The sequence below is a fragment of the Oncorhynchus clarkii genome, chromosome 32 (assembly GCF_045791955.1).
Source record: "Oncorhynchus clarkii lewisi isolate Uvic-CL-2024 chromosome 32, UVic_Ocla_1.0, whole genome shotgun sequence".
Taxonomy (NCBI): Eukaryota; Metazoa; Chordata; class Actinopteri; order Salmoniformes; family Salmonidae; genus Oncorhynchus; species Oncorhynchus clarkii.
In genome coordinates this window covers 25,146,344-25,290,522 of record NC_092178.1, presented here as the reverse complement: position 1 = coordinate 25,290,522, position 144,179 = coordinate 25,146,344, and the positions used below count along the sequence as shown (strand labels likewise).

General features: G+C 43.9%; 2 protein-coding genes across 7 annotated transcripts; one reads left to right on the top strand and one right to left on the bottom strand.

Moving 5' to 3' along the window:
• Positions 1 to 22,807: 22,807 nt before the first annotated feature.
• Positions 22,808 to 46,441, top strand: LOC139391749 (delta-type opioid receptor-like). Its single transcript, XM_071139258.1, has 5 exons — positions 22,808 to 23,132; positions 40,692 to 40,924; positions 41,091 to 41,213; positions 41,517 to 41,811; positions 41,939 to 46,441. The coding sequence occupies exons 1-5, from the start codon at positions 22,888 to 22,890 to the stop codon at positions 42,177 to 42,179; spliced, it is 1,137 nt and encodes a 378-aa protein (XP_070995359.1). The 5' UTR covers positions 22,808 to 22,887; the 3' UTR covers positions 42,180 to 46,441.
• A 37,118-nt stretch (positions 46,442 to 83,559) lies between these two features.
• Positions 83,560 to 143,869, bottom strand: LOC139392133 (phosphatase and actin regulator 4A-like). Of its 6 annotated transcripts, none has more exons than XM_071139861.1 (15): positions 143,620 to 143,869; positions 139,218 to 139,333; positions 131,670 to 131,714; positions 109,911 to 110,081; positions 109,676 to 109,756; positions 107,615 to 108,685; positions 106,705 to 107,121; positions 102,756 to 103,347; positions 102,289 to 102,548; positions 101,822 to 101,987; positions 101,645 to 101,700; positions 88,114 to 88,175; positions 87,778 to 87,915; positions 85,321 to 85,397; positions 83,560 to 85,089 (listed from the first exon to the last, which is right to left on the bottom strand). In XM_071139861.1, exons 3-15 carry the CDS (start codon positions 131,680 to 131,682, stop codon positions 85,074 to 85,076), a joined length of 3,120 nt encoding a protein of 1,039 aa, XP_070995962.1. In that variant the 5' UTR covers positions 131,683 to 131,714; positions 139,218 to 139,333; positions 143,620 to 143,869; the 3' UTR covers positions 83,560 to 85,073. The 6 variants fall into 6 exon arrangements, with proteins under 6 accessions (XP_070995962.1, XP_070995961.1, XP_070995964.1 ...); XM_071139860.1 differs by having other exon boundaries at positions 139,214 to 139,333; positions 143,620 to 143,849; XM_071139863.1 differs by lacking the exon at positions 131,670 to 131,714 and having other exon boundaries at positions 139,214 to 139,333; positions 143,620 to 143,849.
• Positions 143,870 to 144,179: the final 310 nt, after the last annotated feature.

Here is a 144,179-nt window from a genome sequence, read left to right as displayed (position 1 = left end):
GACCCGGTCCCCCGGTGCGAACACGGGGGCCTCACTGCGGTGCTGGTCAGCGTTTCTTTTCTGCCGTCCACTAGCCTGTTTGAAAGATTACTGGACTGCTCTCCAGGTGTCCTTCGAGTGCTGCACCCATTCCTCCACCTCAGGAGCCTCAGGCTGGCTCAGATGCTATGGAGCCAGGACCGGATGGTAGCCCAACACGCACTGGAACGGAGAAATGTTAGTAGAGGAGTGGCGACGGGAGTTCTGAGCTAGCTCCGCCCATGGGACGTACCTCGCCCACTCACCAGGCCGGTCCCTGCAATACAACCGCAGAAACCTACCCACATCCTGGTTTACTCTCTCCACCTGCCCATTACTCTCGGGGTGGAAACCCAAGGTCAGGCTGACTGAGACCCCCAGCCGTTCCATGAACACCCTCCAAACTCTGGACGTGAACTGGGGACCCCGATCAGAAACGATGTCCTCAGGCACCACGTAGTGCCGGAAGACAGGGGTAAACAGAGCCTCCGCAGTCTGCAGGGCCGTAGGGAGACCGGGCAATGGTATGAGACGGCAGGACTTAGAAAACCGATCCACAACGACCAGGATCATGGTATTTCCCTGAGACGGGGGAAGGTCGGTGAGAAAGTCCACCGACAAGTGCGACCACAGCCGTTGTGGAATGGGGAGGGGCTGTAACTTCGATCTAGGCAGGTGTCGAGGAGCCGTGCTAGAGCGCACACCGAGCAGGAGGAGACACAAAACCTCACATCTTTAGCCAACGTGGGCCACCAGACTCCGCACTGTCCTCTCGATCCCCGGATGACCCGAAGAGGGTAGTGTATTGGCCCATCGAATCAACTTATCACGGACACCAAGCGGCACGTACAGAAACCCTGCTGGACACTGAGGGCGTGCAGGTTCCAACCGTACCGCCCGCTCGATCTCCGCGTCCACCTCAAATACCACCGGTGCCATCAGACATGAAGCTGGGAGGATGGGAGTCGGCTCGATGGACCGCTCCTCGGTATCAGAGGCGGGATAGCACGTCGGCCTTTGTATTTTGGGAGCCTGGCTGATATGAAATCGTGAAACGGAAATGGGTAAAGAACATGGTCCACCTGGCCTGACACGGATTCAACCTCCTCGCTGCCCGGATATACTCGAGATTACGATGGTCAGTCCAGATGAGGAAAGGGTGCTTGGCCCCCTCAAGCCAATGTCTCCACACCTTCAGGGCCTTGACTACAGCTAACAACTCTCGGTCCCCCACGTCATAGTTCCACCAAAGTGCAGGGGCGGAGCTTTGGTGGAGTGCCCGAGCGCCGTGATCGCATGGCTCCCACCCCAGCCTCGGACGCGTCCACCTCCACTATGAACGCCAAAGAGGGGTCCGGATGCGCCAGCACCGGAGCGTTGGTGAACAGCTCCTTCAGACGACTGAAAGCTCTGCCTGCCTCTGCTAACCAGCACAAGCGCGCCGGCCCTCCCTTCAGCAGTGAGGTAATGGGAGCAGCCACCTGACCAAAACCCCGGATAAACCTCCGGTAGTAATTGGCAAACCCTAAAAACCACTGCATCTCCTTTACCGTGGTCGGACTCAGCCAATTACGCACGGCTGTAACGCGCTCCCCAGAGGTGGAAGTGCGATAAACCAGGAAGGAAACGGCTTGTTTGGAGAACACACATTTCTCAGCCTTGACGTACAGGTCATGCTCCAGCAGTCGCCCAAGTACCTTACGCACCAGAGACACGTGCGTGTGGCAGAATAGATCAGTATGTCATCGATATACACTACCACCCCCTGCCCGTGCAGGTCTCTGAGAATCCCGTCTACGAAAGATTGGAAAACGTCTGGAGCATTCTTCAACCCATACGGCATGATGAGGTACCCACTGTATGAGTTCTTGCCCCACTGTATGAGTTCTGTGATACTCACAGACATTATTCAAACAGTTAGAAACTTCAGAGTGTTTTCTATCCAAATCATATGCATATATTAGCAACTATGACTGAGTAGCAGGTAGTTTACTCTGGGCAATGTATTCATCCAAGCTACTCAATATATTAACTTAATAGCCATAAGAAGTTGTTAACTCCTCTAGGGCCAGAAATGAAGCAGACAGCCAGATGGCAGTAGTACCAAATGGTGTCCTGACCAGAAGGCAGCTTGGCATACCAGGAGATTTGCCAAGGTTATCCCTTTGGTTATATCCATGCCACCAGGGTATGAAGCCTATTCTTGGAGGTTCTACACACAGACATGTATGTCTGTGTGTGTGTGTGTGTGTGTGTGTGTGTGTGTGTGTGTGTGTGTGTGTGTGTGTGTGTGTGTGTGTGTATCTATATACACACACACACAGACATACACACATATATATATATATATATATATATATATATACAGTGCCTTGCGAAAGTATTCGGCCCCCTTGAACTTTGCGACCTTTTGCCACATTTCAGGCTTCAAACATAAAGATATAAAACTGTATTTTTTTGTGAAGAATCAACAACAAGTGGGACACAATCATGAAGTGGAACGACATTTATTGGATATTTCAAACTTTTTTAACAAATCAAAAACTGAAAAATTGGGCGTGCAAAATTATTCAGCCCCTTTACTTTCAGTGCAGCAAACTCTCTCCAGAAGTTCAGTGAGGATCTCTGAATGATCCAATGTTGACCTAAATGACTAATGATGATAAATACAATCCACCTGTGTGTAATCAAGTCTCCGTATAAATGCACCTGCACTGTGATAGTCTCAGAGGTCCGTTAAAAGCGCAGAGAGCATCATGAAGAACAAGGAACACACCAGGCAGGTCCGAGATACTGTTGTGAAGAAGTTTAAAGCCGGATTTGGATACAAAAAAGATTTCCCAAGCTTTAAACATCCCAAGCAGCACTGTGCAAGCGATAATATTGAAATGGAAGGAGTATCAGACCACTGCAAATCTACCAAGACCTGGCCGTCCCTCTAAACTTTCAGCTCATACAAGGAGAAGACTGATCAGAGATGCAGCCAAGAGGCCCATGATCACTCTGGATGAACTGCAGAGATCTACAGCTGAGGTGGGAGACTCTGTCCATAGGACAACAATCAGTCGTATATTGCACAAATCTGGCCTTTATGGAAGAGTGGCAAGAAGAAAGCCATTTCTTAAAGATATCCATAAAAAGTGTTGTTTAAAGTTTGCCACAAGCCACCTGGGAGACACACCAAACATGTGGAAGAAGGTGCTCTGGTCAGATGAAACCAAAATTGAACTTTTGGCAACAATGCAAAACGTTATGTTTGGCGTAAAAGCAACACAGCTGAACACACCATCCCCACTGTCAAACATGGTGGTGGCAGCATCATGGTTTGGGCCTGCTTTTCTTCAGCAGGGACAGGGAAGATGGTTAAAATTGATGGGAAGATGGATGGAGCCAAATACAGGACCATTCTGGAAGAAAACCTGATGGAGTCTGCAAAAGACCTGAAACTGGGACGGAGATTTGTCTTCCAACAAGACAATGATCCAAAACATAAAGCAAAATCTACAATGGAATGGTTCAAAAATAAACATATCCAGGTGTTAGAATGGCCAAGTCAAAGTCCAGACCTGAATCCAATCGAGAATCTGTGGAAAGAACTGAAAACTGCTGTTCACAAATGCTCTCCATCCAACCTCACTGAGCTCGAGCTGTTTTGCAAGGAGGAATGGGAAAAAATGTCAATCTCTCGATGTGCAAAACTGATAGAGACATACCCCAAGCGACTTACAGCTGTAATCACAGCAAAAGTTGGCGCTACAAAGTATTAACTTAAGGGGGCTGAATAATTTTGCACGCCCAATTTTTCAGTTTTTGATTTGTTAAAAAAGTTTGAAATATCCAATAATTGTTGTTCCACTTCATGATTGTGTCCCACTTGTTGTTGATTCTTCACAAAAAAATACAATTTTATATCTTTATGTTTGAAGCCTGAAATGTGGCAAAAGGTCGCAAAGTTCAAGGGGGCCGAATACTTTCGCAAGGCACTGTATATATATATATACACAGTGGGGAGAACAAGTATTTGATACACTGCCGATTGTGCAGGTTTTCCTACTTACAAATCATGTAGAGGTCTGTAATTTTTATCATAGGTACACTTCAACTGTGAGAGACTGAATCTAAAACAAAAATCCAGAAAATAACATTGTATGATTTTTAAGTAATTCATTTGCATTTTATTGCATGACATAAGTATTTGATCACCTACCAACCAGTAAGAATTCCGGCTCTCACAGACCTGTTAGTTTTTCTTTAATAAGCCCTCCTGTTCTCCACTCATTACCTGTATTAACTGCACCTGTTTGAACTCATTACCTGTATAAAAGACACCTGTCCACACACTCAATCAAACAGACTCCAACCTCTCCACAATGGCCAAGACCAGAGAGCTGTGTAAGGACATCCGGGTGAAATTGTAGACCTGCACAAGGCTGGGATGGGCTATAGGACAATAGGCAAGAAGCTTGGTGAGAAGGCAACAACTGTTGACACAATTATTAGAAAATGGAAGAAGTTCAAGATGACGGTCAATCATCCTCGGTCTGGGGCTCCATGCAAGATCTCACCTGGTGGGGCATCAATGATCATGAGGAAGGTGAGGGATCAGCCCAGAACTACACGGCATGTCATATGTCTGTAAGGTATGTTTGTACTGTATGTCTGTACTGCATGCAATACCTATTCATATTGAGGTGGACATCTGCTGGTGCAAGACTTCCCTCAAGAAGAAAACAAACAAAGGAGGAAACAAAGGAGCAAACGCCAGCTATCTCCAACCATGTTGCCTTGAGGTGCGTCCATCAGAGAGACAGACGGGCAGACAGACGAATGTGCTGCAGAGATATACACATACAGTCTAACTCTGCCAGAGGCCACCTCCATCACCCACAATGGCTAGCTTAAAAAGCCCAGTGGAGCTGCTGACAGATTGGGCCTGTTGAGAAATGCAAGCCAAAGTGTTGTCTTCATCCCAAATGGCACACTATACCCTATTTAGTTTACTAATTTTGACCAGGGCCTATAGGGTTCTGGTCAAAGGTAGTGCACTGAATATAGAACAGGGTGCTATTTGTGATCGTAATGAAAGCAAATTTCTCATTTTTGTTACATGAGGGGGCTCATCTCCTCTCGTCTATCTATGTTGGTTATGAGTAGTTAATGGGGTCAGCTTCCAAGACTTCAGAGTAACACATGCACACACTGTTACGTTTGTCTCTTGGAGGAGGGAACGCAACTGCTCCCTGTGGAGTGAAAAAGTATGTGATCATAGGTGCGGGGAAGGACAGAGGCAGAGAAAAATACCATTTACAGGGAATTTATTATTCCTTAACATGGGGAAAAGGGGCTGGACGGAACCAAAGAAAATAAAGTAAAAATTAAAGACTCCCCTCTCCTACCTTACCTGCCTTCCCACTACTTACCTAACTTTTAGCACCACCTGGCACAACAAAACAACAAAAATAACAAAACAAAAAAAAATAACATAACAAAAATACAGGAGGTCGTCCGCCCAGGTCTTAGCTAGTGTGCATAGACAGATTAAATACTATGGGTTATGTATGCCTGTAGGCCTCAACACTCCCAAGGTGCGTTCCCCTTCCCCCCTGGGAACAAATTAAACAGAATAATTGACCAATAATTTACATGAACAATTTCAATTAACCAAAAACACTAAGTCCTATTGGCATACACATACCTCTGAAGGAGCGGCCTCAAAATCATATCAACAAAACTTTCACTAACCAACACAGGACATAAAAATAAGCTCTCTTCTGACAAAGGAACACTGGGTTTTATCAAGCTGGAGAAGAAGTTGGTAATTGAAGAGACAACTGTTGAGAGGGAGGAGTCAGAGCGCCAATCAGCGATGGGGCCGGCCAATCAGCTGCTTTAGGATTCCAGGAAGCCATTTCCTGAAATACACACACATACAAACCCACAACAACACACAAACTGGGGAACGTAACACACACCCACACACAGACACAGGCACACATGCAGAAACATAGACACCCACACAAACAGACACACATACACACACGCACACCTATCCTTTTCAAAATATGAATCAATCCTGAATCAATCTTTGAAATGAAAAGAATCTCAGGGAGTCATTACTTCAATTTTCATATCACACTTTGTGCTTTTTCAAATTCTTCGGCTGACAGGCAGCATTCGATCTCCCTCTATCTAGTTCTGACTTGATATGCCTCTTGACATTATAAAGTATATCAAGTTTCAATAGGAGTGCAACAGCCTTCGAAGTCAAAGTGTTGGCAGTGCTGCTAATTGGACTTCCAGACAGAGGGATAAAGGATAGGCGAAGCATATAAATTACTCCCATATCATTCAGTGACGGTCGATGTCGTTTAAGATGAAGGAGGACGTTTTTTTATGAACATGGCCTCATTTCTATTATAGCATATTAGATGCTTGTCATTCATATTCCGTTCACCCAGTTCAATGTAACATCGATAGGTTACATGATACTCTAATTTTCCCTATACCCATCATGAGGTTGCTGCAACCTAGCCTATGAATGAAAGTTTACAATGTAGGCGTACACAGGTAGAGAGAAAAATTTGAGGTGACAGACAGTGACACATGGACAGACAGTTACACATTCAATACCGCCTTTCACATTCTTCAATGCATCTAGCTAATGTAGGGTGTAATCATGAGTCCAACAGTTGCAAACAAAAGTTTCTATTGGACAAATGTATGTTTATCTCCCGTTTTGTTCCATTTGCCTCCATTTAAGAAATCGGCAGAATGAATGCACCCCTGATCGCGTGTATACACAGTTCCTTCTTGCGTCTATGCGTTCTCCCCCTCTCAACTTTTCCCTTAATTTGTGGACTTCAATGCACAACACATCAGCTGTATGTTCCCCTGCTCGCCCAGTGTAGTAGTGAATACCGTACAGCACCCTGTCTCACCTATTACTCTTTTCACCCTATGATCACTCGGCTACACAGCTGATGCCCCCTGGACTGTTTCAATAACACAGTACCTAATTTTGTTTACCTGTTGGCCCCAGCCTCAAACTCAGGCCTTATCTCATCTACCTGGTCACCATTGCAGCACCCACCTGTAGCATGCGCTAGAGTAGGTATATCTCACTGGTCACCACCAAAGCCAACTCCTACCTTGGCCGCCTTTCCTTCCAGTTCTCTGCTGCCAATGACTGGAAAAATCACTGAAGCAGGAGACTCATATCTCCCTCACTAACTTTAAGCATTAGCTATCAGAGCATCTTACAGATCATTGCACCTGTACATCACCCATCTGTAAATAGTCCATCCAACTACCTCATCCCCATATTGTTATTTATTTTATATATATATTTGTTTTGCTCCTTTGCACCCCAGTATCTCTACTTGCACATTCATATTCTGCACATCTGTCACTCCAGTGTTTATTTGCTAAATTGTAATTATTTCGCCACTATGGCTTATTTATTGCCTTACCTCCCTAATCTTACTTCATTTGCACACAGTGTATATAGATTTTGCTATTGTTTTATTGGCTGTACGTTTGTTTATTCCATGTGTAACTCTGTGTGGTTGTTTGTGTCGCACTTCTTTGCTTCATCTTGGCCAGGTCGCAGTTGTAAATGAGAACTTGTTCTCAACTGGCTTACCTGGTTAAATGAAATAAAGGTGAAATAAAAAATTAAATAAAAATGTGATCAGGCGAAAAAACCTTTCCAAGCCAAACCATATCATATCATACACACAGTCTACATATTTGTTCCCATATTAGCTAAAGTAACGTCGTACTCAACATAGCTAACATAACTAATGCGTTAGTAAACCTGCTACAATCATGCAGTAACGTTACAGTGTATAGTCAGTAAGCAGTCCATACCTACACGTACGCTATCGTCAAAAGACGCAGGCCTCCTTACTGTCCCTAGAATTTCTAGGCAAACAGTTGGAGGCAGGGCTTTCTCCTATAAAGCTAAATTTTTATGGAATGGTCTGCCTATCCATGTGAGAGACTCAGACTCGGTCTCAACCTTTAAGTCTTAATTGAAGACTCATCTCTTCAGTAGGTCCTATGATTGAATGTAGTCTGGCCCAGGAGTGTGAAGGTGAACAAAAAGGCACTGGAGCAACGAACTGCCCTTGCTGTCTCTGCCTGGCCGGTTCCCCTCTCCACTGGGATTGTCACTGGCTTACTGGTGATCTTCCATGCTGTCCCTAGGAGGGGTGCATCACTTGAGTGGGTTGAGTCACTAACGTGGTCTTCCTGTCCGGGTTGGCACCCCCCCTCGGGTTCGTGCCGTGGGGGAGATCTTTTTGGGCTATACTCTGCCTTGTCTCAGGATAGTAAGTTGGTGGTTGAAGATATCCCTCTAGTGGTGTGGGGACTGTGCTTTGGCAAAGTGGGTGATGTTAAATCCTGCCTGTTTGGCCCTCTCTGGGGGTATCGTTGGGCGGGGCCACAATGTTTCCCGACTCCTCCTGTCTCAGCCTCCAGTATTTATGCTGCAATAGTTTGTGTCGGGGGGCTATGGTCAGTCTGTTATATTTTCCCCTGTCTTATCCGGTATCCGGTGTCCTGTGTGAATTTAAGTATGCTCTCTCTCTCTCTCTCTCTCTCTCTCTCTCTCTCTTTCTTGGAGGACCTGAGCCTTAGGATCATGCCTCAGGACTACCTGGCCTGATGACCACTTGCTGTCCCCAGTCTACCTGCTGCTCCAGTGTCAACTGTGCGGCCTGCGGCTATGGAACCCTGACCTGTTCACCAGACGTGCTACCATGTCCCAGACCTGCTGTTTTCAACTCTCTAGAGACAGCACGTGCGGTAGTTTTTCCAAGCCACCATGCTTCTACACCTGCATTGCTTGCTGTTTGGAGTTTTAGGCTGGGTTTCTGTACAGCACTTTGAGTTATCAGCTGATGTAATAAGGGCTTTACAAATACATTTGATTGATTGATTTAGCAGTTACACTGGTGGGCCCCGGTGGCAATTAATTACCTTGACTTGGAAGAGTTCTGGTGTTGTTTTAGATCATCATAGCCAGCTAGCTAATATAGCATCCCTCTCTACCTTTTTCCCCCAATAAAGTGATATGTTGTATGATGTGACGATCTCTACAGTATATAATTATGTCAAACAATCCATGATTTTGTTAGCCTGGTCCCAGATCTGTTTGTGCCGTCTTGCCAACTCCTATGGTCACTGTCACATTAATGTCATGTCAATGACCACAGATGTTGGCAAGAAAGCACAAACTGATCTTGGACCTTTCCATAGGCTAGCCTTGTATCTTTGTGCTTTTTCTTTCTTTCTTCTTTCTTTCTTCTTTCCAGCTTGCATCCTCCCGCCATCTCTCTCTCCCTCTTTCACTCCCTTGCTCTCGCTTCCTCACCCCCCCCCTTCCTCCCTCTCTCACTCTCTCCCTCCCTCACTCCTTTCGCTTTTGCTTCCTCACTCTCTCAATCTCTCACACTCGCTTTCTTGCTCTCTCCCTCTCTCCCTCTCTCAATCCCTCGCTGTGGCTCTCCCTCTTTCTATCTTTCCCTCTCTCCCACACTCCTTTCTTCTATCCTTCCCTCCTTCCCCTTCCCCTCCACCTGTCTTCTGCCAGGCATCAGGAGAGCAGCATGGAGGGAGAGGGAGAGTAGAGTGAACGCTTGGCTAGTAACAAGCTGAGGTGGAACAATATGCTGTTTTTTTCCTTCAGTTCTTGCCTCCCTTCTGTTCACAACCTGTTGGGTCCTCATGCCTTAAACACACGAGCGAGCACACACATGCACAAACAGACGCACAGACTCACATCGACACACGCACACACGCACACAGACACAATCACGAAAACAGCACGTGCATGCTCCCAATATCAGTCGTGATCACACACACACACCACTACACACACACACACACACACACACACACACACACACACACACACACAAACTGCAGCCCGTCCTGCCTCACAACACTGTCTCCATCCCTAACCACAAATACTGTACGTCACATCAATTCGTGCTTCTTTCACCTCCTTCCCCCCCAAAAAATTGGTCCCTCAACTGATTTTTCTTCCTGGTTTGGCAGAACTACTCCGCCATTCCTTGTTTCCGGCAATCATCTCTCTCCTTTACACCGTTCTCATATAAATATAGACAATCATTATTTGTGAGCAGCTGTAGGGTGATATATAGTACGAAGCAGTTATGGTGCAACAACAACATGTATTAGTCTTTCACACTGCAGTGTGTGTGTGTTTGAAAGAACTTTGCCATTTTCCTGAGTTTATTACTGCACAGTCTGCCTGCCGTTGCCACAGTTACTACCATTTGATGGATGTTCCTTAATGAGCATGCAAAGCAATCGCTACGGTGCAAAGCAATCGCTACACACACACACACACACACACACACACACACACACACACACACACACACACACACACACACATACACACACACACACACACACACACACACACACACACACACACACACAATCGTTAGTCTTTGCTGCAGTTCATATCATATACCACCTTAACTCTAACAGTCATTAAATCCTGTTTAGTCCCTTACATCAAGGAATGAATGCCATTATTGTCAGCCACAGTCATAGTAGTGTGACGGACAAGTATAGAAGAGAAAGAGAGGTGAGGCAGGGAGAACGTTTTCTAAATATAGGAAGAAAAACCAAGGTAGAAAAAAGGACACAGTATATCACTGATTCAACAGAAAAGGTGCAATGTTAGATAACGGGTAGGAGAGAAGAATGGGGAGGACGGACAAAAGGTGGAAAAAGCGCCAAGTAGAGAAGTAGTAGAGAAGTGGTAAACAAAAGGAGGTATGACTGATTCTATTGAGCATCTGTGGAGTAGAACGGCTGTGATCACGCAAGAGGGGGAAAGGTGAGTTAACGTCTTTCTGTAAATGCTGCTGTGTTCTGCCAGTCAGCCTGAGCCTGGTGCTATTTAACATATTCTGATATAACACTGAACATGTTCTGCAGATTCACTAACCAAAAAATACAAATAAGACCTCAAGAATAACATGTTTATTTCTAGCATCTAACCAAGAGGAAATGGAGGAGACAGAAAGAAAGAGAATAACTTCATTATGTTGCCAGCAGCAACATTTCTCCTGGTTTTTGAAGCAGGGAAAATACCAAACCAAGGTCAGGGAAACCATATGGTTGGAGCTGATAGGGAACAATAGGAAAAGGAGGGCCGAACAGGCCCCCATTAACATCGACGGAGGCTGAAGTGGAGCAGGTCGAGAGTTTCAAGTTCCTTGGTGTCCAAATCATCAACAAACTATCATGGTCCAAATGGTCCTTTTTTTCTTCTTTTTTTAAATCAATTCTCAATAAGCCTTTCAGGGGCTCTGACAGTCCTTTTTGGTCGTTCTGCTGAAGTGCTTCCTGAAACAGTTGGACAGCGTTCATTGTCAGTCAGGGTGTTCTGACTGAACTGTCCATTGCTAAAGGCATTTGACGCTTCAGCAGTATCCTCCTGATGATCCTCAGTCCCTTGAGTTGAATGGCTGAAGCCTTAGATCCACTCTGTTTCGTCTCAGTTGTGATCCATGCTCCGTTTGGATCTAATAGGATCGTGGTGCAACTTCTCTCTGCACACACCCTTGCTGTATCCAGGTTCTTGTAGTGATGTCTCAGAGTCGTACATGATCTCCAGGTTTCAGTTCAGGTAAGTGTCTTGCACTTTTTTCGTGTCGCTGTTTTTGTTTGTCTTTCTGTTTTTCCTTTGCGAGTTTGACTTTGTGAGCACCTCTGGGTGTTAACGAGTCGTCATGGATGGGTAGGTTGGTTCTAATGCGACGTCCCATCAATATTTGTGCAGGTGAAAGTCCGTTCTGCAGCGGTGCGCTGCAGTAGATCATCAGACATTTTAGGAAATCCTCCTTTCCATCGTGTGCCTTTTTCATCAGACCTTTGACAATTTTGACTGAACTCTCTGCTAAGCCGTTGGACCTTGGGTAGTTGGGGCTGGAGGTGTTGTGTCAGAATCCCCAGTCGTTAGCGAACGATCGGAATTCAGAACTTGAGAACTGCGGGCCATTGTCCGAGTACAGTTCAGACGCAACCCCATGTCTTGTAAAGACTGATTTCAGGTAGGTGATTACAGCTTTGCTGGAGGTAGTTGGCAGTGTTGCTACTTCAGGGTAGTTTGAGTAGTAGTCGGTAACAACAATGTGACTTTTGCCATTGCAGTCAAAAATGTCAACTCCAACTTTGTAGTAGGGTCTGTTGGGTACTGGACGAGGCAAATCAGCTTGCTGCTTTGACCCGTAGGTCAAACACAGTTCACATGAAGCAGTGGTCTGGTTGATTTCCTGGTTCATTCTTGGCCAGTACATTACTTCTCGTGCTCGTCGTTTGCATTTTTCCACACCCAAGTGGCCCTCGTGTATTTTCTGTAGCATTTCTTTGCGTAGTGTCATGGGAATGACAATCTTGTTGCCTTTGAACACTACGTCATCCACAACAGTGAGCTCTGCTCTGCACATCCAGTAATCCTGTCACGTTCTGACCTCTATTTCCTTTGTTTTGCATTTATTTAGTATGGTCAGGGCGTGAGTTGGGTGGGCAGTCTATGTTTGTTTTTCTATGTTTTGGGGCAGTTCTATGTTTTCGGCCTAGTATGGTTCTCAATCAGAGGCAGGTGTCATTAGTTGTCTCTGATTGAGAATCATACTTAGGTAGCCTAGGTTTCACTGTTTGTTTGTGGGTGATTGTTCCTGTCTTTGTGTAGTGTTCACCAGATAGGCTGTATTAGGTTTTGAGTTCTCACGTTTCTTGTTTTTTCGTTAGTTTGTTCATGTATAGTGTCGTAATAAAATACAATGAACAACCACCACGCTGCGCTTTGGTCCGCCTCTACTTCACAAGAAGAGAATCGTTACAAATCCTGTATTCTCTTTGGACAGTTGATTTTCTGTGCGGGCCATCCTATCATTGATGTTGCTTTCAACTCTGTCATTGTGTGACGATGGTGTCATCCATCATAGTCTCCACTCCAGGAATATGCTCGAAGATCATGTGGATTGTCTTGTGGTAGACCTCTGGCGCTGAGAGAATTCCATATGGTAGATGAAGAAATCTGTACCTTCCCTCAGGTGTGTTGAATGTGCATAGCCTTGAGCTTGCATCGTCTAGCTTCATTTGCCAGAAACCTGAGGAGGCATCAAGCTTATTGAACCACTTTGCTCCAGCAAACTGCGACATTATCTATTCTCCGGTCGGCAACTTGAAATGCTCTCTCTTGATTGCTTTGTTGAGATCTCTCAGGTCTAGACATATCCTGAGATCGACGGTTTTTTTCACCACAATAACCAGTGAGCTTACCCAGTCTGTAGGTTCATCCATTTTTGTGATGACGTGCATCTTTTCCATGCGTCCGAGATCCTCCTTGAGCTTTTTCCTCAGTGCAAATGGAACTTTTCTGCATGCATGCACAACTGGAGTAATTTTGTCATCAGTACATATTTTGTGTTCTCCTGGTAAACATCCAAGACCCTCAAACACCTCCTCATACTCAGCCAGTAGCTAATCTTGGTCCTTTTCAGTCTGTGATGTCACTACTTTTCAACAAATTGAGCTTTTCACATGCATTGATTCCTAGAATAGGCTGTACACTCTTTTCCACAATCAGCAGCTGTGCTCTGAACTGCTTTCCTTTGTGCTGTAAAGTTACTATGCAGCTTCCTTTGACCAGTACGTTCTCCCCAGTATAACCAGTAACCTGGTTTACCTGTGCTCCAGGATCAAGCTTGAATGGTATTACAGTTTCATTCACAGTCAATGGCACAATCCATTCAGCATTTACTGCATTGCATATTTCCACAGAATCAACAAAGACTTCTTCAATCTCCTCCTTGACTGTGTGAACCTGTTTCTTTGTAGCCTCAGCTTTGCAGTATTTTGAGAAATTATTATTTTTCCCACAGTTGTTACATGATTTGCCATATGCAGGGCAATTTTTGGGCTTGTGGATGAATCCACATTTTCCACATGTAGTGTTTTGATTTCTCTCTTTTGCTTGTTTTTGTTTTGTAAGGCGTTGTGTGTGGTGCTCCTCTCTTTTTATTTCATACACTGACGTCTCATCCCTGCGCAGCTCTTTAGCTTGTGCTCTGGTGGTTTCAGCTGCCCGACACATATTCACTGCTTTATCCAAAGTTAAATCTTACTCACGCAGCAATCTCTCCTTGAGTCCATTATCAAGTATGCCACAGACTAGCCTGTCTTTCACTAGGGAGTCTTTCAGATTTTCAAATTTACACATGTTCCTCAGTGTGTTCAGCTCAGCCAAATACTGGTCAAAACTGACTTCCTGTTTCTGATCATGAGAGAAAAACTTGAATCTCTCAAACGTGACGTTCTGGCTTGGTACAAAGTGCTCCTCAAATTTAGCCATTAGCACAGTCAAGTTTGCCTCGTCTTGCTGAAAGTTATCGTAAATGTCCAATGCATCCTCTCCAATAACATGCAGAAAAATGGAAGCTTTCAATTTGTCATCATCTCCCCCTGCACCACTAGCTGCTAGGTAGATATTGAATCTCTGCTTGAAACGTTTCCAATTGTCAGCTAAATTGCCTGTTAACTGCATAGGAGTAGGATGACTAAGCCTATCCATGACAGAGAACAGGAACAGTGTCAATTTCTCTTACTTCAGTATGTTGCTCATCAACTTGCTCGACAACAGATTCCAATGTAGCCTCGCTCTCGCTGCTGTCACTCTCGCTGCTGCGGCTCATTGTCCACGCTCTTGCAAGCTAGCATCTTCGACTACTCACGTCACTTGACTTGTAGTAGAATGTTCAATTGGGGAAATTTGGGGGAAATTTGGGGGGAAATTTGCAGAGTTACTCCTTTCTTTTCTCTGTCTCGTCATAGCGACTACCAATCTGACACCATTGTATGTTTGTTCCTTAAATAATGACAAACCGGGGCGGTTTAACTACTTTTATTGAACTTATACTTCAGCTAGAATACTCCTTGTTTAGCCATGCAAGGCATTCTTCAACCACCTGCCCCGCCCGCATAGCCTGCTGGGTAACCAAGTCTAAATGTTATTAACAGATAACAACACACTAGGCGGTGTCAGAGGAAAGCCCAAATAATTGTCAAAGACTCTAGTCACCCAAGTCATAGACTGTTCTCAGGAGCGCCAAGTCTAGGACCAAAAGGTTCCTTAACAGCTTCTACCCCCAAGCCATGAGACTAATGAACAATTAATCAACTGCCCACCCGGACTATTTACATTGATCGCTGTTTATTATCTATGCATAGTCACTTTACAAATGACCTTGACTAACCTGTACCCCAACACATTGACTCGTACCAGTACCCCCTGTATATAGCCTCGTTATTGTTATGTAATTTTCTTGTTACTTCTTTGAATTTTTTACTTTAGTTTATTTAGTAAAGATTTTCATAACTCTATTTCTTGAACTGCATTGTTGGGCTTTTAAGTAAGCATTTCACTGTGAGGTCTACACCTGTTGTATTCGGCGCATGTGACAAATAACATTTGTATCCAGGAGGGTGTGAGGATTCACGGGTCTAGATAATGTGTCTGGACAAGACATCTCGCCCGTCTCTACCACCATCTGCTCTGGCCATGATGAAGAGGCTGTGTGGTACAAACCGTCCCATTTGGCTGTTTGCGAGGGAGATTTAATAGATTTCAAATAAGCCACTTGCCAGTCGCATGTTACCAACTGGGCGAAGGGGGGAAGCCATTGGCATTGTCACATTTTACCAACTGGGCAACTGCGCATAGGGGGAACACGATTGGCACATCACCTGTTACCAACTGAGCAAAGAAGAAAGCAACTGTTATGAATTGGGTGAAGGGGGTAAGTCATTGGCACAGGAACAATAAGAACTATAGGAACACTTATACAGTATGTGCCAACCATCAATAATTGCCATGTGTCTCCTAAAAGTGCCACTATCAACATGATCTCTTGTGACAGACTGGGAAATAAGATTATCAAAATAAAGACAAACATCTATTCAATCTGTATTGCTGAAGTGTCACAGATTGTGCCACATACATTTTAAGGTAATTTCCCAATGAGCAGACATATGCAGTGTTTACCGTGAATGCACTCTCTGTTTACGAGGGAACATTGCCTTTCAATTCTAATCATGCTGTAATGCTGAATGACACGGATTGAATAGAGCCCGCGGGTAGCCAAATTAAACCATACGCAGGCCAAATTCAGTTGAGGAACCCTGCCCTACACAAACAAAGACTGAGCAACACCTATGCCTACAGTTACATCAATCGAGAAACAAAGAGCCTTGGTGATCAATTCTAAATGGAATTCTCGCTCTACATGTCTGCAACAGTAAAGTGATGAAAGGCAGTCAGAATAATACCAAAGTGAAAGAGATAGTTTGTTCCATTACAAAGTGGGTCTGGCTCAATGATTTTGTCGCTGCCATGAAATTGCTTCTTTGCAGCTTGGTCTTTTGAGCTGCAGAACATGTTCGTCCTCAGTCAAACGAACAAAGATGATAAAAAATGTCAAGATTACTTATTCAAATTAAGACGATAAAAAACTTCAAGATTTTATTTCAAATGATCTTTTGAGCTTGGGTGTACGACACCAATATTTTCTCATCCAAACTAAGATGCTAAAAAAATGTTAAGATGACTTTTAGGACTAACTGTGTAAGTTAATGTTTCACTTACTGTTTTGCTCTAATCAGACACTGGTATTTTAATCATGAGATCCTATATTTCTCTGACACTAATGTTACAATCCATAGATTAAGTCTCACACCAACTCCTCCATTCATGTATGAAGTCATGTTCAAGCATACATTACTGTGTCACTTGATGCTCTCTGACAGTCAGTGACAGCACAGCTCATGCCTCAATAATGCTGTCCACCAACCAACGCTTCAGCACCCTTTGTGAGGTGTCAGCAGCCTGTAGTCATCCCCAAGTCATTACATAGTGAAACCAGGGGGTTGTATAAAGGGGAGATGAGAAAGAAAGGAGGGAGGAGGAAAAAGAAAGGGTGTCACCAGCGATCTAGGCTGTCCTGATATATTATGGTGAGGAGGAGGCTTACTTCTTTGACTGTGGCATGAATCACCCGTTCACTCTCTCTCTCTAATTGGTAGAATGATGTCCTTAGAACCAATTTACATCAAGAAATGCTGCTGGGCTTGCTGTGGCCAGGCTGTCTCTACCTAACTCAAGGATTGGTCTGCCTAGTCGTGGTCTCTGTACTTGTTGTGGGACTGTGTACCTTTCTCTTTAATGGGGAAGCCTTTCCCCTCCTCTCAGCCAGGCCCAGATGGAAGGCTGCTCTGGAGGAGGTCTCCGAAGTTCAGCGTGATGTGTCTATCTGTTTGTCTCTCTGTCACCATGAAAGGTAGTGGAACAAACCCTTCTAACATGCTCTGTTCTCTGTGTTTTAATGAGAATCCATTTCTATTTGGATCGATGGAGGTGGAGGTGGTTGTCAGACAGACACCGGGAGATTGTAACGTATATGCAGGGAATCAGGAAGCAGGTGATTAATAATAATAATAATAATAATAAACATTATTAAAATACAAAACAGGAGCCGCGTACTGAATGTAACCAAATCCAATACTTCCTGATGACTGAGGCTACAGAGGGCTATATGGAGGGACAGTAATCAGGGTAGTGATGAAGTCCAGGTGTGCGTAATGATGGGGAGCAGGTGTGTGCAATGATGGTTGCCAGCTGTGCGCAATGTGGCATCCAGGACCGGTGGTTAATAGACTAGTGACGTCGAGTGCCCGAGGGAGGGAGCAGGAGTAGGCATGACAGAGATAGAGAAGAGATAGGAGATGGAAATAGTTTCTAGGCTGTTTTGATGTAATGTTCTACGTTAAGGATTTCTCTCTGCCTCATTAATAAATAGGGTTGTGACACATTAGATCAGAGATGATTAAGGGGATATCTGTCACACCCTGATCTGTCACAGGTGTCAATCATCTTCCCCATTATCCCAATACCTGGGTTCTCTGTGTGTCTGTTGCCAGTTTGTTTTGTTGGTCATGCCTAACAGTGGTTTTCCCCTTGCTCCTGTCTTTTTCTAGTTATTGTTTTCTAGCTTTCCCAGTTTTGGCCACTCTGCCTGCCCTAACTGGAATGAGCTCCAACGAACACTCAAACTGGTTGATCTCAATCTCTTCATTCAAAGACTCATCATGGACACTCTTACTGACAGTTGTGGCTGCTTTGCGTGATGGATTATTGTCTCTACCGCCTTGCCCTTTGTGCTGTTGTCTGTGCCCAAAAATATTTGTACCATGTTTTGTGCTGCTACCATGTTGTGTTGCTACCATGCTGTGTTGTTATGTGTTACTGCCTTATAGATACTTACCCTGCTGTTCGTCTTCTGTTGCCCTGTACCCTCTGTATATATCCCACTTTTCATGTGTATAGGATCAAACCCATGTCTCACAACCCTTTGTCTCCTGTTTCCAGAATACTTTAGTGCACTACCCATAGGGCTCTGATCAAAAGTAGGGCCCTATATAGGGAATAGGTTGCCATGTGGGATGCAACCTGTGTGAACTCCAGAGGTACATGAGGCTTATATTATTAATAACGAACTGATCCTCTAAGCCCTGTGGGTGGAAGAGTGTTGTATATTTCCTGAAGGGTTTAGTGGTGTGTGAACAAGAGCTAGTATAGCCACTTTACATGGCAGGAAATGAATGGCCATTATGGAGCCTGGTAAAGTGGAGAGTAATGAGGAGCTGGATTCAGAATATAGTCATTGACACAGTAAGAGAGGAATCAATGAAATGATGAAATGAAGAAAGCGAGAGAGAGAGAGTGGGAGGAGGGACGAAGTGAGTGAGAGAGTGAGAGGGAGAAAGAGAGAAACTATAGACAGAGTGAAATGAAAATCTGCCTCTTTCTGACAATCTGATACAGTCTGATACTGTAAAAGCTCTAAAGCTTTGAATCATTTCAATCGATCTACATTAAACATAAAGGTTTTTTGGCTGTCATGTGTTATTAATCCATCCTGATGGTTGATGTAAGCCACCACTGTGGTGTTGTCCATTCTCACCAGGACATGTCTTCCCTTCAGATGTGGAAGGAAAGACCACAGGGCCAGCAGTACAGCTCGGAGCTCTAGTGTAATGAAGTGCCTGCCGCTCCAAGGAGAGCTGGCCGACCCCCCTCCAGCCGATCTGGGAGAAGTCTGTGCTGACCAGCTCCCGGCGGGACATTCTTAGCATCTCCACCCCACCTGAGAGAAAGGAGCAACTGCGCCGCCTCAACAATGACCTGAGGCACTGTGTGGTCATCCGCAGCTGGCGGTGATGGTGGAGCTTCGTTGTAGCCGGTGGGAGTTGAACCATCGTTGAAGATGCTGGACATGGAGCAGGCGCAGGAGCAGGGGAATCAGCAACGAGGCCGTCATCAGCTAGCCCAACAGGCACTGGCAGGTCAGGGTGAATACCACCCTCCCCTGCTGAAAGCGGTCGAGGCAAGATAAGATCGCCTGAACCCTTCTGGTGGGCAAGCGTGCTCTCATGAGGACTGAGTCCGGTTCCATGCCAATGAAGGCCACCTTCTGGGTGGGCGTTGGACGACTCTTATTGTCATTTACAGTAATGCCCAGCCCTCCGATTTGGGTCAGAAGCATGTCTCTGTCTGACAGGACCTGGGTCCTGGTCGTGGCACAAATCAGCCAATCGTCCAGTTAATTGAGGATCAACAATCCTCGGTACGTGAGAGGTGCCAGGACAGTGTCCATGCACTTTGTGAAAGTGCGGGGTGCCAAGGAAAGGCCGAAGGGAAGAATCATCAATTCGTAAGCCGCCCTTCGAAAGCGAATCGGAGGTACTGCCAATGAGCTGGGTGAACAGGAACATGGAAGTATGCATTCCTCAGGTCCAGCATAACAAACCACTGGTCCCTGGACAAGGCCTGCAACATGCGGGCTAGGGACAGCATGTGGAACCTCAGTTCCTTTCAAGAACTCATTGAGGTTGCGGAGGTCCAGAATCGGTCGAAACCCTCAGTATCTTTTTGGGACAAGAAAATAAGTGTAGTACAACCCACCTAGCCGTTCTGATTTCTCAATCCTGCGGATGACACCCTTGTCCAGGAGTGAGGAGATCTCTAGCCGCAGGGTTTCCTTCTTCAGGGGGTCGGCCACCATTGTGACATAAAGGCCCATTGTGGACAACACCCAGGGGGACTCCACACCCTCCTCCCACTTTGCCCTTTGAGGCCCGGGAGAAGCGGCTGAGGCCGGGGAAGGGTGTTGTCAGGGGTCCTGCTGGGGCCCGCCTCTCCTCTGGCACCCCGAACACCTGGGTCCCCCAGGCACGTCCCTATGGTGGTGACAGTTGACAGGTTGTTGCTCCACTGCATGCTGTGCCCCTCCCTGCCATTGTCCCTCAGCACGAGGCGATGGGGCAGGAGAGGGACCGCACTGTTGTTCGGGTGCAGGTGGGTCCGTCTGCCTTGGACCCGGACCCCGGGCCTGAGGAGGCGGCATGAACCGTCTCAGGGTCTCCCGGTCCATACGAACCTTATCGGTCTGCTCCAGAGTGTCATCAACCCCTGGGCCAAACGTCAGCCCTGGGGTGATGGGGAGAGTGGCAAATGTGCTCTGGAGAGCAGCTGGCAGATGGGATTGGACCAGCCAGAGATGGCGCCGGGAGGTAACCACCTGCGCCATGGCCCGTCCATTGGCACGGGCCACATCCCTCTGGACCAGGGAAAGCAGGCGAGACACCTCCATCGCTTCCCGGAGTGAGTAAGTCTGCGCCCGCAACATAACTCCATGGTCCAGTCTCTGCTGTGAGTCGGAAGCACCGCCTGGCAGAGGCCCAGCTCTCCTGCAAGGTCTCGCTGAACTCAGTAGAGATGGGGACAGATGGATAGTCATTACTGTCCACCAGTTTGATGTCCAGTGCAGTGGCTACCCGAGTGTCACGGCCATGGGGTCTATAAATAAGGGCGGACCCCAGCCGTGACATAGGTGTACACGGGAGTAAATCTGTAAATCCTCACCGTGGATGTATCCCTCCACCGCGGAGTGATACCAATATATTGGAGTGATCCCCTATCTGCTCCTCTGGTGACAGAAGTGGGATGGCGGCTGTGGGGCCAACGGAATGCAAGGGAGGATGTGTCATGGGGCTTGAATGAAAATCAAAGGGCGGGGATGTGACTTCTCATTCTGAGAGGGCGGTGAAGCGACACTCGTTATATGAGCCACGTTACAATTCCCACCAAAAGGGTTAACCCTATTGGCACGATATGTAGAGTGTTGCTGTACTATTCCACATTTTCCACATTTTCAATTAAATTATTAATATTGCCACATCAAAACCATCTGAGGCACCATTCAATTCCTTGTTAGAATATTTTATTTTTGCCTTGCCAAGCACTATGCCTAGAACTACCTACGTCGACATACAGTAATTGTATCACTAATAAGCCTAGGCCCAGTAAATATGAATGATTTCCTTTCATTCGAAGTCCTGCATTTGGGAATTTATGAAAATAAAATGACATTATCATGTTCTTGTACGCCAACAATGTTTTTATCATACACTACATGAACAAAAGTATGTGGACAACTGCTCATCAAACATCGCAATGCAAAATCATGGGCATTAATATGGAGTTGGTCCCCCTTTTCATCACTCCAGGGAACTCATTTCCACTGCTCCAGAGTCCAATGCTGGCAAGCTTTACACCACTCCAGCCGACGCTTGGCATTGCGCATGCTGATCTTAGGCTTGTGTGCGGCTGCTCGGCCATGGAAACCCATTTCATGAAGCTCCAGACGAACAGTTCTTGTGCTGATGTTGCTTGCAGAGGCAGTTTGGAACTCGGTAGTGAGTGTTTCAACCGAGGACAGATTATTTTTTACCTGCTATGCAATTTAGCACTTGGTGGTCCTGTTCTGTGAGCTTGTGTGGCCTATCACTTCGCGGCTGAGCCGTTGTTGCTCCTAGACGTTTCCACTTCACAATAACAGCACTTACAGTTGACTGGAGAAAATCTAGCAGGGCAGAAATTTGACAAACTGACTTGTTGGAAAGGTGGCATCCTATGATACTGTCATGTTGAAAGTCACTGAGTTCTTCACTAAGGCCATTCTACTGCCAATGTTTGTCTATGGAGATTGCATGGCAGTGTGCTCGATTCTATACACCTTGTCAGCAACTGGTGTGGCTGAAATTGCCAAATCCACTAATTTGAAGGCTGTCCACATACTTTTGTATACATAGTGTATGTATGTTCTGTCACATAGCCTACAATACGTGTAGAGATGAATCTATAGCTCAGCGGAATAGGCTAAAACAATTATCAGCCTACTATGCACAGCTTTGATGTGTTAGCCTATGAAAAAAAAACACTTGCAGTGCGCGAGTGTTTACATTATTAGACGTTTGGAGAGCGAGACCAAATCACTGCATGCACCTTTCCCACTAAAGGCTACCGTCAACATTACACAGACCGATCCTCCTGAGAACAGGACTCCTCTCTTTCAACCAGACACAAGACCGAACAATTATTGAATCATCCTAATGTTCTGTGAACTCTAAACAGAAGTGAAATCATTTTTGCTTTTCTATTCTTATTTTTGGGGTTGGGAAGTCTGTCATCGTTCTGTTTTTCATGTTCGACCCCTTGGTGAGACAGACCAACTGTAAACTGTGCACCTTGCCCTTTGGCGCGTGAGGATCAGTACACACCTTCCAGCCAATAAAACGCCGAGCAGGCGAAACAAAAGCGCGAGCCGTGTCCGACCAGCCGACCAGTAGTGCTTGGATAAGTTTTCAGCACCACAGACCAGAGAACAGTAACAGTCACAGGCGCGCGACAGTCCTAGAGCCATGGAGCCGTCCACTGCCCCTGGTGCTGAACCGGCTGATTTCGACATGTACTCGGTGATTCCGTTCAATGTCACCTACCCGGACGACGAGATGGGGTTCGTGCCCAACGGGGAAAACTACACCCAGCAGCTCCCGGTTCAGAGCGCCTCCAATATTATAGTAGCCATCTCCATCACGGCGCTCTACTCGGTTATCTGCGTGGTGGGATTGCTCGGGAATGTCCTTGTGATGTACGGGGTGGTGAGGTAAGGCTTTTCTACTGGAACCACCCGTGGCATATTATATTTAGCCTACTATCATTGGTGGGAACTTGCTTTTGAGATTATATGCCGTATTAATGTCTGTAAGAAAGCATGTGAATGCATATATTTGTGGGGATATGCGTGACTGAAAATGTACTTTTCTCAAGAAGGTTTTAGGCTATAGGGGAATCGTGTATTTCGTATAGAAATCGCGTTTTTTTTATAGACCAATATCTCATGTGTGCCTCTCTTCGTGTTAGTTAAGCAAACCGTGTATTTGTCAAAAGCAAGCACAGGGCGCAAATCAATGATAAAATGAATGATTTTCTGTGATTTGAAGATGCTACACTCCATAATACTTTTTTGTTGTTGTTGCTTTTGTTCAACAAGGAAACATTTTTGCTGGCGAAACAGTCAATCAGTGTTTACTCGCGCGTGAGGACCAAAGGAAAGAGAGAGTCTGGTGGAGAGTGTGTGGTGTGTGTGTGCCTACTACACAGCACTCAAAAGAGTACTCAAATTGGGCTATCTTAAAAAAAAGTTTTATTATCAAATGCTCCCATTTTACAGACAATAATTAGGATCAACAGGATTTAATTATTGGCTATTCCCAATCTGCCCCCTCCCTTAATTTAAATAGTACTGATGTCAGTGATGGGTTTATTGTTTATGATGACATTACCATGCTGAGTGTATTTTTAATGATAATAATTTTGCCCACATCACAAAAATGCTCTAACAACCCCCCTCTGACATGTTCATAGACATGGCAGGCCATGGCCAAACTTGGAGGACTGAACCCACACAATGTGTACTAAACTGAACCCTAGCAGTGTACTAAACTGAACCCTTGACAGTACTACACTGTCTGGCATTATAAGACAGTGAGTATCCAGTGTAGTAAACTGGATGTCCAGTCTAGTGCACTTACTTCTGTCTGTGCCCACTGCTGTCAGACATTATAAAACCGTATCCAGTCTAATAGCTCTGAATCCACTAATAGCTTTATTGCCCACTGCAGTCAGACATTATAAAACAATGTCCAGTCTAGTTGCTCTGAATCTAATAATAGCTTTAGGGTTGGAATTTCTGAATTGAATTAGAATTGAATTTGAATTGGCCTCACCCCACAGGAAGCAGAATGTGAATTTAATTGAAGGAAGGAGAATTGAATTAAAACCAATTGAAACCAATTCAATTTAGAAGTGAAACATGAGTCTCATTCCTTTCACAAATATTTTTATCAATGCCACTTATTAATGCAAATAATATACACACCATTTCAAATCTTAATTTGATTATAACTCAGATGTGAAGCAGTATTTCGCTTTGGCATGTCTCCATAAGGAAGTGTTTGATCTAATGCATTCTGGGATTTTGTTATTTCTGATATTTTGAACATTAAGGGAATTATGGATTATTATAGACAACATGGTTTTAGAATATTTCCAGACCACTATAATAATGTACAATTGTTTCAAGAGAATGAGTTTAGAAAATTAAATGTTTCAACCTTATGCTATTGTAACCAAAATTATGGGGATGTGTAGAATAAATAAGTCATTTGAATTTAATTACATTTATTTTAAATAAATTCCACTTCCTTTCATTCAAATTCTGCTTCCTGTGGGGTATGTCCAATTGAAATACAATTCAAATTCATTAATTGAACATAATTAAAGAGCAATTCATGTCTCTATTCATACTTGTCCCCAATCCTGTTATATACAGTGCCTTCGGAAAGAATTCAGACCCCTTGACTTTTTCCACATTTTGTTACATTACAGCCTTATTCTAAAATGTATTAAGTTGTTTTTTTCCCTGTCACCAATCTACACACACTACCCCATAATGACAAAGCAAAAACAGGTTTAGACATTTTTGCTGATTTATTCAAAATAAACTGAAATATTACATTTACATAAGTATTCAGACGATTTACTCAATAATTTCTTGAAGCATACTTTCTTGAAATAGTTGCTGCACAGCTATTTTCTGGTACTTCAGAGATGTTTGATCGTGTTCAAGTCCGGGTTCTGGCTGAGCCACTCAAGGACATTCCGTTCATCTTTGCCTCGATCTTGACTAGTCTCCCAGTCCCTTCCGCTGAAAAACCTTCTCACAGAATGATGCTGCCACCACCATACTTCACCGTAGGGATGGTGCCAGGTTTTCTCCAGACGTAACGCTTGGCATTCAGGCCAAAGAGTTCAATCTTGGTTTCATCAGACCAGCGAATCTTGTTTCTCATGGTCTGAGAGTCTTTAGGTGCCTTTTGACAAAGTCCAAGTGGGCTGTCATGTGCCTTTTACTGAGGAGTGGCTTCCACCTGGCCACTCTACCATAAAGGCCTGCTTGTTGAAGTGCTGCAGAGATGGTTGTCCTTCTAGAAGGTTCTCCCATCTCCACAGAGGAACTCTGGAGTGCTGTCAGAGTGACCATCGGGTTCTTGGTCACCTACCTGAGCAAGGCCTTTATCCCCCGATTGCTCAGTTTAGCCAAGCGGCCAGCTCTAGGAAGAGTCTTGGTGGTTCCAAACTTCTCCCATTTAAGAATGATGGAGGCCACTGTGTTCTTGGAGACATTCAATGCGAAAAAAATATGGTACCCTTCCCCAGATCTGTGCCTCGACACAATCCTGTCTCAGAGCTCTATGTACAATTCCTTCAACCTCATGGCTTGGTTTTTGCTCTGACATATATAGACAGGTGTGTGCCTTTCCAAATCATGTCCAATCAATTTAATTTACCATAGGTGGACTCCAATCAAGTTGTAGAAACATCTCAAGGATGATCAAATGGAAACAGGATGCACCTGAGCTCAATTTCGAATCTCATAGCAAAGGGTCTGAATATTTATGTAAAAAAAAAATATATATATATTTTTCTCTTTGTCATTATGGGGTATTGTGTGTAGATTGCCAAGGAATTTAATTTACTTAATCACATTTAGAATAAGGCTGTAACTATTGACAGTAAGAGCCAGGAGGCTACTATCAGTATGAACTCTCCTCTCTGGTTTTCAGGGAAAAGATACGTATAGTGGCCTCTACTGCTGTTTCCTGTCAGATAATGAAAGGGGTTGTCATGACAATGGACATTAGTTGGTTTTCCGAGAGCCATATATTTAAGAGAGTTCGTCCAGGTATTAGAACGGATGCCATGTTAGCTCCTTTATTCTCAAAATGTTGGTGATGTACAATATGAGAGCGTCTCCGACAATTCCCTATGAAATTACTCGCTGTCAACAAGCAAAACAGAGCAGTGAATTTAACAGACATTTTTTTTATTAGCATTCGGGATAATGTGTATCCAAGTCGGCACTGTGTTATGGTCTCAACAAACTACATATCTGCTTTCACTTGACATCTTCATAGGTTTTGAAAACTATCAGAAATAAGCAGCACAATACGGAAGTGTCAATTATCACTTAGCAACAGCTGTGGAGGAGAAAGTGGCGCTCTCAGAACATTCAGACAGAAACCGCTTTGGCCCAACTCTCAAAATATAGGACTCTGGTTTCTCCTTGTGGAGGTGCTTTAAAGGGGTTTTACTAGATGGTAGGCCTATACAGCTACGGACGGAAGTTACTTTTCATAGCAGGTTGGGAGAATTTACGCAGCAGGTTAGGAGAATGAACGTAACAGGTTAGGAGAGTTAGATTATGGTTACGAAAAGGGTTAAGGTTAGGTTAGCTAAAATGCTCTCCTAACCTGCTGATACAGTATGATATGTGTTCCCTTCAGTGTAAACAGCAAAAAGAAACATGGAATCTGATCTTTTGACTCCAGATTTATACCACCTCCAGATGTGGATCTGAATTCTGATGCAAACCGAATCCTCCATATGCGACCTCTGTCTGGACGCACAGATCAGATTCTTTGCTCTAAAGTGGGGTTTTCTTTGCACATGACCTGCCATTACCATGACTACCACTCCAAAATTTAAGGAGAGAGAGTGAAAAAAAAAGACAGAGATAGAGAGAGAGAAAGAGAGAGAGAGAGGGAGAAAGAGAGAGAGAAAGAGAGAGGGAGAAAGAGAGAGAGAGAGAGGAAGAAAGAGAGAGAGAGAGAGAGAGAGAGGCAGTGACAGAAACAGAGACAGACAGAGAGAGTGGGTGTGTGAGAGGGAGAGAAACAGAGAGAGACAGGGAGAGTGGGTGTGTGAGAGGGAGAGAAACAGAGAGAGACAGGGAGAGAGAGCGGAGAGAATCAGCCGGATTTAGTATTTTATTATTTTATTAGGATTCCCATTAGCTGTTGCTGAAGCAGCAGATCCTCTTCCTGGGGTCCACACAAAACATAAAACATGACATAATACAGAACATCAATAGACAAGAACAGCTCAAGGACTGAATTACACACATTTATTGGAAGAGACAGGGAGATATGAAGTGCGGAGAAAGTGGTGAGGTTGAGTTGGGTTCGATGCTCTCTGATTCTCTGAAACTGTGTGCTAGGCATGGAGTAATCAGCCTTACACAGGAAAGAAGCAGGAAAGAAAACATTGACTAGTGGAGTAAAATTAGTGTTTTAGCATCCACAGTCAGTCGCTATTGTTCATTCACTGTGAATCGTGATCGGCATTGGATATTCATTTTGAAAACACAGCACAGTGAGTAATTAAGCTATTTAGGAGCCATCTACAGTATCTCCCCTCCCTCTGTTCTAGAGAGCTGTTGACTGGATCCATCTGGCATTTCAGGCAGGCTAAATCAAACACTCAATGTATTTGAAAGAAAATGAATACTATTTGAACCCAGGTGTCGGCTGCTTCAGAGGGAGAGCTGCCTGGGTAGATATGAAGGCTAGGTTTTAGTATCCATAATAGCATTACTTATAATACGAGCCAAAGAAGACTCTTCTGTGATTACTGACTGAGGGGACTGAGGGGAGAGCTGGGGCTGACACCACCAATATTGTAGTTCATCCCTCTGTAACATAGCCCAGGTCAGAAGCATTCGCTCTGCTAGACAGCCAGCCAGCCAGCCAGCCAGCCACACACACACACACACACACACACACACACACACACACACACACACACACACACACACACACACAGAATCAGTAATAGTGTAGAGATGATTGTACCAAATGTACTGTGCTATGACCTACATTTAAATGGCTAATGTTATGAATGAGGGTGTGCAGTTGATAAAATGACTTCTTTGAGTGGTGTAGCTGATGTACTAGGTGGTGTACTTGGTGTATTCATACGCAGGGCATAATCAGAGCTGTCTTAGGAGGAAAACTCCCAAACGGGGGAGAATCATCTAATGAGCTTGAATAAGATGAACTCTAGTATACACCATAAGCTGACATCTTATAACTATGATTAGGTCGAAATCCTTTCTTTGGGGAAATACATCAGGGTTTACCCAAACAAACAAAGAGCAGCAATTCCTGCCTGAAATATTGTACCCAGTGGAGTTGGGTGTTTTTTAGGATGGGTGTGAGTCAACACCGGCTCCCGTGTCTCGCTGCATGTCTACTCTCTTACTCAGCAGTGTGTGTGTGTGTGTGTGAAGTGTGTGTGTGCGTGCATGTGCGTGTGTGTGAGAGAGAGCTCTGGAAGGAGTAGTGTGTGTTTGGTCAGGGAAGTGGTGGGAAAAGAAGAGGGGTCGAGGGCACTTCCGCGGAGTATGGAGGAAACAGTGGGGTAGAAGTGATGACAGATCAGAGCTGCAAATACACATTTTTACATATTTCACATATTCAAGTCATTTTAAACATATTCAAGTTATTAGCCTTATGAACATAGAAACTTGGTTGCTGTTTCTGTGCCACAACTGTTAAAAAATGTATACATCATTACTGGCAATTAGAATGTGTTCTTAATAAGTGTGAGTTTGGTGTGAAGTGTGACCCTAAAAAGCTATTGTTTACCTGTCCTATTTCTAAATACATCATGTCTAGTTGGGCACCACTCAGATGTTATTCTGGCCCACCAAGCCCAAAAGTTTGAGCACTGCCTGTCCAAATGCTAATGTCTCCAATTCACAGTAAACTTACTGAATGAAGGACCCTCATAAAAGAGTGAGTACTCTTTTGACTGTCTCCAAGCAGTGTGACAAACTGATGTTTGAGTCTGTGTCTCCCATGCGCCACATTACTGTGTCAGCCCTCTGAGCTAAAGCCTAGGTAATAACTCATAGAGCAAACACAACTTTTCAGGTCTGAGGCAAGGTTAGCTATCAAGCAAGCATGGTTTACCAAACCACCTCCGTTACAGCAGCAAGACACACTACATGGCCAAAAGTATGTGGACACCTGCTTGTCGAACAACTCATTCCAAAATCATGGGCATTAATATGGAGTTGGTTCCCCTTTTGCTGCTATAACAGCCTCCACTCTTCTGGGAAGGCTTCCCACTAGATGTTGGAACATTGCTGCAGGGACTTGCTTCCATTCAGCAACAAGAGCATTAGTGAGGCCAGGTACTGATGTTGGCCGATTAGGCCTGGCTCGCAGTCGGCGTTCTAATTAATCCCAAATGTGTTCGATGGGGTTGAGGTCAGGGCTCTGTGCCGGCCAGTCTAGTTCTTCCACACCGATCTCTACAATCCATATCTGTATGGACTTCACTTTATACACGGTGGCATTGTCATGCTGAAACAGGAAAGGGCCTTCCCTAAACAGTTGCCACAAGGTTTGAAGCACATAATCATCTATAATGTCATTGTATGTTGTAGCGTTAAGATTTTCCTTTACTGTAACTAAGAGGCCTAGCCCGAACCATGAAAAACAGCCCCAGACCATTATTCCTCCTCCAAGCATGATTCATCAATCCGGAGAACGTGTTTTCACTGCTCCAGAGTCCAATGGTGGCAAGCTTTACACCACTCCAGCCGACGCTTGGCATTGCACATGGTGATCTTAGGCTCCCGATTAACAGTTTTTGTGCTGATGTTGGTTCCAGAGGCAGTTTGGAATTCAGTAGTGAGCGTTGGAACCGAGGACAGGCAATTTTTTTACGCTACGCGCTTCAGCACCCGGCGGTCCCGTTATGTGAACTGGTGTGGCCTACCACTTCGCGGCTGAGCCGTTGTTGCTCCTAGACATACAGTGCCTTGCGAAAGTATTCGGCCCCCTTGAACTTTGCGACCTTTTGCCACCTTTCAGGCTTCAAACATAAAGATATAAAACTGTAGTTTTTTGTGAAGAATCAACAACAAGTGGGACACAATCATGAAGTGGAACGACATTTATTGGATATTTCAAACTTTTTTAACAAATCAAAAACTGAAAAATTGGGCGTGCAAAATTATTCAGCCCCCTTAAGTTAATACTTTGTAGCGCCACCTTTTGCTGCGATTACAGCTGTAAGTCGCTTGGGGTATGTCTCTATCAGTTTTGCACATCGAGAGACTGACATTTTTTCCCATTCCTCCTTGCAAAACAGCTCGAGCTCAGTGAGGTTGGATGGAGAGCATTTGTGAACAGCAGTTTTCAGTTCTTTCCACAGATTCTCGATTGGATTCAGGTCTGGACTTTGACTTGGCCATTCTAACACCTGGATATGTTTATTTTTGAACCATTCCATTGTAGATTTTGCTTTATGTTTTGGATCATTGTCTTGTTGGAAGACACATCTCCGTCCCAGTCTCAGGTCTTTTGCAGACTCCATCAGGTTTTCTTCCAGAATGGTCCTGTATTTGGCTCCATCCATCTTCCCATCAATTTTAACCATCTTCCCTGTCCCTGCTGAAGAAAAGCAGGCCCAAACCATGATGCTGCCACCACCATGTTTGACAGTGGGCATGGTGTGTTCAGGGTGATGAGCTGTGTTGCTTTTACGCCAAACATAACGTTTTGCATTGTTGCCAAAAAGTTCAATTTTGGTTTCATCTGACCAGAGCACCTTCTTCCACATGTTTGGTGTGTCTCCCAGGTGGCTTGTGGCAAACTTTAAACAACACTTTTTATGGATATCTTTAAGAAATGGCTTTCTTCTTGCCACTCTTCCATAAAGGCCAGATTTGTGCAATATACGACTGATTGTTGTCCTATGGACAGAGTCTCCCACCTCAGCTGTAGATCTCTGCAGTTCATCCAGAGTGATCATGGGCCTCTTGGCTGCATCTCTGATCACTCTTCTCCTTGTATGAGCTGAAAGTTTAGAGGGACGGCCAGGTCTTGGTAGATTTGCATTGGTCTGATACTCCTTCCATTTCAATATTATCGCTTGCACAGTGCTCCTTGGGATGTTTAAAGCTTGGGAAATCTTTTTGTATCCAAATCCGGCTTTAAACTTCTTCACAACAGTATCTCGGACCTGCCTGGTGTGTTCCTTGTTCTTCATGATGCTCTCTGCGCTTTTAACGGACCTCTGAGACTATCACAGTGCAGGTGCATTTATACGGAGACTTGATTACACACAGGTGGATTGTATTTATCATCATTAGTCATTTAGGTCAACATTGGATCGTTCAGAGATCCTCACTGAACTTCTGGAGAGAGTTTGCTGCACTGAAAGTAAAGGGGCTGAATAATTTTGCACGCCCAATTTTTCAGTTTTTGATTTGTTAAAAAAGTTTGAAATATCCAATAAATGTCGTTCCACTTCATGATTGTGTCCCACTTGTTGTTGATTCTTCACAAAAAAATACAGTTTTATATCTTTATGTTTGAAGCCTGAAATGTGGCAAAAGGTCGCAAAGTTCAAGGGGGCCGAATATTTTCGCAAGGCACTGTATCTAGTTCACAATAACAGCAGACCAGGGAAGCTCTAGTAGGGCATAAATGTAATGAACTGACTTGTTGAATGTCACTGAGTTCTTCATTAAGGCCATTCTACTGCCAATGTTTGTCTATGGTGATTGCATGGCCATGTGCTCAATTGTTATACACCTGTCAGCAACGGGTGTGGATGAAATAGCCGAATCCACTAATTAGAAAGCGTGTTGACATACTTTTGTATTAATTAAATAGTTCATATTTTCATGGTGTGCTGCCTTTGGCTGAAATGGACACATATCGGACTGGAGCCCAGTGAACATGGTTAATACTGGACCGAGTGATTAACTTGTGGTGACAGACTATGATCAATGGCTCTGGGTGTACGTACCCAATATACAAATGTTGCCTGTGGTCTGATGAAGCTGTGATCAATAAGACAATAATCAATATTCACCAGCGTCAGGCAGGAGAAGGAAGTATTCAATTTCCATCCGGTTTGTCCTGGAACCAAGGCCACTGACTGACGTTTTTAAAATGACCCTCTGTTCCCTGCTGCTGTGAATTTAACAAACGCACACACAAATACACATACAGACACGACCCTCTGTAGCCTGCAGCAGTGATTCTAACAAGGTTCTGCCTCCTCCATATGTTGATTAACCTCTAAGGCAGTAGTTTTCAACCTGTGGTCCGTGGTACTTTTTTTGGTGCAATTTATTTTCCTTCAAAAATAAAAACAGTTGGGGGTATTAATTATATTATAAGAAATGTTAATTTCTTTTAAAAATACAAATTGTTCATAATAATAATAATAGGCCTTTTAACTGTTACATTCATGGATAAAATGGACTCAAAATTTGTCCGGCAAGATATTTAATGTCAAAACATTTAGGGACTCCACAAATAAGAGGTTTTGACGGTGATTTGGTGGTCCACCGAATGGAAATGGTGGTGAACCACTGCTCTAGGGACAAGAGATGACAGGGCAGGACAGCAATGACAGCTCCACAGCTACAATCTCCAACTAGACTGACATCTATGATACTATCACAGTTACAGATCATGGTTCTCATTTTAAACAGCATGATTTAACATGACATTGGAAGAAAATATCCCACTGTTTTCAAGCTTTTCAGGCTTCCAAACAAGGAGAATGGACCACCCCTATGAACCTGTGGCATTAGCTAACTACTACAGGTCCAGAACCAGTTAAACGGATGGCATGAACAGAGTGGGCACCGTGGGAAAATATCAAAAGCTCATCTTCTCCCTCCTCTTCTATTATTAATGCATGCACAGGTGTCATCCTCAAAGGGAAATGGAACATAGCATGTTGTGGTGAAACCTGCCTTGGTGCTGTAACCTGTTGAGAAGATGCTTCAGGTTGTCAGCTACACCCCCTTTAAAGATAGCAGGGAGGGACCGCCTATCTTAGCCAGTTCCTTGAAACGACTGTACCGTACAGTGCTGTACAGAACACCGTATCCTTAACATCTTGCCAGTATCTGGCCACTTGTGTGTTCTCAGCTCCTGTATGTGTAACATCGTGCACATGTGACATCATGTCTCTTCCCCCACCGCCCACCCGCCTCCTCTCCCCTTCTCTAGCCACTTCATCAACATCCATCCACACAAACAGAGCCCAGAGGCCACCCACTCGATGCGTCTTTCGTTGCATCTCCATCTCCGTGTGTGTGTGTGTGTCTCTGTGTGTGTGTCTATCATGTGTAAGCCCTGGCTCCTGTAACATTGGTTCAAGGCAGAGGGGAGTGGGCCATGGTTAGGACAGGAAAGACCAGAAGGGACATGGTCCCAGCATGGGTCTTGGTGGTGGAGGAGAGGTGAGGGTGGGTGTGCCCTGACCACGCCAGCTCAGATCAGGGCTAGCAATAATGATTCTACATACGCAGAGAGCAAACCCATCCAATGGATATAATGACTGCCTGTGATTCACCGTCATCTTATAAATACGAAAAATATAACATGTAATATCTATCTATTCTCTCCTGCTGACAGTGGCGCTAGGGAGCACAGACGGATTCATAGATGAAGTTATGCTGAATCAAAGGGTTCTAACAGACAGAGAAAGAAATCTCCCATCAAGAACAATCTTCCCTAGCGGTAAAAGAGTCTGTAACCTGCTGTAGTCTGACTCATCTGAGCACCGGAAACTTCAGACAATATATTGACTCTGTCTCTGGCACCCCAGTACATGACTCAAGTGATATTTCCTAAAACATATCTTCCTTGCCCCATTGAGATATAGTTGTGATACACTATGAGCAGGTTCACAGCAATGGACAAGTGATGTGTTTGTACAACAGAGGCCCATTTAGAAACCACAGTGCTACTGACCACAGATGGGATGCATTATAGATGTAGGATCTTAATTTGAGCCAGTTTGAGCCAGGAAAATAATCCTGCAGCAACAGGAAATGTGAATGATTGTGTGAATAATAATTAACGGACATTTATGTAGGGGTTTATACGTTTTGCACAAGGGAAAATCAAGTATGACATTTCTAAGTGGACATTACAAACTTCAGAAGCCTTTTTACACCTCAAATAAACAACACGTTTTAATTGTCCTGCATTGTATGAAAGTTATCCTGTAACAGGGTGATCAAATTAAGATCCTACATCTGTATACAGTACTGATATTATTAAATGTGACAATAAAATCCAATGTATAACTTTACAGCATAGGAATGGAGCTAAAAAGCTGGAAACGCATATTGTATAAGTCAGGTACAGGATGCTGTTTGTTGGAATGATTCTTGACAGATTTGTTTTGCGTTCATCAATCCCTCCACCTAGCCTGTCTCTACTTTTAACAGTGGGATTGTTTAATTGCTAGGGCTGCGTTTATGGTGTAGAGAGTGACTGATACCCTGGAGAGGCAGAGCCAGTAGATCAATGACCATCTTACTGACTGACACCAAGACCCAATACAGACAGAGATGGCGAGAGAGGGAGATAACCAACAATTATAACTTTTGTTTGAATAGAGACAGGTGCAAGTAAAACAGAAATACATTGAATAGACAATATTTAGATCCACTGACCTGACCTTGTTTTAATTTAAAGCCTTTGTCCCTGAGTTGGCCCATATCACAATGCCTGTCACGACTCTTCACACACACACACACGCACGTACACGCACACACATGCACACACACGCACTTGTTGTAAAGTCTGTTCAATGTCGGCCAGTTGACTTGACCTGACAGGGATCACAACACATCTGTCAGATGAACAATTAAGAAGGTGGCTTTCATGGACTATTTCAGTCGGGAGGGTCTAACCCTCCTGTGGGAGCCGTTGAAGCAGAAGAGAAATCAGCAAATCACCAGCAGCTCTCAGTCCACATACTCGACAGTCCTGTCCCCTCTCACCCCTAACCCACCATCAGTCTCATAAGCAGATGGGATGCCTAAACATGGAATGGTCATCACAGTCCTGGCTCAAGGCCTCTTTGCTGACTTACAGCAAAGAGACATTTTGCATATGGGTGATCCTTTGTAGCTCATTTTGTAGAGCATTCCCAGACTACCCATAAGTAAAATGTATGCACGCATGACTTTAAGTCGCTTCAGATAAAAGTGTCTGCTAAATGGCATATATATATTATATTACATTATAGCACACACATGCACGCACACAAGCACAGACACAGACATACATACACATACACTCCACAGACCTAGATTATAGCCCCAGTCTCCAGAATGATTTGGCTGGTAGTGTTTATGCACTAAGAGATGTAAATTAGTACATGTTATCGACCATATCTTAAAGAGGGAGAAAGGGAATGGGAAATCAATAGGCTATAATGTATTTATTACTGAGCGACAGGGATCAGGGTTATTCCACCTCAAAAAGTACAAGAAGGAGGATTTTGACATCCACCATGTCAGATTGTTCTGAAATCATTTCTGTTGTTAGAAACAGACAAGATAAGCATTCCTGCAACAGTCCTAATTTCTTACTCAGTCACCAGCTTCATCAAAAAGTGCATCGACAACGTCGTCCTCATAGTGACTGTACGTACATATCCAAACCAGAAGCCATGGATAACAGGCAATGTCCGCACCAAGCTAAAGGAAAGGGCTTCCACTTTCAAGTGGCGGGACACTAATCCGGACGCTTATAAGAAATCCCGCTATGCCCTCAGACGAACAAGCAAAGCGTCAATACAGGACTAAGATTGAATCCTACTACACCGGCTCTGACACTCGTCTGATGAGGCAAGGCTTGTAAACTATTACGGACAACAAAGGGAAACGCAGCGAGCTGCCCAGTGACACAAGTCTACCAGACGAGCTACATGCCTTTTATGCTCACTTCGAGGCAAGCAACACTGAAGCATGCATGAGAGCACCAGCTGTTCCGGAAGACTGTGTGATCACGCTCTCCGTAGTCGATATGAGCAAGACCTTTAAACATTCAACAGTCACAAGGCCACGTGGCCAGATAGACTACCAGGACATATTGAATATTATATGAATTTGGGTGCTATCAAGCAGCTTAATTTCTCAGAGATCAAATTATATTTCAGCAAAAGGATTTAGCAGGAATGCTAATTTTATATTTTTCTAACTACAAAAATGATTTCTTAATCAATCTGAGATATTGGGTGTAACGGCTTGCTGAAATGACATGGAACGACCCAACAGGGAGTTAGGATTAGGAGCTTACAGTCCCTGTCAAAGACTGACCAACGCCCAAAGCTGATTTCCATTTTCCAGTAAATGTTGTTTACTTCATTCTGAGTGTTGTTTGGTTTGATTTTGTTATCCTTTTGACTTTTGAACATCAATAGCTTTTATGGTGAACACACACATCTGGACCATTAACTAAATGGACTGTACAAAATATTCACTTAATGTATCCACAGAGCCACAGTGCAAAAATCTATTGACAAGTACCGTTCTCACTTAGGCACACCAATTTCAACACAGCATATTCTGTAACTCTTAGAGCATTTTACATACAGACCAATGGGCTATGACTAATATAATACTGTTTTGAAGGCAAAGTAGGTTAATATATAATATATCTCTATGAACACATTTATATTGTGCCTTCAGAGAGATTCTGACCCCATTAGGCCAATATCTCTAACTACTCTAGTGACTCAGCCAAAATGCTCCCCACTAGGCAAAAACTGGTTGAATCAACATTGTTGCCACATCATTTAAATCCCCCAAATCTACGTGATGATGTTGAATGATGTCAATGTTTTGGGTCAGCAGGTCACCTAGGGGTGAAAGGTAGCCTAGTGGTTAGAGTGTTGGACTAGTAACCAAAAGGTTGCTGGATTGAATCCCTGAGCTGCCAAGGTAAAAATCTGTTCTTCTGCTCTGTACAAAGCAGTTAACCCATTGCTCCTAGGCTGTCATTGTATATAAGAATTTGTTCTTAACTAACTTGCCTAGTTAAACAAATGTGGAAAACTAATTGGATTTGCAAAAAGACATCAATGTAATGTATTTTTTTTCATGTTATTTGACAACTCAACCAAATTTAAATTTAAAAAACTGGACGTTGAACTGATGTCTCTGCCCAGTGGGTCTTGGGTCTAATTACAAAAAAGTAAAGAAAATCTATTTGCAGGAGCTTTTTATAGGAATATAACATATCTTAATGCAGCAAATAATCCTAAACGGTCCTCAAAGTGCTTGATCAGACACTAACAAGCCTGAAGTATATCAATTATCTTTAATCACTCATTCAGAAAGAAATAGAACCGCATATGAAGAGAATTAGAATAACGTGTTTTGCTGTTCCACGCATGTTCAAGAGATCGATTAAGTGATCATGCCCGAGAAGCTGGTGTTTGGGGGATATCGGTATGGGTGTTGTTAGGCCCCAAACACCGGCTTTGAAGGCATTATCACTTTTACACAACGGGTTACCAACATATTCAAATAATGATGACATATTTTCATGAAATGTTATTTGGATTAATTTATTCATACCATTTCAACCTTCCACAAGATATAGTCCTGAAACAAATGTAGGGTTGCTACCCAAGCCGGCTGGTCGTTCGTTCTATTGGTTTGGTCGCCAGAGACGCGACCCAGGCGTTCAGTCTTTTTGTTCTGTTTCTATGGACGCGACCAAGTCGTTCATTCTAAATGTTCCATCGCCATACTGGCTGGCAATGTTCTTATCCCTTGCTTGCTAGCTAGCCAACTACGGCTAACTTACAGTCACTTCAAACACATGCATACAGAAAAACAACAGTAGCTGCATTTGCTTAAGCTGTTTTCTTGTGACATTTATTTGGATACATCCATAACAATGAGCTTATGAGGCACGATTTTGCCTGGCATAGAAAATGTCCTCTGTCGTTAGGACACTGTTGGTCAGAGAAGCTAGCCAATAACACAACTAACACAATAACTTCAAACTGAAGCTGGAAAGACAGCCAACTACCTGCACTTCGTTACGCTTTACTTTTTTTCAATTGACATTTCTTTGTATATATCCATAAAAATGATGCGAACTGAAACACTGCCTTTCTCTTTCTCTCTCTCTTGTCCCATCTCCTGACCCTAACAAGTTCATTACTATGGGACAGTTGGAGATCGAATTTGAAAATTGAAACAATGTTGCAAATGTCGGAGAGAAAGAGAGCAAATTTTATACAAATCTCCATTGTTGAAAACTAAATGTTATTCTAAAAGAAATGTGAGATGTCTAAATGCTTTTTATAGGGGAGATCAAGTTTATAACTTCCCTGCCTGGGCTGATGAGACAGTGGATTGCACAGTCAGATGGAACAGACTAAATAGGCATTTTAACATCATATATTTAGCCGGTTGGAACTTGTGGAATAGACACCGGTTGGAATGCGCTTTTAACCAATTAGCATACAGGATTAGACCCACCCGTTGTATAATTATCTTTAATCACTTGTTCACAGAGAAATAGAACAATGTGCAAAGAGAATTGGAATGACATGTTCCAAATGTTTCTCTGCTCAACATATACAGCAAGAGGCAAGTAGTTCGAGCATCTTGGACGTGAGTGAAAACACAGGGACAAAACTCTACAGAATATACAGTTGAAGTCGGAAATGTACATACAGTACACCTTAGCCAAATACATTTAAACTCAGTTTCACAATTCCTGACATTTAATCCTAATAAAAATCTTAGGTCTTAGGTCAGGTAGGATTACCACTTTATTTTAAGAATGTGAAATGTCAGAATAATAGTAGAAAATTATTTATTTCAGCTTTTATTTATTTCATCACATTCCCAGTGGGTCAGAAGTTTACATACACTTATTTAGTATCTGGTAGCATTGCCTTTAAATTGTTTAACTTTGTCAAACATTGGGTAGCCTTCCACAAGCTTCCCACAATAAGTTGGGTGAATTTTGGCCCATTCCTCCTCACAGAGCTTGTGTAACTGAGTCAGGTTTGTAGGCCTCCTTTCTCGCACAAGCTTTTTTTTTGTTTTACCCACAACATTTCTACAAGATTGAGGTCAGGGCTTTGTGATGGCCACTCCAATACCTTGACTTTGTTGTCCTTAAGCCATTTTGCCACAACTTTGGAAGTATGCTTGGGGTCATTGTCCATTTGGATGACCCATTTGCGACCAAGCTTTAACTTCCTGATTGATGTCTTGTTGCTTCAATATATCCACATAATTTTTGCTCCTCATGATGCCATCTATTTTGTGAAGTGCACCAGTCCCTCCTGCAGCAAAGCACCCTCACAACATGATGCTGCCACCCCTGTGCTTCACAGTGCTTCCCTTTTTCCTCCAAACATAACAATGGTCATTATGGCCAAACAGTTCTATTTTTGTTTAATCAGACCAGAGGACATTTCTCCAAAAAGTACGATCTTTGTCCCCATGTGCAGTTACAAGCCGTAGTCTGGCTTTTTTATGGCAGTTTTGGAGCAGTGGCTCTTTTCTTGCTGAGCGGCCTTTCAGGTTATGTCGATATAGGACTTGTTTTAATGTGGATATAGATACTTTTGTACCGTTTTTCTCCAGCATCTTCACAAGGTCCTTTGCTGTAGATATGGGATTGATTTGCACTTTTTGCACCAAAGTACGTTCATCTCTAGGAAACAGAACACCTCCTGAGTGGTTTGACGGCTGCGTGGTCCCACGGTGTTTATATTTGCGTGCTATTGTTTGTACAGAATAACGTGGTACCTTCAGGCTTTTGGAAATTGCTCCCAAGGATGAACCAGACTTGTGGACGTCTACAATTATTTTCGGAGGTCTTGGCTGATTTCTTTTGATTTTCCCATGATGTCAAGCAAAGAGGCACTGAGTTTCGGTAGGCCTTGAAAGGTTGGCCTTGAAATACATGCACAGGTACACCTCCAATTGACTCAAATTATGTCAATTAGCCTATCAGAAGCTTCTAAAGCCATGACAGTCAACTTAGTGTATATAAACTTCTGACCCACTGGAATTGTGATACAGTGAATTATAAGTTAAATAATCTGTCTGTAATCTGTCTGTAATCTGTTGGAAAAATTACTTGTGTCATCCACAAAGTAGATGTCCTAACCAACTTGCCAAAACTATAGTTTGTTAACAAGAAATTTGTGGAGTGGTTGAAAAATTTGTTTTAATGACTCCAACCTAAGTGTATGTAAACTTCTGACTTCAACTGTAGCTTTCTCAACCCAAAGTGTATAACAGAAAATTCTACCATCCGCACCAACCGCTGTCATTACTGACCGCAAAATCATTTTATCTTAATAACTTTCACCAAGGTTGAGATAAATTCAAAAGTCAATTTTGTAGGTGAATTGAAATGAAATTAATTCATGTCAAAATCATCACAGAATACAACATACGGTTTGATAGCAACATCTATTTAACAAATGTCTCCGTCCACAGATACACCAAGATGAAGACATCCACCAACATCTACATCTTTAACCTGGCTCTAGCTGATGCCCTAGCCACCAGCACACTGCCCTTCCAGAGCGCCAAGTACCTGATGGGGACCTGGGCCTTCGGAGAGGTCCTCTGTAAGGTGGTCATCGCCATCGACTACTACAACATGTTCACAAGCATCTTTACCCTGACCATGATGTCTGTGGACCGCTACATTGCTGTGTGCCACCCAGGTAAAGGGAGAGAAGCATTCCACATGGCACCCTATACACGTCATGGTGCACTACTTTTAACAAGAGCGTATCCTCTCGCAAATAGAAATGAAAGGGTGCCTAGAGCCAATAACACTCACTGTAATATAAGTTGCAACTGAAACATAATCTTCTGTGTGTCACCCAGTGAGAGCCCTGGAGTTCAGGACGCCCGCCAAGGGTAAGATCATCAACGTTCTGATCTGGGTTCTGTCCTCTGCCATCGGAGTGCCCATCATGGTCATGGCGGTGACCAAAACAACAGACAGTGGTGAGAAAGTAACGTTAAACTAGCTAGCACGTTTTTGACACTTCTTTCAACGGCTTTCTTGTATATTATCCCATTAAATAAGATAATAAGTCACTATTCCTGCAAATTTATAGTACAGTTTATTACATCTTTGGTCAAATATCAATTATCTCTATAACATAAACTTCCTACAGTCTCCTCAGTCTCTGTCCTACAGTCTCTGTCTCACCCCCGCTCTCTTTAAACGTGTCTGACTCCTCTCCTTCTCTCCTCCACCCATCCCCCCCCCCCCCTCTTCTCTCCTCCACCCCTCTCTACTCCTAGGTCAGACTATGTGTACACTGAAGTTCCCCGACCCTGACTGGTACTGGGATACAGTCACTAAGATCTGCGTTTTCATCTTTGCCTTCATCATCCCTGTCATGGTCATCACCATCTGCTATGGTCTGATGATACTGCGTTTGCGCAGCGTCCGCCTGCTCTCCGGCTCTAAGGAGAAGGACCGCAACATGCGCCGCATCACCCGCATGGTCCTCGTGATTGTCGCGGCCTTCATTGTCTGCTGGACGCCCATCCACATCTTCATCATCATCAAGACTCTGGTGGAGATCGACTCTGGGTTAGTCGTTATGTTTTGTGTACTTCTATTTTCTTGTCAATTTTTTTTCGGTCAAATTACTTTGGGTGTGTTGGAAAAGGGCATCAAATAAAATGATGCATAACTTATTATGATTCATTATTAACAGGAACCCCTACGTGAAAGCCAGCTGGCACCTCTGCATTGCACTGGGCTACATGAACAGTAGTCTCAACCCTGTTCTCTACGCTTTCCTGGACGAGAACTTCAAGAGGTGCTTCCGGGACTTCTGCCTGCCCTGCCGGACACGCGTGGAACGCAACTCCCTCAACAGGGGTCGGAACGCCAACCGGGAACCCGTGTCCGTCTGCGCTCCGACTGAAGCTGGGACGGAAAAGAAGCCCGTATGACTAGGCATGGACCAGATCCCTCGTGGTTCTCGATCCAGGAGGGTCCAGCAAGACCTGCAGTCTGAGATCACCCAGATCTCCACAACGGAATTCTGACAGGACAAACAATGATTTAGTCAGACTCACACAGAGGTGTCAGTAAAGGAGGTTCCAAAACACACTATACTTTTTTTTTTAGACCTCATCATCGACATTCCTACCAGTGAGATTTAGGAACTTTCTTTATTGTAGCTCAGAAGTAGAGAGATTCAATTTTTCATCATAAATCGTTTTCAATAAAAGGTTCTATCTAGAGACAATCTGTGAAGGTGCCAGGCCTTTTTGAGTAGTGAATTTCTGGTTTATGACAAATGGATGTCTGGCTGTAGAGTGAATACACAGGATGTTGTCAAGGACAGTGGTCCAAAGTATACGACATGGTTTTGTCAACAAGTCATCCCTGTTTGTGACTGATGACAAGCTGCACAAATATGGGACTGGGGTTATTTTGAAAATAAGACAACGGGGTAAGGGACACCACTGAATGAGTAGATATGTAGACATCTGAAATGGGGACGTTTGACCCAGGAGGGGTTGGAGAAAACACCCAACACTGTTCAGTGACAATGACAGTTGTTACAGCTGACGGACTTCGCAAAGATTCCAAATGCTAAGCAGTGGTCTATTTTGTATCTCATGTACCAGAGACTGCATCATCCATCTTGAAGTAGTGTGAATAGACAAGACAGGCTGTAGCATGGGTACAGTACACTGTGAGTGGGATGTCCATGCTTCTCCAGGCTACAGTAGCCATGTGCTTTGACAAACTGAGAAAGTGGAGAAGCATGGATGTCCAACCATTGTTTATCAGACCTTCTTTCTATTCTCTGGGAAGCAAGCACCTGTAAACTAACATCGATGATGAATTTTCAAAGATTGCTGACGCATATTCCATCACACTTGACTAAGGTACTGTAAAATGGAGAGAAAAATAGTTATTTTCCACTTTCCATCTACAAAAGGCAAAACAAATACATTGCACCACAGAGGAAGAAGAAACTACAGATCCATTGTGACAGGTTGGATGATGGATGAAAACATACTTTAGTGCAAAGCACTGGGGCACGAGACACTGAAACAAAATGGGAAAATGGGGCTGATAGCTACATGAATCTGCAAACAATGGAAATCTACCACAGAGCTTTGTGCCTGCCTGTGCTCCACTGCTGTACCATAGAATTTCCTCACAGACACCTCGGCTCTCGGCTACAAACCTAATAGACTCATAGATCGGAGCAGAGAGGTAGAAGGGACCACTGAGAGGAATAACTAGATCTAGATCTACACTCTGCGTGAATGCATGACTACTCTGATGAATGTAAAAATGAAACAACAACAGCAAAACAACTTTAAAACTGACAAACCTGAAGAGTATGGCGGCTTGTGGAAACCAAGACAACTGAGTATGTACATAGCTGAACCAAGTGAGATTTGGAAAGGACTTTTACAATCTGTTTTACTGTGTAATTGGAGAAAAACATTGTGTCATCGGTCAAAATAAATCGATGGCAGATTAGAGAGACGTAACTATGGCATTAAGTCATGATAAGATTCCTAAGAAAGATGATGACAGCGCTCAATTTTACCTTGAGGGCATCAACTAATTATAGTGATTAAGATTAAAATGACCCTTCATATTTCATAGGCTGTAGGCTATAATTTATGACTTTATTATAGGGTATAAATTCTCCCGGTAACCTTGCAAAACACCAATGCTGATGAAAGATCAAGCCTGTAAATCGTTCCATAGATTGCAACCCACATGGCACCCTATTCCCTGTATAGTGCACTGCATTTGACCAAGTAGTGCACTATGTAGGGAATAGGGTACCATTTCAGAAGTAGCTATATTTTTTACTGACCTTGGGCATGATGCTATGTCAGGAACCACTATGACAAGCCCAAAAATGTGGACGAGAGGTTTGTGAATCGTTTTGCATAATGATAGCATAATGAGCTAGCACAGACTACAGATGAAAAGAGAATATAATTAATTACTGTTTATGTCAATGTCAGTTTAGATGACATAGTCTAACTATTAATGGTTAGATGTCAACATCTTGGCATATTTCTAATAAGATGAATGTGCATGTACCACAACATTGTTTGCTGAAGGTAAGGAAATCAAAATCAGTTCCAAACTAAAATCACTTAACGTGACTTTGTAGATATAGATATTCTCAGAACTCTGACATATTATTTACGTAGTTGGCTAACCTTTTCAGTGACAGGTGAAACTAACTGGCTTCCGTTTGTGTATGTGATTCTGTATGCTGTTTTGATGATGACTATCGCTCCATTTTCACAGTGATATTTGATCAAATAGCTGTATGCTTTATTAGCTACTGTACTGCATAACTGCTGAGGCTAGTCTTACATTTAGAAAATAAAATAAGAGAGAAACAGATTAACTCCCATTTATAGAATGAAATTATTTTCATCCCGTATCTTCAGTATATGTCCTGGCAGTGAGTGAAAATGCTTCAGGTCTAATAACACAGACTGCTGAATTATTTACAGCCGAATTCGTTTCTGGTTTATGCTCTCTTTGCTTTTGTCAGTATTCCTGACAGACACACTTTATATTATTATGTGGATCTAAAACTACGTATTTACATGGCTTCTACAAAGAGAGATAGTCTATTAAAATGTGGAACAGCCTACGCATTATTATGTATGACAGATGTGGTATTGATTACATGCATTAGCTTTGCAAACAAGCTCAAATCGACAGGGTAGAGATATTTAAGTACTGTACTCCAGTGTAACAATGCTCACAACTTCTGTAAATGAATTGTACATCTAAATATGGTTTTACCACCCTTTAATACACAGTAGGGCCATAATGGTAAAAGGTACAGTACAGTACATCAAACTGACAAATGCGTGCAAATGTCACAAAATAGAAAATGACCACCTAGCCACCCATTTTTACTAGAGCAACAGTTGCTAATAGCCTACTATAACCTTTTTGCCTCTGAGTGTCTGTTATAGAATGATGGATTTTATATTGATCAAGGCTAACTCCCATATAGTATTTCTGGGAACCGCTGTCAATAGCTACAATACTGCAATACAATTGTAACTTTCCTTTCTCTTGTCATGTGAGTCACACTTTGTGTTGAAAATCTATTTTCATTATTTAACAATCTATCATTCATGGTTTTTATACTTATACACTGAGAGTACAAAACATTAAGGACACCTTCCTAATATTGAGTTGCACCCCCTCCCCCCTCCCCTTGTTGACCCCAAGGCCCGTGCTGGCCTGTGTTGACTCCAATGCTTCCCACAGTTGTGTCAAGTTGGCTTGATGTTCTTTGGGTGGTGGACCGTTATTGATACACACAGGAAACTGTTGAGGATGGAAAACCCAGCAGCATTGCAGTTCTTGACACAAACCAGTGTGCCTGGCACTTACTACCATTCCCCATTCAAAGGCACTTAAATATTTTGTCTTGCACATTCAACATCCTAATGGCACACATACACCATGCGTGTCTTAATTGTCTGAAGGCTTGAAAATCCTTCTTTAACCTGTCTCCTCCATTCATTGACATTGATTGAATTGGATTTAACAAGTGATATCAATAAGGGATCATAGCTATCAACTGGTGTCACCTGGTCAGTCTACAATATGTCATGGAAAGTGCAGGTGTCCTTAATGTTTTGTACACCCAGTGTATTTTGGTAAAGCTTTATATAAATAGTCAATGTGCAGATGTTCAACAAACTAGCTGTAGACTATCAGCAGGATATCAACAGTATTTTTTTAGCCTACAGATTCACTATTTAATCCAAATATAGCTTTACCTCTGTTTTTTTCTAGCACTGTTCTTCTGCCCTGCTTTGGATATTGCAGTTAGGGAATTTTGTCATTTTTATGAATTAATATACATTTATAAGTAACTCCTTTAAAACAATTGAATACTGGAACATTTCTGTAAAATGTATACAAAACACTGTATGTTTGCTTATATTCAATGTATTGCCAGAGACTGTAAGGTATTTGTGCTAGTCACACTTGAACCCATCATGATTAACTTTACAGTGCTCATGCAGTGATCCTTATAGTTTATAGTTTATAACTTACGCTAGCTAGATGAGTATCTATTGTAAAATGCATTGATGAATTAACAGCAAGCCAAGATGTTTTACAAGAAGCTTCTCGGATTGTTGATTAAAACAACAACAATAATCAATAAAATGAACACGGTAGCAAATTATGTTTCCCAATTTGTAAAAACCATGGAACGATTTGTAGAACCAACACTGTCTCACACCCATTCACATTATGTTGTGGTGTTTTTGTGGCCCTCCATTTCGTATGATATGTTATGTCCCCCATTTTGTATGATATGTTATGTCCTCCATTTTGAATGATATGTTATATCCTCCATTTTGTATGATATGTTAAATCCTCCATTTTGTATGATATGTTATGTCCTCCATTTTGAATGATATGTTATATCCTCCATTTTGTATGATATGTTAAATCCTCCATTTTGTATGATATGTACGTTCTCCATTTCATATGATATGTTACGTCCTCCAATTTGTATGATATGTTACAAATGGTTTGGTGGTAGAATATCGGTCGTATAGTATCATACGTTTTAGCGGTCTTACATTATCATGCGTCTTGTTGCGTTAGCATTTGTGGCTAACGATAGCTGGGCTAGGGGTTAGGTGTGTTCTATGTCTAGTCGAGGAACTGTGGATGGATAGCTAAACTATTAGTTATTGTCTTCACAGTACATTAAAACGTTCAAAAACAGAAAACAGAAAAACAAAGACCAGTAGCACTTTACTTGGATAATCAAAAAAATGTGACCTTCCCTATAGAATCAATACGTCTAGTGTAGTCAAAAACATGATTTCCTGTTTTTCAAATGATATTTCCGTTCTATGATGTCAAAATAACACTCTGAAATTTGGACAATTGAGATAATGCCCTTTTAGTGTAACAGTTTTTTTGGAGAAAAACCTGGAATTTCAGCCTGTTCAGATGGGATGCATTTTGTGACCCACAGCATGACATCACAATCTGATCTGATTATTCTGACCGGTCATATTTTATTTGCATATGTATCCTCCTACTTTGAAGGGGTAAGCGGGGTAGGCTCTCTAGTCTAGACCGCGTAATCAAATTCATTCCACGGAGGGCCGTGTGTATGCAGGTTTTCACTCTACCCTCGATTTGATGGATGAATTAATGTCACTAGGAACTCCCCTCACCTGGTGGTCTAGGTCTTAATTGAAAGGAAAAAAACAAAACCCGCAGACACTTGGCCCTCCATGGAATGAGTTTGACACCCCTGGTCTAGACGATTCGATTCGCCAATCAGGGTTGTGTATGTAAATATATTTACATTTGTATCAAATCGCCCACACAACCAGACTGAACATTTTAATAGCAAAAGGAGGCGCAGGGAAATAAATTAACCTTTATTTTTTTTTATGTAAACATTTTCATAAAATAGACACCTACAGTGATTTATTGGACACACAGTAATGATTTTAAAAATAAATGAAAAAGACAGCATGGGGTTTTTAATGCAAGCATGCTTAATGGAGGCTTTTTTCAACTTCAAAAACTAAAACAACATCTGAGAAACTATCTACTGGCATTTTCCATGTCACAGAAATCATTGCCCCTTTAAAATAACCCATCAATTCATCCATGACCAGAAATCCATTTTAAAGTTCTGCCGAAGTCTTTAAATAAAAAAAGTCAGTCATGAAATTAAACAGATCCCTTCAATATGAATGCGTCACAAAGATGGCCCCGAGGCCTCCGTCAGTGAGCTCTAGCGTGCAAGTCCCATCGCATCGAGCCGCTCACTATCAGAAAATGAAAGTTCCCACTCTGTTTGCCTTCTCTGCAGATCCAGCCAGCGACATCATCCACTGCAGTCACCATGGAAACCAGGGTACCAACCACACTACCCACAGAGACACAGCGTTCGCTTCACTGAAGCATCTGAAGTGTTTCTGTTTAATTAATGGGAGTTTTATTTCTACCAGCGTCATATTAATTACCCTTAGTGAGGTGTTGGATTGAAACAAAGTGAAGAGAGATATTTACATGAACTTAACTACAATGGAGGGCAGGCCATATTTAAGGACACCGTAGCTCTGTATGTTGGTTCAGATGTGCATATTTTCGGCAATTCTCAGCAATAATACGAAAATGTAGTCCATGATCCTCATGTGCCCCCTTTCAGAGGGCAATACAGAATTGTTGTTTCTCACTTCGAACTAGTGAATTGAATCCATACTAATCAGGGCACTGGTTAAACAAGAGCAGACTATGGCCGTGTTTGAGATGATCAATTTCGCTCAGTTGCTGATGACAGAGAAAAAGGACTGATCTACAAAAAATAATGAGTAGTTATTTAGGATGCAAGGTGATTTGTAAATCAGTTTGTCTGTAGTTTCCGAACGCAACAGTCAATCTGAAACACATATAACCTCTCCGTAAGAATACTTAGTTCTGTTAAACTACGTGGCCTGTTGCCCCTGATGTACATCGCTCTTTGATCAGAAGAGTGTTGCATTAATGTTGTGGAACAGAAGTCGTGAACAAGAGGCTATCGCCATAAAATATAGACTATACTTTGATCTTAATCTTTTAAGTTTATACTTGAAAAAGAAGAAGAGGATGAGAGAGAAAGGGAACTAGGGTTGTGGGCGTGATGAAAGACTAAAACAAGGAGAAAGAGAATTATTCATATGAGGAATACAAAAGGGGTTCAACAACTCCAACTCCATACCCTTATAGCTTTATAGCTCACCATTTCTCATGGCTAAAGGACCAATGGGGACAGAATCTGGCTATAGAATCTTACAACATGCAATAGATTATATAGGACCGTATAATATGTTATTAGATGGAAGAAGGCCTAGAATGCCTATCATTGGCTAATTGGCATGCTCCATTAAGCATCGTTCGTCCCGAGAGCTGCACTCCCAAGGTTATCATTCCCCTCGCAGACTTTTGTTATCAGATAAAATAGTCTTCACTGTAGTAGGCTCTCTGAGTGCTAAAGCATCTCTCAAAAGGATGTTGTTTGTCTCAACGTAAAATGAATCATCCAATTCGTTATGCTTGTAAAACTCTGTATAATGATCATACTAGGGAAAATATAGTGTCAGATACGGTAGGAAAGGCTACAGGTTTTTAACAAGAACTAGGGTTGTAAAATTAAGGCAACTTTGTCAAAATTCCCATTTTTTCCAGAAATCCTGGTTGGAAGATTCCTGTAATTAGAAGGGAATAATAAGGAAATCCGGAATCTTCCAACCAGGATTTCTGGAAAACCAGTGAGTTTTTGTAAAAGACACATTATTTTCCCTCCAAGTTCCAATCTGGTTAGTGTGACTGATCTCTCTGAATAGGATGCCATTTCAGACGCAACCCCAGTCTCATCCGATTACCGTGACTGACACTGGTTCTAGTGATGAATATCTTCAGTAACATGATCTTATGCAAAATGGTTGGATGAGAATCATATTCAGATCACAAACTCTCCAATGACAATAATGGATGATCATATTGATCTTCAGACTGGAGCTGAGTTGACAGAGAGGAACGAGTGATGTTATTATTATGCTGAAGCATGGGGAGTCACAGTGAGGTCAGGGATAAGGCTATGGCTGAAATGACACCCCATTCACTCAACTAGCTCTCACAGTCTCACGTCAAATTTCAACGTTTTCCAGAAATGTTTTTAAAAAATCTCAAAAACAACTTTTAATCACTGGATTTGAACTTGCCTCCTTCCTTCGTCTGGTTCCTTCTCTTTGGCACTGGAATCAGAGGCAGATGCTTACGACCATCCGTGTCCACAACGCCCTACAAAAACTAAACCTATTTGAAGGAAACAGCACTCACTATTGCCCCTATAGGCTGGTTTCCATGTCATCACCCGGCATCCTCAGACATGGATGGATGTCGAATACTGACTTGTATTACAGGTGACCTGGCTGATTCACTGTATAGTGCACTACTTTTGACCAGGGCAAAATAATCCTGCATCAACAGCATTTGAACGTTTAGTCCATGATGTTGTTTGATCAGTGGTTAGACGATTAGCTGGTCGAAAATAGGCTACATGAAAAGTACAATACTGTTAATATAACTGTGTTAGTTTGGTTTATCAGTGAATTTGTAAATCACAAAGCTCATCTGTGGTGCAGGAAAATTCTCAGCAACAAAAAAGTGATCGAATTAAGATCCGACATCAGTATATAAGCATTAGGGTGCAATTTTGATTGTACACTATGTGACTATAACAATTGTCCAGAAAGGAAAGCATGGGGTGTCACATTGAGGCTAGGCATAAAGCTGTCTGCATGAGGATGTGGGATGAAGATATTGGTCTTAATCTGTTTTAACTGGCAAGCGGACTGCCTGTGTTGTTATCAGCCTCAGACAGTGTGTGTGTGTGTGTGTATGTGCGTGTGCATGGTTAGGATTCATAGACCTGAGTGTCTGGTGGTACTGATAGAACAGGGAGGCCAGGTGAGACGGTGTGAGGTGCCCAGTGGGCATGGAGAGACAATGAATGCCTCCCTGCATCTCCACACGCACACATGCACACGCGCACACACGCACAAACACTCATACACATGCACGCACGCACGCACAAACACTCACACCACGCACGCACAAACACTCACACACACACACGCACGCACGCACACACGCACGCACGCACACACACACACACACACACACACACACACACACAGCGCTCACCCCATCTGCCAGTGGGAATACTATGAGCAACACTATGGTTTGGGACACAATGTGTGCTTTCTTACGGTGTCAAGTCAAGTTAACTCAATATTACTAAAGGTGTCCTGCGGGGATTGATTTTGGAACATGTCCTCTTTACTATTTATATAAATAATATTGGTCTATGAGCCACCTGTAACATTGATCTGTATGTAGATGACACTGTTATGTATACTATGGTTGACCAGGCTATGATGGAGCTGCAATCTGATTTTGTCACCTTGCAGAAAGTCCTTGTTGCTTTACAACTGGTACTTAATGAGGGAAAAACTAAATGTATACTGTTTTCTAATTCTCTTAGAAATATTGCAGATTGCTTACACATTTACAGTGGGGCAAAAAAGTATTTAGTCAGCCACCAATTGTGCAAGTTCTCCCACTTAAGAAGATGAGAGGCCTGTAATTTTCATCATAGGTACACTTCAACTATGACAGACAAAATGAGAAAAAAAATCCAGAAAATCACATCGTAGGATTTTTAATGAATTTATTTGCAAATTATGGTGTAAAATAAGTATTTGGTCAATAACAAAAGTTTATCTCAATACTTTGTTATATACCCTTTGTTGGCAATGACAGAGGTCAAACGTTTTCTGTAAGTCTTCACAAGGGTTTTCACACACTGTTGCTAATGTCAAATTTGACATTTGACATTAGCTTGTTAGGAAGCTGAGATTTAAAGTTGTATTCTTTTATAGAAATAGATCATGCCTCTCCCTAAACTGTGAAGATCGACACTGGAGATGAGAAGCAGGTACACAGAGTGAACATTTAATAACCAATGAACATGAAACAGAACAGGAACAACAATGACATCATCGCTGACATAAGGAACAAAGTGAGGAGCAGACAGATGTAGAGGGGGTAATCAACAAAGTAACGGAGTCCAGGTGAGTCATATATTGCGCTGATGTGACAGGTGTGCGTAATGAAGGGCAGCCTGGCGTCCTCGTGGCCCAGAGAGGGAGAGCGGGAGCATGCGTGACATAAACAGCAGGAAGCAGATTGTACAGTCAACTTCCCTGCCAGTTCTTTACTCTGATGACACCATTTATTGGAATGCAGAAGCCTCTACATACAATTTAAGAAAATCATCAAGGATAACACAATAAAGCTTAAAAGCTTATTTCCATTGTGGTCCTTTTGAAGAGGGAAGATGAAGGGGGAGGGAAAATGCAACAAGGTTAAGCAGCAATAGTAGTGGCAACAGACAAAGACAGACAAAATTGTTGTTTGATTCATAACATGAGATAATTAGTACAATTCCCTTTCCTAATAAACAACTATGGACAGGTACATCTCCCTTGTCTCACATACCCTTAATATATAAAACAATGTTGAATGAATGTATTATATTTGTATCGTTTGAAGCTGTAGTGTTGATTCTGTCATTTGTAGTTTATTTTATTTTTATTGATCATTTTGAATGTGTTGTATTGGATTGTTGTCCTCGGGGAACCATTGTAAATGAGACCCTGGTCTCAATGGACTCCCCTGAATAAATACAAGTTCAATAACATTCCTATTTGTCCTCACACCTGCAATGAATGTAAATAGTTCGATGTTGGAGGACCTGCAGAGTGTTTAACTGGTGTGGACCAGAACCATGGAATGGGATTGTCAAAATGAGGAATGAGTCTGTGAGTATCCTAATCTGTCCTTCAATACCCTTTTAAGGTCATTCAAAAGAAATTCAACAGAAATGGTAACGCAGATTTTGATTCATTACAGCTACAGTAAAATGATTTGGGAAAACACACAACAAGACCTTCGTTTTTTTCCTTTCTATCTCAATTCTTCTCAATGGTCTTGACAAATGTAACTTTTTAGATTGTCAGGTTCATGTTGGTGTCATGTCAAGTTCACCCTGTGTGTGTTCAACTGTTTGAATTACCGTCCCCCTCGTTCTTTTCCATCACAATCCTCTTCTTCATGGTACATTTCAAAGTTTCTCATGGTTGGGTACGTTCAAACATTTTCATGCAGTTTCTATTATGACATTGTATTACTATTCTATTAAACCTTTTGACCCACATCCGTCTTTTTAAGAGACATTTCAAGGATTGTGACCATGTCTATCTTGGTTGAGGAATTGTGACTCAGAGGTAGACCAACAAAAAAAAAACAGCTACAAAACAGCCTCCAACGTCCAAACATGAAATAAAAATGTCCCTATTTGCTATCCTGAATCACTTTTATGGCTATTTTATCTCAGTGCAGCCATGCATGTGTAGTGTATTACTCAACCCACTTTCAGACTCCTTTCTCTGAGGGCATCGCTTTCTCTAATTGACAGCTGTCAACGTAGTGACAGTTTAGCGCTAAAGCCAATATGTCTAAGTATCCAACAAAGCCTCAAAACATTGATATCATAAATGAAAGCTCAGAGACGATGATGATGATGGGGAGACAGTCAACAGAAGAGTTGAAATGCCAAAGCCCATGCTCAACACTGTAGAACCCAAACTAGATAGTGGGTATTGGGAGTTTCAAAGCAGAACATCCATTTGTCAGAAGTAAGGACATGATAACTCAAACACAGACTAAAGGGTCTCTCTCTCTCTCTCTCTCTCTCTCTCTCTCTCTCTCTCTCATGCAGCTAGTCTGGTGAGACAATGCTGCTCATGCTGAATACAAAGACACTATCAAGAGTTTATACCAAAGCAGGGACTTTTAATAAAGAGACCAAGCACCAAGGAGTTTGGTGAACATGTCACACGAATACAAAGAAAGTCCTGACTAGAGTTTAGCTGCCAGCTCAGGGAGTTTTAATACTTTGAACAGGAACTCAGAATGTAAAGTGAGCAGGGAAGAATAAACTTGAAGACTAATCAATAAGAGATCATAGCTTTCAGCTGGAGTCACCTGGTCAGTCTGTATCATGGAAAGAGTAGTTGTTCTTAATGTTTTGTACACTCAGTGTATATAGCAGTTATTCTGAGAAGTTTGGTCGACATGAAGGTGTATTTATTCAAACTTTTTATCCTAACTTCAACGTCAGTCGAATTTTCACTTAGTCATGTTGCATTGATGTCAATTTGATTTATGGGCTGTTAAGTCACTTCTGTTCCTGGAACTTGATATTCCAGTGGGGTGCAGCCTGTTTATATTTTTCTTGACTAACCTTCTGCGTATGTGACTGAATTGACACGGCTGCTTCTCCTCATCCTCACTGTTAATGGCTGTCAGCACTTGTTAAGGTGGCTGTCCAAACAAATAATGCAACTAATGAACTGAAAACACCAGCCTCCGGGCTGAAAGCATTATGTTGACGTGTGTGTGTGTGTGTGTGTGTGTGTGTGTTTGTGTGTGTGTGTGTGTGTGTGTGTGTGTGTGCGCGTGTGCGTGTGTGTGTGCGTGTGTGTACGTGTGTGTACGTGTGTGCGTGGGTAAGCCTCGTGGATGACCTGTGGTAGTAGTGAGAGAGAGTGTGTATTATTAAGGAATATTATATTATAGATCATACTGAAAGCACTCTGTTCTCTCTGTCCGGGCTTTCAGTCCTGCTGAGCCTTCTCTTACGACCGATTGATGGCTATTTTCAAGAGGTCCTATTGTACAGGTAGGAGATAAGAAGACAGGGAACAGTATTGTATACCCACATCAGGTTCAATGAAAATCTTAAAAATGGGATGATAGTTTTGTGCAGAATTTACATCTATGGGTTTGAAACGTTAATCGATTTTCTGTGACATTTCGGATGAATACAAGAGTGATTTCAGAAGAAACAGAGATGGAAAAGAATGCTAGACAATCTGACCAAACAGACAAAACTATTGTCCCCAAAACCCATTAGGCAAATAGATGCCTGAAAACTGCCAACAGATTAGATGTGGAGTACCTTAAATAGCCCATTCATTAAGAAGAGAATCACAAGGAACATACATAACAGTTGAGACAAAACATGTTGCTGTCTTTACCTTTGTTATAGCATGTAATCAGGTTCAAGGACATAGTTATAGTGTGTCTCCAAAAGAGAGAATGCATAACAGTAGACTGAAATCCAGTTTTGTGCTAACATTCCATTCCTTGTACACATCATGTTTGACACGACAAGAACCTGGAATGTTATCCCAAGCAGAATGGTACCCAGGCTATACAGGAGGTTGGTGGCACCTTAATTGGGGAGGACGGGCTCCTGATAATGGCTGGAGCGGAGTAGGTGGAATGGTATCAAATACATCAAACACATGTATTTAATACCTGTGTTTGATGCCATTCCATTCGCTCCATTCCAGCCATTATTATGACTGGTACCTACAAACACTATAACTACCTTCTAGCAGAAATATAAACAGATAAACATGCAAATATAATCTCATTCTAGCTGTGTGGGTATAACAGGCATTACAATAGATTACGGGACATTGCAGTACATTCTGTTGCTGCTTCTAGAGTGTTTAGGTGCAGAAAATACTGTGGTTGCGTCTCAAAATGGCAACTATTCCCTATAAAAAGCACTACTTTTGACCAGGGACCATCTAGGGATGCAGACTACGCCATGGTGACCACTTCCTGGAGTAACTCAAAAGACATCTTGAACAACCACTTATAATTGTTTTTGCTCTCAACTCTTGTAGGGAGACAACATCTTTCATCTATTCCAGGAACACAAGAGTATACAGCATTTGTCCACTTTCAAATCCCCAAATCTTCTCTGGCCTCAACCCCGAACATCTCTCAGCAAAGAGTTGGAAATAACGATCAAGATATACCGCAACAGCAATCGATGGTTGCTATCATTTACAGAAGGACAGATTGCCTGTTGATGTCCTATAACTTTGCCATGGCAGAACGCTTTGCATTAACAGATGGGTCACCTAGATAATGAGGCTATGTGCAAACACATCAGGGACATCTGTCCCTCCTCTTCCCAGCACAGATGGAGCTGAAGGTGATCAACTCATCTCATTGACATCCACTTCCGGATGGGGCTTTAAAACAGGAGATCCGAAATGGCATCCTATTCCCTACATAGTACACTACTTTTGACCACGGGTCTGTTCAAAAGCAGTGCAGTAGGTAATAGGGTGCCATTTCGGATGCAGCCAAAGACACTTAAACATGATTTTCAGTCTGGACCGGGCTGTTTTATGCAGTGTAGGACACATTTTATGACCCATTACATTCCCTGACTCAACACTATAAAGGAAAAGGCTGGTGCCGTAATTTAGAACGGACAATATAGTTGAGGGACACACACGCACAGTTGAAGAATCTGAGACCTTGATTGCTCCTAGCTAACAGCCTGGGTTCGGTAATTGAAAGGTGTTGTTTGTGGTCCTTTAGTTTCTAGGGAAAGTACAGCGCATTCGGAAAGTATTCCGGCCCCTTAACTTTTTCTATATTTTGTTACGTTACAGCCTTATCCTAAAATGGATTCAATTGATTTTTATCCCTCATCAATCTACACACAATACCCCATAATGACAAAGCAAAAACAGGTTGTTAGACATTTTTGCAAATGTAAGAAATATCACATTTACATAAGTATTCAAACACTTTACTCAGTACTTTGTTGAAGAACCTTTGGCAGCGATTACAGCCCAGAGTCTTCTTGGGTATGTTGTTACAAGCTTGGCACACCTGTATTTGGGGAGTTTCACCCATTCTTCTCTGCAGATCCTCTCAAGTGCTGTCATGTTGGATGGGGAGCATCGCTGCACAGCTATTTTCAGATCTCTCCAGAAATGTTCAAGTCTTGGCTCTGGCTGGTCCACTCAAGGACATTGAGACTTGACCCGAAGCCACTCCTGCGTTGTCTTGGCTGTGTGCTTAGGGTCGTTGTCCTGTTGGAAGGTGAACCTCTACCCCAATCTTAGGTCCTGAGCGCTCTGGAGCATCTTTCATCAAGGACCTCTCTGTACTTTTCTCCGTTCATCTTTCCCTAGATCCTGACTAGTCTCCCAGTCCCTACCACTGATAGAACATCCCCACAGCATGATGCTGCAACCACCATGCTTCACCGTAGAGATGGTGCCAGGTTTCCTCCAGATGTGATGCTTGGCATTCAATCTTGGTTTCATCAGACCAAAGAATCTTGTTTCTCTCGGTCGGAGAGTCCTTTAGGTGCCTTTTGGCAAACTCCAAGCGGGCTGTCATGTGCCTTTTACTGAGAAGTGGCTTCCGTCTGGCCACTACCATAAAGGCCTGATTGGTGGAGTGCTGCAGAGATGGTTGTCCTTCTGAAAGGTTCACCCATCTCCACAGAGGAACTCTGGAGCTCTTTCAGAGTGACCATCGGGTTCTTGGTCACCACCCTGACCAAGGCCCTTCTCCCCCAATTGCTCAGTTTGGCCGGACGGCCAGCTCTATGAAGAGTCTTGGTGGTTCCAGACCACTTCTTCCATTTAAGAATGATGGAGGCCACTGTGTTCTTGGGGACCTTCAATGCTGCATACCTTTTTTAGTACCCTTGTGCCTCGACACAATCCTATCTCGGAGCTCTACGTACAATTCCTTCGACCTCGTGGCTTGGTTTTTGCTCTGACATGCACTGTCAACTGAGGGACCAAATATAGACAGCTGTGTGCCTTTCCAAATCATGTCCAATCAATTGAATTTACCACAGGTGGAATCCAATCAAGTTGTAGAAACATCTCATGGACGTACCTCAGCTCAAGTTCAAGTCTCATTGCAAAGGGTCTGAGTACTTACAGTTCCAGTCAAAAGTTTGGACACACCTACTTATTCAAGGGTTTTTCTTTATTTGTACTATTTTCTACATTATAGAATAATAGTGAAGACATCAACATTATGAAATAACACATATGGAATCACGTAGTAACCAAAAAGTGTTAAGCAAATCAAAATAGATGTTATATTTGAGATTCTTCAAAGTAGCCACCCTTTGCATTGATGACAGCTTTGTATACTTTTGGCATTCTCTCAACCAGCTTCATGAGGTAGTCACCTGGAATGCTTTTCCATTAACTTCTTATGGCTGCAGGGGCAGTATTGAGTAGCTTGGATGAAAGGTGCTCAGAGGTGCCCAGAGTAAACGGCCTGCTCCTCACTCCCAGTTGCTAATATATGCATATTATTATTAGTATCGCATAGAAAACACTCTGAAGTTTCTAAAACTGTTTGAATGATGTCTGTGAGTATAACATAACTCACATGGCAGGCAAAAACATGAGAAGAAATCCAATCAGGAAGTGGGAAATCTGAGGTTGGTCGATTTTCAACCCAGCCCCTATTGAACACACAGTGGGATATGGATAAAGTTGCACTTCCTAGGGCTTCCACTAGATGTCAACCGTCTTTAGAAACTTGAATGAGGCTTCTACTGTGTTGTGAAGACGGATGGGAGCTCTTTGAGTCAGTGGTCTGGCAGAGAGCCAGGTCCTGGTCATGCTCATTTCACATGATAGCAACCTGCGTTCCATGGCTTCTCTACAGACATAGGAATTCTCCGGTTGGAACTTTATTGAAGATTTATGATAACAACATCCTAAAGATTGATTCTATACTTAGTTTGACAAGTTTCTTCAACCTGTAATATAACTTTTTGAAGTTTTCGTCCGACTTTCAGCTGGACCTGCACGAGCGTTTGGATTTGTGTACTAAATGCGCTAACAAAGTAGCTACTTGGACATAAATAATGTACATTATCGAAAAATCAAGCATTTATTTTGGAACTGCGATTCCTGGGAGTGCATTCTGATGAAGATCGTCAAAGGTAAGGGAATATTTATAATGTGATTTCTGATTTCTGTTGACTCCAACATGGCGGATCATTTTATTTATTTTCTGAGCGCCGTCTCAGATTATTGCGTGGTTTGCTTTTTCCGTAAAAAAAATTTGAAATCTGACACAGTGGTTGCATTAAGGAGAGGTATATATATATTTCCTTGTCTAACAATTGTATTTATCAACATTTATAATGAGTATTTCTGTAAAATGATGTAGCTCTCTACAATATCACCGGATGTTTTTCGAACTAGTGAACGTAACGCGCCAATGTATACTGAGATTTTTTTATATAAATATGAACTTTATCAAACAAAACATACATGTATTGTGTAACATAAAGTCCTATGAGTGTCATCTGTTGAAGTGATTAATTTTACCTCTATTTGTGCTTTTTGTGACTCCTGTCTTTGGCTGGAAAAATGGCTGAAGTTTGGTGGTGACCTAACATAATCAATTGTGGTGCTTTCGCTGTAAAGCCTATTTGAAATCGGGCACTGTGGTGGGATTAACAACAAGATTACCTTTAAAACGGTATATGTTTGAGGAATTGTAATTATGAGATTTCTGTTGTTTTGAATTTGGCGCCCTGCACTTTCACTGGCTGTTGTCATATTGATCCCATTAACGGGATTGCAGCCCTAAGAAGTTTTTAACAGGTGTGCCTTGATAAAAGTTAATTTGTGGAATTTCTTTCCTTCTTAATGCTTTTGAGCCAATCAATTGTGTTGTGACAAGGTAGGGGTGTCATACAGAATATACCCCTATTTGGTAAAAGACTAAGTCCATATTATGGCAAGAACAGCTCAAATAAGCAAAGAGAAATGACAGTTTATCAGTCAATCTATCAGAAGATCAGTCAATCAAAAACTGTTTCTTCAATTGTTGTCGCAAAAACCATCAAGCTCTATGATGAAACTAGCTCTCATGAGGACCGCCACAGGAAAGGAAGACCCAGAGTTACCTCTACTGCAGAGGATAAGTTCATTAGAGCTACCTGCCTCAGAAATTGCAGCCCAAATAAATGCTTCACAGAGTTCAAGAAACAGATACATTTCAACGTCAACTGTTTAGAGGAGACTGTGTGAATCGATTTCTGCAAAGAAACCACTACTAAAGGGCACCAACTAGAAGAAGAGATTTGTTGGACCAAGAGACATTGAGATTTTTGGCTCCAATCGCCGTGTCTTTGTGAGACGCAGAACAGGTGAATGGATGATCTCTTCACGTGTAGTTCCCAACATGAAGCACGGAGGCGGAGGTGTGATGGTGCGGGGGTGCTTTGCTGGTGTCAGTGATTTATTCAGAATTCAAGGCACACTTAACCAGCATGGCTACCACATCATTCTGCAGTGATACACATCCCATCTGGTTTGCACTCAGTGGGACTATAATTAGTTTTTCAACAGTACAATGACCAAACACATCTCCAGGCTGTGTAAGAGCTATTTAACCAAGAAGGAGAGTGATTGAGTACTGCATCAGATGATCTGGCCTCCACAATCACCCTACCTCAACCCAATTGAAATGGTTTACTATGAGTTGGTCCACAGAGTGACGGAAAAGCATCCAACAAGCGCTCAGCATATGTGGGAACTGCTAAAAGACTGTTGGGGGGGGGGGGGGGGGGGTCAATGTAAATAGTCTGGGTGGCCATTTGATTAATTGTTCAGCAGTCTTATGGCTTGGGGGTAGAGGCTGTTAAGGAGCCTTTTGTACCTAGACTTGGAGCTCCGGTACCGCTTGCCATGCGGTAGCAGAGAGAACAGAAAATGGAGTTGACCGAAGGAAGGGCAAATGGCAAAGTGGCCTGGCTCTCTGCCTAATAAACACATATTTCTCACTCTATCTCTGGCTTAATTTCAATACCCCCCACCTTTTTTCGCCAGCCCAAATTGCCCTCAGGACAGAGCAAATCGACAAGCATACTTAAAATCGAGTGGTACCCAGGGTGCCTCTCTCTCTCTCTCTCTCTCTCTCGCTCTCTCCCCCCCTCCCTCCTCTGGACGGTCAATATTCTGCCTCAGCAATAACTGCCAACAGCAGCTAACACATTGTCATTTAGCCAGAGGAGATAAAGAATGAGAAAGAAATGTGTCTTCCCACAGTCCTCATTATACTGAACAGAAGTTATAGAGAGAGGGCTTCTCCTGTAACATAAGGATTCATATGGCTAATGGATTCTTGTCTGTCATTTATATATTTTAGAGGCCCACTATGTGATATTTAAAGGCATTTATGATTGTTTCTATAAAATGTTTATAATGTACCCACTGATTCTTAAAGACTATCACTTCTAAATGGCCTAGAAGCTTAGTTGAATTAACTGTCTTAATATTTGGGTCTCCCATGGCTGATGTATTCTTGTCAGCCAGTTCTATACTTTCATGGACCAATGCAGTCAAATGTCTGTTTAAAAGTGTGAAAAAAAATATATCAGTGTTATTTCCTGATAGACGCTTGTTGAAAATGTTACCTTCACAGGACCTTCTGATCACAGGACCTAAGGTTTTGCATGGGTGGAGTTTTGGTGGTAAATCAACCAATATCAAAGAGAGTTCTAAACCTCTCAATTAGTTTTAAGGTGCCCTCTCCCTCCCCACTCAGACCACTCTCAGACAGTCTTAGCAAAGTTCCTGCTTGAGAAAAAGTTTCTTGCTAAAAAGCTATATTTGCTTCTTTTTGACCATTTAAATGGAAAACAATTGCAATGAAGTACTTAATTGTTCCCCAGACATGATTTGATATTGATATAAAAATTGCTGCATTGGGCCCTTAATAAGCTTGAACCTGTCAGATGTCTGGCGTTGGGCTGTCTAGCCCCGGTGACGTCTCCTGCCAGAGAGACTGTGTGATAGAAGAGGATTGATAATAAGGATTGACAGGCCGAGTGGCATATTGTGTGGTCGAGCCAAAGCATCAATCGATTTATGGGTGCTGAGATAACACTGTGTGTGCTTGCGCTCCGCTGTGACCGAGACAAACATGCACACCATGCCTCCACCTGTTCATGTCAGTCCCGCCAGTCCCCAGCCTCCACAGTCTGTGAGGGATGTCACGCTGTGTCCCAACAGCCGTCTACACACCAAGTCTCCCCATCAACTCACAGAGAAGTCTACACAACAGCACATTTTACGAATCAATGCTTTGTAGAATATGGTTATTCATGTCTTTCAATGTGAGTTATTTAGCTATGCAAGATGAGCTCAGAAGTGAACATGTTATAGACTGTAAAATAACACAAAACTGAAAACACAAAGCTCACACAAGAACAGCCCAAAGTATCATACAGAATTATTCATGGCCACCCACAAACCCAGACACCAACCCAAACACCAACCCAGACAAAAAGCAAGGCCAAACCAGTTCTAGTCACGATTCAAACCCACTGGCTGCTTCGTAAACACACTCTACTATACAAAGAGCTGATGGCCATCTGCATGGCCATTCTCTGAGTAGCAGAAGTTATTGATAACCTTGCTGCATCGTAAATACACTTTACCATACAAAGATCTGATGGACTTCTCTGCATGATAGAGGAAGCAATAAACCTAGAAACGTCTTAACAATAGCTTTGGTGCCTTCTTTTACATTCCAAGGGTACTGGGTAAAAAATAGATTTAATCTGATTACAAAAAAACTGTAACTGTGATCAGTTTTATTACTGGCAAAAGTATTGTAATCAGATTACAGATACTTTTGAAAAAAAGTAGATTATTACTTCTTGGATTACTTTTAAATTCAGAAAGGATGTTTATGAAAAAATACATTGACACCTTTCTGTTTTTCTCAATGACATTCAATTCAGCATTGACAAAAAGCACAAGTTTAAATTTGTTCCACCTGAGCAAGTATGACCACAAGTCAGAGACCACTATTATGACACATCCAAAAGTTACTGAAAGTAATCAGATTACGTTACTGAGTTTGGGTAATCCAAAAGTTACATTACTGATTATAAATTTTGATAACCTTGCTGCATCGTAAATACACTTTACTATACAAAGACCTGATGGACTTCTCTAGTAACTGTAACTGATTACATTTAGAAAGTAACCTGAACGTTTTTTCTTCAGTCAATTTTTCGGGTGGCAATGAAGGCCTCTTTCTCTTACTGCTTGAGTGCTCATAAGTGGTGACTCTTCTCCCTGCTACCGTTTAACTTCAAGTCATCTTAAGCATCTTAAGCTATGTAACAAAATGCACACTATTCCCGATATATTACACTAATTTTGACCAGGCTCTGGTCAAAAGTAGTACGTTATATAGGTAATAGGATACCATCTGGGACGCACTGTTCCCATTCTGAACTAGGGGTTAAAAGAGGGGAAATAAATAGACAATAACATATTGTAATAACGCATTAAGTAATAACCAATTATGCTTTTATCATTGAATGTCCACTTTGTGTAGGCCCAAGTCTGCTGCAATTACCTGTAGAAAATTACTCAGATATAAAGGGCTCATCTTGAGAGTTTTGTCTGCTCTGATAACATAATCACTGTGGATGATTGAGCTAAATATATGTTAACATATCTGAATGATATGTTAACATATTTCATAGACTCCAGATATAATCATAAACAAACCATCTTCATAGTCCTTGGTTCTCAGGGTCCTTCCAAAACCAGCAGTGGCCCGTTCTGCATGACGCAGATACATTCCCTCTTAAATAATTAACCGCATATCTCCTTAAATAGCTTTAGCATGATCCATTCCCAATTTCGTTTTCAGCATGAGGAGACAAAATAAAGATTGAATCATGATTTGAGGACTAAAAATACATAGCTATGCCGATACACACATTAGATCGGTCTTGTTAAATTATTGATGAAAAGGTGTTAATGGATTGATTGTTGATGTGTGTCAAAGGTCAGGTTAGGTATCAGAAGCCTACTGACGTCACCAAAGCAGTGTCATGATGGACAACATAAGGAGGGCATATAATCACCTTTAAACCACAAAGAAGAAAAGCTATGATATGAGAAAACAAATTATTACTATTTCCTCAGAATGGGTCTAAATTCTATTCTGTTGTTTAAATAATATGTTTGAGTTTTATTTATTCATTTGTTTCATTATAAACTCCTAGTGGAATGGATAAGGAACTCAACAAAGCTCTACTAGTTAATTAGCCTTAAACTGCCAAGCAGCATTTAGTTAATTACAGCCACATTCACAGTGGAGGCTGCTAGAGCGAGGAGGAGGAGGGTAGCACTCCTCTGAAGATCCACTTACAAACCAGAAGGGAGAGTCGGTGGACCCAGGGGATTGAGGGAGCTGTCAACAATGAATGTGTCTCAAATGGCACCCTATTCCCTATATAGTGCACTACTTTTGACCATGGCCCAGAGGGAATAGGGGACACACACAATGGCTAAGGAGTGCTAGTTAGCAGGGGCTAGCAGTTAGCAGACACAGGGGGCTTCATGGTAAACATTGTTTTTAAATAGGATAAAGGGGGGAAATCATAAAAAGCATTTAGCGTGAAGCTAGAGGAGGCTGATTTGAAGTGGAGGATCGAGGTTAATGGAAAACGGTTCATTAGCCCCCTGTAGTGTCTAACTCTGATCTTAGAACAAGTGTTCACAGAAAAGTCACTAACAAGGAGAAAGTGAATATTTGACCTGAGTTTTTCAAGATGGGAAACAGCTTGAGGAAACAAGAGGGATTTTCTGTTGTCTGTGGTAAAGTTCCAACAGTTAGTCTCTTAACAGAACATAGTCGCTCTACTTACTGCATCGATCCACATGGACATTGAATATTCATGATGATGGCATTTGTCTTCCTCCACAGAGACTATTCAATGTTGTTAGCAGTTGATCTTATTCTTCAATAACACAGACCCCCTCTTATTCAAAGAGAACAAATCATAGTTGTTATGATGGGAAGTAGATGGTAGATGTTTATTATTCCCTGTCCTCAATGTTTTCTCCTCTGAACAAAGAGACAGGATGTAGTTTATACCCCAACCCTAGCCTGTGGTTGACCAATTAGAATTCCTTGCAGTTAAATTGGGCCGGTGGCCAAATAACAAGTATCCCGTTTCAGGCTCAGTGTATAAACAATTCGGACCAATGAAAACTTGCCACATGTAGCTATGAGTCCTAGACTGAAATTCCTCCCGTGTCCCTAACCCATTCATCTTCAGTTCCCCATTACAGAAAAACAACTATTTCCATTGATCATTAATTCCCTCTTGACCTTTAGTCCTCTGAGTTGTGTATTTATCTTTGAATATTCTTACACTGATCATGCAACAGCAGCCAGGGACTCAAGAGTAGGAAAGGGTATGGATTCAGTTTCATCCACGAGACAGACAACTCCCAACGAGCATCCAATCACAACCTCCAACCACAGAACAGTATTATCCTTATTTTATTATACAGTAATAACTCTCCTAGCTGCCCTCTGAGGTTTCAGAGTTGCTATTCATCAGATCCATGGAGAGATTAAGTTGTCTCCTCTCCAGTGGTGAGCTATGGTCTGTCTCTCAGGATTACTACAGAGCAGGAGTTTCAGGTCATTCTCTGACGGCATCAAACACTTGTTGTGTCCCAACAGCATCAAGTCCACTGGCTGCTAACATTGCTGTTGATGCAGTTAATGAAGACATTGTGGAGACATCACGCCTCCCAGAACACCACCGCAGGGGAAGGCTGGAGGACAGTGTTTAGGGAAGAAGAGATGGATATGGAGGGAGAGGACAGGACAGGGGTACATTAATGAAACATCCAGAGAGGAGTCTGAGAAACTAACAGTCCCTTCCTAAGGGGAAGCTCTGGGATTGGGTCACTGATGCAAGACTGTAATTACAATGTGTACCGTAGGTCTAACAAGTTCTGCAGCTCACCCTCGTACACACACTCCCTCTCTCTGGCATTGCTGTCTAATGGTGATCGCTGCACTTGGCCATTGGTGGCTGTGTTTATACCAGCTACAGCTCAGGAGAATAGTCAATGGAAGGTGAGAGAGAGAGACAGAGACAACGAGAGAGCGAGAGAGGGAGATGGAGCACTGTGTGGATGTTTGGCTCAGGGAAAGGGGTGGAAAGATGGAAATGGAGAGTCTGTGTGGAGGTATAGCTCAGAGAGAGAAGGAGAGATGGAAATGGAGAGGCTGTGGTGAGGTATAGCTCAGAGAGAGGAGGGGAGATAGAAATGGAGAGGCTGTGTGGAGGTATAGCTCAGAGAGAGGAGGAGAGCTGGAAATGGAGAGGCTGTGTGGAGGTATAGCTCAGAGAGAGGAGGTTAAATGGAAAAGGAGAGGCTGTGTGGAGGTATAGCTCAAGAGAGAGGAGGAGGGATGGAAATGGAGAGGCTGTGTGGAGGTATAGCTCAGAGAGAGGAGGAGAGATGGAAAAGGAGAGGCTGTGTGGAGGTATAGCTCAGAGAGAGGAGGAGAGATGGAAAATGAGAGGCTGTGTGGAGGTATAGCTCAAGAGAGAGGAGGAGATGTACACACATCCTATCCTCAAAAAAAGATATAGTATGTATTATGTTTGTCCGGAAGGAAGCCCCAGCATAGTGATTATCCTACAGTTGCCCCAAAAAGCATTGTAATGCACCAGCAGGAGCCTAGTGAAGGAGGTATTAGAATGGATCCTCTCCTCTACACCTCCAGTCATTAAAATCACATACCAACCCAGGCTTCATCCATGAATCTCAGGCTCAGACTATAGCCCACTTCAGCTCCTCCTATACATCACCGTACTGTATACTGAGTGTACAGAACATTATGAACACCTGCTATTTCCATGACACAGACTGACCAGGTAAATCCACTTGAAAGCTATGATACCTTATTGATGTCACTTTTTAAATCCACTTCAATCAGCATAGATGAAGGGGAGGAGACAGGTTACAGATGGATTTTTAGGCCTTGAGACAATTGAGACATGGATTGTGTATGTGTGCCATTCAGAGGATGAATGGGCAAGACAAAAGTTTTAAGTGCCCTTGAACAAGGTATGGTAGTAGGTGTCAGGCACACCGGTTTGTGTCAAGAACTGCAACCCTGCATTTATTTATTTTTAATCAAGAATGGTCCACCACCCAAAGGACATCAAGTCAACTTGACACAACTCTGTTAAGCATTGGAGTCAACATGGACCAGCATCCCTTTGGAATGTATCTGACAAATTGAGTTCTGAGGGCTTTCATGGCTTTTTGTGGCTTCGAGTGTGTGTTAAGGGCAAGGCTGACCTGGATACTTGGACTTCACAGTCTTACTCTAGGGTTGTATTTAATAAACATTTATTACAGGAAGTTAGAATTGTTGCCTGCTATGTATTCATCACAAAATACATATGATATCTAGAAACTAAACAATGAATAGACAAAGGGATGATGTTGTCTTGTGCACCTGTACCCCTGCAGCAAGATACGGAACTTCTCATCTACAGAGTTTTTTTGGGGGGGTAGAGGCTCTCTAAGCAGACATATGAGCGGTGTTTTGAACACCTGTAGCCCTGCTTCAAGGGAAGGAAGCCTGTAAGCATCTTTCTGATCTCCCATCTCAGAGTCCCACAAGCTGGCAGGTATCCTAGTGGTTAGAGCGTTGGGCCAGTAACTGAAAGGTTGCTAGCTCGAATCCCTGAGATGACAAGGTAAAAATCTGTCATTCGGTTCCTAGGCTGTTATTGTAAATAAGAATTTGTTCTTAACTGACTTGCCTTCTTTAAATAAAGGTACAATTTAAAAAAAAGCCAAGATCCACCATACATCTTAGGCATTCTATTCCCTGTCCCCATGGTGAGAGAGAGGTCTATTCGTCACAGCTTCCAGGTGGCTTCAGAAATCTCACTGGGTAAAAACCCTGCAAAGTGAAGTGCATCCGGCAGACTCTATACACTTAAGAGCCATGAGATGGAGAAATGACTGTATTGTACAGAAATGTGAACTGTGCAGGGAGAGAAGGAGAAAAGAGATGAGAGAGTAAGAGAGACATATAAGGGCAGATGGAGGGAAAGAGTGTGCAGAAGGAGAAACACTGGGATGTCACTGCAGGGCTGCTATAATACAGTCGGAACATATTGAAGGCCACAATACTATATTCCCCTATAAGTTTGTTATTGCTTTTCTTAATGAAAACATGATGGATGTCCAATCACCAAAGACCTTTAATCAGCTACTAAATGAAGGGAAGGAGACTGTGTGGCTTTAATACAATATGAATGTGACTCGTTCCTACTTCAGACTTACGGGTTGTGTCCTATGATGTATATAAACCCTGGGTTGCTGATGCTATGTATTGGCCATTGAAAGGCTTTGAAGCCACCGGTTGGCCATATTGGCACTCGCCAGTAGGAGCAGTCCTACATAGGAATGCATGGAATTCTACAGTATTTCAATTATGTTTCAAGGGCAAAATTCCAACTATTTAAGTATATATTTTTTGTATTGGGGACAGTAACATCAGTATTTACTGATGTATTTAAAACATATATATTTGTTCAACTGCAAGTGCTGGTTCTGTTTTTTGAGGGGGGGTCGAGGTGAGGAGGAGGATTATTTAAGATACTGTTTGAAGAGGTATTCCATCACAGACACCTTAATGCGGACTTTGAAATTATATTGTGAGCTAAACATAAAAATGAAATAATACATACAACTATCTTCCTTAAATTATATCTATTTTTTAGAGAACTAATGTTACTGTCCCACCAAAAACAAAAAAATACTTCAACACGTGTCATTTGTGCTTGAAACATTTCATTGAAATAGTGTAGAATTCCACTCATTCCTACGGAATACCACTCTTACTAGGGAGTGCCAATATGTGTCACGTTCTGACCTTTGTTCTTTTGTTATGTCTTTGTTTTAGTATGGTCGGGCAGGTGTCATTAGTTGTCTCTGATTGAGAGTCATACTTAGGTAGCCTTTTCCCACCTGTGTTTCGTGGGTGATTGTTTCCTGTTTTGTTCTTTGTGTCACCATTCAGGACTGTTTCGGTTTTCGTTTCCATTCACTTTGTTATTTTTCTATTGAGTCGTGTTCAGTTTTATTAAAGTATCATGGACACTTACAATATGGCCGACCAGTGGCCAATACATTTAATGTGTTTTATGTTAGATTGTTTTTTTATTTTTTTTACTGAAAGTTGCCATCACTAAATTGAATAAAAGTGAGACATATATAGCTGGTGGTAGTTGTAGTTCATGTGTGTAGTTGTAATGAAACTTTTCGGCTTCGGGCTTCATCTTGGCTGTCAAATATGGCATATGGTAAGAAAATGTACTTGTAAACACTTACACATTTTTATATCTTAACCTATTTGTTCCCTACATTTTTCCCAGACGTGCCACTAGGCAAATCTTATGCCATTAGTAATCCATAATGCTTTTTTTTTTTAAATCAAAAGTACGTAAAAAAAAATATATATATATATTATTCTCAGTCACAATTGTGACTGATGGGAACAAACAGTCCTCTGCCTATAATAAAATGAACAGACATTTACAACTATTCCTCAGCCCCACTATCTATATACCTCAGCCCACTTACCCACTTACCCACACACCTAAACCCAATTACCCCCATACCCTAACCCTAGAACCCACATGCCAATACCTTAATATTGACACAATCAGATACAGATATACTCATATCCTAGCCCTGAGGCCCTATTTGTTACTCATAGACCCCAGTTCCTTTGCCAATACACCTCATCCCTGTTACTTGCCTATCTCAGCTCTGTTAACCACTTTCCTTAGGCCTGTATTCCCCAAGTCACCAACAGGAACCTGTATCCAGCCATTCGCTGCACACCCTCACCCTGGTATTTGCTTATCTTAGTCCTGTGACTTCTGAGATTTAAATGCTAATAATTTCATAGGTAAACTCCTAGTACAGTGGTATAACACATGTGCCCCAGCCCCCTTTACTTTTTCATACTGCAAACTTGGAGCCAGAAAGTATTTGAATGAGCAACAGACTTCAATCCAGACCCCTGTGTGAGCCTTGTGTATCCCGTCACCCCATTGCTCATATAAACTATGTAAATCCATTGGCATACTTCATATAAAACAGGTCTACCCCATTGCCCAAGTCGCAACACTCATACAAACCAGGTGTACACTTGTACTTCAGCCTCAATATTCTGAAAGACCAGAGCTGTGTTCGAATACCCATACTAACATATTGTATACTACATACTTAATGAGTATATATTACATACTATTAGTTAATTTTAGTGTATTGTAAATGAACAGTATCGTTTCAGTTGAGCGTACTAGCACTTCGCCTGTCTTCACGGAAGTTGATGATGTTGCTATGCAACCTCTTGCTAGCCTGTTAGTGTAACAAATGACTAGTTAAACATTTTACAATTTTGGGTGTGTTCGTAAAATCTATCTGGAGTACCAGAGAAGGGTTGATCCAAGCATTCTGACCTCACATCGGCAGTCAAGCACCCAAGCTAAATGCTAGCTTGCTAGCTACTTCCAGACACAAATGAGAGAAAACCTCACGCTGACCATTTTACTCACCCTAGCAGAGCTGGTTATGCTTTCATGTTATCCAGAGCGTTGGAGACTATAACTGTGCTGCTGACAACAATTGAATTACTTTTTTTTGCCAACGTTTACTGACACCGGCCATATTCAACGGGTGTTGAGCGTTCGTAATTCACACTCAGACGAGGGTGCTCTGAAATCGGAGTAGATATCCAGAATTAACCATGTTCATTGAGAAAGCACAACGACTGTACCATTTCGCTAATAATGATTTGAATAATCAAATCAATAGACGTTGGGTAGTTAGATAGATAGCTTATAGTTAATATACTGCCTGGCAAGTTCCATGTATTAGTAGCCAACTAACGTTAGGTAACTAGCTAACATACCGGAACATTCTGCTGTAATGCTATGTGGTTCGTAAGGATAGCGTCAGCTAACACATTGTCAGCCAACATAACGTGTAACATATTTGAAAAGTCATTACTTTACTACATTGCTCAAGATTTTCTTAACATTTGTCATAATAAGTTAAAGCAATGAATTTGTATCCTCTCTCGTTGGACTTCGGCTGCATATTTTCCGCCATTTTCTTAAAATCTGAAAACGTTGCGAGGCAACAGCCATTTTCTGAAGAATTGCATTATGGGCCCTAAAAGAACAGAAATAGTGTCCACTGCTTGTATACTTTGTATTTTGGCGAATTTAGTACGACATCTGGGAACTTTTGGAATACTAACTATATCCACACGATGACCAATAAGCATATGACATACTCAAATTATGTCACAAATTGTATGTTTATTGCGGTATGAGTATTCGAACACAGCTCAGGTGTATATCTGCACGTCTAACCCAATATTGATTGCAACTAGATGGTAACTTTAGAAGTAAAGTTGTGGAGCTTGCTAAAGCTCTTTAAAAAAAATGTATTAGTGAAAGAAGTTTACAAATCCAAGTTGTACTTGGATTATATTATTCAAATAGTAAAATCCTTTATAATTCCCAACAATTGTCAGTAGATTTCGTCAGTAGTTGTTGTCAGAAGTTGTGTGGTTGTGGTCAAAAGTTGTGTGGATATAGTCAGTAGTTAGATGTGTGGTCAGAAGTTGTGTGGTTGTGGTCATTTATTGTGTGTTTGTGGTCAGTAGTTGTGGTCAGTAAATGAGTGGTCAGTAGTTGTGTTCAGACGTTGTGTAGTTGTGGTCAGAAGTTGTGTGGTTGTGGTCACTAGATGTGGTAAGCAGTTGTGTGGTTGCAGTCAGAGGTTGTGTGTTTGTGGTCACTAGATGTGGTCAGAAGTTGTGCGGCTGTGGTCACTAGATGTGGTCAGCAGTTGTGTGGTTGTGGTTAGTAGTTGTGTGATTGCGGTCAGAAGTTGTGTGGTTGTGGTTACTAGAAGTGGCCAATAGTTGTGTAGTTGTGGTCAGAAATGGTGTGGTTCTGGTCAGTAGTTATGTTTTTGTGGTCACTAGATGTGGAGAGCAATAGTGTAGTTGTGGTCATAAGTTATGTGGATGTGGTCAGTAGCTGTGTAGTTGTGGTCATAAGTTGTGTGATTGTGGTCAGTAGCTGTGTGGTTTTGGTCAATAGATGTGGTCACAAGTTGTGTAGTTGTGTGGTTTAGGTCAGTAGTTGTGGTCAATAGTTGTGTGGTCAGAGGTTGTGTGGTTGTGGACAGTAGTTGTGGTCACAAGATGTGTGGTTGTGGTCAGTTGTTGTGGTCAGTAGTTGTGTGATCATAATTTGTGTGGTTGTGGTTAGTAGTTGTGTGGTTGTGGTGTGTAGATGTGTGGTTCAGTTGTTTGTGTTGTTGTGGTCAGTAATTGTGGTCACTCTTCACTCTCCTCATAATGTTTGGGCTCTGTGTCTGTGTATCATAGCAACGGCTCCGTTGCAACTCAATGATGACACAGAGAGATGTTAATTTTTATTTATTTATAGTTTTTTTTATTTCACCTTTATTTAACCAGGTAGGCTAGTTGAGAACAAGTTCTCATTTACAACTGCGACCTGGCCAAGAATAAAGCAAAGCAGTTCAACACATACAACAGAGTTACACATGGAATAAACAAACCTACAGTCAATAATACAGTAGAAAAAAAATCTACATTCAGTGTGTTCAAATGAGGTAAGATAAGGGAGGTAAGGCAATAAATAGGCCATGGTGGTGTCGTGTCTTTGGCTATGCCGGATTAAGTGATATGACATGCTATTCTATAAAATAATTTCTCCGTAATTAATATTACCTGATTAAGCTAATCATGTAAATGTAATTAACTAGAGAGTCGGGGCACCACAAAATAATATTTATAGAGCTGTTATCTTCCGAATAAACTCTTAAAGACCTAGTAATACTTTACATCAATAGCAGTCAATTTTAATCGTCACCTTAATTCAATCTCATCTGAATGTTGTAAATTCTTGGTTCACGAACCCTGGCCAACAAGTTGAATCAGCAATACAAAATTGGGTTTAATTATTTATTTACTAAATACCTAACTAATCACACAGAATTACACATACACATAATTAATCATAACTTGATTACAAATTATGTCATAAAGGAAAACGTCTCTAGCGGGCGGAACAGATATGAGAGCTTGTTACACAAAAGAAAAGAGGCTGGGTTTGAGTGAAAGAGCGGGAATACTGGGGAACAAAGGGCGAAGCTGTGCTATCGTAAATACAGTATCTTATGCATTCTAAATTACTGCCCATTTGGAAAAGGAAAATGCAATAAATATTTACTCTTCAGTAGGTTGGTGGTAGATGGAAGGCCGTGTTAACAAAGTCCTTTGAAGAATGTCTCTGGTGGTCAATTGGATACGTTGTAGTAACGTCGTTGTGTGATAGACGGGATACTCTGTTTGTTCCATCCTAACCATCGTTTGCAGCGGCTGTCGCTAACTCAACGGCTAGGAGGTATCACTTCTGTAGTGAATAAGAGTTCAAAGTTCATACCATTCGCAAGCAAAGCTCACGCTGATGTTGGCTTCGTTCTGTAGTCATTATCTGAACCATTCTGACATCGGACCGTCGTCCTCACATCCTCGGAACAGGAGGTTACATTGTCATCAAGGCTTTATATAGGAAGGGAGAGGAGGGAGTGTTTGAAAAGTTTTATAGCCCATGTCCCTTCACAGGGGCGGGCCACTGATTGAGCCTATCCCTAACCTTATGAAAACCCAAATCTCACATTATAGAAGCTAAAATCACATTTCATCCAATCACAAATAATTTCATATTCAAACATTTAAATTTAACAACAATTCCAAGTGAATCCGATAACTCTGATGTGTAGACTTTCCACTGTAGAGTTTGTCATCTTATCATTGATGAGCATGTCTCAGATGACGACCGAACTGACATCATATTCATTAAATACCACCGCATATGTTCAATTGGTCGGATTACCAGAATATAGTTAATTTCCCCCCACCTTCTGATGTTCCCAGAATCTCTATGTTAACCATGTTGTTTGCAAATGTAACATCAGTAGGGTAGAGAGAGGAAAAAGGGAGGAAGATGTATTTATAACTGTCATAAACCTACCCCCAGGCCAACTTCATGACAGTGGTGAAGTAATTACAATATACCAATTAAACACTGGAGTGATTGATGTGCAGAAGATAAATGTGCAAGTAGAGATACTGGGGTGCAAAGGAGCAAGATAAATAAATAAATACAGTATGGGGATGAGGTAGTTGGATGGGCTATATTACAGATGGGCTATGTACAGGTGCAGTGATCTGTGAGCTGCTCTGACAGTTGGTGCTTGAAGCTAGTGAGGGAGATTTGGGTCTCCAGCTTCAGTGATTTTTGCAGTTTGTTCCAGTCATTGGCAGCAGAGAACTGGAAGGAAAGGCGGCCAAATGAGGAATTGGCTTTGGGGGTGACTAGTGAGATATATCTGCTGGAGCGCGTGCTACGGGTGGGTGCTGCTATGGTGACCAGTGAACTGAGATAAGGCGGGGCTTTATCTAGCAGAGACTTGTAGATGACCTGGAGCCAGTGGGTTTGGCGACGAGTATGAAGCGAGGGCCAGCCAACGAGAGCGTACAGGACGCAATGGTGGGTAGTATATGGGGCTTTGGTGACAAAACAGATGGCACTGTGATAGACTGCATCCAATTTGTTGAGTAGAGTGTTGGAGGCTATTTTGTAAATGACATTGCCGAAGACGAGGTACGGAAGGATGGTCAGTTTTACGAGGTTATGTTTGGCGGCATGAGTGAAGGATGCTTAGTTGTGAAATAGGAAGCCTATTCTAGATTTAATTTTCGATTGGAGATGCTTAATGTGAGTCTGGAAGGAGAGTTTACAGTCTAACCAGAAATCTAGGCATTTGTAGTTGTCCACATATTCTAAGTCAGAACCGTCCAGAGTAGTGATGCTGGACGGGCGGGCAGGTGCGGGCAGCGATCATTTGAAGAGCATGCATTTAGTTTTACTTGCATTTAAGAGCAGTTGGAGGCAATGGAAGGAGAGTTGTATGGCATTGAAGCTCGTCTGGAGGTTAGTTAACACAGTGTCCAAAGAAGGACCAGAAGTATACAGAATGGTGTCGTCTCCGTAGAGGTGGATCAGAGACACCAGCAGCAAGAGCGACATCATTGATGTATACAGAGAAGAGAGTCGGCCCGAGAATTGAACCCTGTGGCACCCCCATAAAGACTGCCAGAGGTCCAGACAACAGGCCCCCCGATTTTACACACTGAACTCAATCAGAGAAGTAGTTGGTGAACCAGGCGAGGCAGTCATTTGAGAAACCAAGGCTGATTAGTTTGCCGATAAGAATGTGGTGATTGACAGAGTTGAAAGCCTTGGCCAGGTCGATGAATACAGCTGCATAGTAATGTATCTTATCGATGGCGGTTATGATATCGTTTAGGACCTTGAGCGTGGCTGAGGTACACCCATGACCAGCTCTGAAACCACATTGCATAGCGGAGGGGGTACGGTGGGATTCGAAATGGTCGGTAATCTGTTTGTTAACTTGGCTTTCGAAGACCTTAGAAAGGCAGGGTAGGATAGATATAGGTCTGTAGCAGTTTGGGTCTAAAGTGTCTCCCCCTTTGAAGAGGGGGATGATCACGGAAGCTTTCCAATCTTTGGAAAGATGATACGAAAGAGAGGTTGAACAGGCTAGTAATAGGGGTTGCAACAATTTCGGCAGATAATTTTAGAAAGAGAGGGTTAATAGACGTCAGCATACCACTTTTTGTCACTCTAAACTCCAACAGACAATTTAGTTTTTATTGGTAGAAGCTATTCCTAATCCGCTCTTTTCCATCAGAGGGGTATAGCCCACCCTTCTCCTCAGAGACAGGCAAACTAGCATTGCTAGGCAACAGTAGCCTTGGCAACACTGCTGCCTTTTGACGAAAGCAAGAGAGATGCAGGCTAAGATAGTTAGTTTGCTCTTTAATATGAACTAAACACTGCACTCTGACCCACAAAACGACTTTGCTAGATTCATGATAGTGTTGTTAGACAAAGCAAGGAAAGTGAACTTCAAAACGTGATGTAGTTTGATAGGAAATTGCAGCTGTTGTTGGTAAATAATTAATCTGATCGCTTCTGACATGATTTACTGCAGCTAGAAAGAGAGCAGGCAGTGGGTTCGTAAAACGGCTCTAGTTACAGATGATTTGACAAGCAAATAAGTCAGTGAAGGTTTCATGCCTTTGAATATGTTTCTAACTTGTTGGGTAAGTGGTCAAAATGGAAGCTGTTTGGAAAAAGGTGGAAGAAAAGGTGATAACACAGTAAAATAAAACAACTGTACCGCAAGATCTGTAGTATTTTGGTTCCGCGAACAGATATGAATAGAGAAGTAGACGAATATTCCATACACTTTAACTTTGTCTTAACTGGTTGAGGGTAGTGGTCAAAATCGCAAAAATGTTCGGTATGCAGTTACTTAAAAAGCTGTAACTTTTTTTCTAGAATATAATCCTTTGTTCAAACGCCAGATGTGAGTAGCAGAGAATTATACAAAGATGTGGACGCTTCTTGTAAAGTGGTCAAAGTAGCTGATTTGTGTCAAAAGTTGCATTATTCCATGTACAGAGAGAATGGCTGTTGGAAGTGATGTTGTCACAATGGAACAATGTTGCCAACTCCTCAGTAAGGAAAGTAGCTATTGGCTGTCCTAAAAGTCGCTAAATGACATCATCACTTAATTTGCCATGTGCATGTAATTGTGATGGATGCTGTAGGAGAGAGGAATAACGTCGTGGGAGAGACAAAAAGTAAGTAAAAAACACCCTAAATCTGTTTCTTCTGTCGATTCGTGTTTTTTTATGTCACGATTCCAACCCTCCTCCTTTATCCGGGCTTGGGACCGGAAAAAGTGACCCAAAAGAGACTCTGCCGGAGCTACTTGTTGTTTTTTGTTTTTTTGTTTTCTTAATTTGGTTTGGTTTTTAACCTTATGGTCCACTTAGGAGCCTACAACAAGTCACAGTAAAACATGAAATTATTTAACCATAACTTTTTTTTGTGTACAATCTATACAATCTAAATGGACCAAAAAGAGACAATAGAAAAAACTGGCAATGGCAATGTGAGAAAATTAGGGTAACTAGTTTGGCCCTAATTCAGGTTAAAAAATAAATACATTTACAGACCCCCCCTCCACACACACACACAGGTTGTGCTGGCTCACAGAAAGAATGGGTCATCATCATTTTGGTCAAGGCTCGCTATGGCAGGTTCAGCAACTGAGGGAGCTGACTTAAATGAGTAAGCAGCTGATGTGCCAAAAAGCTGCAAGTCTCACCAGACAGCTTCAGTCCATATCGAATGTACAGGATGGAGTTAAGGGTCTGCAAGGACATCCGATTTCTAAGTGTGCTTTTTACCACACTCATCCGGCTGAATACTCTCTCGACTTCAGCATTCAAGTGTGGCAAGGACAACACAGAAACAGCAGCCATGGCAAGTTCTTGAAACAGGTTGATATCAGCTGCATCCCTGAACTTCCAAATCTCACTCCAGAAGCCCAGTGTGTTTTTGTCTCATTCCATTTACTAAGATGGATGGCACGTCATTGCTGGACAATCTTGTCTATCTCTGCAGGGGAGTAGCCAAGGAGCTTGGCTATTTTTCTATTACTCCAGGGCTCTTATTGTGCTTTAGAGTTTCCTCCACATTGAAAACTGACATGTACTGCAATGCTTCGATGTTGTCCGGCAGTCTCACCCTCAACTCATTAGTGATGGAGATGGTGAAGGCTACACAATGCTTCGATGTTGTCCGGCAGTCTCACCCTCAACTCATTAGTGAGGGAGATGGTGAAGGCTACACAATGCTTTGATGTTGTCTGGCAGTCTCACCCTCAGCTCATTAGTGAGGGAGATGGTGAAGGCTACACAATGCTTCGATGTTGTCCGGCAGTCTCACCCTCAACTCATTAGTGAGGGAGATGGTGAAGGCTACACAATGCTTCGATGTTGTCCGGCAGTCTCACCCTCAACTCATTAGTGAGGGAGATGGTGAAGGCTACACAATGCTTCGATGTTGTCCGGCAGTCTCACCCTCAACTCATTAGTGAGGGAGATGGTGAAGGCTACCCAATGCTTCGATGTTGTCCGGCAGTCTCACCCTCAGCTCATTAGTGAGGGAGATGGTGAAGGCTACACAATGCTTCGATGTTGTCCGGCAGTCTCACCCTCAACTCATTAGTGAGGGAGATGGTGAAGGCTACACAATGCTTCGATGTTGTCCGGCAGTCTCACCCTCAACTCATTAGTAAGGGAGATGGTGAAGGCTACACAATGCTTCGATGTTGTCCGGCAGTCTCACCCTCAACTCATTAGTAAGGGAGATGGTGAAGGCTACACACCACTTTCGAACATTGTTTTCATCCTCAGGCGCAAGGTGGAGCTCAGCTGCCTTTGACTCAAAAAGGTAACCAAGGTACGATTTGCGACTGATGTATCCATCTATTGGCCCTTTGAGTACATCAACATTTGCCAGTGGATTCAGCACCCTGCTGCTCACAGACTTGATCAGGCTAACCAAGCTGTTAAATTATTACATTAATTCAGTTTATGGGTCTAAACATGGCCAATTCCCCCTGAAATAAACAAATATGACATTTCACACTCCAAATCACTGATTTAAACATACTGTATGTAAAGGCTAATGGATAATGGTAAAATGTTCTGTAAACTCTCTTGATCAAGTATATCTATAATCGAACAAAATTTCTATCCACTAAAAAAAAAAAAAAAGTGCTTATATATATTTAAAAATTCTTGGCCTACAAAATGAGGATAGAGTAAGTGTCACTTTCATACGTTGTATCACTTCACATATACAGTATAATACATCTGAGAGAAGAACTGTATGAGAAAGGATTTCTCTCTCATTACTGTAATATACCAGATCGACAACACAACCATGATCCCTTCCATATATCAGATTTGTCCATAGTTACCAAGCAACTATGTTCCAAAGGCATATTGTTGATAAAAACATTATAATGGAGCAAAATGAACACAAATTCAGATCCATGATCAACATTGTCCTGTACAGGAGAATTTACTAAAGTGAACAAATACATAGACAGAAATAGATGGGTAGATAAGTGGGTGTTTTGTGAACAAGTAAGTAGTGGTATAGTGCCAGTTGACATTCAGCTCAGCTGAATAACTGTAATTACACTTCAAAACCTTCCATTTACCTGTTGTGCAATAGAATAGATTTGTTACCCAGAATCAAACGTCTGTCACGGGGAACTAAGCCTAAAGTAGTCTACATGACAACAACAATTACATGGTAGAGTCCACTGTCAGTCCATTGAATAGGGAAAGGTAGGGTCAGTGTTATGGTAGATATTGGGTTGTTAAAATGTCATACTCTCGTAACCCAGAAGGAAATCTCACAGTACATCAGGCTTACTGTCTTAGTAGCTTGGAAAGGTCCACCATTTCCAGGAGCCAAGAAGGTACATTAAATATACCTTCCTTTGTTTCGGTATTTGAAATGGTTAACAAGATTTTGATAATCTGCTTCAGAGGAAACACCATTTAACACTTTTTCAACAGGACCATATTGTTTCCAATGGCAACTTGAATAAGGCAGAACCAGGGAGGGCCCATGGGCTAAATGCTTTGAGATGAAATACAAAACTACAAGGGCATATAGATGGATCTCCAATATACATTATAAATAATAGCAATATAGGTTACTGCTGAAGAGCAAGCCACAATTTTATTGTCTTGCGTCTCCCCAGATAAGTACTCTACTATCCATTTTATACACCAGTGAGTGGAGTCTCTGGCGGAGTCCCAAATGATCAAAAGTTGTGATTATATAGGGAATTGGGAGCCATTTGGGACAGAGCCTATCATTTATCTAGTCATCCTTTTAACTCTCTTTTGAAGGAGGGGGTGGGGCATAATAGGTTGCAATCACTATTACAGAGCAATCGCTAGCACCGAATGTCTCAGAACCCGAAGCTGTATGATCACCTCTGGTAGATGTGCTGTAGGATTCCTCCTTTAAGCTCTACAAGGGACTCAATGGAAGTAATATAACAGGAACACAAAGCCTCACCAATCTAACAATATGGTCTTCTATAAAAAACGGTTTCAATTTAAAGGACATTTTATTTGTCACATGTGCCAAATACAGCTGTGAAATGCTTGCTTACGAGCCCTTCCTAACAATGCAGTAAAAAAGACCAAAGGAATTAAATACACAAGAATGAAGCTACAGTGGGGCAAAAAAATATTTAGTCAGCCACCAATTGTGCAAGTTCTCCCACTTAAAAAGATGAGGCCTGTAATTTTCATCATAAGCACACTTCAACTATGACAAAGTGAGAGAAAAAAAATCCAGAAAATCAAATTGAAGAATTTTTTATGAATTTATTTGCAAATTATGGTGGAAAATAAGTATTCGGTCACCTACAAACTAGCAAGATTTCTGGCTCTCACAGACCTGTAACTTTTTCTTTAAGAGGCTCCTCTGTCCTCCACTCGTTACCTGTATTAATGGCACCTGTTTGAACTTGTTATCAGTATAAAAGACACCTGTCCACAACCTCAAACAGTCACACTCCAAACTTTACTATGGCCAAGACCAAAGAGATGTTAAAGGACACGAGAAACAAAATTGTAGACCTGCACCAGGCTGGGAAGACTGAATTTGCAATAGGTAAGCAGCTTGGTTTGAAGAAATCAACTGTGGGAGCAATTATTAGGAAATGGAAGACATACAAGACCACTGATAATCTCCCTCGATCTGGGGCTCCACGCAAGATCTCACCCTGTGGGGTCAAAATGATCACAAGAACGGTGAGCAAAAATCCCAGAACCACACGGGGGGACCTAGTGAATGACCTGCAGAGTGCTGGGACCAAAGTAACAAAACCTACCATCAGTAACACACTACGCCGCCAGGGACTCAAATCCTGCAGTGGCAGACGTGTCCCCTTGCTTAAGCCAGTACATGTCCAGGCCTGTCTGAAGTTTGCTAGAGAGCATTTGGATGATCCAGAAGAAGATTGGGAGAATGTCATATGGTCAGATGAAACCAAAATATAACTTTTTTGTAAAAACTCAACTCGTCATGTTTGGAGGACAAAGAATGCTGAGTTGCATCCAAAGAACACCATACCTACTGTGAAGCATGGGGGTGGAAACATCATGCTTTGGGGCTGTTTTGCTTTAAATGGACCAGGACGACTGATCCGTGTAAAGGAAAGAATGAATGGGGCCATATATCGTGAGATTTTGAGTGAAAACCTTCTTCCATCAGCAAGGGCATTGAAGATGAAACGTGGCTGGGTCTTTCAGCATGACAATGATCCCAAACACACCACCCGGGCAACGAAGGAGTGGCTTCGAAAGAATCATTTCAAGGTCCTGGAGTGGCCTAGCCAGTCTCCAGATCTCAACCCCATAGAACATCTTTGGAGGTAGTTGAAAGTCCGTGTTGCCCAGCAACAGCCCCAAAACATCACTGCTCTAGAGGAGATCTGCATGGAGGAATGGGCCAAAATACCAGCAACAGTATGTGAAAACCTTGTGAAGACTTACAGAAAACGTATTGAGATAAACTTTTGTTATTGACCAAATACTTATTTTCCACCATAATTTGCAAATAAATTCATTAAAAATCCTACAATGTGATTTTCTGGATTTTTTTTCTCATTTTGTCTGTCATAATTGAAGTGTACCTATGATGAAAATTACAGGCCTCTCATCTTCTTAAGTGGGAGAACTTGCACAATTGGTGGCTGACTAAATACTTTTTTTGCCCCTCTGTATATACAGGGAATACCAGATCAATGTGCAGAGGTACGAGGTACTTGAGGTAGACATGTACATGGAAGCAGGGTAAAGTGACTAGTCATCAGGATAGACAAAACTAAAACAAAGAACAGAGTAGCAGCAGCAAATGATGTGTAAATGTGTATATGTATGCTTGTGTGGGTTGTGTGTCAGTGGAGAGTGTGTGAACAGCGCCTTCAGAAAGTATTCATACCTCTTGACTTATTTCACATTTTGTTGTTACAACTTGGATTCAAAATGGATGAAATGTATTTTTCTTACCCATCTACACATAATACCCCATAATGACAAAGGGAAAACGTGTTTTTAGAAATTTTGGCAAATGTATTGAAACTGAACTATATCTCACACTCTTATTCCATACTTTGTAGAACCACATTTGGCAGCGATTACAGATTTCAGTCATCTTGGGTATGTCTATATCATCTTTGCACATCTGGTTTTAGGGACTTTCTCCCATTCTTCCTAGCAGATTTTTTTTCAAGCTTTGTTAAGTTAGATGGGAGCGGCAGAGAACAGCAATTTAATTTAGTTCAGATTTGAAATTGGATTCAATTCTGGGCTTTGGCTGGGTCACTCAAGGACATTCACATTTGTGTTCTGAAGCCATTCCAGCATTGCTTTGGCTGAATGCTTGGGGTCGTTGTCCTGTTGGAATGTAAATCTTCGCCCTAGTCTGTCATTTGCACTCTGAAGCGGGTTCTCAAGGATTTGCCTGTATTTGGCTCTATTTAAAGCATCCTCATAGCGTGATGCTGCCACAACCATGCTTCACGGTAGGAATGGTGTTAGACGGGTGATGAGCTGTGCCTGGTTTTCTCCAGAGCCACATACGATTCCCAACATGGCAGCTTCTTGTCATTGTTGCTAGAGATCTGACCTTTCTGAAATCATAACACCACCCATCCTTCTGCCTCATCGATGCGCGGGCATCGTTTGTGACATTGTCAGCCAACCCGTCTAAAGCGTGCATAGAGTCTGTGCAAAATAGGGTCGAGGTAACCATTTAATGAGCTATTTAGCAGTCTTTTATGGCTTGGGGGTAGAAGCTATTTTGTAATTTAGCAGACAGTCTTATCCAGAGCGACTTACAAGTAGTGAGTGCATTCATTTTTATTTTTTTCCTTCCCCTGATGGTTCGAGAGCCAATGCTACGGTACCGTTTGCCAGACAGTAGCAGAGTCAACAGTCTATGGCTTGGGAGGCTGAAGTCTACGGCAATTTTCTGGGCCTTCCTCTGACACCGCCTGATAGAGGTCCTGGAGGGCAGGGAGCTCGGCCCCAGTGATGTACTGGGCTGTTCGCACCACCCTCTGTAGTGCTTTGCGGTCGAGGGCTGTGCATTTGCCATACCAAGCAGTTATGCAGCCAGTCATGATACTCTCGATGATGCAGCGGTTCTTAATGACGTCGGTATCGGTAAGGACCCACTGACGGCTATTGCGGGTGGAACACATTGTCCACAATTGATAGTGTAAAGACTCAATGAAATAAAATAAAAAATGGAACATTAAAAACAGAATACATCAAAGATGAAAGGCAATAAAGAAAGAGTGGAAGAGTATTAGATATTAGTTCACTTTGCTAAAAAAAAAAAGGCATAATAATATTCTTGGGCCAATTGGCTTAGAAGAACTAACATGAGGTAGAATGGGCACATTTAATATGTATTTCTATTACGCGACTCCATGATTAGCAATTCAAAGGCTGAAGAGAGGAGCGAATAGGACCCGATTTAACTTGGGGCTCGATGTGCAGTATGATATAACATGTCTGATCGAGGAAGGCTGTTTATCCCATGAACCAGTGGTCGAAGAAGATACACAAGAATACTCTATTGCCATAGTTAGGGTACACGGTAGACTACACTTCTCATCTGCATGTATGGCGATAGGAAAGACTCATAATAGTTTCAAGGCTATTGTTGACCCAAAAAAACACACACAAATGCCCTGTATTTTCCACCCAGAATAGAAGTTGCAAGTAGCAGACAAACTATACAGTTTGTGTAATACTGCCCTCACATGGAGTACTTTTTAAAAGGCAAATGGTTGGGAAAATGACAAGTAGACAACATTCTTCATGATAAACCATTTATTTTAATTTGAGTGCAAGTTGACCATTCATTTATACAATAGGTTTGCAAATCATTTTAAAGATCTCTTCATAAAAAACATCTGCAAAATAAGGGGACGCTTTTTCTGTACCAATTTCTGTAACATTATTAGAAAATAGCACTGTTGTAATACTTTAATTACATTTAAAAGACATTTTTGTTAACATTAGGAAGACATGCAGTATTTAATATAAAGTAAATACAGCTGAGGCCAACCATTGGCCTACATACAAAGTAACATAATAAAAACAAAATGTTTAAGTAAAAATATATCCATGTTCCTGCTGCAGGCCTTCAACACCATCCGTGAAATAATTATAGTGCATGTAAGCTTTGTTAGGTCTTATTCAATTATTCTAATGTTTCAAATTTTACAAATTACATTTTTTTAAACTTTAAATTCCCATTTTAACAATACGGTGCCTTATTACTATGCCTGAAAAAACAATTAGTTAGCTTGTATTATTGGCTGTCAGAAAATGTACAGAATACAGTAAAAATGCACATCATTGTGTATGGGGAGAATGGAGCTGTTGAATAAGATCTAGGTCTATGTAAAACAGCTAGTAAGCTGACTAGTTGAGGCTACATTTGAGTTTCCTTTAACTAAACCCGTCACTGATATATGTAGGCTACATATAGCCATTTCACATTTCCTCTGTACAGTTTTCATACCCCTCCATGTATTGTCCCAACAGCAATAAGGCTAGTACCAGTGGGTACACACACACACACACACACACACATTGGAGGGTTTCACCAGTGTCATGTAGTCTAACAAAGTTCAGTATCTCATTTACTTGGACATTAAATCGTTAGTACCACCGTGTACGAATGTCAACCATCATCATGATCAACAATCAATACGTACACAATTCTTTCCTCTTCTCAAATAAAAATATGGCAAAGTGTTGAGGGAAGTCTAAAAAGCAGGTGCAGAAGGCCTCTTGGGAATATTCTTACCTTAGGCAGCGACAGAGAATGTCGATGTGATGAACAAAACAGGACATTCTCTGTCAAACTCTGTCCCTTTTGTCATGCCTATCGTAAGTCACAGTGTTGGCACAGCGAAGTAACAAAATGTCCTCTGAAATAGGCCTAAACCACCACCTCTGTTGTTCTCCTCCTGGGTCATCTTGTCAGGAAGCTCAACGCTGCAGTACAGTAGTACCAGTAGCCCCATGGTTTGAGGGCTTGGACCGAACGGACTCACCTCTAGTCCGTGGCTTCAACAATGACTGGATAGACCAAGGGACCACATCCACAAATTCATAGTCCATGGTCACAGATAGGCCATGGTTTCAGATACAGCCATCAATACTGTGCCTTCCGGGAGAGGAACAGGCTTGTTCCAGGACAAGGGAATGTGGTAATTGCAGTCACCAGGGGGTCTGTGCGTTCCATATTGGAGTCCTGCAAACCCCCGGCTCCGTATTGCATTTAACTTCTTCTTTTGCAGCCAGGCCAGGGAGCACAGCTAAGGCCGATGGAATCTGAGGAGTGAGGATGGAGGAAAGTCATGGCTAGGAAGATATAGGGCTGCAACTTACAACATTCAACAACAGTTGAGGTTTAGAGGAATCCTGGTTAGTTTAGAGTTCCAGGCCTGGATATAAGTAAATAAATATTAATCATAAAGTTGGAAGAAATGTTGAAGTGTTCAGCTAAATCTGAGGAGTCATTTTTAATAATTTATAGATATTGGTGTTGTATAGGACACTAACCTGGTATAGATCCTGCTCTCTTCATGAACCTCCATCTCAGAGCTCTTGAACTCATTAAGTTCCTTGCGGATGGCAGCCTAGATAGAAAATAATAGAGGGGGAAGATGCATCACATAACACCGGAGTCACTATACTGGCAGGAACAACCTAGAGCAGTTCTACTTTGTAATTCTGTACAGTACAGACAAATAGATCAAACGATTAGTGCCTAGACTTCAGGCTTTTTTCAATGAGAATTAATTGACAAGCAAGCCAGTGTCTGCTCTTCTCTCCAGCTGAGTCAGACAAACTCCGGCAAAAAAATAAAATGTCTCTTTCAGGACCCTGTCTTTCAAAGATAATTTGTAAAAATCCAAACAACTTCACAGATCTTCATTGTCAAGCGTTTAAACACCGTTTCCCATGCTTGTTCAATGAACCATAAACAGTTAATGAATATGCACCTGTGGAACGGTCGTTAAGACACTAACAGCTTACAGACGGTAGGGTCCCTGCTCATGCCCAGGGTCCCTGTTCATCTGCATGAACATTCCTTAGGCATGCTGCAAGGAGGCATGAGGACTGTAGATGTGTCCAGGGCAATAAATTGCAATGTCCATACTGTGAGAAGCCTAAGACAGCGCTACAGGGAGACAGGACAGACAGCTGATCGTCCTCGCAGTGGCAGACCACGTGTAACAACACCTGCCAAGGATCGGTACATCCGAACATCACACCTGCGGGACAGGTACAGGATGGCAACAACAACTGCCTGAGTTACACCAGGAACGCACAATCCCTCCATCAGTGCTCCGACTGTCCGCAACAGGCTGAGAGAGGCTGGACTGGGGGCTTGTAGGCCTGTTGTAAGGCAGGTCCTCACCAGACATCAACGACAACAATGTCACCTATGGGCACAAACCCACCGTCGCTAGACCAGACAGGACTAGCAAAATGTGCTCTTCAACGACGAGTCGCGGTTTTGTCTCACCAGGGGTGATGGTCAGATTCGCGTTTATCGTCGAAGGAATGAGCGTTACACTGAGCTCTGTACTCTGGACCGGGATCGATTCGGAGGTGGAGGGTCCATCATGGTCTGGGGCGGTGTGTCACAGCATCATCGGACTGAGCTTGTTGTCATTGCAGGCAATCTCAACGCTGTGCGTTACAGGGAAGACATCCTCCTCCCTCATGTGGTATCCTTCCCGAAGTCTCATCCTGACATGACCCTCCAGCATGACAATGCCACCAGCCATACTGCTTGTTCTGTGCATGATTTGTCAGCGTTCTGCCATGGCCAGCGAAGAGCCCAGATCTCAATCTCATTGAGCGTGTCTGGGACCTGTTGGATCGGAGGGTGAGGGTCAGGGCTATTTCCCCCCAGATATCTCACAGCAAGAACTGCCAAATCTGGTGTAGTCCATGCGGAGGAGATGCACTGCAGTAGTTAATGCAGCTGGTGGCCACACCAGATACTGACTGTTACTTTCGATTTTGACCCCCCCTTTGTTTAGGGACACATTATTCCATTACTATTAGTCACATGTCTGTGGAACTTATTCAGTTTGTCTCAGTTGTTGAATCTTATGTTCATACAAATATTTACACATGTTAAGTTTGCTGAAAATAAACACAGTTGACAGTGGGAGGACCTTTCTTTTTTTGCGATGGCACACGTATCCAAATCCTGCCTCATATCCAAATCCTGGCACCTCAGAACTTCCATCCAATCATAATGAATATGAACTCATATGAACTTCTCAATAGTTTAACTTGCCAATGAAAGTTCTGCAAATTAAAAAAAATAAAACCGCAAATGTCAGTTCTCATCTAAGAAATGGTGACGGATTTTAAACCTCAATAGCAAAAAGTATGCTATAATTTCTGTTTCAACCTCTTCTCCTAGCTTCACTGGACCAGGTAATATCCTGGGGACAACTCAGCACAGCCATTAAGAAGCGATTATATTGCATTCTTGGGATTTTTGTTTGACACAGTATGTGTCTGGAATTCAAAACCCTGCTGAAATGATAAAAGATCTCTCAGTATGAAGAGGTTTAAACCTCAGAAGACTTCCTGGTATAAATAAAGGTACAAAGGTTTAAAAGTGTATGACAGGCTGTTATTACTATGATTCTCTATTACAGTTGAGGAGCACACTTACCATTTTTTACAACCTTATATTAATCATCTCCAGGACCACCTCAACATATGAAAATAGCTATGTTTATGTTTTGTAGTAAAAAAAGATGACATCTACCAATTAGTAGACAATTAGGCAATTTGTAGTTAATGCATACTCATAGTTGGTCAAAATCACATGATGCACACTGATGATGTCATTGGAAACATCCATCTTCCTCCATATTTTTTCACAAAACATATAAACGCGCCATTGTCACATGATGTTGGGATGGTGCTGGAGATGATTAATATGAAGCTGAACATTTTTGAAAATGCCCTTTAACTGAGTCTCACCTTATCAGAGGGCGTGAGCTTGGTCCAGGGTTTGTCTGCACGGCGGTCATAGTCTTGAGTTGTGGTACACTCTACGTACTCATGGAAACGCAGGATCTTCCTGGCCTGAAGCTCTGCTATGGTGGGCCTCTGGGACAGCTGCAGGGTAGAAAGAAAACACACTGACTGTCTGGAACTAAAATGCTAAGTTAACACTTTATGGTGATTAGTTACATTTGAGTGTTTTATTTGTATATCTGTGTATGATTGTTTTGTCACCGGAGTGTGTGTATATATGCAGGATAATGTACTGTATCTTTGTGTGTTTTCATTCTGCAGTGTGTGTGTCAGGCTAACCTTTCTCGTTAGTCTGCGTTTGATCTCGCTCCTCTCTGCCCTGATATCAGCTTCGTTCCTGGCTACAATAAGACAAGACATTCCATCAGAGGCCAGACAGAAACACTGCAGTCATTTAGAGGCCAGACAGACAGAAACACTGCAGTCAGTTAGAGGACAGACAGACAGAAACACTGCAGTCAGTTAGAGGACAGACAGACAGACAGAAACACTGCAGTCAGTTAGAGGACAGACAGACAGAAAGAGGACAGACAGACAGACAGAAACACTGCAGTCAGTTAGAGGACAGACAGACAGACAGAAACACTGCAGTCGGTTAGAGGACAGACAGAAACACTGCAGTCGGTTAGAGGACAGACAGAAACACTGCAGTCGGTTAGAGGACAGACAGAAACACTGCAGTCGGTTAGAGGACAGACAGAAACACTGCAGTCGGTTAGAGGACAGACAGACAGACAGACAGAAACACTGCAGTCGGTTAGAGGACAGACAGAAACACTGCAGTCAGTTAGAGGACAGACAGACAGAAAGAGGACAGACAGACAGACAGAAACACTGCAGTCAGTTAGAGGACAGACAGACAGACAGAAACACTGCAGTCGGTTAGAGGACAGACAGAAACACTGCAGTCGGTTAGAGGACAGACAGAAACACTGCAGTCGGTTAGAGGACAGACAGAAACACTGCAGTCGGTTAGAGGCCAGAAAGAAACACCGCAGTCGGTCAGAGGCAGGCAGGCAGTCGGTCAGAGGCAAGACAGAAACACCGCAGTCGGTTAGAGGACAGACAGAAACACTGCAGTCAGTTAGAGGACAGACAGAAATACCGCAGTCAGTTAGAGGACAGACAAACAACGCAGTCGGTTAGAGGACAGACAGACACCGCAGTCGGTTAGAGGACAGACAGACACCGCAGTCGGTTAGAGGACAGACAGACACCGCAGTCGGTTAGAGGACAGACATACACCGCAGTCGGTTAGAGGACAGACACCGCAGTCGGTAAGAGGACAGACATAAACACCGCAGTCGGTTAGAGGACAGACAGAAACACCGCAGTCGGTTAGAGGACAGACAGACACCGCAGTCGGTTAGAGGACAGACAGACACCGCAGTCGGTTAGAGGACAGACAGACACTGCAGTCGGTTAGAGGACAGACAGACACCGCAGTCGGTTAGAGGACAGACAGACACCGCAGTCGGTTAGAGGACAGACAGACACCGCATTCGGTTAGAGGACAGACAGACACCGCAGTCGGTTAGAGGACAGACAGACACCGCAGTCGGTTAGAGGACAGACAGACACCGCAGTCGGTTAGAGGACAGACATACACCGCAGTCGGTTAGAGGACAGACACCGCAGTCGGTTAGAGGACAGACATAAACACCGCAGTCGGTTAGAGGACAGACAGAAACACCGCAGTCGGTTAGAGGCCAGACAGAAACACCGCAGTCGGTCAGAGGCCAGACAGAAACACCGCAGTCGGTCAGAGGCCAGACAGAAACACCGCAGTCGGTCAAAGGCCAGACAGAAACACCGCAGTCGGTCAGAGGCCAGACAGAAACACCGCAGTCGGTTAGAGGACAGACAGAAACACTGCAGTCGGTCAGAGGCCAGACAGAAACACTGCAGTCGGTCAGAGGCCAGACAGAGACACCGCAGTCGGTCAGAGGCAGGCAGGCAGTCAGTCAGAGGATAGACAGAAACACCGCAGTCAGTTAGAGGACAGACAGAAACACCGCAGTCGGTTAGAGGACAGACAGAAACACCGCAGTCGGTTAGAGGACAGACAGAAACAACGCAGTCGGTCAGAGGCCAGACAGAAACACTGCAGTCGGTTAGAGGACAGACAGAAACACCGCAGTCGGTTAGAGGACAGACAGAAACACCGCAGTCGGTCAGAGGCCAGACAGAAACACCGCAGTCGGTTAGAGGACAGACAGAAACACTGCAGTCGGTCAGAGGCCAGACAGAAACACTGCAGTCGGTCAGAGGCCAGACAGAAACACTGCAGTCGGTCAGAGGATAGACAGAAACACCGCAGTCAGTTAGAGGACAGACAGAAACACTGCAGTCAGTTAGAGGACAGACAGAAACACTGCAGTCGGTTAGAGGGCAGACAGAAACACTGCAGTCGGTTAGAGGACAGACAGACACCGCGGTCGGTTAGAGGACAGACATAAACACCGCAGTCGGTTAGAGGACAGACAGAAACACCGCAGTCGGTCAGAGGCCAGACAGAAACACTGCAGTCGGTCAGAGGCCAGACAGAAACACCGCAGTCGGTTAGAGGACAGACAGAAACACCGCAGTCGGTTAGAGGACAGACAGAAACACTGCAGTCGGTCAGAGGCCAGACAGAAACACTGCAGTCGGTCAGAGGCCAGACAGAAACACCGCAGTCGGTCAGAGGCAGGCAGGCAGTCGGTCAGAGGCCAGACAGAAACACCGCAGTCGGTCAGAGGCCAGACAGAAACACCGCAGTCGGTCAGAGGCCAGACATAAACACTGCAGTCGGTCAGAGGCCAGACAGAAACACTGCAGTCGGTCAGAGGCAGGCAGGCAGTCAGTCAGAGGATAGACAGAAACACCGCAGTCAGTTAGAGGACAGACAGAAACACCGCAGTCGGTTAGAGGACAGACAGAAACACCGCAGTCGGTCAGAGGCCAGACAGAAACACCGCAGTCGGTCAGAGGCCAGACAGAAACACCGCAGTCGGTCAGAGGCCAGACAGAAACACCGCAGTCGGTTAGAGGACAGACAGAAACACCGCAGTCGGTTAGAGGACAGACAGAAACACCGCAGTCGGTTAGAGGCCAGACAGAAACACTGCAGTCGGTCAGAGGCCAGACAGAAACACTGCAGTCGGTCAGAGGCCAGACAGAAACACTGCAGTCGGTCAGAGGATAGACAGAAACACCGCAGTCAGTTAGAGGACAGACAGAAACACTGCAGTCAGTTAGAGGACAGACAGAAACACTGCAGTCGGTTAGAGGGCAGACAGAAACACTGCAGTCGGTTAGAGGACAGACAGACACCGCGGTCGGTTAGAGGACAGACATAAACACCGCAGTCGGTTAGAGGACAGACAGAAACACCGCAGTCGGTTAGAGGACAGACAGAAACACTGCAGTCGGTCAGAGGCCAGACAGAAACACCGCAGTCGGTCAGAGGCAGGCAGGCAGTCAGTCAGAGGATAGACAGAAACACAGCAGTCGGTCAGAGGCCAGACAGAAACACCGCAGTCGGTTAGAGGACAGACAGAAACACCGCAGTCGGTTAGAGGGCAGACAGACAGACAGAAACACTGCAGTCGGTCAGAGGCCACACAGAAACAATGCAGTCGGTCAGAGGCAGGCAGGCAGTCGGTCAGAGGCAAGACAGAAACACTGCAGTTGGTTAGAGGGCAGACAGACAGAAACACCGCAGTCGGTCAGAGGCAGGCAGGCAGTCGGTCAGAGGCAAGACAGAAACACCGCAGTCGGTCAGAGGCAAGACAGAAACACCGCAGTCGGTCAGAGGCAGGCAGGCAGTCGGTCAGAGGCAAGACAGAAACACTGCAGTTGGTTAGAGGGCAGACAGACAGAAACACCGCAGTCAGTCAGAGGCAGGCAGGCAGTCGGTCAGAGGCAAGACAGAAACACCGCAGTCGGTCAGAGGCAAGACAGAAACACCGCAGTCGGTCAGAGGCAAGACAGAAACACCGCAGTCGGTCAGAGGCAAGACAGAAACACCGCAGTCGGTCAGAGGCCAGACAGAAACACAGCAGTCGGTCAGAGGCCAGACAGAAACACCGCAGTCGGTCAGAGGCCAGACAGAAACACCGCAGTCGGTCAGAGGCCAGACAGAAACACCGCAGTCGGTCAGAGGCCAGACAGAAACACTGCAGTCGGTCAGAGGCCAGACAGAAACACTGCAGTCGGTCAGAGGCAGGCAGGCAGTCAGTCAGAGGATAGACAGAAACACCGCAGTCAGTTAGAGGACAGACAGAAACACTGCAGTCAGTTAGAGGACAGACAGAAACACTGCAGTCGGTTAGAGGGCAGACAGACAGACAGAAACACTGCAGTCGGTCAGAGGACAGACAGAAACACCGCAGTCGGTTAGAGGCCAGACAGAAACACCGCAGTCGGTCAGAGGCCAGACAGAAACACCGCAGTCGGTCAGAGGCCAGACAGAAACACCGCAGTCGGTCAAAGGCCAGACAGAAACACCGCAGTCGGTCAGAGGCCAGACAGAAACACCGCAGTCGGTTAGAGGACAGACAGAAACACTGCAGTCGGTCAGAGGCCAGACAGAAACACTGCAGTCGGTCAGAGGCCAGACAGAGACACCGCAGTCGGTCAGAGGCAGGCAGGCAGTCAGTCAGAGGACAGACAGAAACACCGCAGTCGGTTAGAGGACAGACAGAAACACCGCAGTCGGTTAGAGGACAGACAGAAACAACGCAGTCGGTCAGAGGCCAGACAGAAACACTGCAGTCGGTTAGAGGACAGACAGAAACACCGCAGTCGGTTAGAGGACAGACAGAAACACCGCAGTTGGTCAGAGGCCAGACAGAAACACCGCAGTCGGTTAGAGGACAGACAGAAACACTGCAGTCGGTCAGAGGCCAGACAGAAACACTGCAGTCGGTCAGAGGCCAGACAGAAACACTGCAGTCGGTCAGAGGATAGACAGAAACACTGCAGTCGGTCAGAGGCCAGACAGAAACACCGCAGTCGGTTAGAGGACAGACAGAAACACCGCAGTCGGTTAGAGGACAGACAGAAACACTGCAGTCGGTCAGAGGCCAGACAGAAACACTGCAGTCGGTCAGAGGCCAGACAGAAACACCGCAGTCGGTCAGAGGCAGGCAGGCAGTCGGTCAGAGGCCAGACAGAAACACCGCAGTCGGTCAGAGGCCAGACAGAAACACCGCAGTCGGTCAGAGGCCAGACATAAACACTGCAGTCGGTCAGAGGCCAGACAGAAACACTGCAGTCGGTCAGAGGCAGGCAGGCAGTCAGTCAGAGGATAGACAGAAACACCGCAGTCAGTTAGAGGACAGACAGAAACACCGCAGTCGGTTAGAGGACAGACAGAAACACCGCAGTCGGTCAGAGGCCAGACAGAAACACCGCAGTCGGTCAGAGGCCAGACAGAAACACCGCAGTCGGTCAGAGGCCAGACAGAAACACCGCAGTCGGTCAGAGGACAGACAGAAACACCGCAGTCGGTTAGAGGACAGACAGAAACACCGCAGTCGGTTAGAGGCCAGACAGAAACACTGCAGTCGGTCAGAGGCCAGACAGAAACACTGCAGTCGGTCAGAGGCCAGACAGAAACACTGCAGTCGGTCAGAGGATAGACAGAAACACCGCAGTCAGTTAGAGGACAGACAGAAACACTGCAGTCAGTTAGAGGACAGACAGAAACACTGCAGTCGGTTAGAGGGCAGACAGAAACACTGCAGTCGGTTAGAGGACAGACAAACACTGCAGTCGGTTAGAGGACAGACAGACACCGCGGTCGGTTAGAGGACAGACATAAACACTGCAGTCGGTTAGAGGACAGACAGAAACACCGCAGTCGGTTAGAGGACAGACAGAAACACCGCAGTCGGTCAGAGGCCAGACAGAAACACTGCAGTCGGTCAGAGGCCAGACAGAAACACCGCAGTCGGTCAGAGGCAGGCAGGCAGTCAGTCAGAGGATAGACAGAAACACAGCAGTCGGTCAGAGGCCAGACAGAAACACCGCAGTCGGTTAGAGGACAGACAGAAACACTGCAGTCGGTTAGAGGGCAGACAGACAGACAGAAACACTGCAGTCGGTCAGAGGCCACACAGAAACAATGCAGTCGGTCAGAGGCAGGCAGGCAGTCGGTCAGAGGCAAGACAGAAACACTGCAGTTGGTTAGAGGGCAGACAGACAGAAACACCGCAGTCGGTCAGAGGCAGGCAGGCAGTCGGTCAGAGGCAAGACAGAAACACCGCAGTCGGTCAGAGGCAAGACAGAAACACCGCAGTCGGTCAGAGGCAGGCAGGCAGTCGGTCAGAGGCAAGACAGAAACACTGCAGTTGGTTAGAGGGCAGACAGACAGAAACACTGCAGTCAGTCAGAGGCAGGCAGGCAGTCGGTCAGAGGCAAGACAGAAACACCGCAGTCGGTCAGAGGCAAGACAGAAACACCGCAGTCGGTCAGAGGCAAGACAGAAACACCGCAGTCGGTCAGAGGCAAGACAGAAACACCGCAGTCGGTCAGAGGCCAGACAGAAACACAGCAGTCGGTCAGAGGCCAGACAGAAACACCGCAGTCGGTCAGAGGCCAGACAGAAACACCGCAGTCGGTCAGAGGCCAGACAGAAACACTGCAGTCGGTTAGAGGACAGACAGAAACACCGCAGTCGGTTAGAGGACAGACAGAAACACCGCAGTCGGTCAGAGGCCAGACAGAAACACCGCAGTCGGTTAGAGGACAGACAGAAACACTGCAGTCGGTCAGAGGCCAGACAGAAACACTGCAGTCGGTCAGAGGCCAGACAGAAACACTGCAGTCGGTCAGAGGATAGACAGAAACACCGCAGTCAGTTAGAGGACAGACAGAAACACTGCAGTCAGTTAGAGGACAGACAGAAACACTGCAGTCGGTTAGAGGGCAGACAGAAACACTGCAGTCGGTTAGAGGACAGACAGACACCGCGGTCGGTTAGAGGACAGACATAAACACCGCAGTCGGTTAGAGGACAGACAGAAACACCGCAGTCGGTCAGAGGCCAGACAGAAACACTGCAGTCGGTCAGAGGCCAGACAGAAACACCGCAGTCGGTTAGAGGACAGACAGAAACACCGCAGTCGGTTAGAGGACAGACAGAAACACTGCAGTCGGTCAGAGGCCAGACAGAAACACTGCAGTCGGTCAGAGGCCAGACAGAAACACCGCAGTCGGTCAGAGGCAGGCAGGCAGTCGGTCAGAGGCCAGACAGAAACACCGCAGTCGGTCAGAGGCCAGACAGAAACACCGCAGTCGGTCAGAGGCCAGACATAAACACTGCAGTCGGTCAGAGGCCAGACAGAAACACTGCAGTCGGTCAGAGGCAGGCAGGCAGTCAGTCAGAGGATAGACAGAAACACCGCAGTCAGTTAGAGGACAGACAGAAACACCGCAGTCGGTTAGAGGACAGACAGAAACACCGCAGTCGGTCAGAGGCCAGACAGAAACACCGCAGTCGGTCAGAGGCCAGACAGAAACACCGCAGTCGGTTAGAGGACAGACAGAAACACCGCAGTCGGTTAGAGGACAGACAGAAACACCGCAGTCAGTTAGAGGACAGACAGAAACACCGCAGTCGGTTAGAGGACAGACAGAAACACCGCAGTCGGTCAGAGGCCAGACAGAAACACCGCAGTCGGTCAGAGGACAGACAGAAACACCGCAGTCGGTTAGAGGACAGACAGAAACACCGCAGTCGGTTAGAGGACAGACAGAAACACCGCAGTCGGTTAGAGGCCAGACAGAAACACTGCAGTCGGTCAGAGGCCAGACAGAAACACTGCAGTCGGTCAGAGGCCAGACAGAAACACTGCAGTCGGTCAGAGGATAGACAGAAACACCGCAGTCAGTTAGAGGACAGACAGAAACACTGCAGTCAGTTAGAGGACAGACAGAAACACTGCAGTCGGTTAGAGGGCAGACAGAAACACTGCAGTCGGTTAGAGGACAGACAGACACCGCGGTCGGTTAGAGGACAGACATAAACACTGCAGTCGGTTAGAGGACAGACAGAAACACCGCAGTCGGTTAGAGGACAGACAGAAACACCGCAGTCGGTCAGAGGCCAGACAGAAACACCGCAGTCGGTCAGAGGCAGGCAGGCAGTCAGTCAGAGGATAGACAGAAACACAGCAGTCGGTCAGAGGCCAGACAGAAACACCGCAGTCGGTTAGAGGACAGACAGAAACACCGCAGTCGGTTAGAGGGCAGACAGACAGACAGAAACACTGCAGTCGGTCAGAGGCCACACAGAAACAATGCAGTCGGTCAGAGGCAGGCAGGCAGTCGGTCAGAGGCAAGACAGAAACACTGCAGTTGGTTAGAGGGCAGACAGACAGAAACACCGCAGTCGGTCAGAGGCAGGCAGGCAGTCGGTCAGAGGCAAGACAGAAACACCGCAGTCGGTCAGAGGCAAGACAGAAACACCGCAGTCGGTCAGAGGCAGGCAGGCAGTCGGTCAGAGGCAAGACAGAAACACTGCAGTTGGTTAGAGGGCAGACAGACAGAAACACCGCAGTCAGTCAGAGGCAGGCAGGCAGTCGGTCAGAGGCAAGACAGAAACACCGCAGTCGGTCAGAGGCAAGACAGAAACACCGCAGTCGGTCAGAGGCAAGACAGAAACACCGCAGTCGGTCAGAGGCAAGACAGAAACACCGCAGTCGGTCAGAGGCCAGACAGAAACACAGCAGTCGGTCAGAGGCCAGACAGAAACACCGCAGTCGGTCAGAGGCCAGACAGAAACACCGCAGTCGGTCAGAGGCCAGACAGAAACACCGCAGTCGGTCAGAGGCCAGACAGAAACACTGCAGTCGGTCAGAGGCCAGACAGAAACACTGCAGTCGGTCAGAGGCAGGCAGGCAGTCAGTCAGAGGATAGACAGAAACACCGCAGTCAGTTAGAGGACAGACAGAAACACTGCAGTCAGTTAGAGGACAGACAGAAACACTGCAGTCGGTTAGAGGGCAGACAGACAGACAGAAACACTGCAGTCGGTCAGATGCAAGACAGAAACACTGCAGTCGGTCAGAGGCCACACAGAAACAATGCAGTCGTCAGAGGCAGGCAGGCAGTCGGTCAGAGGCAAGACAGAAACACTGCAGTTGGTTAGAGGGCAGACAGACAGAAACACCGCAGTCGGTCAGAGGCAGGCAGGCAGTCGGTCAGAGGCAAGACAGAAACACCGCAGTCGGTCAGAGGCAAGACAGAAACACCGCAGTCGGTCAGAGGCAGGCAGGCAGTCGGTCAGAGGCAAGACAGAAACACTGCAGTTGGTTAGAGGGCAGACAGACAGAAACACCGCAGTCGGTCAGAGGCAGGCAGGCAGTCGGTCAGAGGCAAGACAGAAACACCGCAGTCGGTCAGAGGCAAGACAGAAACACTGCAGTCGGTCAGAGGCCAGACAGAAACACCGCAGTCGGTCAGAGGCCAGACAGAAACACCGCAGTCGGTTAGAGGACAGACAGAAACTCCGCAGTCGGTTAGAGGACAGACAGAAACACTTCAGTCGGTCAGAGGCCAGACAGAAACACTGCAGTCGGTCAGAGGCCAGACAGAAACACAGCAGTCGGTCAGAGGCAGGCAGGCAGTCAGTCAGAGGATAAACAGAAACACCGCAGTCAGTTAGAGGACAGACAGAAACACTGCAGTCGGTTAGAGGGCAGACAGACAGACAGAAACACTGCAGTCGGTCAGAGGCCACACAGAAACAATGCAGTCGGTCAGAGGCAGGCAGGCAGTCGGTCAGAGGCAAGACAGAAACACTGCAGTTGGTTAGAGGCCAGACAGAAACACTGCAGTCGGTCAGAGGCCAGACAGAAACACTGCAGTCGGTCAGAGGCCAGACAGAAACACTGCAGTCGGTCAGAGGATAGACAGAAACACCGCAGTCAGTTAGAGGACAGACAGAAACACTGCAGTCAGTTAGAGGACAGACAGAAACACTGCAGTCGGTTAGAGGGCAGACAGAAACACTGCAGTCGGTTAGAGGACAGACAGACACCGCGGTCGGTTAGAGGACAGACATAAACACCGCAGTCGGTTAGAGGACAGACAGAAACACCGCAGTCGGTTAGAGGACAGACAGAAACACCGCAGTCGGTCAGAGGCCAGACAGAAACACTGCAGTCGGTCAGAGGCCAGACAGAAACACCGCAGTCGGTCAGAGGCAGGCAGGCAGTCAGTCAGAGGATAGACAGAAACACAGCAGTCGGTCAGAGGCCAGACAGAAACACCGCAGTCGGTTAGAGGACAGACAGAAACACCGCAGTCGGTTAGAGGGCAGACAGACAGACAGAAACACTGCAGTCGGTCAGAGGCCACACAGAAACAATGCAGTCGGTCAGAGGCAGGCAGGCAGTCGGTCAGAGGCAAGACAGAAACACTGCAGTTGGTTAGAGGGCAGACAGACAGAAACACCGCAGTCGGTCAGAGGCAGGCAGGCAGTCGGTCAGAGGCAAGACAGAAACACCGCAGTCGGTCAGAGGCAAGACAGAAACACCGCAGTCGGTCAGAGGCAGGCAGGCAGTCGGTCAGAGGCAAGACAGAAACACTGCAGTTGGTTAGAGGGCAGACAGACAGAAACACCGCAGTCAGTCAGAGGCAGGCAGGCAGTCGGTCAGAGGCAAGACAGAAACACCGCAGTCGGTCAGAGGCAAGACAGAAACACCGCAGTCGGTCAGAGGCAAGACAGAAACACCGCAGTCGGTCAGAGGCAAGACAGAAACACCGCAGTCGGTCAGAGGCCAGACAGAAACACAGCAGTCGGTCAGAGGCCAGACAGAAACACCGCAGTCGGTCAGAGGCCAGACAGAAACACCGCAGTCGGTCAGAGGCCAGACAGAAACACCGCAGTCGGTCAGAGGCCAGACAGAAACACTGCAGTCGGTCAGAGGCCAGACAGAAACACTGCAGTCGGTCAGAGGCAGGCAGGCAGTCAGTCAGAGGATAGACAGAAACACCGCAGTCAGTTAGAGGACAGACAGAAACACTGCAGTCAGTTAGAGGACAGACAGAAACACTGCAGTCGGTTAGAGGGCAGACAGACAGACAGAAACACTGCAGTCGGTCAGAGGCAAGACAGAAACACTGCAGTCGGTCAGAGGCCACACAGAAACAATGCAGTCGTCAGAGGCAGGCAGGCAGTCGGTCAGAGGCAAGACAGAAACACTGCAGTTGGTTAGAGGGCAGACAGACAGAAACACCGCAGTCGGTCAGAGGCAGGCAGGCAGTCGGTCAGAGGCAAGACAGAAACACCGCAGTCGGTCAGAGGCAAGACAGAAACACCGCAGTCGGTCAGAGGCAGGCAGGCAGTCGGTCAGAGGCAAGACAGAAACACTGCAGTTGGTTAGAGGGCAGACAGACAGAAACACCGCAGTCGGTCAGAGGCAGGCAGGCAGTCGGTCAGAGGCAAGACAGAAACACCGCAGTCGGTCAGAGGCAAGACAGAAACACCGCAGTCGGTCAGAGGCCAGACAGAAACACCGCAGTCGGTCAGAGGCCAGACAGAAACACCGCAGTCGGTTAGAGGACAGACAGAAACACCGCAGTCGGTTAGAGGACAGACAGAAACACTTCAGTCGGTCAGAGGCCAGACAGAAACACTGCAGTCGGTCAGAGGCCAGACAGAAACACAGCAGTCGGTCAGAGGCAGGCAGGCAGTCAGTCAGAGGATAAACAGAAACACCGCAGTCAGTTAGAGGACAGACAGAAACACTGCAGTCGGTTAGAGGGCAGACAGACAGACAGAAACACTGCAGTCGGTCAGAGGCCACACAGAAACAATGCAGTCGGTCAGAGGCAGGCAGGCAGTCGGTCAGAGGCAAGACAGAAACACCGCAGTCGGTCAGAGGCAAGACAGAAACACCGCAGTCGGTCAGAGGCAGGCAGGCAGTCGGTCAGAGGCAAGACAGAAACACTGCAGTTGGTTAGAGGGCAGACAGACAGAAACACCGCAGTCGGTCAGAGGCAGGCAGGCAGTCGGTCAGAGGCAAGACAGAAACACTGCAGTCGGTCAGAGGCCAGACAGAAACACTGAAGTCGGTCAGAGGCCAGACAGAAACACCGCAGTCGGTCAGAGGCAGGCAGGCAGTCAGTCAGAGGATAGACAGAAACACCGCAGTCAGTTAGAGGACAGACAGAAACACTGCAGTCAGTTAGAGGACAGACAGAAACACTGCAGTCGGTTAGAGGGCAGACAGAAACACTGCAGTCAGTTAGAGGACAGACAGAAACACTGCAGTCGGTTAGAGGGCAGACAGACAGACAGAAACACTGCAGTCGGTCAGAGGCCACACAGAAACAATGCAGTCGGTCAGAGGCAGGCAGGCAGTCGGTCAGAGGCAAGACAGAAACACTGCAGTTGGTTAGAGGGCAGACAGACAGAAACACTGCAGTCGGTCAGAGGCAGGCAGGCAGTCGGTCAGAGGCAAGACAGAAACACCGCAGTCGGTCAGAGGCAAGACAGAAACACCGCAGTCGGTCAGAGGCAGGCAGGCAGGCGGTCAGAGGCAAGACAGAAACACTGCAGTTGGTTAGAGGGCAGACAGAAACACTGCAGTCGGTTAGAGGGCAGACAGACAGACAGAAACACTGCAGTCGGTCAGAGGTAAGACAGAAACACTGCAGTCGGTCAGAGGCCACACAGAAACAATGCAGTCGGTCAGAGGCCAGACAGAAACACCGCAGTCGGTCAGAGGCCAGACAGAAACACCGCAGTCGGTCAGAGACCAGACAGAAACACCGCAGTCGGTCAGAGGCCAGACAGAAACACCACAGTCGGTCAGAGGCCAGACAGAAACACCGCAGTCGGTCAGAGGCAGGCAGGCAGTCGGTCAGACAGACAGACAGAAACACCGCAGTCGGTCAGAGGCGGGCAGGCAGGCAGTTGGTCAGAGGCGGGCAGGCAGGCAGTCGGTCAGAGGCGGGCAGGCAGGCAGTCGGTCAGAGGCGGGCAGGCAGGCAGTCGGTCAGAGGCGGGCAGGCAGGCAGTCGGTCAGAGGCGGGCAGGCAGGCAGGCAGTCAGACAGAGACATACAGAGAGAAACAGAGACAGAGACAGACAGCACCCATATTCACTAAGCGTCTCAGAATAGGAGTGCTGATCTAGAATCTGTTTTTCCTTTTAGATCATAATGAATATGATTATATGGTCAGGGGGGACCTGATCCTAGACAAGCACTCAGGGCCCTGAGCTTCTCCTGGCGTCTACACAGCACAGGAGTTGTTTTAAATCAGTCTTTCCCCTCTCGGGAACAAGGACGTCCTTTGTCTAAGACGAACTCTGCACATTGTGTAGTCCTTTTACCAAGCTTTTAAGAAGCGCTTTCAGAGTAGTCTGAGGACAACCATAAGACATGTGAAAACATTCAATTTTGGATAACTGAGCAGAAATATGTTTTCGAAAATATAATCTCAACTTCTTAAAAAGTGTTGGCACTAACGTTTTGGTCCCAATGCTAAACTCAAGAACAAACAAGTGCAATGGTCAAAATACACAGTGAAGCAAGCCATATATTTTCTTGTATGGAAGTACTTTTACAGACCACTAGAGGGTAGACTGATGTATGGCAGATGTCTACAACACATTGACATCTCACACTGTATTAGATACAGTTTTGGTTACTAGTAAAACCAGAGAGATGCTTGTCTATTTAGATGTAACAGACATTAAAGCCGCTGAGGAGGGGAAATGAATGAAGCATGAAGTTGATATTGACTGGAAACATTATAATAAAACCTGACATAAAAATGCAGACAAAAAATATGATAGCGAGAGTGTTACCTGGAAGGATGTTTCTCTGCTCCAACTCCTCTGCTGTGGGTCTCTGACTCAACCTCCTGATTAAAGAAACACACAACACACGCCTGTTGATGATAGGGGAGCGCACACGCACACGTTCAGGATAGGGGAACACCCCTCCCCCCCTCCCAACACACACCCGTCTCTGGATGTAGTTACCTGTTGAGCGTAGTACCGATCTTGTTCCTGAGTGCCTCCCACTGCTCTCTGCTCTGCCAGCCGACTCCGTCCTGTCCTTCTCCTCCCTCCTGCTCCTCTCTCTCCTGCTGTCTCTCCAGCTTCAGGGCCAGGGTGTCCTTCCTCGTCACACGGCTCGCCAAGGCACCTGGGTGGTGCAGACAAAAACAGACACAGTTTAATTTGGGGCTCTGCATCACATTAGACTACTCATTTGCAAGTAGTAAAATGCATACAATGAAGGAAGAAAATCTAAAGACACAGGCTCAAATTGAATTTCCCTTATTGATGTTCACTAATAATGAAAGTGTCTTCCTAATAGTATTGTACTTTTTTTACTTCTGAGATTGAAATCAACACCAGCCCCATGTGATATCATCAACAGACTTCAGATCTACAATAAACACCAGACCCATGTGATATCATCAAAAGACTTTAGATCTACTTACTTGGTGGATCTTCGTCCTCGTCTTCATCGTCATCTCTGTAGAGGATGGGTCCGTCAGAGTCCGACTCCTCATCTTCATCCTCCTCACTGCTGTCTCCGTGCCCCCGGCCCTCTGGGATCACACTGACCCTGGGTTCCCCCATCAGACCCCTTCTGCTCCTGGGCTCCAGCTCAGGCTGCCTGGGGGGCTGGGAGGGCAGCATCCGCCTGGGGTGAAGCTTCTCCAACTCCTCCTCCATGTTGAAGTCATCATCCTCAGGTCTGGAGAGAGGGATCGAAAGAAAGAGGGACAAATGTCAACAATTGAGTCTGACTCTGTTGAATAGTGTGTGATCGTGTGTTTGAAGTATGTCTATAATTTTTCTGTTATGATCGGAGCCACATTTTTAGCTCAATATTGTTCCAGTTGATATTGTGGTTAATAGACATGCTGTGACATTATGGAAGCATGATAAGTTCAGCACTCACAGTCTGAGCAGTTCTATGGTGACGGGTAGAGAGCGTCGGACTCCAGCCTCAGTGAGGAACTCTGGAGGGGACTCAAACAGCATGGAGTGGGCTCTTTGGGATCCGTCTGGGTTAGCCTGGGCCGGGCTGGGGGAGCACAGGGCCCGCTGGATCAGGATGTGCAGGGGGATGGCTGGGACTGAGGCTGGGGGGTGGTTGGGTGGCTCTGTGGTGGGGCTGGGAGGATCCTTCTGATGGATAGGGAGGGGGACGGAGACAGAGTTGGGGAGAGGTAGGTGGGGGTGGGAGCTAGGAGTTGACATGGGTATATGGGACAGAGGTCGTGGTACAGGGTCAGAGGTGGGTAGTTGGAAGCCTACTGCCTTAAGGGTGTCCCGATTGGCATCTTGGTCAGCGCTGGGGGGTACAGAGACAGTAGGTATGGGGACTGGAACAGGGGCAGAACTAGATGGGAAGGAGGTCTCTGCCTCAAGGGACGGGTCGTCGGAGAGGCTCTTGGTGACGGGGCTCATCCTCTTGGGCGGAGTGGGTGGAGAGCGCCTGGTGGGGGCAGGAAACACGATGACACCACTGCCAGCCTGAGAGAGCTCCGCTATGGAACAAAAAAACAAACAGAATGAATACTGGTCATTTACAAGGACAGAACTGACAGAGGTCAGAGGGAGAGAGGGCATCAAAGCATCACATTCACACTTAAGCAAACTGGTTAAAAGGATTATGATGAGTTGTTTAGTTTCATGAAGGCACAATGCATTTTTAATCTGTGGATGGACGGGATATATTTTTTAAATCATGATGATATCAAATCTATTAGCAGCATGGCCCATATATTATCCTATGCTTCAGATGAAAATCATTCCGTGCAGTATCAAAACTGGAATTTGAAAACAACCTGAAAAGCATTTTATTAGTCTTAATCCATTCTTTTTAAGCATCTCCTGGCTTCCACACACAGCCTACAAACCACTGATGCAGACCTTTGGAACATCTACATTTAAAGTCTAATAAATCCATGTATTATAGCCTATACCTTCACAATAAATCCATGTATTATAGCCTATACCTTCACAATAAATCCATGTATTATAGCCTATACCTTCACAATAAATCCATGTAATATAGCCTATACCTTCACAATAAATCCATTACTTATTTTAGACAGGTCTGAAGATGCATATGAAGAAAATGTAGTCCATTTCAGAAGAACAGAATAGCATACCGAGTTGTCCTTATGTTAGGTACTGATCTGGCTATGCCATATGGCTGTGGACTACACTAGTTCATTTAGCAGACAAGATTTGCTTAGAATTCTATGGCATTATTTTATAAGTTAAAATAAGAAAAAAGGCATTGTTTCTTGCCTTAAAACCTTTTAAGGATGCTGTGAATTTTCGCAGCTTTTTGTTAAAAATCGTGCAACATTTCAAAGTCCTGCTACTCATGCCAGGAATATAGCATATGCATATGATAAGTATGTGTGTATAGAAAACACTCTGAAGTCTCTAAAACTGGTAAAATCGTGTCTCTGGCTATAACAGAGCGTGTTTAGGAGTAAAAATCCCAGGAAAAACTGTTCACCAAAAACACAAAAACAAAATTAATCCGCCAGTCTTTGAATTGTCTAAGGCGAAAGAAAATAGATCCGGTTCCGTTTACAACGCCTACAGCTTCCACACTTAGCACATTTATCCTTGGTGGGCTGAAGTATAGGCACTTCCTGTCTTGAGGTGCACCCAGGAAATTATGAAAGTAAAAAAAATGGACGATGATTTCAAGACTTGCTGCTATCGAATACAGATCGCCCCGTGATCAATTTGATCGATTATTAACGTTTATTAATACCTAAAGTTGGTTTACAAAAGTCGTTTGAAGTGATTTGTAAAAGTTTATAGGCAACTTTTTTAATTTTAAAAAGTGACGTTGCGTCTCGTAAAGGTGACTTTTCCTTGGATCAGACGGCCTTCATAAATGGACATTTTGGACATACTTTGACGGATTTAATCGGGAAAAAGACCCAATTGTGATGTTTATGGGACATATAGTAGTGCCAACAGAGAAGCTCGTCAAAGGTAATGAATGTTTTATATTTTATTTCTGCGTTTTGTGTAGCGCCGGCTACCGCAAAATCTGTTGTTTGGGTGACGTTTTGGTATTTTGGGGGGGTGCATGCTATCAGATAATAGCTTCTCATGCTTTCGCCGAAAAGCATTTTACAAATATGACTTGGTGGCTAGATACACAACGAGTGTAGCTTTAATTCAGTACCTTGCATGTGTGTTTTAATGAAAGTTTGAGATTTATCGAGTACTATACTATAGTACTATAGGTGGCGCTCTGAAATTTCCGCTGAGGTGTTCCTGTGCAGGAACCACGTCGGTAATTTATTAAGCTGGGCATTGTTCACAAGTGATAATATATAATTCACAAGTGATAGGCTAATATTGTCACCCATCAGACTATTCTTGATTTAATCTTGTCTTTACATATACTAAATAATATATGTGTGAAATCCGTTTTGATTTAGAATGGACCATTGTCATGCACCTGTTTTAAAACAGGGGCAGGTGAAAAAATACATGTAATCTCTGCACTTAAATAGGTAATGGAGGACGCTTTTCCTGTAGTTCACTTTAATGCCAACCAGGTAGGCTATACTCCTGCTAATATTAAGCAATGTGCTTAATATTAGGAAAGTTGAGAAATACAGTAGGTCTAGCATATAGAAATCTAATGGGATCCTCCTCTTTTTAATAGAGGCCATCACCGTTTGATAGCCTATAGAAATGTTGCTCAACATGAGCTCATGGGCTCTCATGAAGTGTTTGATTAGATTTTCATTGATGCCAGAGTGATTAGAGGGATAATAGAGTGCTGAGTACCTGGCCGTTAGCAAGTTTGGTAGGCTACTAATTACCGGTCACCACAACAGCCCTAGTCACAACAACTGTTACTATACAGACTGTTGGAATGGGCACCAGACCTAGGGCAGCAGATATGGAAAACTGAGGCAGCCAAATCAGAGCCCTGGATGCTCTGGAGTTGCTCCAGGCCTGTTGGAAGAGCGCCAGCACAGCATTGCGTGTGTGTGTGTGTGTGTGTGTGTGAGAGCTGAGCTTGAATAACCCTGGTAAAGAAAAGCCCTTGCCTACCCCTCTCTTTGGAGACTCTCACTGTACACAAACTGCAGACTAGGGCCTTTTCTTGTTTGGACATAAGTCTGTCCTCCGCCCTCTCTCCTCTGTGACTGGAAAACCGATGAGTGGTCGAGGAACGTGTCAATTCGTTAGTAGGCAAATGGAAGATGGTCCTCCCCTCCTCAATAGCCTTGTTTTGGCGAAGAAGCACAAGTATATCCTACTCAAGTCCTTTACAGAAGAGTTTTAAACTCTGCCACATACCATTGTTTTCTCAAGGAGAAAATGATGCAAACGTTTAAAAATGATATGCTACTTATCGTTTTATCTATAAAATGTCTTGCTAAACTAACATAATTTGTTTTTATTACTTTATACATTTATTTTGGGATCCATCCCTGTAAAAGTAATTTGCCTGATGTGAGTGGAGGACAGTCATTTCATACAAACGCATTTTCTTCCACATTCCCTCTCCTCGATTAACTTGGACTTTTTTCAAAAGGATGTGAGAGAGGATGCAGGAGTTGAGCAAATCCAATTGAGAAAAGTCCTAAAGCACTGCATAGAACACCCTGTGTTTCAGTACACATCGAGACCAACCACTATACTGCAGGAGGACATATTCTGTTGAAACAGGACACTTAGAAACACCAGAGTCATTGATTTGGGTTCAAAAAGGTCAAACGTAATTGTAACACTTTACTTGAGGGGTACCGGACTTACCTCATCCATAAACCTACGTAAAACAATGATAACCAGTAACATTATGGAGTGAAACAGCATACAAACAGGGAGCAGAAGCAGGTTAAACTCACCAAGCAGAGCGAGGTTGCTGTTGCGGTTGGTGGGTTTGGTTGGGGGTACAGGTGGCTGCTTGGCATGGGGGGGTACAGGGGGAGGGGTGGCCGACTCTCCCGGGGTGAAGGATGGGGGTACATGGCTGAACCGCGCAGGGGGGACGGGGCTGGGAGGAGGGTCATCACTGATGACCAGGGAAACAGTCCTGGGTGGCTTGGCCACCGCTATTGCAGAGGAGGTGGAGGAAGTAGAGGAGGAGGAGGAAGGTGGGGTGGAGGTCCGGCCAGGCTCCGTGGAGGAGGTGGTGGTGGGTTGGCTCTTGGGAGGGAGCGTGGCCTGTTTGGCAGGAGGCTGAGCTCTCCGGGAGGAGGAGGAGTTAAAGGCGGAGTCAGGGTCTGGGGTGGGGCCTGGGGCGAAGCGGACACCAGTGGACTCTACAGACAAAACACGGAGACCGACAGACCGACAGAGACAAAACACGGAGACAGACCGGATGTCAGAAGGATAATAAGTGTTTCTATTCCACCTGGTCCTTGGGGCTCAAAGTGCAGCCTCAAACACACACTGTTACTGTACAGTGCTGAGCACATAGAACACAGAGCTGAGATAAGCTGCAACTCAACGTTAGACAATAAGCAGCTTTTTAATAGATTAACTAACTAAAGACGGATACTGGTCAAGTCCTCACACCTTTCACAGGGGTGAGAACAAGGAGATTTACATATATACACACACACACACAACACAGTAGATTTGAAAGAATCTCCTAGACACTCAACTAGCAGACATTGCCCTTGCAAAGTGCCCAATAAACTGCTTTAAATGCATTTTTCCACTAATAATTGTTGAACTTCTCCAACACCTGAAGAGCAACCTCCAGACGTACAAGTGAGAGGATTTACTTACACATCCCAGGCAGTTTCTTACCTGCTCTTCCGCGGGTCTCCCCTCGTTTGGTCTCCTCAGATGTCATGTACCTGGGCAGGGTGCTTCCACAGTAAGTCTCGGAGGCAGGGCGGACCCTGCTACCACGGTCCTCTGAGGAGGTCTTCTGGAAACTGGGCCTCAGCTCCATCTCAGAGTGGGGTCTGACCACCGGACGACTCCCTTCTACAGGTCTCAAGATAGTCTCTGGTTTCCCAGCCCTAGGACTCCTTCTCCTATCCTTCTCCTCCCCATCGTCCCTGCGATCACGAGCATCTCTCCTTTCACAATCGATTCTCTTGTCATCCCTCCTCTCGCGATCATCTCTCTTCTCGTCTCTTTTCTCTTTTCCCTCTCTCCGGTCATCTTTTTCTCCTTTCCCATCTCTCTTCTCCTCCTCTCGATAATCTCTGTCCTTCTTTTCCCTGTCATCTCTCCTGTCTCTCTTTTCCCTGTCTTTATCATCCCTCCGTTCGCCTCCCTCCCGGTCTCTCTCCTCCCTCTGATCCTTTCTTTCTCTCTCATCACAAGGATCTCTCCTCTCTTTACTTTCCTCTTTCAAATCTCTCCTCTCTCGCCTCTCCTCTTTCCCATCTCGCCTCTCCTCTTTCCCCTCTCGCCTCTCCTCTTTCCCCTCTCGCCTCTCCTCTTTCCCCTCTCGCCTGTCCTCTTTCCCCTCTCGCTTGTCCTCTTTCCCCTCTCTCCGGTGCTTCCCGTCCTCCGGAGCAGGTCCTCTCGGTAGTGACCCTCCTTTCCTCTCCGACACGTCAGAGGGCAGTCTGCTCCGTCTCTCCAGATCTATGGCCGATAGCCTGGCGTGCGAGTCAACGTCCAGTGGGGCTCGGTTGGAGCGAGAGGCATCGGAGGGCACCCTGATCCTGCTCCGGGGGTCGTCTAAAGGGACAGTGCCCCGCCGGGGGTCCACTCCCTGGGGCAGCCAAGTGGGGTTGAGCCCTGGGCCTGGCTCCCCCCGCGACCCCCTCACCCCCGACTCTGACACCCGGTCAACGTCCATGGATACTGGCTGGCCATTCTTCACCCCCGGAACTTTGGAGTGGTTCACATCGTTGCTCTCTGTCACACAGAAACACATACGGATAAGGAATTTGAGGTCAGCAAAGATATTCTCTACATCAATATTCTCTAAAATTGTTACCCTACTATAGTTTTGTATAGTACAGTCCCGTGGGAAAACTCTGTTGAAGAGGCCTACGAGCGTAAGAAACTGCGTTACACAGAGTTGGCAGCAGACGCAACTCAGCGTGGCTGGAATGCAAAAGTCTGGCCAGTTGAAGTGGGATGCAGAGGATTCGTGGCTTCTTCCACCATCAGGTTGCTGAAAGAACTTGGAATCCATGGACAGGCTCTGCGGCAGACCGTCAGAGCAGTTTCTCAAGCAGCTGAAAGAGGCAGCCAGTGGATCTGGATCAAACGGAAGGACCCTTGCTGGGCTATAACTTCATGACCCCCCACCCCCACCTGAGAACCCAATTCAGATCCCTCCAACTTGAGGAGGGCATATGAGGTATGCGGTCAGCTGTAGGACTGGCTCAGGGAAGAGGACGCCCCTGCCTTGCATAGTCCCGTGGGACATCTTAATTGGGCATGGGACACAAGCTAAGGCTTGATCACCCTTTAGCTGGCCACCTTTGATGAGAGTGTTTAGTGATTAAAGGCCGAAACACCCACTGATTCGAAGGCACACTACTGAGGATGTGTCCCAAAATTGACATCTTAACCCAGTCTAAGAAATAAACCTCCCATGCCACTCTGTCAACATCACGGCAAATCTCATGCGAGTGCATTCCATCTATTGGCACAATGGACAGTTTTTAACATCTCGTCCCGTGTTTTATGATTCTTTGTTTCTCGTTCATAAAATATAGGCCACTAGTATCTCTGTAGGTCCTTTACCTATCAGGGCCCGTATGCACAAAGCATCTCAGAGTCGGAGTGCAGAGCTAGGATCTTTCCATATTCATTATGATCTAAAAGGCTAAACCGGTCCTAAATCAGCACTCCTACTCGGAGCGGCTTTGTGGATACGGGCATTGGTCTGCATACCATTCTCTGGAAGTTCTTTCAGCACTCCCCTGTCAATCAGCTCCTGACGAGGTCTCCTTACCGAGATCTTCCTCTCCAACACTGAAAGTAAACAAATGTTTCATTTTCCCGTAACAGAGGTGGCTTGATGAGTAACATTGTCTGAGACCATGAAGACTTGAGCTGACTTAAGATAACAGGTCCTTACAGTTGTACAATCCATACATCAAGGTTACTATTTCTAAAGGGTAGGTACCTATTGAGGTTTCCAGAAACGTCTCACTGCTCTTCTTCTTCCTCCACTTCCAGGGCTTGAACATATTGCCGAAGCTGGAGAACTTGCCCTTGCGTTTGGAGGGAGGGGTTTCGCCTGATGAGTTCCCCCCCTCGCTCCCTGTAGTACTATGCTGCAAGTCCACCTCATAATCTAGAGAGGGAGGGAGAGAGGGAGGGGAATGGCATGATGCTTATTACAAGATATAAGATGAAGGCAAGGGGGATAGAAAATGATAATAGGCCTACTGCTGCCCTATTCGTAAAAAGGGATTGATTTTCCACTATAGACTGGGCCCTAACTAACTCTACAGTATGTATTCAACAGTAACGTTACAGTATGAACTAGGCCTGAGCTGGTTGTTGCTACATTCCACTGTCATGTTAAAGTACAGTCGTGGCCAAAAGTTTTCAGAATGACACAAATATTAATTTCTACAAAGTTTTCTGCTTCAGTGTTTAGATATTTTTGTCCGATGTTACTATGGAATACTGAAGTATAATTACAAAGGCTTTTATTGACAATTACATGAAGTTGATGCAAAGAGTCAATATTTGCAGTGTTGACCCTTCTTTTTCAAGACCTCTGCAATCCGCCCTGGCATGCTGTCAATTAACTTCTGAGCCACACTGATGGCAGCCCATTCTTGCACAATCAATGCTTGGAGTTTGTCGGAATTTGTGGGTTTTTGTTTGTCCACCTGCCTCTTGAGGATTGACCACAAGTTCAATGTGATTAAGGTCAGGGGAGTTTCCTGGCCATGAACCCAAAATATCGATGTTTTGTTCCTCGAGCCACTGTTATCACTTTGGCCTTATGGCAAGGTGCTCCATCATGCTGGATAAGGCATTGTTCGTCACCAAACTGTTCCTGGATGGTTGGGAGAAGTTGCTCTCGAGGATGTGTTGGTACCATTCTTTATTCATGGCTGTGTTCTTAGGCAAAATTGTGAGTGAGCCCACTCCCTTGGCTGAGAAGCAACCCCACACATGAATGGTCTCAGGATGCTTTACTGTTGGCATGACACAGGAGTGATGGTAGCACTCACCTTGTCTTCTCCGGACAAGCTTTTTTCCGGATGCCCCAAACAAATCGGAAAGGGGATTCAGAGAAAATGACTTTACCCCAGTCCTCAGCAGTCCAATCCCTGTACCTATTGTAGAATATCAGTCTGTCCCTGATGTTTTTCCTGGAGAGAAGTGGCTTCTTTGCTGCCCTTCTTGACACAAGGCCATCCTCCATTAGTCTTCGCCTCACTGTGCGTGCAGATGCACACCTGCCCGCTGCCATTCCTGAGCAAGCTCTGTACTGGTGGTGCCCCGATCCTGCAGCTGAATCAACTTTAGGCAACGGTCTCGGCGCTTGCTGGACTTTCTTGGGCGCCCTGAAGCCTTCTTCACAACAATTGAACAGCTCTCTGTTCAATTGTTCTTGATCCGATAAATGGTTGATTTAGGTGCAATCTTACTGGCAGCAATATCCTTGCCTGTGAAGACCTTTTGTGCAAAGCAATGATGACGGCAGGTGTTTCTTTGCAGGTAACCATGGTTGACATAAGAATAACAATGATTCCAAGCACCACCCTCCTTTTGAAGCTTTCAGTCTGTTATTCAAACTCAATCAGCATGACAGAGTGATCTCCAACCTTGTCCTCATCAACACTCACACCTGTGTTAACGAGAGAATCACTGACATGTCAGCTGGTCCTTTTGTGGCAGGGCTGAAATGCAGTGGAAATGTTTTTGGGGGATTCAGTTCATTTGCATGGCAAAGAGGGACTTTGCAATTAATTGCAATTCATCTGATCACTCTTCATAACATTCTGGAGTATATGCAAATTGCCATCATACAAACTGAGGCAGCAGACTTTGAAAATTAATATTTATGTAATTCTCAAAACTTTTTACCACGACTGTACAGAGTGTTATACTAGACCACAATACAGACTTAGCCAGGCTTAAAGCTGAAGGCTGCTCTGAATTCCACTCTTATTGGCTGCCGAGTTTCTAACATTGAACTGAGACTTCTCCCCACCAGCATGGAAAGAGAGTGGGATGGTTTCAATACGGTTTCAATACAAACATAAGCCCAACACACTTCCTGTCAAGAGTACAAACATAATTACTACAGAAACTGCAGACAGAGAGCAGAATAAACAAACAAGCAACACATTGGAGAGGATAAGGTTAGTCTCCCAGAAATCATGACTCATAACTGGTCTCCAGCTGATGTCACATGTTGCTGTAAACCATGCAATAGAGCAAGGAAGACGTATTATGGGCGTGAAATATCCACACATTCTTAGGTGATAAGTCAACCACACGTACACACACTTGCTGCACAAGAGGACAGTGCTTAGGACATACAGCATGTTGATGGTTGACTGACTGAGTCACTCCCTAAGGAACAAACCAGGAAGCGTTGAATAGCATGAGATCTATATAAAAACACCAGACATATGTTACAGTCATCGGCCTTATATTGATGAGGTCACAACAGTCCAGTCTATGGGGGACAGTGGCAATTTGCATCCTCAATTTCATTCATTCATCCCTCATCCCCCTGTATTCTGACGCTTACCAGAAAACACCCTGGCACGAGAAACAGGGATGAAAGGTAAGCGGAGAGAAACAGATCGAATTCACTTGATTGATAATTTTACAGAGACAGACAGACACATGTATATCATGCCCCTAAATAGTAAATGAATGCTAAAAACAGCATACCAGTGCAATTCACTGAGGGCAAGGGTGTTTGTTAAACAAATAGATAATGTTATAAAAGACTAGTAGAGAGAGGGAGAGAGAGGAAAGAGCAAGCGGGAGAGCAAAACAGCAAAAAGAGAGGGGTCGGAGACGAGACATGGGAAGTCGTGCGAAACGGGGCCAGGATTCATAAGGGGAAAAATTAGAGTGTTGATATCCCTGTGGCAGGCAGGCGCCAGTTCCACAGAAAACAGTTTGAGAGTGAGTGAGACAAGCCAGTCAGTGCCAGCAAAAACAAAACAATTAGAGAATCCCACCAGAACTTTGAGGTCAGTTGTTTTGTCTGTAGCATCTAGCCTGAAGATTACGTCAGACCTAATGCCAATATTCATCTGAGAATATGCATCGAGTATGCATAATATATACTGTAAATACTGTAGTTCCACATCCAGGCCACATGGTAATTGTGCTGGTCTGGAAACAGTGAACACTCAGAGATGCAGTTCCCAGCAATACTGTTGTTCTTCTCAAGGTTAGTCTAAGCTAAATGTAGCAGCAGCAAAGCTCAGGATATTACATTTAATTTGGGTACAGACAGTTTCATACAGGAACAACTGAAAAATTATACTTTATCATGGTCACCAGAACTATCAATACCAACTGTACTTCAAAACACCAGCAATCACTATGCCAAGTTACCATAACTGTTAGCTTAGCTACACTGTATAGTACATTAACTCATTTCGGATTAAGTCTAAGCCTTAGTTTACGTTGCTGTGAATGATTCATCTCATTCAAAATGAGTGTTCCTTTTTAAGTCCCTTTAAATGCATAACCATGTTGTCAGATGCATGTATCTCTTTGAGATAAACAAATCTGTTTGTCCGTTTAGTTCCTATATGGGTCTCGTGTGATCCCCAGTTGACCAAGAGGTCCTAACCTGAACTGTATGGCACTGCAGTGATGTGGGGGACAGGGAGCGGTGGTGGGGGTTGAACCTTCCCCCTGTCAAACACATTAGTCTCACAGCTGTTCCTAGACAGACAGACACTAATTGGTGCTGGAAGGGGCTCTGTCTGTGTGGGGCGAGGCGTCCTTGTGTTACAATAGAACACGACAACGTGAGAAGAGAAAGCAGGTATCAGAGTTGGGGAATAAAAGGTGACGGCACAGTCAAACAACCCTGGACTGACTGACGGGAACCACTGCTCCACAGAGACTGACAGGCCACTGCTCCACAGAGACTGACAGGCCACTGCTCCACAGAGACTGACAGGCCACTGCTCCACAGAGACTGACAGGCCACTGCTCCACAGAGACTGACAGAACACTGCTCCACAGACTGACAGGCCATCAAAGAAACAGTTTGACATCCATCTACAGGCTGAGCACTGTCTTACTGGCATGCAGGCTACACATTTTACAACACACCAATAGTACACAAACACACACGTCTTGTTTGAACAGAAATCTGTGACAATATTGTCAAGGTGAATGTACCCATTGTTTCGTGGTGAACATGACAAGCAGAGAGAAGCAGAGAGAGCTGCTAGAGAAGCCTTGGTTTGCTCTTACTCAACCAGCAGTCATACTGAATGGTCCATAAGGTAAATGACCCATAACAATGACATGACACGCACTGAGTCAACATAGTTTCTGACAACTGCATTGAGTAGTGTAGCCATGAAGTTCGAATGACATTCTATTGCTATGAGCATAGCATGGTGGTGGTATACCATATATGCATGGAGTGGAAGCATGCACAGGAGAGTACTGTAGTAAAGAAATACAATTATACTTACAGTGCATACAGAAAGAATTCAGACTCCTTCACTTTTTCCAGTTTGTTACGTTACAGCCTTATTCTAAAATTGATTAAATATTTTTTCCCCCCTCAATCGACACACAATACCCCATAATGACAAAGCAAAAATAGGTTAAGAATAAAACAAAATATTACATTTACATAAAAATTCAGACCCCTTTACTCAGTACTTTGTTGAAGCACCTTTGGCAGCGATTACAAGGACATTGAGGCTTGTTCCGAAGCCACTCCTGTCGTTGTGTTGGCTGTGTGCTTAGGGTTGTTGTCCTGTTGGAAGGTGAACCTTCGCCCCAGTCTGAGGTCCTGAGCGCTCTGGAGCAGGTTTTCATCAAGGATCTCTCTGTACTTTGCATCTTTCCTTCGACCCCGACTAGTCTCCCAGTCCCTGTTACTGAAAAACATCCCCACAGCATGTTGCTGCCACCACCATGCTTTACCGTAGGGATGGTGCCAGGTTTCCTCCAGTTGTGACGCTTGGCATTCAGGCCAAAGTGTTCAATCTTGGTTTCATCAGACCAGAGAAACTTGTTTAGGTGACTTTTGACAAACTCCAAGCCGGCGGTTATGTGCCTTTTACTGAGAAGTGGCTTCCGTCTGACCACTCTACCATAAAGGCCTGATTGGTGGAGTGCTGCAGAGATGGGAGAACCTTCCAGAAGGACAACCATCTCCACAGAGGAACTCTGGAGCTCTGTCAGTGTGACCATCGGGTTCTTGGTCACCTCCATGACCAAGGCCCTTCTCCCCCGCTTGCTCAGTTTGACTGGGCGGCCAGCTCTAGGAAGAGCCTTGGTGGTTCCAAACTTTTTCCATTTAAGAATGATGGAGGCCACCGTGTTCTTTGGGGACCTTCAATGCTGCATACATTTTTTGGTACCCTTCCCCAGATCTGTGCCTCGACACAATTCTGTCTCGGAGCTCTACGGACAATTCCTTCAACCTCATGGCTTGGTTTTACTCAAAGCAAAGGGTCCGAATACTTATGAAAATGTATCTGTGCTATTATACATTTGCACAAATTTCTAAAAACCTGTTTTCGCTTTGTCATTATTTTATCATTTTTAGAATAAGGTTGTAACATAAAATGTGGAAAAAAGGAAGGGGTCTGAATACTTTCCGAATGTACTGCATGTGCTCCACTGTATTTGCCACCATGTGTTACAAGTTTATTGTATGTAATAACTACATTACCAAGTCAGTCTAAAGTATGCAATTCCAACTAATACTAGGCCTACACTACATTAACATTCCCCAACGGGCTCCAGTATAAAACCCAGTTGTTCAGAAACAAATAGCTAAACCAAGGCATGCAATTTGTTTAGTTATTAAAGAGTTGAAAGTACAGTGCACAACAAAACAATGCTAACCTATTAAAGTCCACAACATGACACAGAAAACACTGACTGACCAGACCGTGTCATGTGGTTCAAATTTTACTAAGCAAATAAACCTACAGGGGCTAAGTTAGACGGATTAGAAACTCACAATACAAGCCCAATAAACTTGAGCAAAAGAAGAAGGAGGATAATATGGAGATGACTTTGTCCACAGAAAGTAGCATGCTGCTTTATTCCAACACGTCTAAGACAATCTCAGAAGAGCCACCACCCCCACCTAAACTCAGCATGGTAGAGAGACAATTAGGCCTAAATCGAACTGTAATGTGTTCTTCTCACTGACTAGAACTCACAATCCAAGCCTAATAAACTACACTGAGCCACCACACCATCAAGAGACCCCTCCCTGCACACAGTTTACTATGGAGCAGTCAAGTTGTCCAAATTCAACAGTTATGTGTTCCGCCCTCTGACAGACAGTCACAGCGGCAAAAACAGGTTTCTGTGTTTGTCTCTGTATATTAGAGAGGAACGATGGGGGCTTTAGGCTAGGCAAATGGTACAGCACCATAATTAATGATGGAATCCTGAGAAACAGACAACGGCAGATTTCTTTTAACTAGACAAGTCAGTTAAGAACAAATTCTTATTTACAATGACGGCCTACACCGGCCAAACCCGGACGTAGTGGGCCAATTGGCAGTCTCATGGGGCGGCGTACAATTACGGCCGGTTGTGATACAGCCTGGTGCCTTGCACTCCCAGCACCACTTAACAAAAATATCCCATGTTCCGTCGTAAAAAACGGGGGGGGGGGGGGGGGGGGAGGAGTTTAGACAGCAGTGTGGGTCGGTGAGGTCGGTGTATTACACAATCACCACATTCCATCAGCATACATTCCCTCACCTGTCTGTGCCTGCCCATCTCCGCCTCCTCTCTCTCGGTCTCGCTTTCCAAAACAAAAACCCCTGCAACACATATCTTCCATATCCACCTACCCTTTCTGTTCCATGCTAGCACAAACAGTTCTCTACAAAACATTCGACAAACAAACTCCTCTTCCATAGGCAGCAATACAAAAGCAGGTTCTTCCATGCTAAAACAAACAAATAGCGCTTTCCTGAGTAGGCTACTTCAAACTCCTCCTCCAAAAACAAATACAAAAGCTCATGTCCTCAAGTTCTGTACAGGTTCCTGTTTTGTCCTTGGACTCACCAGTGTTGTGTTGAGCAGGTTGCGGTTGGTGTTGCCGGAGCACTGTCTCCACGTCGCTGGCACTCTGTCCCATGCTACCCCACGCCCTTGTCACCTCTGACCCACCGGCCCCCAGCTCTCCAGGTGTCCACGGTAGGGAGGAGGGATACAGAGGAAAAATAGATCCCCTGCTAAGATCCTCGCCAACAAACCCAACCGCCTTAATGCTCCTGTAACCCAAGACTCTCCTACTCCCTCGGGTCACGTTGTTCCCTTCCTTCCTCCGTCTATTTCACTGTGTGTTTCGGTCTCGCTCTCTCACACACACACTCTCACTCACTCAAACAATTTGCAAAGTCCCTCGTCTGTGTAGCTGACTTCATAAATAAGGTACACCAGTTAAGGCAGTTGCATACCGGCAGACTCCGAAGCCTGTCATTCCTCATGGCAAAGTTCACAGGAGGCAAAACAGTATTTGAGAGAATTCAAATGGTATTTGATCCCAGTTCTCCTGAGGAGAAATGGTTGGTAACTGGAGGGGAGGTCTCTCCCTCTCTCTGTAACATGAGAAATGGTGGAAGGTGAGACGAGTCTAGGTGGAGCTCTGCACCAGTCAGAGAGGATGTGATGTCACTCAGGTGTCGTGTTGCACACCCGAAGTCAACCATATAGCCGATAATGTGCATGCGTTGTTGTACAGAAGGCCAGCTGAATGTTAGAGCTGTTGCTGACAGCTTAATTGAAACACTTCTTATTTTATGGATGGATTAGTTTGGATGGACAGCTTGAGGAGAGAACTGTTGAGGAGGAGAGAAGACACTAGCATAACAGCTCACCTAAGATGCCCCAACACAATGCTAAATAAACACCACAATATCTCAGTGCATGCTAAATTCTAAACCGAAGCACATATTTCCTCAATAGGTGTTTCTGCTTTCTAAAACCATCCATTCTTTCAGTGGGACTATTGGGGGAAGTGAACTGACAGAGGAGCAGGAGATTTCAGTGAATGCTTAATGTGTCAGTCAGAAATCCCTGTGAGCATGGAGAACAGCAAATCTTCCTTCAGTCCTGTTGTACTGAACTGTATTAGCAGTGATTGGTGTGGTTACATGTAATCAGTCTGTTTAGAGTGAAAGGGAGAGAGGAGAAATAGCTAAGGAGATAAGGTTAGTTAGAGGGATGGAGGTAAGAAGAAGATATGTCAGAGCGGGCTGTGCACTAGACTAGGGATGCAACCCCTTCAAGTCTGCAAACACATTCCATTTACAGACAATCAACAGCAGACATGACAATTGCCAGACCAGTCAGCGTTGCCTGGTCGACTGCGAAGCAAATATGTGAATAGCTAGGCCTATAGCCTAACTAGCAATGATTTTGAATCGCTCCTGGAAAATAAATCTTGCAGAGATGAATAAATGCCTACACTCAAACTGTGGCAAAACATAACAGATTAGCCCACCTAAAAATGTGATAAACTGCTATGAAACACAGTAACCCCTGCTGGAAGATGGATGTTTTCTCTAAGTAATACCAATAGCAACGTGCAGAAAGTCCATCTCATACTATGATTGGGAGCATGAAGGAATCAACAGTTGCTTCTTCCCTTAGCCTAGCTATAATTGCCTAAGACTAAGTGAATTAGTAGCCTAATTAACCTACGCAGTCACAGAACTGCATTTACTCAACCATTAAAGACTAGCCTACAATAAAAAGACAACCAAACTCACATAGCCTGAGTTGAACTGTGTGAATAAAATGGTTTGTGCTAACAGACGTGGCTGTGGCTTGCTATATGTCTGATGTCTGATGGTCGGAGACAAGCGTGCCGGTTCCGGTATCTCAGAAACGGACCGCCCTCCTGGGCTTTTCAAGCATGAGTGTCTAGGGCTACTGAGAATGGTGCAACAAACAAAAAACATCCAGTCCTGTGGGTGCATACATCTTCTTGAGGAGAGGTCGAAAGATAAATAATCCCAGTTCCTGTTGCATCATGCTGATGGCAGAGTCAGGATTTTGCGTAAGCAGCATGAGTCCAGGGCCCCATCCTGCCTAGTGTCAACGGTACAGGCTGGTGGCAGGGGTATTATAGTGTGGGGAATGTTTTCCTGGCATATGTTAGGTCCCTTGATACCAATTGAGCAACGTTTCCATACCCCAAAGAATTCAGGATGTTCTGGAGGCAAAGGGGGGTCTGACCCAATACTAGATGGGTGTACCTAACAAACTGGCCACAGTGTAGTAATAATAATAACCATTTGGCAGACACTTTTATCCAAAGTGACTTAGAGGCATGCGCGCATATTTTTTTTTACTTTTATTTTTTTTACTTATGGGTGATGCTGGGAATTGAACCTACAAGTGATATGCTCTACTAACTGAGCTACACCATAAATCAATGAATGATTGACAGACTAGTTGTCTGTGGGAATGTGCAGCTTGTTTGTTGACACTGTAAAGCACCTCAATGGCACAGGCAACTATGATGAAGTCAATGAGTTGACACGGAACATATAACACGTGCCTAAACCGTTCAATTACAGGTAGAACCATTCTTGGCTCGATAACTTACTTAACACAAGTTCAAACCTATGTCAATGTTTCAAACAGTAGCTATTTTTACACGTGTAACCCATAAAAGTAGCCAACTATTCTGAATTAAGTTGTCAGTGTGTGAATGTCCACAGTGAATTACCTTAACTTTAAATAAAGATTCAAATCAAAATCAAATCAAATTTTATTTTGTCACATACACATGGTTAGCAGATGTTAATGCGAGTGTAGCGAAATGCTTGTGCTTCTAGTTCCGACAATGCAGTAATAACAAGTAATCTAACTAACAATTCCAAAACTACTGTCTTGTACACAGTGTAAGGGGATAAAGAATATGTACATAAGGATATATGAATGAGTGATGGTACAGAGCAGCATAGGCAAGATACAGTAGATGGTATCGAGTACAGTATGTACAAATGAGATGAGTATGTAAACAAAGTGGCATAGTTTAAAGTGGCTAGTGATACATGTATTACATAAGGATACAGTCGATGATATAGAGTACAGTATATACGTATGCATATGAGATGAATAATGTAGGGTAAGTAACATTATATAAGGTAGCATTGTTTAAAGTGGCTAGTGATATATTTACATCATTTCCCATCAATTCCCATTATTAAAGTGGCTGGAGTTGAGTCAGTGTCAGTGTGTTGGCAGCAGCCACTCAGTGTTAGTGGTGGCTGTTTAACAGTCTGATGGCCTTGAGATAGAAGCTGTTTTTCAGTCTCTCGGTCCCAGCTTTGATGCACCTGTACTGACCTCCCCTTCTGGATGATAGCGGGGTGAACAGGCAGTGGCTCGGGTGGTTGATGTCCTTGATGATCTTTATGGCCTTCCTGTGACATCGGGTGGTGTAGGTGTCCTGGAGGGCAGGTAGTTTTCCCCCGGTGATGCGTTGTGCAGACCTCACTACCCTCTGGAGAGCCTTACGGTTGAGGGCGGTGCAGTTGCCATACCAGGCGGTGATACAGCCCGCCAGGATGCTCTCGATTGTGCATCTGTAGAAGTTAGTGAGTGCTTTTGGTGACAAGCCAAATTTCTTCAGCCTCCTGAGGTTGAAGAGGCGCTGCTGCGCCTTCTTCACGATGCTGTCTGTGTGAGTGGACCAATTCAGTTTGTCTGTGATGTGTATGCCGAGGAACTTAAAACTTGCTACCCTCTCCACTACTGTTCCATCGATGTGGATAGGGGGGTGTTCCCTCTGCTGTTTCCTGAAGTCCACAATCATCTCCTTAGTTTTGTTGACGTTGAGTGTGAGGTTATTTTCCTGACACCACACTCCGAGGGCCCTCACCTCCTCCCTGTAGGCCGTCTCGTCGTTGTTGGTAATCAAGCCTACCACTGTTGTGTCGTCCGCAAACTTGATGATTGAGTTGGAGGCGTGCATGGCCACGCAGTCGTGGGTGAACAGGGAGTACAGGAGAGGGCTCAGAACGCACCCTTGTGGGGCCCCAGTGTTGAGGATCAGCGGGGAGGAGATGTTGTTGCCTACCCTCACCACCTGGGGGCGGCCCGTCAGGAAGTCCAGTACCCAGTTGCACAGGGCGGGGTCGAGACCCAGGGTCTCGAGCTTGATGACGAGCTTGGAGGGTACTATGGTGTTGAATGCCGAGCTGTAGTCGATGAACAGCATTCTCACATAGGTATTCCTCTTGTCCAGATGGGTTAGGGCAGTGTGCAGTGTGGTTGAGATTGCATCGTCTGTGGACCTATTTGGGCGGTAAGCAAATTGGAGTGGGTCTAGGGTGTCAGGTAGGGTGGAGGTGATATGGTCCTTGACTAGTCTCTCAAAGCACTTCATGATGACGGATGTTGAGTGCTACGGGGCGGTAGTCGTTTAGCTCAGTTACCTTAGCTTTCTTGGGAACAGAAACAATGGTGGCCCTCTTGAAGCATGTGGGAACAGCAGACTGGTATAGGGATTGATTGAATATGTCCGTAAACACACCGGCCAGCTGGTCTGCGCATGCTCTGAGGGCGCGGCTGGGGATGCCGTCTGGGCCTGCAGCCTTGCGAGGGTTAACACGTTTAAATGTCTTACTCACCTCGGCTGCAGTGAAGGAGAGACCGCATGTTTTCATTGCAGGCCGTGTCAGTGGCACTGTATTGTCCTCAAAGCGGGCAAAAAATTTATTTAGTCTGCCTGGGAGCAAGACATCCTGGTCCGTGACTGGGCTGGATTTCTTCCTGTAGACCGTGATTGACTGTAGACCCTGCCACATGCCTCTTGTGTCTGAGCCGTTGAATTGAGATTCTACTTTGTCTCTGTACTGGCGCTTAGCTTGTTTGATAGCCTTGCGGAGGGAATAGCTGCACTGTTTGTATTCGGTCATGTTACCAGACACCTTGCCCTGATTAAAAGCAGTGGTTTGCGCTTTCAGTTTCACACGAATGCTGCCATCAATCCACGGTTTCTGGTTAGGGAATGTTTTAATCGTTGCTATGGGAATGACATCTTCAACGCACGTTCTAATGAACTCGCACACCGAATCAGCGTATTCGTCAATGTTGTTATCTGACGCAATACGAAACATCTCCCAGTCCACGTGATGGAAGCAGTCTTGGAGTGTGGAGTCAGCTTTGTCGGACCAGCGTTGGACAGACCTCAGCGTGGGAGCCTCTTGTTTTAGTTTCTGTCTGTAGGCAGGGATCAACAAAATGGAGTTGTGGTCAGCTTTTTCGAAAGGGGGGCGGGGCAGGGCCTTATATGCGTCGCGGAAGTTAGAGTAACAATAATCCAAGGTCTTTCCACCCCTGGTTGCGCAATCGATATGCTGATAAAATTTAGGGAGTCTTGTTTTCAGATTAGCCTTGTTAAAATCCCCAGCTACAATGAATGCAGCCTCCGGATAAATCGTTTCCAGTTTGCAGAGAGTTAAATAAAGTTTATTCAGAGCCATCGATGTGTCTGCTTGGGGGGGGATATATACGGCTGTGATTATAATCGAAGAGAATTCTCTTGGTAGATAATGCGGTCTACTTTTGATTGTGAGGAATTCTAAAATCAGGTGAACAGAAGGATTTGAGTTCCTGTATGTTTCTTTCATCACACCATGTCACGTTGGCCATGAGGCATACGCCCCCGCCCCTCTTCTTACCAGAAAGATGTTTGTTTCTGTCAGCGCGATGCGTGGAGAAACCCGTTGGCTGCACCGCTTCGGATAGAGTCTCTCCAGTGAGCCATGTTTCAGTGAAGCAAAGGACGTTACAGTCTCTGATGTCCCTCTGGAATGCTACCCTTGCTCGGATTTCATCAACCTTGTTGTCAAGAGACTGGACATTGGCAAGAAGAATGCTAGGGAGTGGTGCACGGTGTGCCCGTCTCCGGAGTCTGACCAGAAGACCGCCTCGTTTCCCTCTCTTTTGGAGTCGTTTTTTTGGGTCGCTGCATAGGATCCACTCCGTTGTCCTGTTTGTAAGGCAGAACACAGGATCCGCGTCTAGAAAAACATTCTTGGTCGTACTGATGGTGAGTTGACGCTGATCTTATATTCAGTAGTTCTTCTCGACTGTATGTAATGAAACCTAAGATGACCTGGGGTACTAATGTAAGAAATAACACGTAAAAAAACAAAAAACTGCATAGTTTCCTAGGAACGCGAAGCGAGGCGGCCATCTCTGTCGGCGCCGGAAGTCATTGGGTTGAATGTGTGTGTGTGCGCGTGCGTCTTCTCAAATCTGACACGACTCCATTCCAAAACCTTTGCCTCTGTTGAGCTATAGCGCACACCACTGTAGCCCTCTCTAGAGGTGGAACCAGGTAACGACACAAAAGAGCTCTTTCAAGGGGAAATGACAGGCAGGAATGTTAGGAATGCAAGGCTATAGGTGATCTTTTTGATAAAAAGGTCCTAATCAGGCCCGCTACCCTGGGAACCATCCCTGGCTGTCAGCTGGTCTCTATAGGAAACCATACCAGCCTTGACTAATATCAAAGGAAACAGATTCTGTGAAAATGAATAGGTAGATTTGGTTTCTCCTCGTCACATCTACTATGAAAAAAACAAACAGTTAAGCTGAATAAAAACAGGCTACTGCATGACTCAATTCATCAGTATTGTGGAATGTGTGTTGTGTTATCAAGTCACACACAGGAGTCAAGGGCAAATATGGTATTCTTATCGCTTACATTTGAAGTCGGAAGTTTACATACACCTTAGCCAAATACATTTAAACTCAGTTTCAGAATTCCTGACATTTAATCCTAGTAAAATTCCCTATTTTCAGTCAGTTAGATCACCACTTTATTTTAAGAATGTGAAATGTCAGAATAATAGTAGAGACAATTATTTATTTCAGCTTTTATTTCTCATCATCACATTCCCAGTGGGTCAGAAGTTTGGATACACTCAATTAGTATTTGGTAGCATTGCCTTCAAATTGTTTAACTTGGGTCAAATGTTTCAGGGAGCCTTTCACAAGCTTCCCACAATAAGTTGGGTGAATTTTGGCCCATTCCTTCTGACAGAGCTGGTGTAACGGAGTCAGGTTTGTAGGCCTCCTTGCTCGCACACAATTTTTCAGTTCTGCCCACAAATGTTCTAGAGGATTGAGGTCAGGGCTTTGTGAAGGCCAATCCGATACCTTGACTTTGTTGTCCTTAAGCCATTTTGCCACAACTTTGGAAGTATGCTTGGGTCATTGTTCATTTGGAAGACCTATTTGCGACCAAGCTTTAACTTCCCGACTGATGTCTTGAGATGTTGTTTCAGTATATCCACAGAATTTTCTTTCCCCATGATGCCATCTATTTTATGAAGTGCACCAGTCCCTCCTGAAGCAAAGCACCCCCACAACATGATGCTCCCACCCCTTTGGCTGGCAAGCCTCCCCCTTTTTCCTCCAAACATAACAATGGTCATTATGGCCAAACAGTTCTATTTTTGTTTCATCAGACCAGAGGACATTTCTCCAAAAAGTACGATATTCATCCCCATGTGCAGTTGCAAACCATAGCCTGGCTTTTTTAAATGGCGGTTTTGAAACAGTGGCTTCTTCCTTGCTGAGCGGCCTTTCAGGTTATGTTGATATAGGACCTGTTTTACTGTGGATATAGATAGTTTTGTACCCGTTTCCTCCAGCATCTTCACAAGGTCCTTTGCTGTTGTTCTGGCATTGACATGCACTTTTCGCACTGAAGTAGGTTAATCTCTAGGAGACAGAAAGCGTCTTGTTCCTGAGCGGTATGACGGCTGCATGCTCCCATGGTGTTAATACCTGCGTGCTATTGTTTGTACAAATGAACGTGGTATCTTCAGGCATTTGGAAATTGTTCCCAATGATGAACCAGAATTGTGAAGGTCTACAATTCTTTTTCTGAGGTCTTGGCTGATTTCTTTAGATTTTCCCATGATGTCAAGCAAAGAGGCACTGAGTTTGAAGGTAGACCTTGAAATACATCCACAGGTACACCTCCAATTGACTCAAATTATGTCAATTAGAAGCTTCTAAAGCCATGACAATTTTCTGGAACTTTCCAAGCTGTTTAAAAGGCAAAGTCAACTTAGTGTATGTAAACTTCGAACCTACTGGATTTGTGATACAGTGAATGATAAATGAAATAATCTGTCTAAACAATTGTTGGAAAATTTACTTGCGTTATGTACAAAGTAGATGTCCTAACCGACTTGCCAAAACTATAGTTTGTTAACTACTTAAACTTACTCATAAAAACAGCAGCTCTTTGCTGTATTCATTGCGTCTCTCTAGACATGGTTTTTTTTAAAGTGTTGAAAATCTCACATTAATCAACTTTGCGTTGGAGGCTTCTTACGGTCTATGGCACGAGGAAACTTTGCAGACAGTGATCTGAGCCATCTGATTGGCCAGCGGTAGACCTACAGGTGCACTTAATTTGCGGTCTGCATCGCGATGACCGGTTGGTGACGACTGCTATAGGCCTAATGTATGTTGGTCAACCAGGCATAACATGTCCAAGGGCCTCATTTATAAACGTTCCGTAGGCACAAAGGAAGGCGTACGCCACTGTAAGCAAACTTTGGCATTTATTTGTAAAAACTAACTTGACATGAGAATGTGCGGTCCTCCACGGACACTTTGACCCATACGTACACACAAAAAAAACCTGGAGAAATTAGAAACTGCGACTGATGGCAGGAGGATGAAACTCGAGAAACGCTTAAATGTATACCATTGTGTAAAAAATGTAAATATTACATCTCACATATGAAGAGTTCCCTGGAGTGCACACAAAAAAAAACATTTAGGATCATTAATAAAAAGAGATTGGTTTTTGCAAAATAACCCATCAAATAAGTTGTACAGCTTAATTGGGAATCATATTTAATTGGATCTGTAATTATTAAACAAGAGTTGCATGTTATGAAATGTATCCTCAAATAATAAGGTGAACAGTAGGACAAATTAAATTTAAACTGATACCGTTTTCGATGCCTCAGTCAGGCAGATACATGTTATCACATGTTTGTTGCGCAGAACTGTCAATGTGATAATGGCCCTGTCATTGTCAGTTACAATCAGGGTAATTACCACACCTGAAGGTGTTATGCAATTGGGTAGCTTTGACAATCAAATGGGTGGGTATAAAAAGACATGCAATTACAATGCATAATGATGCACAATGGCTGCTTTGGCACAGTTGGAAGATTTGCCAAATGGAAGAATTTGGAGAGCAAATTTTCAGAGACCAGCAAGATTTACTGGCCAATGATGAGTGACTTTCTCTTGGATCTCTGTGCTGTAGTGGGCCCAGCTTTACAGAGAAGCACCCGCAGATACCAAGCCATGCCTGTCCTACTTCAAGTCCCGACAACCCTCGGATTTCTGGCAACCGGCACTTTTCAAAGGGAATTGGCTGACTGGCTGAGAGATCCCTGACCTACCTTTATTAATGTTATGCCAGACGTGTTAGGAGGTATAATTGGATTGACGCACTTCTAGATAAAAGTTTCCTTACACGGTGTGTGAACAGGCAAATAAAAAAGTGCAATTTGCAGCAATGTTCGTTTTCCCAAATGTATTCGGTGCTATTAACTGCACTCATGTTGCTATAAGGTCACGGAGTGAAAATGAATTCGCTTTCATTAAATCGAAAGCATTTGCATTCTATTAATGTCTACATCAAATGTGATGCGGACATGGTACTGACTAATGTAGTGGCTCGGTGGCCTGGGACAACCCATGACTCATTGATATGGAGAAACAGCAGTGTTGGGCGCAGACTTGAGGCCGGAGCTGTGCGTGATGGCTGGCTTCTAGTTACGGATGAGTAATGTAGAAATTCTAAATCAATTGTAATTTTTTCTACTGCAGTGCCTAACCCATTCACTAAATCTTGCAGGTGACAGTGGCTATCCCCTCAAGCGGTGGCTGCACACCCCTTTCTCCAACCCACAGAGCGCAGAGGAACTACAATGTGCACCATTGCCAGGTACGTGCTGCTGTGGAGCGCACCATCGGGCTTCTGAACGGCAGATGGCACTGCCTCAAAGACTCCGGCGGAAACCTTTTATACAAGTCTGAATAGGTCTGCGACATTGTGGGGCCTGTGTGCTGTGATATACATAATGTGGCACAGCTAAGGAACGTGGCTTTACCCCCTGACACTGTTGGTTGTGTTGGCCCCGACCACTATCCCCAGGCGTTTGAACCAAACGCAGCTGCCGTAATCCAGCGTGTGGATGTGATGCATCACTTGTAAAAACACAAGGTATGCAAACAAATAACATTTTTGGGGTTATTATTTCAATGTACAGCTTATATCACACAAAATATTTATTATTTCCTTCAACTCCTTGGCAGTCTTGTTAATAGCGTCGATGGTGTCTCTTTGCGTTTGCAGGACTGCATCTGTGTGGACACGGACACTCGAGGGTTGTGACGCACAAGGTGCAGTGGAGGCTGGGCGCACTCAGCTCCTGCTCAGCTGCAGCACCACTGACCCCGTTGGTACAGGCAGCGACCAAAAACAATAGAAAATGTCAATTGTTTCTGTAAATAAATGTTTACAACAACTTGAATGCATTTGGTTAACTCTTTTCAAAACGAGGGAATACTAATTACATACCTGAATTGTCTGTGTCACCCTCCACCTACAGTGGGGAGAACAAGTATTTGATAACCTGCAAAATCGGCAGTGTTTCCTACTTACAAAGCATGTAGAGGTCTAATTTTTATCATAGGTACACTTCAACTGTGAGAGACAGAATGTAAAACGAAAATCACATTGTATGATTTAAGTAATTCATTTGCATTTTATTGCATGACATAAGTATTTGATCACCTACCAACCAGTAAGAATTCCGGCTCTCACAGACCTGTTAGTTTTTCTTTAATAAGCCCTCCTGTTCTCCACTCATTACCTGTATTAACTGCACCTGTTTGAACTCATTACCTGTATAAAAGACACCTGTCCACACACTCAATCAAACAGACTCCAACCTCTCCACAATGGCCAAGACCAGAGAGCTGTGTAAGGACATCAAGGGTAAAATTGTAGACCTGCACAAGGCTGGGATGGGCTACAGGACAATAGGCAAGTAGCTTGGTGAGAAGGCAGCAACTGTTGGCGCAATTATTAGAAAATGGAAGTAGTTCAAGATGGTCAATCACCCTCAGTCTGGGGCTCCATGCAAGATCTCACCTCGTGGGGCATCAATGATCATGAGGAAGGTGAACTACACGGCAGGACCTGGTCAATGACCTGAAGAGAGCTGGGACCACAGTCTCAAAGAAAACCATTAGTAACACACTACGCCGTCATGGATTAAAATCCTGCAGCGCATGCAAGGTCCCCCTGCTCAAGCCAGAGCATGTCCAGGCCGGTCTGAAGTTTGCCAATGACCATCTGGATGATCCAGAGGAGGAATGGGAGAAGGTTCTGTGGTCTGATGAGAAAAAAAAAGAGCTTTTTGGTCTAGACTCCACTCGCCGTGTTTGGAGGAAGAAGGATGAGTACAACCCCAAGAACACTATCCCAACCGTGAAGCATGGAGGTGGAAACATCATTCTTCGGAGATGGTTTTCTGCAAAGGGGACAGGACGACTGCACCATATTGGATGGTGCCATGTATCGCGAGATCTTGGCCAACAACCTTCTTCCCTCAGTAAGAGCATTGAAGATGGGTCATGGCTGGGTCTTCCAGCATGACAACGACCCGAAACACACAGCCAGGGCAACTAAGGAGTGGCTCCGTAAGAAGCATCTCAAGGTCCTGGAGTGGCCTAGCCAGTCTCCAGACCTGAACCCAATAGAACATCTTTGTAGGGAGCTGAAAGTCTGTATTGCCCAGCGACAGCCCCGAAACCTGAAGGATCTGGAGAAGGTCTGTATGGAGGAGTGGGCAAAAATCCCTGCTGCAGTGTGTGCAAACCTGGTGAAGAACTACAGGAAACGTATGATCTCTGTAATTGCAAACAAAGGTTTCTGTACCAAATATTAAGTTCTGCTTTTCTGATGTATCAAATACTTACAGTGCCTTGCGAAAGTATTCGGCCCCCTTGAACTTTGCGACCTTTTGCCACATTTCAGGCTTCAAACATATAAAGATATAAAAGTGTATTTTTTTGTGAAGAATCAACAACAAGTGGGACACAATCATGAAGTGGAACGACCTTTATTGGATATTTCAAACTTTTTTTAACAAATCAAAAACTGAAAAATTGGGCGTGCAAAATTATTCAGCCCCTTTACTTTCAGTGCAGCAAACTCTCTCCAGAAGTTCAGTGAGGATCTCTGAATGATCCAATGTTGACCTAAATGACTAATGATGATAAATACAATCCACCTGTGTGTAATCAAGTCTTCGTATAAATGCACCTGCACTGTGAGTCTCAGAGGTCTGTTAAAAGCGCAGAGAGCATCATGAAGAACAAGGAACACACCAGGCAGGTCCGAGATACTGTTGTGAAGAAGTTTAAAGCCGGATTTGGATACAAAAAGATTTCCCAAGCTTTAAACATCCCAAGGAGCACTGTGCAAGCGATAATATTGAAATGGAAGGAGTATCAGACCACTGCAAATCTACCAAGACCTGGCCGTCCCTCTAAACGTTCAGCTCATACAAGGAGAAGACTGATCAGAGATGCAGCCAAGAGGCCCATGATCACTCTGGATGAACTGCAGAGATCTACAGCTGAGGTGGGAGACTCTGTCCATAGGACAACAATCAGTTGTATATTGCACAAATCTGGCCTTTATGGAAGAGTGGCAAGAAGAAAGCCATTTCTTAAAGATATCCATAAAAAGTGTCGTTTAAAGTTTGCCACAAGCCACCTGGGAGACACACCAAACATGTGGAAGAAGGTGCTCTGGTCAGATGAAACCAAAATTGAACTTTTTGGCAACAATGCAAAACGTTATGTTTGGCGTAAAAGCAACACGCTCATCACACTGAACACACCATCCCCACTGTCAAACATGGTGGTGGCAGCATCATGGTTTGGGACTGCTTTTCTTCAGCAGGGACAGGGAAGATGGTTAAAATTGATGGGAAGACTCCTGATGGAGTCTGCAAAAGACCTGAGACTGGGACTGAGATTTGTCTTCCAACAAGACAATGATCCAAAACATAAAGCAAAATCTACAATGGAATGGTTCAAAAATAAACATATCCAGGTGTTAGAATGGCCAAGTCAAAGTCCAGACCTGAATCCAATCGAGAATCTGTGGAAAGAACTGAAAACTGCTGTTCACAAATGCTCTCCATCCAACCTCACTGAGTTCGAGCTGTTTTGCAAGGAGGAATGGGAAAAAATTTCAGTCTCTCGATGTGCAAAACTGATAGAGACATACCCCAAGCGACTTACAGCTGTAATCGCAGCAAAAGGTGGCGCTACAAAGTATTAACTTAAGGGGGCTGAATAATTTTGCACGCCCAATTTTTCAGTTTTTGATTTGTTAAAAAAGTTTGAAATATCCAATAAATGTCGTTCCACTTCATGATTGTGTCCCACTTGTTGTTGATTCTTCACAAAAAAATACAGTTTTATATCTTTATATGTTTGAAGCCTGAAATGTGGCAAAAGGTCGCAAAGTTCAAGGGGGCCGAATACTTTCGCAAGGCACTGTATGTCATGCAATAAAATGCAAATGAATTACTTAAAAATCATACAATGTGATTTTCTGGATTTTTGTTTTAGATTGCGTCTCTTACAGTTGAAGTGTACCTATGATAAAAATGACAGACTTCTACATGCTTTGTAAGTAGGGAAACCTGCAAAATCGGCAGTGTATCAAATACTTGTTCTCCCCACTGTACGTCACTCCTCCACTCAGGAGACCTTCTGAGCAGCAGCATTCACAGCATCTGCCACAAGCACCTTTTTGGCATTTGTAATGCCCACACTGTGTCCACCAAACACTTTTATTTTCTTGCTTCAACCTTCACTACAAGAACTTCCATTCTTTTCTTTTTTTTGCCTTTGTCGGGAAAACATTCATCAGAACAAACAAAACCACCAACAGAAACAGCATTTTACTCACATCTATACTCCGATTGTACAACCATTTGAACCTTTCATAGATCAATTAACAGAACAGATTGGTCTGCGACAAGAACAGGCAGCAACTAACGAGTCTAGACCAGATACTATGTCCTCTTCCATGGACTCACACGGAGGTCCTTCTGCGGTTGAAACAAGAGACTAGAGCCAAGGCTGTGTGGGGCTGGTAGAGAAAAACAGCTGTTTCCTAACCTTTACAGGTGTGTCCTTTGCTTGGGGAAAGACCCAATCAGATAGCTCTGTTGAAACAGTCAGGGGCTATGTGTCGCGTTGAGCCCACCCCATAATGGATAGGACTGCAGAGTATCGCCAGCGCAGCCACTTTATACTATTAGTGTTGACTCACCACCTCACCGGCTTTCCTGATACCATGTCTGATAGTAATCTCCAAAGCACAACACTGTCGCATGTGAGACTTATCAGAACTAGCTAGGCTAGAACAGTCTTCTGTGGGTTTTCAGATGTTTTGACTTAGCTTTTGCCCTATGACCACCACTTACAAAATCAAATTTTCCTAGACAAGGCCTAAGCCATTTACACAAAAGGGCATGACATGTTAGAAATGAAGCCATTTTTATAAAGGAGTAGGTAGGCTATGATAGAATACAGGCCTACATAGAAATCATACTTTTCTTACCCCGATTTGCCATCACAGAGTCCAAAGCACAGCAGACAACAGCTCCTGAGTCAGACAAAACAAGGGACGAAACTGAGCAAATGAGAAAGTAGAATTAACAACAGATTAAAATAGGCACCAACAGACACAAACAAATGCAATGACTCTGTGTGTGCGTGTGTGTGTGTGTGTGTGTCAATGGAGACTATCATCGGATGTCCTTATCCCTCATATAAGAGTGTTGGTTAAAAAGAGTAATTCACACCATATTAGATCATCTTTCCAGCAGGCCTAGCATTGTCTTTAAGAGGGGGAGAGGAGCCACAGAGTAGTAAAATGGTGCTTTCCTCTCATCTCCCCAACAGATTAAGACGAGCCTCAATCAGGAAGAAGCAGTTTAGTTACAGTAAAATGAATAGCTCTAGCCCCATATTCAAAATGGTTTATCAGTCTCTAACACATGGAGCTTAGAAATCAGTCTCTCGCCTTCCCTGGCAGTCCCAAGTTATGAACATGGCCCTTAATCCTCTGGCTGCTAACTACCTGTGGTGTTCACTGCGTTAATGGACCCTCACCAGACAGGAAAAAAATTGATGTTGAGCTTTCCACTTTAGACACAGAAACACATGCCATGTTTACTCATTCACACGATTCATTTAGGAGTCTGGGCACATGGGACAGTAGCAAGTTGTTTTTAAAACAAACATACCAAACCATAACATAACATACATACAACCTGCAGTGAAGCTGTTCAACATTTACATTCAGTCATCTAGCAGACTTCCAACAGCCAGGCCAACAACCATCCAAGATTCCCCCACAATTCCCGAGAGCTGCCCATCAACCAGAGACCCCCCCCCCCCTCCATTCACCACCCCCAAACAAATAGATTAAGTGTTACAGGCCACAATATCTTTAAGACTCAGACTGATGATTTACACAGTCCCAAAGAGCAGGTGGAAGTGAAGGGGGAGGCCATGTGAAAGAGACCCAGGAGGTGATGGAGAAATTAACCAATGTCAGTGTGAATGTCTGTCTGGATTTTAAAACCCAGCCAAAAGCCGTCAGGGGCTGACTTGTCTATTGCCCAGTCTTTTTGATGTGCTCCAAGCAAGCTTTTAGGGAACAGATTCAAGCAGGGTTGCATCACAGGTCCTAAATGTTTGTTAGCCAATTACAACCACAGTACCAGCTGCACAGCTTCCGCTTATTAAACAGAAACAAGCTTCCTGCCATCCAGGACCTCTATACCAGGCAGTGTCAGAGGAAGGCCCTAAAAAAATGGTCAAAGTCGCCAGCCATCCTAGTCATAGACTGTTCTCTCTGCTACCGCACAGAAAGCGGTACCGTAGCACCAAGTCTTGGTCCAAGAGGCTTCTAAACAGCTTCTACCCACGAGCCATAAGACTCCTGAACAACGAATCAAAATGGCTACCCAGACTATTTGCATCCCCCCCCCCCCCACACGTTTTTACACCGCTGCAACTCTTACCATCTATGCATAGACACTTTAATAACTCTACCTACATGTACATATTACCTCAACTAATGCCCCCACACATTGACTCTGTACCGGTACCCCCGTGTGTGTGTGTGTGTGATATATATATATATATTCGTTTTGCCATAGTTATTTTACTGCTGCTCTTTAATTATTTGTTACTTTTATTTCTTATGTTTTTTAACTGCATTGTTGGTTAGTAAGCATTTCCCTGTAAGGTCTACACCCGTTTTATTCAGCACATGTGACTAATACAATTTGATTTGGACATGTGGAGGCGATATCACCTAGGGTTTCTTCATTACATGACAAACAATGTATAAACAAAGCACCAGTTAATTATGTTACTCTCTATTCTGGACAATGGGACATGGCCAGTGACTTATTACATTAAATGGAAGCCTACGTCTGTATATGGCCCGCAGGAACCACCTCTTCAAGTGATCAGATACCTTTCCTGTAATCACAGTTTAGGACAGCTTAACAGGGTATACAGGGAGGCTCAGAGCAGCTCTTTGAACTGAGAGAGAAACAGTCAGTGGGATTGTTTGTTCATTGAAGCAGATGCAACTAGACCCAGGGCTGGATCAGGACCTGACAAAGTTGATTGCCAGAAAGGGCCAATCCCATGAAGATCACTACAGAATTGAACAGTCAATGCAGCAACACAGAATGATGTGGTCACCCAGCTTGTGAGGAGTAGGTGTGGTCCTGGAATATCATAGCAGGAAATGGGTAGGGCGGTGAGTGGTAGGTACAGCACTTTGGAATGTAATAGTCCCTGAACAAAGTCTCCTGACCAAAATAAAAAGAATCTCTCCCTGCTGCCCACGTGACTAACCTGAGCAGAAACAAGGTAGGGTTGCGTTCAGCTATTCAAAACGTTGCGGAATGGCCAGATAGAAACACAGTGCCTGCCGGTAAGTATTCACACCCCGGGACTTTTTTACATTTGTTGCGTTACAAAGTGGGATTAAAATGGATTTAGTCTTTAAATATATATTTTTTATAATGTACACAAAATACTCAAACAAAATTTGAACATTTGTATAAATAATAATAATAAAAAACAATAGTATTTCTTGATTAGATAGGTAACCCCGAGTCAATACAATTTAGAATTACCTTTGGAGCTGTCCACACCTGGATTGTGAAACCTTTGTCCATTATTCTTCAAGCGCTGTCAAATTGGTTGTTGATCATTGCAAGACTGGGGCTCCCGAGTGGCGCAGTGGTCAAAGACACTGCATCTCAGTGCTTGAGGCGTCACTACAGATACCCTGGTTCGTATTCAGGCTTTTTCACAACCGGCCGTGATTAGGAGTCCCATAGGGCGGCGCACAATTGGCCCAGCGTCGTCTGAGTTTGGCCGGTGAAGGCTCTCATTGCAAATAAGAATTTGTTCTTAACTGACTTGCCTAGTTAAATAAAAGAAAAAGTGAAAGACAGCCATTCTCAGGTCTTGCCAGATTTAGACAAAAAAAAGCAAACAAGGCGACTCAGGAACATTCCCCGTCTTATTGGTAAGCAACCCCAGTGTAGATTTGGCCTTGTGTTTTAGGTTATTGTCTGATAAAAGGTGAATTAATCTTAGTGTCTCGTGGAAAGCAGACTGAACCAGGTTCTCCTCTAGGATTTTGCTTGTTCTTAGGTCAATTGCGTTTATATTTTATCCTGAAAAACTCCCCAGTTAACACTTGAACTGCCGTAGGCCACATTATGATTTTGATTATCAGCCCACAAAAAAGCTATGACCTGCTCCTTCCCTGACTTTTCCTTGAAAAGGTTGGTATTTTACACTGCTCAGAATTGAAAATCACACACTGAAAAGTATGAGCCCTTGTAAAAATCAGCCAACACAATGTGCTGTAGGACTTAATGCAGTCTCTCGCTCTTCACTGAATGAATCACAAATGGATAATAGTGCACCTTACTTCACAACTGCATTTAAATTAGGCCTAACTGAATAAGGAGGGTAAAGAGGTTGATTTCATTTAGAAACAATGAGTTTGTGTTATGCCTATTAAAATCAGCAGTAAATCTTTTGACCGCATGCCTTGCAGGTTGATACCATTCTCTTTTATGATTTAATTTGTAAAAAGAAGCTGTTATGGGACTGTTTTATTTACTATAACTCTATTACTAATCAAATGTATTGGAATGGAAACAAAAACATGCTACATATTGCAGTAGGCCTTTAGAATAATGCAAAACATATACTTGACTATCTAGCAAAGCAAACGATGCCAGCCCACTTAATGAATGGCAAATGGGCGATAATTGTGTAAGTTACTTCACAATAGAATTTAAATTAGGACTGTAGTAGTGTGATGATGATGAGCTGCCTATTTATCAGCGTTGGCGCTCATTTTAATAATGTGATGGCACACCTTGCAGGTTGACACCATTCTCTGACGTTTTACATTGTAAAAAGAAGCTGTTACAGGAATGTTTTATTTACTGTTACTAATTTAATGTAAGGGAAATGAAAACATGCCATGTGTTGCAGAAGGCCTTTAAAATAATACAAAACATCCTTGACTCTAGCCAAGTTGATGAGGGGGAAACAAAATGATGGCAGTCAATCTACACATTGAAACTACACCAAAACTAATTTCACACATAAGAGTTAACCTATAGACGGCCTCCCGGGTGGCGCAGTGGTTAAGGGCGCTGTACTGCAGCGCCAGCTGTGCCATCAGAGTCCCTGGGTTCGCGCCCAGGCTCTGTCGTAACCGGCCGCGACCGGGAGGTCCGTGGGGCGACGCACAATTGGCCTAGCGTCGTCCGGGTTAGGGAGGGATTGGTCGGTAGGGATCTCCTTGTCTCATCGCGCACCAGCGACTCCTGTGGCGGGCCGGGCGCAGTACGCGCTAGCCAAGGTTGCCAGGTGCACGGTGTAGCCTCCGACACATTGGCTGGATGCGCGCTGTGATAAGAAGCAGTACGGCTGGTTGGGTTGTGTATCGGAGGACGCATGACATTCAGTCTCTCCCGAGCCCGTACGGGAGTTGTAGCAATGAGACAAGATAGTAGCTACTACAACATTCGGATACCTTGAAATTGGGGAGAAAAAGGGGTAAAATTAAAAAAAAAAAAAAAAAAGGGGTTAACCTATAGACAAGGTTAAATCGACAATAACCTGATGAGTTAGGAAATTCAATTGTCAATTTGTACATGAAGAGAAGGGCGCATATTGTAATTAGTCACATGCAGGTAAAACATTGTGATTTCTATGACCACTCACGCAGCAACATTGCCCTGGCTACTATAAAGCAAAAACTAGTAACATAGTAATCGTAAAATTAAAATATATATATATAAAATATTCTGTCATCAATGAATGGGTGCTAGAAACCAGATAGAAACTGATCGCATGGTTCAGTAAAATGTTGGTTAGCCGCCAGTGTCGAAACCAAGGCTTTTCATATCTGGGGAAAGATGAGACAAGGCCAGCGGGTGAGCAACTGTCCGAGACTGTGGCTTTGAGACTCGGGGAGCCTTACATGGGCAAAGGCAGAAATGTGACCACGGACAACTTCACATCAATTTCCATGGCAGAAAAGTTGATTGCATAGACTAGCCTGCTCGGAACAGTGAATAAACAAAAGCGGGAGTTGCCCCCCTCTGCACAAAACATACCAGCGGAGGTATACTCCACATCAGTGATGGAGAGTGGTAAAGCAACACTCACAGTGTACAGATATTAAATAAGAGTGTTTGCATCCTCATCACCGTGCCTCCCACTGGATCTGGCACGTGACAAGCAAACATAATACATAATACATACATAATACAGCCACAACTATTCTTGAAATTATGGAGAGTGTTGTATTGCATTTGCCCCAAACATAACACTTTGTGTTCAGAACAAAAAGTGAATAGCTTTGCCACATTCTTTGCAGTATTACTTTAGTGCCTTGTTGCAAACAGGATGCATGTTTTGGAATACTTGCATTCTGTACAGGCTTCTTTCTTTTCACTCTGAATGAAGTTAGTATTGTGGAGTAACTGCAATGTTGTTCATCCTTCCTCAGTTCTTCTATCACAGCCATTCAACTCTAACTGTTTTAAAGTCACCATTTGCCTCATGGTGAAATCACAGAGCGGTTTCCTTCCTCTTCGGCAACTGAGTCAGGAAGGACACCTGTCTCTTTGTAATGACTGGGTGTATTGATACACCATCCAAAGTGTAATTAATAACTTCAACATGCTGAAAGGGATATTCAATGTCAGATTTTTTATTTTCCCATCTACCAATAGGTGCTCTTCTTTGAGAGGCATTGGAAAACCTCCCTGGTCTTTGTGGTTGAATCTGTTTGAAATTCACTGCTTGACTGAGGGACCTTACAGATAATTGTGTGGGGTACAGAGATAAGGTAGTCATTCAAAAATCATGTTAAACACTATTATTGAACAGAGAGTCCATGCAACTTATGTGACTTTGCAAATTTTTACTCCAGGAACTTTAGGCTTGCCATAACAAAGGGGTTGAAAAATCTAGAAAAACATAATCCCACTGACATTATTGTGACAAATAATCTCAATTGAATACATTTTTAATGTAAGAACAACATTTTAAAAAAGTCAAGAGGTGTGAACTTTCTGAAGGCACTGCACGTCATGTAGAACAAAGAAGCCCTCTGAAATGTAGAATAAGGACTCTTGTCTGCTCTATTTATGACATTTCTATCTGCAATGTTCATCAACATGTGCCTAGTGAACATGGGTCCAAATCTCAAACAGGAAGTCAAATTTTTGACCTACATACAGTGGTTCCTCCTTTAAAAGTTGCAGCTTACTGCGGCGCAGCTTGCATGATGCCGCAGAATTCTATGCCACATTATTTAAGTGTGAACCACTGGTACCATTAATGCTAGTTAGTGCTAGTTTGACCACCAGAGGGCATCTTTGAGAAGCATTTGGTAGCCTGCAATAATAGCTGTATTAGAGATTGCGAAATAACGTTCCCAAAGTAAACAGCCTATTTCTCAGGACCAGATGCTAGAATATGCATATAATTGACAGATAGGATAGAAAACACTCAAAAGTTTTCAAAACTGTCCAAATATTGTCTGTGAGTATAACAGAACTGATATTGCAGGCGAAACCCTGAGGAAAATCCAATCAGGAAGTGCCTCTTATTTTGAAACCCTTCTGTTCCTATGCATGCCTATCCTCCATTTAAAGGGATATCAACCAGATTCCTTTTTCTCTGGCTTCCCTAAGGCATCAGTCTTTAGTCATAGTCTCAGGCTTTTATTTTGAAAAATTAGCGTGAAAGATCACATTGCGTAAGTGGATAGGTGGGGGCTCTCGGAGTGAGTTTTTGCGCTACAGAGTAAAGCCGCCATTGTTTCTCCCGCTGTTATTGAAAAACCTAAACACTCGGTTGATATATTATCGAATATATATTTTAAAAACTACCGAGGAATGATTATAAAAAACGTTTCACATGTTTCTGTGGACATTATGAAGACTATTTGGAATTTCCATCTGCGATGTCGTGACCGCTCTTTCCTGTGGAGTTCTGAACATAACGCGACCAAAAAACGTCGGTATTTTGGGTATAAAAATTATCTTTATGGAACAAAAGGAACATTTGCTGTGTAACTGGGAGTCTCGTGAGTGAAAACATCCGAAGATCAAAGGTAAACGGTTAATTTGATTGCTTTTCTGATTCGTGACCAAGCTTCCTGATGCTAAGTGTACATAATGCTATGCTAGGCTATCGATAAACTTACACAAACGCTTGGATTGCTTTCGCTGTAAAGTATAATTTCAAAATCTGAGACGACAGGTGGATTAACAAAAGGATAAGCTGTGTTTTGCAATATTGCACTTGTGATTTTATGAATATGAATATTTTTTTAGTAATATTATATGACTGTTGCGCTATGCTATTCAGCGGTTGCTGACGAAAATGCGACAGGGATGGGTAGCGTCAAGAAGTTAAAGGAGGAACCACTGTATCAATCAGAAGGTAACAGCCCTGGCAAGGTGGCCAGTGAGCATGACTTGGACTAAGTAGAGCCCGTTCTGGGCCAACAGCTAGGTTACTTACTCACTTCAGAAGACCATGGGCCTTGTAACGTCCCCAGTCAGTAGTAGTGTCTGGGATTCCTGTGATTAGAGCCAAGTAGTGTCTGGGATTCCTGACTTCTGTGAAGGACTTGAATTATTTCTATATAAAAGAGAAAAACAAAGTCAGTGAAGGTCAAACAAAATAACATACTCCTCATGGAAAACAGCCTGACAGACTGGAGGTGTGACTACTACTGCAGATTTGTATAGCACTGTACTAGAGAGTGCTGACAACACTGAAGCCCTCTGGGGCCGATAAAACGCATACAGATCAATATCTCTACCAAGGAGAAGGTCAGGGACGGTCACTAGGGACTAATACATCCAGACACATCATGACAACTTCACCTTGACAACATGAAAAACACAGCGCTTGAACTGATGAACCTAAACACTAACGTAGCTGCTGCACGTTGGAGATGTAAATAACCATTAGAACAGTCAGGACATAGGCTAGGCCGTCCTGTTTCAGCTGCAGCAATCTCACGCATGGTCAGCTATGCTCTGTCTAACCGGTTTGGCAATGTCCCTGCAGTGAGTAGACACTGACACAGAAACAGACACACGTGATGTACACTGCTACTGCCGTGGGAAATGACGTCTGTGCGCCACTTAAATTAGCCTAACTAATCCCCACTGCCAGGGCATTAGGCTCAGGCACCTGTGGAACTAGACAGAGCTTGCCAAGTAACTGCCTGGTTATTATGCTTGCTTATATTGAATGACATAATCAGTAGACTATTTTCTTATATATATATATATATATATATATCCAATGCCTTTGACCTTCACATGGATGCCCGAGTAAAGCCAATGTGAGGTTGCCCACAAATTGTTCACTAGAGAGAAAGATCTGTGCTTCACTCAGTTCCATACTCAAAATTCCAAGCTGTGCATTAGGGCCTAGCTCATAGACTACTTCAACTCCCATGCAGATCTGGAGAGGTAGACTAGGCTAGCTTTTAAAAAGCAACAAATGACCTGTTATGAGCAGGCAGGAAAGGCAAACAAAATGTTCACCTGGCTGCTGCTGCTTTGTGTGGCCAATCTGAGAGTAAACTAGAGGTTAGACTAGGCCTCCATTATGCACAATAGGTTCTGGCCTGAACACTTGAACAAGTAACAGATAGTCTCACACACACCTCAGTCTAGCACCATTTAACTTCAAATGGTGAGCAGAGCAGGTAATGACCCATCTCTCTGTGCTTATTGGTATGTTTAGGTGATTGTTTGACTGTTTTAGAGTCCTATTGCCTATTCTGCATCAGGAAACCAGAACCTGACACAAAAAGGAATGAAGTGACAGGTGAAGGAAGCCAGATTTTCAGGTTTGGTAAGGTGATGCAGCCATGAGATTTTGGGTACTTTCATCAAAATGAAAGTGCGTGTGTGACCGTGTGGGTGCTCCTTCGACTGTGCCAATTACATACACACATTGCCTACATGGGCGACATGTAGCCTATCAGTTAGAGCATGGGCCAGTAATTGAAAGGTTGCTAGTTCAAATCCCTGAGCCATTAAGGTGAAAGAAATCGGCAAATGTGTCCTTGAACAAGGCACCTAACCCTAATTGCGTCAGGATTGCCATTGATAATGCCAGACCCTGGCCATGACCCTACTATCGAAGGGTGTCTCAGGGGGAGTTACGATAAGCAAAAAACACATTTACAATTCACACGTGTATAATACACACTTGTACATGTGAGATCTAACAAATATAAGCACCTACCTAATTTTTGATGTTTTACTTATTAGGCTACAGATTAGTAATGCCACCTGTACCTGGCATTTGAAAAGTAACTTCTCAAACTGAACTGATGCAACAAAACACCTAAAAATGCATACATAAATTTACTTCTGGTGCTAAATCAGCTGCTCTCCATTTTCATTGTGAGATAGCGTTCATAAATATTGTAGAGAGCAACAACCAGTGCAGCTTATTCTGAACTCCCTGACATCTTATTAAAGGCTTGTTCCTAGAGCAGAGCATAATGATGCGAGCCTGGGAAGAGCTTGGAAGACCTGGGTGGGTACAATCACCCATTGTGTTGGGTTCATTCTGCAGCATTGGCCATGTCCACACACAGGAGGGGAGGGGGGGGGGTTGTTATAATTTATTCATATAGCCAACTGACAGCAGAATAGTAACCATTAAAAGTCTGAAACAATTAACCACACATCATTAACTTTCCATTGGGAACAAATAGGCCCTAATTAACTACATGTAGGCCTATTAATCAGGTAGCATGGATGTGACTTTGTGCTGAATTGGAAAGTGAAGAAATCTATAATTTTCTGTTCAGAAAAATTACATTACAACCTCCTCACTAAAACCATGGACTTGAACCCAGACTACAGATATCCATCACCTTTCGCAGTGAAGTGTTAAAGCAGCCTATATAAAACAAAGTGAAACAATAGCCTTACCTTTAAAACGACTGACTAGCATACAATTGAGTATCTCGATCTGATAAAACAATCCCTTTCTATCATCTTCTCTCTAGAAGAACCGGACGACTCAGACAAACCCCAATGTATCCTATTCTACAGAGCTGTTTACCACCTCCATTCAGTACTGAAGGCACTTGACACTTGTTGGAACAAGCAGAAATGGCTGTAAAGGAATTCCTGAGAGGTATTTGCTCCTCTACTCTCTAAATGAGTGGAAACTAAAACGCCCAGCAACATGACAGTCAACTAATCTTGATGTTTTACATGGTTACACAAGCAGTCTTTTTCAATTCAAATCCCAACCGTAATGAAACCAGAGAGATCAAACTGAATGAGGCACAGGGTATTTAAACTGGAGAAACTAATAATGCTGAAAGAGACTTCCGATTATTTGTAACACAGTGAAACTAAATTGTAGTTCATCTAGATGGGGCTTGTGAAAAAGAGCTTACCTCAAAGGGTTATTACTGTTTGCTTAGTTTGCAACGAGCCATTGTTTACAGCCTGGCATCCTTGATCAACCAAACCTAAACTACTGTTTCACCAAAATAAAGTTTCCCATCAACAGAGGCATTTCCAATATCTCTAGGAACAATACTTACGATTTGGCATGTCGAATGTGTCCTTCGCTATCAAATAAGCATTTAAAATAAGTTTTATTTCGAGTCTCCCATTTTCAACCTGTGGGCTGCCATTGTAGTCCATTCTAGACATCGCGAGAGTAAGCTACCATGAAATCACACTACAAGAGACCCTGGATAAAAACGGGTTTTAAAGACACATTCAACCTGACATTTATATTTTAGTCATTTAGCAGACACTCTTATCCATAGCGACTTACAGCTAGTGTATTTTCATCTTAAAATAGCTAGGTGGGACAACCACATATCAATCATAGTTACTTTATTGAGTTAAAATGTACTTACTATCAGCAAAGTGAAGTGTGAGCGTTTGTTCACGAAATAGTAGGGGGGTGAATCGTAAGTATTGTTCCAAGAGATATTAGATATGCCTCGACATGAAACGTTATTTTGGTGAAAACTAATAGTTTAGGTTTGGTTGATCAAGGACCCAAGAAATGAGCCATCTGTAAACAATGGCTCCATCTGTTTTTTTTGCTGACATGATACACAATGTCCTGAAAACATTCCAACTGATGACTGTCGTAGACAAAATAGACCTTGCCCATTTAAAACAGCTTCTGTTGGCACGTGTGTGTGTGTGTTAAACTGCTTTTATGCCTATTTGATGGCATACAGATGGAAATATAGTGTGAATTGTGGTAAAAGTCAAGTCTATTCGGCCTTCAATAACCTATAAGATATTGTTGTTTTGGCACTTGGCATTACAGGTGGGCAAACCAGAGCAGGGCACTAACGGTCTATCATCAAGCAGAAATAACTAATGCGCTAACTAACCTACCATCAACTTAGTATTTGTTCGGCAAAATGTTGGCTGTGCCATTAAACGTTATAGTGGCACAAAATAATCGGCAAACGAGTTATGTTATGGAAAATGGGGTTGTGCATTACACCCGACTTTACCTGGCTGGATAGCCAGCAAGCTAGTTGCACTAATTTATCATATAGTTACTGTAGCTGGTTTGCTATAAGAACATTTAGTCAGACAGAATAAAGATTGACCTTACCTATAACGTTAATGAAAATGTTAGCTAGCATGTTGATACACAAAAAGTATGTGATATGATACACTACTATAGTAAAAGTACTGGAACTTACTAGTAAAATAGCTGACGTAAGCAAGCAACAGGTGGCTATAGTAGTTTTCAGAGTTCCGGCTAATGTCTGAATGACTAGCTATTCACTAACCAGTTAACTACTTTCCTGGCCTAACAATGAACACAATAATGCATGTTCTCAGTGAGACAGTTATGTATCTTGAAAAATAAGATATAATACCTAGCTATGCACTTACCTTTGAAATATTGCTCCAAAAGCTGAGTCGCTCGACTTAAATCCCCGTGTTAACTACAACGCCGGAACTAGTTAAAATATCCAGCTAATTTAGCTACCTAAAGTGCCAAAACTCAAGCAACAACTAATATCAGGTTACTATAGTGTATACATTTTCATTTGTACATAGACTGCTTAGATAGATATTAACTTACGTAGTAGCTAGCTACCAATTTGAAAACTGTGCCCAGAAATCGCTGTTGAAAGTGGACAGATTAGTGAGTCTGCACAGGCGCACTGAAGATGTAAAATGAGGCGCTCCACCTTTGCAGTGACCTGTAGGTTATTCGTTTTTTTTTTTTGCGGCCTACTATTGTAGATAGATGTGCTTTCCAAACATTGAGAATCAAAAGAAAGAATGCAATGGAAACAAACATACATCGAGGGTAGAATTGTTTAGCTAAGCTCGTACAAACAATGCGGCCACTCCGAGGATGGAATGGTAATGAAATGTCACGTAACGTTTGACACAACAAAATGTTTGTTTGACTGTCTGAGGTGCATTGTTAGTGTTCGCTGGAC

Bases quoted from the DNA above. Each gene is read 5' to 3' on its own strand.
- LOC139392133 (XM_071139858.1), bottom strand. From the start codon at position 116,783: ATGGAAGATATGTGTTGCAGGGGTTTTTGTTTTGGAAAGCGAGACCGA. The intron at 101,701-101,821 runs GTAACTACATCC...TTCTTTAATCAG, and splicing joins ATCGGTACTACGCTCAACAG to GAGGTTGAGTCAGAGACCCA. The intron at 88,176-101,644 runs GTAACACTCTCG...GTCTTATTGTAG, and splicing joins GCAGAGAAACATCCTTCCAG to CCAGGAACGAAGCTGATATC.
- LOC139391749 (XM_071139258.1), top strand. From the start codon at position 22,888: ATGGAGCCGTCCACTGCCCCTGGTGCTGAACCGGCTGATTTCGACATG. The intron at 41,214-41,516 runs GTGAGAAAGTAA...CTCTACTCCTAG, and splicing joins GACCAAAACAACAGACAGTG to GTCAGACTATGTGTACACTG. The intron at 41,812-41,938 runs GTTAGTCGTTAT...CATTATTAACAG, and splicing joins CTGGTGGAGATCGACTCTGG to GAACCCCTACGTGAAAGCCA.